Raw genomic sequence first — 132,943 nt, 5'->3', positions numbered from 1 at the left:
AAGAGGAAGAACAATAATGAAAAACATTGACTACAAAATAAGTTGACTGAATAATAAAAAGATAAAAACTTATGAAGCTACTAATTAATTGAAGGGTCAGCATGCTGAGTATTATTACCTTCTGGAAGCTGTAATTGCTCAAAAGGACGTTCATCGGTATTTTTTTTTTGAAGAAAATGATTTATTAACATTGGTGTTGAATGGTAGTGTCATCATGAGTCATTACGCCTACTACTCATAACCTACAATTAAGGCCATTGTTGGCCTACCACCTCACCTTGTCTTACTCTACTGGCGCCAAAAACAACTCCTCCCCTTTCAAATGCCACTGTCAACCTCTTCTAAATGATTACACATGCCCCAACTTGTCCCACTGAAAATGCACCCTACATACTATTCTTTTACCTACCAATTTGAACCTTTTTTTTTACCTGATATCTTTCTCCAACAGCAGAGATATAATTCTTGATTCATCATATTGTGTGAGGGAATAACCCCTTTTACTAAGTGCTCATGATATTACCAGTTGACTATACTTCATTGAGGCTGGTTGAACGTTCAGTTGTTGTACTGAGTGGGGACTCCGGAGCTCGTAAAAGACAAAACCAATAACTAAAAAATGGAGAAATTTATGTCCGCTGAAACAGGAGAAGTTAGTGGTTGTTATTTTCAAATCCTGGGAAGAAATGCAGCAAAAAAGGTAGGGCCATAATATGATTTCTCAAAAGACGTTTCAATTTTAAAATGTGAGTCCCAGAAAGTCCATTACACAAAGCTCCGTCACATGGTGCGTGTCTCACTTTTCTCCAATGGAGTTACTCAAGACAATGACAAAGTCAGATACTCGTGTCAAAATGGACACGTAAGTCCCACCTCGTGTGGGCCAAACTTAGAGTCCCCACTAATCCATGCCTTTGATTTCGCAAGCTCAGAACATAATCACTGCTCATCACATCACCATATAAATACACCATTGTCTGCACTACAAACACACTCGCAATTCACAAACCATTGCTGCTGTGGTTTTGAAATTTGTTTAAAATAGTAACAGTATTAATAAAATCGAACACAATGGGTGCAAGTGTAGAGTATGACGATCATGATTCGTTTAAGAAACCAGGAGCAGTTCCTTTCAAATGGGAGGTAAAGCCCGGGCTTCCCATAGTGCAGCAAAAGCACCATCACCAGAAGCTCGATTCGCCGTCAATGAAGCTGAGGCCGCCGCCGCCGGCCGGCTCCTACCTCCTTTCTTCGGAGGAGCCGCGGACACGCTCCTTCCGGTCCGCTGCGAGGGGCCGGTCCGACCGGTGGCGGTTCGAGCGGCCCCTCCTCACCCGAGCCGAGACCGTGTCGTCGGGTTGTTTCTTTTCGCCGTTTTTGAGGCGGCTGCAGCGGAGGAAGATGGTTCAGAAGCGAGTGGTTGAAGAGGACTATACGTCGGAGCTAGAGACCATTGGTCGGTGGTCTTTGTCGTCGACGAAATCGCTCTCGCCGTTCCGGGCTTCCACGGCGTCGTCTTCTGTAGCGTCGTCGCCCAGGCCCATTAGCGATGCTGAATGGGCCGGATTTGGGCTTTTCTGAAAGAGTAACGATGGGCTATTTTTGGACTTTAGCTTTTTGGGGAGTGGGCTTTCGTGTGTGCGTAACGGAATTGAAGAGGGTTTTTTTTGCTCAGACTGAAAGATAGTTACGCCATGTCATGTAAATATATATATAAGTTATAAAAAAATATTAAAAAGATCATACGAATGACCAGTGGATCTCTGTCAACTTTTTATACGATAATAAAAATAAAAATTATTACAATTCATCACGACATAATTGAATAACAGATAGCTTTCATTTTATTTTTATTTGACTTAGATATTTGCAGCATTGACATTTCATTAAAACAATTCAAATATATTTTCTTCAAGCAAAATCTAAAATAAAACATCCTCGTAAATTACATGTTGAGAAATCAGTTCATCCAGCCTCTTTTGAACAGTGATTTGTATTATTTAAATAATTAAGAAGAATAATGAGTTATTCACGTAATTTCTTTTTCAAGATTATCATTAAACTAAAAAAACGACTCCCCTATCCATTTATAAGTCAACTTGTAACAGATTAATTAATAGTTGAATTTAACTTCATAAAACCCTCACTAAGTCCAAACCAACACGTTTTGTTATGTTTTTTTATCATCATTTTTATGACGAAGAAATAATATTTTTACTTAATACTATTTTTTTTTTCAAAAATATAAAAATTTATGTTTTTATCGTTATTTTTTTCTATGACTTTACAATACGTCCATTTCAGTTGTGTTGTTATATTTTAAGAATCTGATGAATCATACAACACGTATCTCAAGAACATACTTTTCACACTACATATATATTCTATGTTGTGCTGCATAATGTTAAAGATCAATATGTCACCTTCTGCAACTTGCATATATGGTCATTTAACTAGAAACATGCATTTTGCAGGCCACACCACACATAAATTTTATTACGAGAGTTTTCAACTACTAATTCCTCTGATTGCTTTTGTCTGCTTTCATATAATGCTAATAAAAGCATCTATTCCAGACAAATGGGTGGATTCATGACACAATATGATGAAATATAACTTATAAGCCATGTTAATTAATTAATTAATATGTATTAATTATATAAAACCAACTTTGCAATGGTGTGGATAGAATCAATTTATTTTGTTTTGTTCATGAAAATGACTCTCAGCAGATTGTCTTCAAGACATAGAATCATTGATCCTTATAAAATATTCAAATTCACTGCTATTAGTTTGATGATGCTCAAAAACAGGAACTTAATGAACCGGATTCATCACGAATTAGAAATAGACAAATTGCTATGTGCTAATTAAACAACTTCATTGACCAATTTCCAATTCAAGACAACTACTAAGAACATTTGCCTATTCATCGATAAATATATCTTATTAAACTTTATATAACTGGTCATGACCACTGATTTGTCCTAATCACATATGATATTTTTTTTTGTCTCCTTTTCATCTTCATAAAAAGTAAGTATATGTGTATCAACATTTATGCTAACTTTTTACTATTTTAAATATTAATTAAATGATTTTTTAAAAAACGTATATAATATTATTGAATATTAAATGTAAAAAAAAAACAACATATATAATTCATAATTTCTACTCATCCTTTCAACTTAACGCTCTCACAGCGAGTTTATACAATTCATAATTTCTATTTTATGTATTAATCTATGCATAATATTCTTATCATTTAATCCTGTGTCCATATCTCATTTAATGAATTTAATATGATAAACAACTATTTCGGACACTAAACTCACTATGTGCTACTGTAATATATTATTGCCAACATACTTTTCATTAACCCTATATCAATATATTTGAAAATTTTTATATCTATAAATATCACAAAATCTTTATATATATATATATATATGAAAAAAAAATATCTACACGACCCACTTTTTACTCTACAACCCTTTAACAATTTCGAATAGTAATAAATATCAAAATTTAAATATAAATTATATTAGTAAAAATAAACTTTTTATAAAAAATTAAAAAATGTTTTTCTTTTATTGATTTTGAAATCGATGTAAAAACAAAAATATAAAAAGTATTAATTTTTTATATCGATTCAAAAATCAATACAGAAACTAAAATCAATATAGAATATTTACTTAAAAGATAAAATTTTACATATATAAAAATTACTTTTTTATATCGATTATAGTTCAAACTAATAGAGAAAGTATTACAGTTTTTTTTTAAAAAAATCTAAATTTTATACTTGTTAAAACTAAAATGATATAGAATGGGTACTTTTTATATCGATTTTTGCTTTATCACTATAGAATGTGAGTTTCTTTTTTGTTTTTTTAAATAACCATCTTTTATGCTCCTTTATCACCTACAAAATCTGCATATATACATATATTTTCATTCAAGAAAAGTCAGATAACATATATTTATCAATCCAGAACAACCAACCAACATATATTTCTATTCAAAGTTCTAATATTTAATGTAATAAAAGATTAACCTCAAAATGAATATGCATCTAATAACCTAATAATGACTATATATCATAACCTCATCAAATAATGACTATACATCCTAACATCATTAAATAATATATATATATATATATATATATATATATATATATATATATATATATATATATATATATATAATAACATGAAACTCATAAAATATCTCACATCATCTTCTGTAAACACTTAAAAGAAATAAAGCTCACTGTTCATGAACTTTCTTTAAGACTTCTTGCTCCAATGGAAATGTCATTGAAAATATGCGCAATGAACAATTTAAGTCAAAAATCTTTTAGTGATAAATACTTAAGATGTGAGTTATAAATTATACATATATTACTAGATCCCATAAGTCAACAATATTTACAAATATGATTTTATTTATGTCTTATCACATAATATCATAAACTTGATAATTAATTATAGTTCAATACTTTGAAGATCAACTACTTATAGTTGGTGTAGTGAACTACAACTTCTCTCTAGAAACGATATTTTTTTCCTTTAATTTCGAATAAGCCTCAACCACTATAAAAGTTAATGTACATTAAAATTGTACCTAGTTGTAACAGTAAAATTATATTATATAACACAACAAATAAACATAATAAAAAACTTACGCTTGTAATGTACTTTTAATTGCTCAAGTTTTAGGTGACTTGTGTAATGAACAAAAAATAATCACAAGTGACCGTTGAGGAAGAACTACTACCAATTTCTAGTGATCTTTGTAGATTTAAATAATATTAGATATAATTAAATTTTACGTTAATGTAATTTAATTTATAAAAGACATACTTATTGCTACAAATAAGGTGTTAAGTACACTTCTTCTTTTTTCCATTTTCAAATGCCTCTAATAAGTATTGATGCACCTCTTCACCTTTATTCTCAACAAATTGAATGACAACAAGGTCAATAAACCCATATAAGTGTGTATTCTTCCTCTTAATGTATCTATGATGTAAATACCTTAAACATTGAAAATAAATAATGTTAGCATCATGTATTAAATATATTCAAACTTGATAAAAGTATTAAAAGTTTACTTACAACAACCAAAGTTGTATTATTGATATACATAACATATCAGTGTGGGAGAGAACTTCAAAAACATGCTTTTGACATATTAAAAAAATGAGGTAGGAGTCTTGTTTGTGACTTCAATAGACATTTCTAACTGTATAGGTGTTAGGGAAATAGTCATTGTCATTGCACCAAGTTATTTGGTTGCGGTGGCTCTGGTGGGATTCATTCACATCTTCCACCCATTGTGCTCCAACCTATTATACACATTCAAAGACTTAAATAACATTAGTATACACCAATAAGAAATAGAAAATGCTAATTAAAACAACTACCTCCTTTACAATTGTTTTTTTGTTAATCTAATTGGCCAGAGGATAAAAAATTCAGGGTCTTGTCCCACTGTCTCAACCTCTAGAGTGGGCATAGGGACTTGAGTAGTAACATCTCAAATGTATACAACCAAACACTCGAAGGGATCATCAATGGACAACTTGTAGTCTGCATCAATAGTGAGAGAATCTTCTTGAGGGGGAACATCACAACTCCCATTTGTGCTTATACAAATAAGAGAAAGCTGTCGAGGGGGATTACTTAGCTGAGCTGAGGAAGAGGCTAACTCTAATCATGTCTGCTAAAAATTGTGTCTACACATCATAATACTTCTTCATCTCCTTTTAAATCTCGTCTTCATCTCCTTTATCATTTCTTCTTTCATAAACCTGAGGACTTCCTCAATGAGATGAACTTTATGGGGAGTTGATGGAGGATCAAAGAATTATTGGATGCCTTCAAATTTTACAACACCATGAACAAGTCCGTGATGCTCTGGATGACCAATGGCGATCGCTGATATGTCCTCACATCCCTAAGGAGTGAACAATACATGTGTGCTTTACTCCACTAACTCATCCTACAACCTAAAAATTTGAACTTAACCCTACCAATAATATGTAAAGTTAACCTAGAAACAAGCAAAAATGAAGTCCAATATATGAACTTAGTTCTACCACCAAACAATCACATAAATAATTAATCCATGGATTTGGTTGTTTACACCTCACTTCAAAATATTTAAATGGAAACATTCTCTCTTTTTAGGTCCAAAAGGTTCTCCTATATTCACTGTCAACATAGCTATTGTATGTTGCTAGTTAGTTAAAAGTCATAAAAATTCAAGAGACTAATATCTCATTATTAAATGGTCCTATTAATTAAGACTCGTACCAATGTCCATTTTTTTTTTGCCAAGAAATCCTTTGGGGATTTTGATGACCACCAAAAATACAAAACTTCTAATGTTTGATTCAACGAAAATGGTCACAACAAAAACCCTCACCCTTCATTATCCACTTAGCAATAGAAAGAAAAACAAAATTCAAACTTAAAGACCATGATAGTTTAGCGGCCTATTATACATCACTTGTTCACCCTCCCTTGGTTAAGCTCAAATACCCTTCAACGCATCACACAACCTACCATATATTGTCACACAACATCCAACATTGAGTATTAAACAGAACAAAGACACACTTATTCAAGTAAATAAACACAAAAGATCATATTAAACAAATTTCACATTATATAAGCTAAATTTGAAGAAAAAGATCAGAGTTAAATGGGAGGGGATGGGGGCTTTCAAAAGGGTACCATACTTTGAGGCTTGAAGGAACTATGCTTTAAGAAAAACACGAAAAACAGATTATGAGACTTGAAGCTTACCTGAACTATGCTACACCAAAAAACCTAAACAAGGAGAGTGACTTTTACCAGCATTGAGCGACCACCACAACATAATGTGAAAGTGTAAGAGGAAGAAGGGAAATGCACCACCAGAGCACTATTAACACCATCACAACATAAGAGCGAACGTAACTACGATGCAAAGCAAACGACAACATCAAAAAAGGGAGAAGTAGCGACGACCAAGGAGAGCAATGCCAATGTAGGGACAGTGAGACCAACACTAATGCAGTGACAGCGAGAGCGCGAATTCAAAGACAATAAGATTACCACAAATGTAATAAGGATGAAGAACAAACACTAAAGTTAGTGACAATGGAGGAAAGTGAAGACAATGGAGGAAAGTGAACACAAACACAAAGGAATGGAAACTCACAAAGAGAGTTAGTTCTGGGATAGAGCATGAGGAAGAAACTCATATAAGATGCTAGAGAGAATATGAAAATATAACATATTATACCAGTTACAGCGAATAACCGGTATAATATATGCATTTTCAAATTAAAATAATTGAATATTTAAGTTTCTATATCAGTTTTAAATCTAACTACTATAGAAAAACTTGGTAATGTATTACAAACTTTCCATTGTATCACTTTCTATACCAATTTTTAGTTCAACTGGTATAGAATATCTCACATTATTTACAAAATTGTCACTGCATCACCTTTTATACCTAATGGATTAGTAATATGTCGTTATATAAAGTCTATTTTACATTAGTGTAGGCTATGGAATAAAAAAGTAATACAATTAGTTGTAATTATGGGATGTAAATTTGAACAATTATCAACATTTTTTTACTTTAAAAATAAATTACCAACCTACTTATTTTTTTTTTAAATCATTGTACAAAGAACTTAATAATCAAATAACTATAAAATTAAGGAGACAAAGATTTTGAAGCCTTAAATAAGAGTTGTTTTTCAAAATATATGAAGTATGATGTAAGGGAAGGCATGCAACAAAGCTGCAATACATGTATTTTATTTAAAATCATATAAAATTGGAATTAATAAAAATATTGAGTTTAATTTACTAAAATATTTGATAGAATGTTCATGTTTTGGTTAGTATAATTAGAAATTCTAACATTTTTACTAATGGATTTTTTTACATATCTAGGCAAAAATGATATGGTTATTCCATATATAGGCAATTTTTTTTACATAAATGAGCAAGTCGTGCAACCCACACACAACTTCAAATGAAGAAGTCATGTATGGGATGCACGATTTCTACACTAACACAATACAAAAGTTGAAGTCGTGCACCTTCACATGTTTTTGGGCACTGATAATCGATTACGAGAACTTGTAATCGATTACACGATGTTAAAGTTGTACAGGGAGCCACGACTTTACTGGTAATTGATTACACCACTACTGTAATCGATTATCAGTGTAAAGATTTGAATAAAAAGGACATGGTAATCAATTACAGTGTTGTTGTAATCGATTACCAAAGGAAAAAAATGTTTAAAACTAAGTTAAAATATGAATTACATTTATTACATTCATGGAAATTCGAATTACCAAAAAGATTTGTGCATAAAAAAATTAGTCATGTTTCCTTTATAATCATCATAAATTAGAATAATTGTTTGTTAAAGTATAAAATAAGATATAATATAAAGCAAAAATGTAGTTTATTAATATTAATAAATTATTAATACAAAGATGTAATAATTATTGAGGATATGGACATGTCCCCTTATGATGACCTTCGTTGCGACAGTAAGAACATTTTTTGGGTTTATTCGAGGTCGACTGATCCATCTCATTATGGATTCAAGTAGTAGTTGGTATTCCTGATGCCTTGCGTCACATTTGAGGATCTGGTATGAAGTTTGGACCAATATACACAGACCAATAATCTTCATTTTGGTGGGGCTGAAATTGTACTTCATATGTCTTGTAAATATTGTGAAGAGGGTAAACCGGATTGATATATTGGGTTAGTGGTATATGTGAATATGCATAAACAACTATGACATAATAACACAGGGAGACGATTAGCTTAGAAGTGACCACAATCACACCATCATTCATTTAGCCTAACGTTTACGAAATTGAACGTGGGTGATACTGGTGGGGTGTTGAGATTTCCAGAACATCAAATTCAGAATTTTCTCGATCATAATGATGAACATGACAAAATGTTGATTGTTGTTGATTTTTTTGAATAATGTCAGTAATATTTTTTAGATATTGGTACTGTGCTTGCAACATGTATTGTGCTTTTAAGTCTCGTTCAACAAACCATGATTGTGTCTTCTCAAATGTTGTTTTGATTAGAGCATAAATTGGCAATAAACATGCTCCCTTTAGCACAGAGTTCATGCACTTAGCAAGATTTGTGATCATATGTCCATATCTTCTGTTTCTATCTAAAGCCTAAGACCATTTCTTTAATTGAATTTTATCTATTCAAGCTACTTGTTGGAGGAATTGGTCTCTCATTACGGTAAGTTGTGCCATCACAATTGGTTGCTTTACCTCGTAAGCTGTAAGAATATAATAAAATTAAAATTATAAGACTTCAATGTATGAAAATTAAAAAGTGAATTGGTAGTAAAAATTAGTTAATTAGCACCCCAAGTTTATTGAAGTTGGAGGCTAGATGACATATGCAATAAACAAAGTTTATAACACCCTCTTCCTATAACCAACTTCTTCTGATCTTAAGGTTGATATGATACCCTTCCCTCTATCAGTGATGATGCAAAGATTTTGTTGATGGGTAACATGCCCTTGAAGTAATTGAAAAAAAACTATATCAATGACTAATTTATACCAAATGGCAATGGAAAAAGATTTCTATTGTCATCTTGAGCAATCACTTGTTAGAAAGACTTCATCTATTTGGAGAATGAGTTTACAATATTTGAACCCTTATAGTCACATGACAAAAAAACTCTTTCCATAACATAACATGAGGTGTCTGATACTCTTTCCATGAATGTAATTCATATTTTAACTTAGCTTTAAGCTTTTTTTTCCCTCTAGTAATTGATTACAAAAACATTGTAGTCGATTATCAAACCCTTTTATTCAAATTTTAACACTGGTAATCGATTACACTTGTCATCAATTACTAGTGAAGTTGTGGTCCTCCTGCACGACTTTAATATTGTGTAATCGATTACATATGCTTGTAATTGATTATCCGTGCCTGAAAACGTGTCAAGGTACACAACTTCAACTTTTTTATTGTGTCAGTGTAGAAGTCATGCATCCTATGCATGACTTCTTCATTTGAAGTCGTGTGGAGCTGTACGACTTGTCCATTTACGTAAATAAAAAAAATATCTAGATCCATAATAATAGATCAATAAAAAAAAACCACTAATGATAATTTTTTCTCACATGGTCCATGAGTTATAATGGTCATTCATTTCTATTCTTTAACTCTTTGACAAATGAAGATATCCAAAAATCTGTCTTTCCAAAAACTAATTTACAACCAGTATGTTGTATGATGTGGAAGAAGATAAATCCATTCAATATTAATCATCTTGTCAAGGCACACAATATGATTAAATTAAAAAGTTGTACTTGCCACTTTTTCTTTCAACCGAGAAAAAAAGAAGTAAAATGATGTCATAAAAAATTAAATATCAATTATAAAATCAGTTGAATGGATCAATGAAAAATGATAGCAACTTTTGTTCGTTGGCACAAATCTTATTCAAGCGATAACTTATATTAAATAAATATCAACTATGTCGACACCTTTTTTCTACAAATAAATATAAAACAGACTTGAATCTTGATCACTGCATTAATTAACATAAATAAATTAAATTTTGTAAGGCCCCATTAATAATATAACTTAAAATATTTTGAGTTTACAAAATATTAACGAGTTTTTCTTGAGTAAACTATCTAAAGATTGATTAATCACTTATCATTCTACGGTTAAAAAGTTGTAGAATTTATTAGTTTCACATAAGTCGATATTATTAATAGTTTAAATATACTGTCATTCTTTAATTTTCAATTTCATAAGATACACGATGTGATAATTCCAGACTCTAGAATAAGATGTGATAATTAATTCGAGTTTTTCTTAACATATTTGAGATGGGAAATACTTCTTGCATTAGTTTTTTAAGGATATTTTTCCTTGAACAATGAAAAGTTACAGAAAACATAAATAATATAAGACTAATATAATTATAGAATAATATTTTTTTGACACACTTAAATTTTTTATATTTATTTGATATTATTTTTATTTTTATTTTTAAATCTAAAAATTTTATTTTTATTTTTTTGTATTAAATGAATGTAAAAATGTATGATAGCATATCATCATTAGTATAGTTATAAGGTGAAGAAGGTCAAAACGGACTGTGATTCATGCCATCTGCAATAAAACAATATCCTACGTGGTGTCAGCTAGCTGAGACTAAGAGGCATGAAAATGGAAGTCTAAGTTGTCTCAACAGAAAACCAGTGATAACTATGGAGTATTGACTATAAATATACAAATTTATACAACTACTTTTATTCACTCAACCACCCTTCATCTTGCATGCACACACAAAAACAAAAAGACTGATAGATGGCTAGCTTGATGCAACAGCAACCAAAGGGAGTTAATGGAGGTAGTAACCGCATACTCGCAGTCAATGTCTCTCCCTCTAACAACCTTCCTACACCATCTCAGCACGACGCCTCTTCAAATCATGAGGTTCCTTCTTTCTCTGTCATTCTGCCTTTCTTCTTATAAGATTTCTGAAACTTTTATACAGTTCTTCGTGTATTTTGCATATCATGTGTTAAACGTTTTCATACGAGCTCGATCAGAGAGTAAAGGAAGTGCATTTATGCATATCATATATATTTTAACATTGATGTGTTGTGAATTAGCTTCATCCATCTGATATATGTATATCAGATATATTTTAACATTGATGTGTCGATCACAGAAGCCTGGGTGGAAAAAGTTCATGTCGTATGTGGGTCCTGGCTTTCTGGTTTCCTTGGCTTACCTTGATCCTGGAAACAGTAATTCTCTCACTCTAAATTGTTCATACCCTTTATCACGTTTACTTGTATCTCTGTGAGCTAAGTTGTTCTTTGCCATTTACACATGCAGTGGAAACTGATCTGCAAGCTGGAGCTAATCACAAATATGAGGTATATGAATTAAACAGCAATATTACTCTAACTCTGAATGAACAAACGTCAGTATATACATGCCAAAAATTAGAGATATTCAAGTTTTTTCTATATCAGCAAATGTTAATTGTCATTAGTATTTTGACAGTAGAGTTCAACCCACAATTTCTTTCCATTTTCCTTCAAACCTATCAAATCAATATTGTAATTTCTGAGTGTTGGTAGAGAAGTTGAATCCTCTCAAGTTTTTGTTTGTAAAAGCTCTAAATTTGAAATTTTGTATTGTGTTGTGGTAGCTGCTGTGGGTAATACTCATTGGACTGGTGTTTGCGCTTATAATTCAATCGTTGGCTGCGAATCTGGGCGTAACCACCGGTAAGATCGAAAACAGAGAGTGGAATATCGATGAGCAATTGCATGAGATCGATAGTTTTAATGTTGTGGTTTTGAGTTTGCAGGAAAACACCTTTCAGAATTATGTAAAGCGGAATATCCATTATTGGTAAAGTACTGCTTGTGGTTATTAGCTGAGCTCGCTGTCATAGCTGCAGACATACCTGAAGGTTTTCCTTCTTTTTTTCCCTTTCAACTTTCAATCGAAATCTTATAATGTCCTGAAAAAAACACCCTGTCAGCTATTTTTAAAATTCAGAGATATATTGCACGAAAAAGAAAATTAAGAGAAGAAGGAATATTAAATATATCATGAAATACACTTTAAATCTAATTTAATTTTACAATATCAATTTATATAATTTATAAGATAAGATTTGTATATATTTATATTTTTTAAATTGAAGTAAGATCTCCAGCAGCATGTTATATATAGACAACAAAATAATATGTAAACATCTATAAAGGATGGTTTTAATTAGTTGGTCAATAATGATTTCAAATCTATTGATCAATCTGGATTCGAGTTAAGGTAGTTGAAAAAGAAAATAATTTTTGAATGTTAGTTAAATTAAACTCAATTTATTTAATTCAAAAGTTAAAAAGAAATACGTTTGACACCTTGTCTGTTAAAAATAAAATTTTAAAAATATCATTACAAATATTACTATTTTTAATTATGCATGTTCATATTTTGATATTCTTAAAAACAAATTGTTATTTAATAATATTTGAATGATTTAACTTAATTTATTTATTTATCTAATTGTATAAGTTATTATTTTAATTTTTAATTACTATATTTTTATAATATATTAATGTTCATTGAAATTGTTGCATTCCTATAAACATTTATTTTAGTCAATGTACTTAGATCCTCCTCTAATAAAAGTATGAAAGAAGTTAGTTCAAACAATAGAATATATTCAAATGAGGCATCCCTCTTAATCCAACCTGACATTTGACACAGGTTGAAAATCCTAATTTTCATAATTTCTATTGGTTTCTTGATGTTAAAAAATAATTATGACAGTGATTAATCAGATCCAAACTTGATTATGACAGTGATTGGCACAGCCTTCGCGTTGAACATACTTTTCCACATCCCTGTATGGGCAGGAGTTCTCATAACTGGCTGCAGCACCCTCTTATTTCTTGGTCTGCAGAGATTTGGGGTAATTTTGCTTCTCTTTGTTGTTGTTGTAATAATTAAGAATCATTATCCTAACTCATTAAGATACAAAAATGTCATGATATTGGTTAATTTTCTTCGATCATACATATACTTTCAATTACAATTTCGTAAGTGTTACTGTGTGCGCAGGTAAGGAAGTTGGAACTGCTGATATCAGTGCTAGTTTTTGTAATGGCTGGATGTTTCTTTGGGGAAATGAGCTACGTAAAACCACCTGCTTCTGGTGTATTGAAAGGAATGTTTGTGCCAAAACTCAGTGGTCAGGGAGCTACAGGGGATGCTATTGCTCTTTTGGGTGCCCTTGTCATGCCGTACACTTCCTCTTTTCCTTCTACTTAATTACTACCTTTTTTCATTTTCTCCCATAAACACCACGTAAGGATGAATGAATCTGTTGGAATTTTCTTTACTATGATAAACTGGGAAAATTAATCATATATAAGGTATAACGATAGCATGTTTTAATTTTGCTATAGTTGATTAGCATAATGCACCCAACCAAGCTAAGTTTATAAACTGATATCTTCAAGGATTCACTGCCTAAAGTTTAGCCGTTGACAAAATGCAGGCACAACCTTTTCCTCCACTCTGCTCTGGTCCTGTCTAGAAAAGTACCCAGTTCCGTGCGTGGCATCAATGTAAGGCACTCTGAAAATAAAGAAAGCTTTTAATAAGTGACAAACTTTAAAACAAGCTCAATATGACATATTTGCTTGATTGCACAGGATGCATGTAGATACTTTCTCATAGAAAGTGGCTTTGCATTGTTTGTGGCATTCCTAATCAATGTTGCAATGGTTTCTGTGTCGGGAACTGTTTGCGCTGCTGACAATCTTTCTGCAGAAAGTGCTGATAAGTGCAGCGATCTTACCCTTAACTCTGCTTCTTTCCTTCTCAAGGTTGATTACTCAGTTCACTACAGAATTTTCCATAGTGAAATCATGATGTTAAGTTTAATCCTATTTCAGTTCCAATTTATCTGACACGAAAAGTTGTTGTCCTTTGCTTGTAGAACGTGTTGGGACGGTCGAGCTCTACCATTTATGCTATAGCACTGCTAGCCTCAGGACAAAGTTCAGCCATCACTGGAACCTATGCAGGGCAATACATCATGCAGGTTACTTAGGAATATCATTGAACACTGTATTTTTTTTATAATTTGATGAAGGGTATGCTCAAGTTGCTGGTTTGATGCAATAGGGTTTCTTGGACATGAGGATGAAAACATGGATCAGAAACTTTATGACTAGATGCATTGCCATAACACCTAGTCTTATTGTTTCAATCATTGGGGGTTCTCAAGGAGCTGGTCGGCTCATCATCATTGCATCGGTTTGTATATTCTACAACTTGTTTTTCTTTTCTTTGTTTGCATGAGTCCTGCTAGTAAATGTTCTAAGAGCATTGATTAACTCAACATTGATACATTTAGATATTTAAATTTTAAAAATAAATATATATAATCTTCTTAGATTAATGTTTGAGTCGATTACACCATCTAATATATTCTAACTCAAATATAAGCTTAAAACATGGTTTATAACTCAGTTTAAAAGAATTATATATATTTATTTTTAAATTTTAAAGATTAAAATATATCAGATAAAAATAAATTTTAATTTCACTTCAAGACTAAAAGTAGATTTAAATCTATTGAAAATCACAATAAACTGCATTCTAAATTGTTTTGCAGATGATACTTTCATTTGAGCTTCCATTCGCTTTGATTCCTCTGCTTAAGTTCAGCAGCAGCAGTACAAAGATGGGACCTCACAAGAATTCTATAATTGTGAGTTATATTCTTCCCCTAAAAGAATGATAGATTTGTATCCATTGTATATAGCAGTATCCACTAACCATTATGTCTTGGAGCAAGATTGAAGTGACATAATTTTGGTGCAGATAATTGTGATCTCATGGATTCTGGGCATTGGAATCATTGGCATCAATGTGTACTACCTTTCTACTGCGTTCGTGGGTTGGTTAATTCATAGCAGTCTACCAAAGGTGGTAAATGTGTTGATTGGGATCGTAGTGTTTCCTCTAATGGCACTTTATGTTGGCTCAGTAATATACCTAACATTCAGAAAAGACACTGTTAAGACATATATTGAGACAAAGAATGAAGCAGCAATAGAAAAGGGGTTTATGGTTGATGGTCAATTAGAGTTGAATGAAATTCCTTACAGAGAAGACTTGGCTGATATCCCCTTACCACCATAAGGGAATAAAATGCATCACCATCACCAAAAGGGCTTTTTATCTATAACTGTTCATGTGTTTCTAGTTTTTACCACAGTTCTGTAAGCTTTGTGGTTTTTATGTTATAGGAAAGGCAATTTATATGAAAAACCATTCCAGTGTAAATCCTGTGATCAAGTGGTGTTCAAAATTTTAGAATAATAAACCCCCCAAAGGAAGTAGCTTTTCCATTTTCTTCCACTTTGTAAAAGCCATGACTCAAGGTCAGATCTTACCTTGTGTATTTGTTGTAGAGAAGACTGTTATGGGTTCTCAGAGATAAGTAAGTTTTTCGAGAGGAGATATTTAAAACTGCAAGACAATAAATCTATAAATTTATGAGTATTTTTGTTTTTATACTTTTAACATTTTTCATCCTATTATGTTTTCTTTTGGAGAAATTTTCAACTTATTTTAATGAGTATATATATATATATATATATATATATATATATAACATATAAAATATAATATAATGATAATAATAAATTAATTTATTTTCCTCTTGAAAACTTTTATACGGTTGCCAAAAATAATAATGCATGAATCGCATAATAATTTTTTTAATTTCACTATTTTTATATAAAGCGTTGTTCTATCTCCTTTAAGAATTTTTTTAAAACTTGTTAAAATATTCGAGTTAAATATTATATTTAAATTACAGAACTTCAAGATTGTTTTATATAAGTACACGCGACATGGTGACATTAAATCTACCGCCATCAAATTAAAGATGAAACATAGTCTCTTTGTATTAATTAAGTATAAAAAGTTAAATATTTAAATTGTTTAATTTTAACAATTCCGTATTCGATATAATATTTATTAATTTAATATTATATATTAATATTCTCAAGCAGAAAACTATACTCACAATGCGCAATCAATGAAAAACAACAAAATTAAACACACAAGTTATGAAGTATATAATTAAAATATATTTGACGACAAAGTTAAAATATATTTATTTCTACAAATATATTATTACAATTTAAAGATATTCTTTATGCTCCTTTATAATGGTCTTTTAAGGTTTATTTGCCTAAGCCAAGTAAAAAAACTACTTTTTTCTATTTTGAATGCAATTTTAAGAGATTTACTTTACTTATTATTTCTTTTTCAGTTTTTTATTTCAATATATATTTATGTATCATTATTACAGAATAATTTTTCTCTTTTCATATTAATTAAATTAAGATTGTTATTGGAAAAATATCATATATCCTGAAATTTAAAGAAGACGAGAGCTGAAAACTACTAAATAATTGCACCACTATTTATAGCAATTGGCAGCATAAAATTGTAAATGACCAAATTTTCAATATCTTTCTGCTCGTGGGTGGAATGAATAAAATCATCATTCCCCTCCTTTCTATCAGCATCAATATATATAGAACCAAACAACTTTTATCCTCATTCTCATTTATTCAAAAATAGTAAATAAAAGAATACAAATACTGATAATATTATATAATAATTTTACTAACATCAATTTACCTTAGTTCAATCACTGAAACTTGATTCAGTGTTTCAGATAACTGTCCAATTTTAAAACAGATATTACCAAATTTATAGAAGAATAAACATTTGAATTTCTCTCAATCCCGGTGTTTTGTACTTAATTAAAAAAAACAATTCAAATCAGTATCCTTTTATTTCTACCATTTTAACAATGACATGTAATTTAATGACATTTAATGGGGAGGCAATTAAACGTTTTTAATTTGAAAACATGAAACCAATATGAAGATTGTGATCTTAAAAATCTACTTTTCCTCTCCCGTTTCCTACTCCGGTCATTAGTTCAACATTGTCTCTCTACACTTATAGTATCTGCAATATATATAATAAAAAATATTATATATTTTAAAACTTGACATTAAAATCCAATCACTTTTTCTTTTTTGTAGAATGCCCACTTGGTAGAAATCCAATCACTTGATATTTTTTCATCAGCAATTTCTTACCACATGCTATTGTCCGTCACAGCAGAAACAATGCCTTTCAACGTCTCCTGCATATTGATTGAAATATGTATGGTTATTTATTTGTTGATTCTTTTCCTTTTTGCGTGAGGAAGAGCAAAGTAGTAAAACATACCACCGAATGGTCTTTAAGACCAAGCGAGAGGACCAATGGCCTGGAGGAGCCAGACAAACTGCAAATCAAGAATTGGAGAGTCAACATGATTTCCGAAATCAAATTATTCCATTATACATGAACAATAAAAGGCTCATATATTAACAATTTGAAATATCTCTTTTAAGATATATGAAACCCAGATTAATTTTTGAGGAAAAGTGGAACAGTTCAGATGCGTAATAAAATCTAAAAAAGTTCGAGATTTTCTGGAACCAAAGAATACCTACCTCATTTGCTCAATCAGCTGACGTGCACATGCTACTAACATTGGCTGCATCAATACATTCCGTGAATAAGAAGCACAATATGACAGAAAAGATCAAGGATAACAAATACTTTCCGACATAGGTAAGCATACCTCATCCCGTTTGCCAAATATAACAGAAACGTTGAATGTTGGATTGATGGACACCCCTTCTTCCTTTCTGGCGTTGAAAAGTCATATATGCAACTGTGTGAGCAATCCTTTCTTATTGAAACATATCATTGATTTGAATGTACATGATGATACATAATTTTAAGCTGACAAATAAACAAGGATTTATCTAAAGTCCTAGTTCTTTTAACAACTTTAGTTTGTTAGTTGTCAAAAGGGGTGTCCAATGAGTTGGAGATCTTTGTGATTCAATAAACCATTACACGGTAGTTTCTTCTCTTTCTCTCTTCTTTATCTCTTAATTTTTTTCCTAAGATTTAAGAACTTTATCTTGGGTTTATAACAAGATAGGTCTGACGATATGATTCATGTTGAGGAGACCCAAGAAGGTATGAATTCAATCTATGAAGAGGAACAATACCATAACAAACAAGGCTATGACAAGCCCAATAGAAAGAAGAAAAAGCCCATTAGGATGGGAGATTATGTTACTTATGAAGATAAGCGTAAAGATAAAACGGGTAGCAAATAGGAAACACCGATCTATGCAAATTTGTCTTTTTGTTAGGCACCAGAAACTATATCTATAATAGATCTTCTTTTACAAAGGAGAGGAATCAAAGATTTTATCTCTTCTGATTCTCTTCCATCTCTATTCTGTTGTGTTTCTTCCTCTACTCCCTTTTATTTTCCAACTGCTGCAGGTGATTAATCAATCAAGCACATCATTTGGTGCTTTCATTGAGTGCATTTGCAACTTTACTGAAAACCACAGCTTAGTACTGAATGTCATTGTTATAGCCCAAGAGTTTTGAGAGGTAGTATTGTTGCTCAAGAGTTTGGATCACTTGTGTAATTAATTCTCATAAGCTTCAGCCTTCTGTGGAGATGGTGTGATCTGCAAGAGCTGCAGCTACCCTCTCTCTCTCTCTGTTGATAACCAACCTAAAGTGGTACCTACAGCAGTAGTGGCTTCCAAAGCTGAAGGTAACCCACCAAGAGAGTATGTTTTGGTTCAGTGGCAAGATCTCTTTCCTGAAGACTCACCTGAGAGCTTTTGGGTAGAGTTATCAACTTGACCTAAGGTTCATGAGTCAGTCCTAACCCATCCTTGAAAAACCCCTTTTAGGAGACCCTTTCAAGTGGGGGCTAAAAAAAAGCCTTAGCCCCAAAGCCCCTCCCAAGTAGGTTAGGATCATGTTAAGATGAGTTTGACTCTCTTAGAAATAATATCATTTATATATACATATAAAATTATATATTTTATTAGATAGTCTATGTTGTAATTTTATTATATTTAAATCAATATTTTTATATCATACTTATTAGTATGTTATTAAATAAAAAATATATAATATATAATTTAATATAGTTATTGACTATAATCTATTTATTAATTTTATCAATTTCTTAAAGAAGAAATAGCATTTAATAAAGCATTACATTTTGATAAAGTTCCAAACACAACAAAAGAAACATGAAGTCCAACTAAAATGTGAGAATATTGGATTAATTCTAATAAAATTCACACTAAAGTTTTTTTATAATTACTAAATGTATATTTATTATATATATATATATATATATATATATATATATATGTGTGTGTGTGTGTGTGTGTGTGTGTGTGTGTATTGATTATTAAAGAGAAATAAATAATTGGTAGAATTTAAGTCATAAATTAAAAAAAAAGAAAAAATAAACAACATATAATAAAAAAAATCTATAAACTTATTATTCATAAATTCATCCTTTTAAATTTTCAAATTGAGATGTCTTATTTAGTTTTGATTCCTATCTAAATGAATTTTTCGCACAACAAAATTAAATGATTATCTACTTTAAAAATATGTTTAGCTTGTGAAGGAAAATTAAATATATTTAGCTAGTCAAGGATTTCACTGTCTTATGTTGTTGTGTAATTTTCTTATATAAGCAAGCAACCAATTTTATTGAAACCTCTTACAAAATTTACGTTAGTATGATTAAAATGTTTGTACATAGTTCTTTGACAAATTAAAAACACTCATATTTGTGATAGACTAGGAGTTAATTGCATTTTTTTTTATTCAAAATGAATATTTTTTCTAAAAAGAAGGCTAATAAGTTGATCTTGGCCCACCGGGCTTTTGCGGGTATTTTGGCCCCGTGAGCTTTTTCAGTGGGGGACTTTTTGGCCTTATGAGTTTTTTCGGCTTTAGCCCATGTGGGTTAAGGCCAAACCATGTGAGGGAAGCTAAATTGACAGATCTACTTTTGGGTGACTTGTTGCAAGATTATCCCCATTTACACCTCACAGACAATGTATTTGTCCACCTGAAAGGGGATGAAATTATTTATGATGAAGAGATCCAAGAAGGAATGGATTCAATCCATAAAGGAGAGGAACAATACCATAACAAACAAGGCTATGAGAAGCCCAATAGAAAGAATAAAAAGCCCATTTGGATGGGAGATTATGCTACTTATGAGGATAAACGTAAGGATAAAATGGATAGCAAATAGGGAGCAGTGATGTATGCAAATTTGTCTTTTTCCTTATTGTTGGTTAGCCGCAACAAACTACATCTAATAGATCTCATTTCGCATAGGAGGAGAGGAATGAAAGATTTTATCTCTCTCTTCTGATTCTCTTCCCTCTCTATTCTGATGTGTTTCTTCCCCTACTCCCTGTATCTTCCTACTGCTGCAGGAGATTTAATCATAGTGAAGCAAATCATCTGACCTACCAGAACATGAACCTGAGGACAGAGGCTTTGGAAAATCTTATGGACAACCCAGCGAAAATGGGTTCCAATCACATTCTCTATGTTGGGAGACTTGGAAGTCTGAATGGCAGCAGAATGAATATTGGACGAGGAGAAGGTTGATGAACAACTGACTCCTAAGACACCAAACTTGTGGCTGAATAAAAGGATAAAGCTGAGAGAAAAATTAAATTGACCAATCTCAATGGCGGGCAACCTTATGATTTGGATTGCTAGTACAGAGAAATTTTTTGAGGTGTGACAGCAGAAGCCAAAAGAGTAGGGGTAGGTTGCATTTAGAGGCAAGGATCGGGAGTGCATTGATTTGGGGAAGGACATTTTAGCTGCATGTATGAAAGGCAACCAACTTAGCAACAATGAAGAAATGCCAATGATATATCTACAAAGATTTCAAAATATTTCTGGTGCAGATATTGGATGTCCAGAAGGAAAAACAGATATATTTCCTGGGAGGATGAATGTGCACAAATGCAATGCCAAGTATGAACACAATCTTAATAATACTACAAAGTCCATACATCTAGCCTAAGATATCAAAGAGAAGTTGTGTGCCACCAAATCTCAATACAATGTTTTGATCATTGTTGTCAAAACTGGACCAGACCAGCTGGTTCAACGAGTTGAGCTGGGAACCAGACCAGGCTCCAGTCCAAAGTTTCCTAAAAACTGAATTTCTTTTTAACCAAGATAAAACTGGTTGAACAGGCCAAAAACCAGAAAAAATAGGGAAAACCAGCAAGTTGAGAGATTCAAACAGTTGGCTCTAAAAACATGTTTTTTGTTGTATTTGTTTTTTCTTAAGAGACTTGCAGTTTCTAATGTATTTTATGTTATTTTTCAAAATTAAATATGATGTATTAGATTTGTTTACTCTCATATATAACTTACTTTTATAATATGTTATGTCTTACGAAACTTTTAAGTGAAGTTCAAATTAAAATTTTATAAATTTATTTACGTCATCCGTTATAATTAATACTACTTTATATATAGTACTATTATATTTAAAATATTATAACTAATATTTACTATACTGGACTCTATCCCAGTTGAACCTCGGTTGAAACTCTGAATTTAAACTCATGCCTTCACCAGTTCAGTGACTGGTCAGGTTTGGACAACCTTGGTTTTGATTTCAAATCTTTAACATAACTCAAGTGAAAGAGGAATTACAACTCAAACTGGGATCCATTAGGGAAGCTATAGTGGCTTACCAAGCCTGATTCAAGGAATGAATTCTCACGCCTTTTCAAGAATACTACTGTCCCAATCAATCAATCATTCAGAAAAAGACTGTGTGGAGGAAATACAGCAGCAGCACACTCAACTACGAAGTCTTATACTATTAGTGCTTAATTACGAATGAAGAAGAAGCAATGAGGGCAACCGTTTTCACTTTCAGGTCATCCATTTAGCTGAAGACACAGATGTCCAAAAAAAGTATCATGGTTACTATTTTGGCAGATGATGAAAAATTGGAGGAAGACAAGTGATTGAAAAGACCAATTCTCAGGAAGGAGAAACTCTGTGCGAAGGTGCACCAATTGTATTTACATGTTAGATACTCAAATTATCTGTCTTTTCAGCAGGGGAAATTACACAACTGAGAACTATAAAGCATCATCAAATCATGATAGATAGCGGGGCAAGTCATACTTCATTGCTTGGGAGTTAGTAAAGTAATTGGGATAAAATGTATTCACGACAACTTCATTAAGAGTAGATTATGGGATGGACACAAAAAATTTCCCCCGAGGATGCTGTCAAAAATTGAAGTTATTGGTTTCTTTAAGTGATCCTGAAGGAGATTGACTTGTCTAGGTTGGGAGGAGTGGATCGAACTTTTAGGGGTGGCATAGTTAGAAGCCACAGGTTCAAAAAAGTAAATTAGAGATCTCTACATGTCTATTGCGCATCAGGGGATGGCTTTTCTAATCAAAGGTGACCTGAGTGACTGAGTCTAACAAAGGCAATGATATCTCATAAACCTCTATATAACAAGGTCTTGATGTGGAATTCTCTTTAGTATCAGTAGTAATATTTATTCTCAGTATTAGTTGCTTACGATTTTACTGGTCAAGAAATATAAATAAAATCAATGATATTTCACAGAAGTCACATGCAGACCTGGCATACACTATTGTCCCCATGGTTCCTATTTGGGTAGCAATAACCTGATAAGCAGCCAGAAAAGTAAGCACAATCACCATAAAAACATAGAAAACAACTCCATCAGCACTCACCAGAAAATGATCTTCGTATCTCGAAATAATAATCTCCGTTTCATTCCCCTGCAAGCAAGCAAGTAACTTCTCAACATAAGTCCAACATTTCAGCATTAGTATTAATTATCAACATTAAAAAATATATATTAAACAGCTAAATTTGAACCCCTAACATTGGCTTGGGGAATTTAGAACATGAAATGAATATTTGTGTTTAAAATTTCATTCCATCTTCTATAATTATAAAATCAAAGGAAAGGAGTTAAAAATTAGTTGCTGGCTACTAAGAGCTGCAGGAAACGGACACTCGCGCATGCATACATTGATTTCCCGAGAGAAATTGAGTTGAGACACTGGAAATTGAGAAGTGGAGCTTTCCATATTCATTGACATCGGCGCTGATAGGTCAAACTCACACTGATCAAAAGAGTCTCACAGTCGTTGCCGTTATGTCAAAGAACTACTTTAGAGAATCGGTTTCAAAGGAGAGGAAGATGAGATCGCCGCCTGTAATGCCGGAGCGGAGAGGCGAGGTTTTCGTTGTTCCTGTTGAGAGAGAAGAAATGGGAGAAAATGTGCAACTTCAGTCTTACTCTTTGCTACCAACTTTGGGCCTATTTTAAAAATTAAAATTAAAGGTCAAAATTTATAAACCCCACCAAATATATTTTAATTTATAGTTTGTGAGCCAGAGTAAAAATGTGTTTTTTTTTAATGGATACACTTGTGATTAATATTCATTCTAAAATTTAAATATTCATTTCTTCTTTTACGACGTTTTTAAAAATAAAACCGGAATTCTAGATTTATAAAATATACTATTAAAACCAATAAATATTTTAAAGTATTATTTAATACATAATCGATTATGGGATACTGCTAATTAATTATGAATTTTTTCATTATTTTATACTAATAATAGTAATAATAAATAAAATTATACTAATAATCTATAACTATATATAAAAAAATATACTTTCTAATTATTATTTTTTAAATTTAAATAATTATTTACAACAAAAAAAATATTTTTCAGTTTTTTCATTTCAGTAACTATTTTTTTAATTCAAATAACTATTTTCATTATAAAAAATAAAAAGAATTATTTACTCTTTTATCATTATAGTAACTATTTTTCCTAAATTAAAATAATTTTTCGTAATATTATTTACACATTAATACTTATAATATTTTTTATTTTAATAACAATAATTTATTTTAGGGTTAAATATATTTTTAATCCTTAAACTATCAAGCAAATTTGTTTCTAGTCTCTCTTTCAAAGTAAGCTGCATTTTGATCATTCTCCTTAAAGAAACAATAATTTTTCGTCCTCCAAAACCAACAGTGTTAAAAAAAAGCTGAGCTGGCTAACTCCACATCAATTTTTTTTTCTGTCACTCTTGCCATGTCAACATCTCCTTCAACCCTTCTCCCAGAACCCTAATTTCCCTCAGCCGCAAACCGCCGTCAATGTCGCACTGCCAACACAATGCCAACCCAGAGGGACTACATACAGAGGAGCGCTTCGGTGGCATCAAAGAGCATGTGGACGAGTCCCGTGGCCAGAATCACCCTGGCGACAAAGGCCTTGGCACCTACGAGGGTTGTTGTCGCGAAGGAGAAACGCGCTGGAATTTCTTTCCTGTAGTAGCATGTTGGAGGTTCTTATTTAGGGTCTGCTTACAGGTTTGATGGCGTCGCGGATGGAGGTGGTGAGGCATTGTGGGGGTTGCGCGAGCTGAAAGCATGCGTTAGGGTTTATGTTCTAGGTTTTATTTGGGGTTTTGGGGCTGCTGCGTTTTTTGGGTTTTGTCTTGCAGGTCAGGAGGAGAAAGTCGCGAGGAGCTTCGTGGTTTGGATGTTCGACGGCGTTGTTTGCGGCGTTGCGATTCTGATGATTATGGTTGTGGAGGCTCGCGACGACGACGAATGGTTGCGCATGGTGGTGGTCCAATGCGAGCTTGGAGGATGACGAGGTTTTGGTGGCGGCCTCGTGATGATGAAGGGAGAGTGGTGGCGGAGAGATTGAACTCCTAATGTTACTGCTCGCGTTGGGTGGTGACGCGATGATGGTGGAGGTGCGTGATGGAGGATGGCGGCAACTAGGGTTTCTGCGACGGCGGCTTCACGGCAACATGGTGGCTAGCCGGCGCGACATTGTGTTGGCAGTACGGCATTGACGGCGACTTGAGGTTGAGGGAAATTAGGGTTCTGTGGAGAAGGGTTGAAGGAGATGCTGACATGGCAGGAGTGACAGAAAAAAAAAATTGATGTGTCACTCCACCGTTAGCCAGCTCAGCTTCTTAATCAAAATGTAACTTACTTTGAAAGGAACTAAAGTCAAATTCGCTTGATAGTGTAAGGATTAAAAACATATTTAACCCTTTATTTTATTTATAACTATATATACATTTTGAATTTCCAATTTTACTCTTTTAATTACTATTTTAAAATTTAAATAATTTATAAATATTTATAAAATTGGCACATATGATTATGCTTAATAATAATAATTTTCGTTAGAATTAATTTTATTATGTGATTCGTTTATATTATAATAATTTTAAATGTGTTTTGATAAAATATAAATTATTATGATAAGTTATAATAAAACTAAAATAAAATCAAGTTGGTTTATAAAATTATCAAAATTATTAAAGTTTTTTCTTTAGTTATAAAATTATCTTCACATTAAGTAAAGAAAAAAAATAAGGAGATAAATTGAGGAAAGAAAGTTGAGAAATTGATATTAAAGATCGGATACTCAGTTTGTTCTTTCATTACATTCATACATGTGATGCCTTTAAGTCATTTAAGGAATTTGTGGGGAAATAAAATGGTTACAAGATTAAAGCATTAAGGACATAAAAAGGCCAAGAGCATCTTGCTTATGCATATTTCTTTAACTACCATGGGATTCAACATCAATTGTTAACCAGATACACTCCTCAACAAAATGGAGTGACGAAAAAATGAATAGAACCATCATGGACATGGTGAGATGCATGCTTAAAGCTAAACAATTTCCCAGATAATTTTGAGTAAAAGTTGTTTCTACTAATGTGTATATTTTGAACATGTGTCCAACAAAGAGTGTTTTGTGATAAAACACCAAAAGAAGCTTGGAGTGGAAGAAGGCCCTCAATTTGACACCTCAAAATTTGGATGTATAGCATATCTCCATGTACCATATCCACTTAAAAAGAAGCTTAATGACAAAGGAAAGAATTGCATATTCATTGGTTATAGTACTAACTCAAAGGCCTATAAGGTTCTACAATCCAATGACAAAGAAAATAGTCATTAAAAGAGACATGGCATTTAATGAAGAAGGAAAGTGGGATTGGTCTTCCAAAGCAAAAATTCTAGAAAGTTATGAAGAGCAGAACAAACATATAGATCTAACACTTGATTAGTCAAAAACATCAAGCATACTATAAAGGCAACAAAGACTACCAGTCATATTAGAGGACTATGTTGTGGGAAAGTGATTCATCTTATAAGAAATTATCAATTTTACTTTATTTGCAAATTGTGAGCCTATAACATTTGAAAAAGATTCAAATAATCAACATTGGAGGAAAGCAATGAATGAAGAAATTCATGTCATTATAAAAAATCAAATGTAGGAGCTGATAGACTTATCAGCAAACAAAAGGCCAATTAGAGTAAAGTAGATGTACATAATTAAGTATAAATGGAGAAATTGATCACTTCAAAGTAAGGTTAGTAGCAAAAAGGTACAAACAAAAACCAGATATTGATTATTTTGAGGTATTTGCTCATGTGGCAAGATTAGATACAATTCGTATGATTATCTCTCAACTCAAAATAATTGGAAAATTCATCAAATGGATGCTAAGTCGGCTTTCTTAATGATACTTTGGAAAAATAAGTGTGTTGAACAACTTTCAAGATATGAGATTGAAGACAAAGAAAATAAAGTCTACATATTAAAGAAGGCATTGTATAGCTTAAAGTAGACGCCAAAGCATGGTATAAGAAGATTGATTCTTACTTTGTGCAAAATGGATTTCAAAGATATATATTTCAACATACTTTTTAATCCAAATATGTTGACCTTGATAATATTCTTAGTGTGTGTCTTTATGTCGATGATATGATTTTTACTGACAATAATCTAAAAATGATTACAAAATTCATAGAGGCCATGATTAAATGTTTTGAGATGATAGATTTAGGCCTCATGTCATATTTTCTTGGCATTGAGGTCATTTAGCAGGATGGTGGAATTTCCATATCTCAAAAGAGTTATGTTATTGATGTTTTGAAGAAATTTAAGATGCAAAATTCAAAGTCAATCTCAACATCAGTTGAAGAGAAGTTGAAACTAAGAAATGATAGTGATGAAAGAAGAATTAATTCAACATACATAAGAGCTTGATTGGATGTCTTAAATATTATATTTCTACTAGACCAAACATTGTCTTTAGAGTAGGATTGTTGAGCATATTCATGAAAAAGCCATGGGCATGTCATTTGCAAGGAGCAAAGAGAACTCTCATATATATCAAAGGTACTCTGACCGAAGGAATCTTTTATACTAACACTAATGATATGAAGCTTGTCGGATGTACAAATAGTGATTGGGTAGGAAATGTTGAAAAAAAAACACATCAGGATATGCATTTTATCTAGGAAAAGGAGCAATATTGTGGTCTTCAAAGAAACAACATGTTGTTGCTCTTCAGCAACCAAAGCAAAATACATGACAACAACTAGTTGTACAACTTAAACAATATGGTTAAAAAGAATTCTTGAAGTGACGCATCAGAAGAAAGATATTTTCACAATGATATTTTGTGGTAACAAGTCAGTAATTGCATTATGCAAAAATCCAATATTTCATAGATGGTCAAAACACATAGATATTTAGTTTCACAAAATCTGAGAATCGATAACCAAGAAAGAAGTAGTGATTAAATATTGTCGCATTGAAGAACAAGTTATTGATATTTTTACAATGACACTAAAAACTAAGTTATTTTACAAGTTAGAGAAAATGCTTGAACTAGTAAAAATTTTATTTAAGGAAGACAATGTTAGACATTAAATCAAGTACAACGAATAAACTTTAGTGTCTTCACTAGTTAGTTGTTGTAATAGAAAGTGGTTTTGGTTGTTGTAATAGGAAGTAATTTTGGTTGTTAAAATAGAAAATGGTTTAGGATTGTTGGAATAACAACCATTTCTAGTATTATAAAAGGATGCATGGAGTGTGTGGAGATATAACATGGTTGTGAAGTATAAAAATTAAAATAAAAGTGTATGTATGTGTGTAAGCAATAAAAAATAAAAGAGTAAAAGAAATTTTGAGTTTCGAAACAAAATGTGAGTTCTAAAATGTCTCACTAATATTAGTAAAGTATTGAATTCTTTAAATATGGTTAAGAAATTTAATATGATTGAATAAAAAAAGTTAATTGAAAGCGATAAAATCTACTTTAGAACTCTTTTATGTGGAAAGTAATTGGTCACCAACCGAGAGATATATGCATAAAAAAATTTGTAACAAAATGAAACAAAAATTTAAAATTTTATACTTTTGTTTTTTTATTTTTTTACCTAAACTAAAATAAATGAATAAGAGGTCATCCACCATGCTAAGAACTTGTTTCATCCACAAACCTTAAACTCGCTCATATTTAGAGAGGTGATGGCTGATTCTCATAACCATTTGTGTTGCTGTATAATTGCCTTTGGAAGAAATCTAGTTTAGACGACCCTGTCAAATCATAAATGCTCATAAACTTTTTTAATAAGAATAATATTTTTTTACCAATAATTTATCCTAAACCAAAACACAAAAGTTATCTCAAAATTTTGTATTCGTTTTAAGTTTTAGAGTTTTAATGATAAAACGAATGAATGATTAATTGTGCCAATTTATCCACATCGACATCAAAGATATAACTTATATAAGAATATCAAATTATGTTGCTGTACTCGTTGTAATCAATTTCAGTACAATCATATTAATTTCATCTAAATTTCTCCCTCTACGTAGAGCTACACCTTTTTTTCTCTCAACTAGCGATTTTTTTCAATTTTTAACACTAGGTGAATCCAGAAGTCGGTCTCCATGAGCACAACACAATAAGAACAAAACCAAGAACCGTGGACTACATAACATATCACGAGGACTGAAGACAGCAGTCACCATTTCGTGGTCCTTATTCATCCAAGTAGTTTTAATTTAATCTAACTATAGAAGATCTGTGGGGCTTGACAAGATTTCAAGGTTTCAAGGTACCTAAAGGTCACAAGAAAATAAACAACTTTGGAACATCACATGATACTTATTTTTCCTTTAAGCACAGTTTCACAATCAACTTCAACGAATTACAGGATCTACAGACTAAATAACTTTCTTGCCACATCCACCTAACCTCCTCTTCACTTTCTGAAATAGATGATTACCCATGAAAATTACACCTTTTAAGTTCCAAAACTCAAAATCTACTCCCCTATTTAACCTAAACCAGAGTTTGTTCCTGATACAGGCCTCAACAATGGATGATTGGACGTGGGCTGCACATTACTAGGGGCATTGAACATGGCAGTTGAAGAAGGTGATTGTGATTGTTGTATCATAGATAGCGGTAATCTTTGCCCCAAACCAAACATCGAAGGTCGTGGGGCAAAGGACATATGTGGATGAAGTGATTGGTTGCTGCCATACCCTGAGATGCTGGGCTGTGAGGGAGAAGCAGAGATCATTTGTTGCCTGTTGTTGCCATTGCTAGCCATTGAAGGACCAACACCCGATACAGCCATTGTGGGTGTGGCTCCTGCAGTTCCAAGACGTGCTGATATTACACGAGACCGTTCAGCAGCAAACCTTTGCTTTGTTCTCTCCAGTTGTTCGCATTCTTTCATTAACAATGTTTCGATTTCCGCAAACTGTTTCAGCTTCAACTCTAATCTTTTCAGCTGGCAATAATAACAGCAAGCCAAAACAAAAGTTAAAAAACATCAAAATAATAGCTCTGCACCTGAGTTTTAGTAATCTCCAATTGCTTAATTTACTTTATTCTAAAAAATTGTTCACTTGTTTTCACACATTGATGCACACCATTCAGACAGAAATGGACAAAATAGAAATTAACTATATCTAACATTTTAGTTTAATACTGGAATTAAAGTCAGAAAACAACAGTGATACCTGATGATTAACTATGTTAGCACACAACCTCTGAATTTCTCGCTCTTCATGATCGGCAAATAATTTTGCTTTCATTGCTGCCGCAGAGAGGCCTGCTTTAGCAGCATCTTTAACTTTCTCAGCAGATAGTGGGGTTGTCCTACCATCATTTAGTCCCCATGAACCATGTACCTTAGCCTTATCCTCTGAAATAAAAAAGAAGTATTCCCAAGAAGAGAATTACATAATGGGTTTTATTAGAGAGCTGGGGTAAGGTTGTATATAGGCAACATATAAAAACGGCAACCATAACTGACCATTATTATTATTATTTGATACCGCTGTTTCTCCGTGAGACCCACCATCTCGACATCGTATGCTTTCGGAATTTGTCCTACATGTGAAAAATATTAATTTTTAATACAAAATTCTTAAACTACCAAGTTCACAAAAAGAACCCAACAAGTTGAGCTTAATTTTCCCACTCCACCCACCATACTATTCTAAAATAGGAACAGGATACAGACACAAATTAGTATTGTCTTTTCTTTTCTATTTTGTCTTTTGTGGGAGTTTTAAATAAGGTTCAGTTCCACTTATAAGATTTTTTAAATAAAATAAAATAAAAGGCCAAAAGCAGAAGATAAAATGCACAAAAATGAGTAATAACCCCGAAGAAAACACTTCATCCAACAAACTGCACTTGCTATGACAGCCATACACACCTATTATCATGCCCAGGTGCTTCCACCTGTGAAGTGCTGCCAGAATTATCCACTGACAATACTGCTAATGCTGCATGAGCACAAGAAGCAGCTACTCTTGGTCCAACTGCAGAGGCTAAAAAGGCAACCTTTGGAATGCACCAACCAAAACAAAATATATAAGAACTGCAGAATATAAGAGGCATTTTAATTTGTTGTGAAACTTATAGAGTCTAGATACAATATCTTAGCCATCACATCACCCTTTAATGCATTTGTATGAGCGGTAACAGATAAATTGGTGGTTCCATCAAAGAGAAGCAAAGTAACTTGAAGGAACAAGATTTGTTTATAACTTCTTTTATAAACAAACAAGAATAAAATAGTTTATGACATGATACTAAATGCCATACTATAACCACATCCTATGCTGACTAACATGTTTTCAATTGCCTTAGTTGAATAATAATTTAAGCATATCCTTAGCAGTCACCCACCAAAGCCATAACAGGATTTCCAGAATTTGCAAAAGGAAGCCGGCTGTCAGAATCTCTCACTTGATGGACAGGTCCTGTAACAGCATAGATACCAAATCAAAACCATATAACAAGAAAGTTGAATTAAAAGTATAAGATAGACCTGCAGTATCTCCGTTTGAGTAACAATGCAGTCTTCCACTACCATCTCTATCCATTGCATTGGATGACAAATGCGTGCTCGGAACATTAATATTTTCCAATTTTCCATCTTCCATGGGTAGACGGAGAAAATGAAGAATGCATTGTGCTTTTGATTTGGTACCAACATGCTCAGCAATTTCGTTCCAATTCTCATTGTAAATCTCCATTGCTTCAAGAAGCAGTAAAGTTTCTTGATCAGTCCAATTTTCCCCGTCTAGTTCACCATAATCCCTTGTCGAATCCACCCTTAGAAAATCTAGACTTGAATGACCAATGACAAATCTCCCATCATGAAAGCAATCAGTGCAAAGTAATATATCAACCTGTAACAAGAGATGCTAATTACATATGATGGAAGAGGTGTTCAAAGTTAATCTGCAGCTTACTTAGTAACAAGGATCAACTAATCAGTCCATAGTTTACAAATTTTAGTATATATGACAGGTTAACCACTGTGACAAACTACCTTGGCTGATGACTACATCTGAGAATACGAAATTTTGGTGGGGCATCTATTGGAGATGTCAAAGGAGCTTCTCTTTAGGTATTTCAAGGGGTGATTGAGAACTAAAGTAAAATGCAAAGTGCAGGCTAATAGAACACCAGTGGATAAAAGTGACAAAAGATAATATTGAACAATGAAATCACACAATACAACAATAAACTAGTTGTCCCAGGGACAAAAAAGAGCATTACACAAATACAGCAATTCTCTTGCTGTCCACAGAGTAAGTACTATCCTACAGAGAGTAATCTCAGTCCGCATACTAAAAATAACTACACAACTTAATATCAGTTGTATACTCCTAAGCATAATACATATCTACCAGCAGTTATTTTCTACACATAACTGTCATCCTGCAGTTTCTAATGCAAAACTAATTCTAGCATTTATTGTCAACACTTAACTGCCATATATCAGCTCCCAACACTATGGCCTGCTGGAAAATCAGTCATATCACTAAGGCTGAAAGATAGAAACTAGTTCTCCAAATTATCTTTATCTACTTCAATAACAACTACTTCTTCATCTTTTGTCAGGGCTTCATTAGTGACCAAAATTAACAATCTTAATTGTTTCTCTGTATATATAGGGAACTGAACTTTTCTGCACAACTCAGACACAAAATATTGCTTTTCCTTTCCATCAATTCTTGATATGTAAATGGTACAGGCCTTGGTTGAACTTGGCTGAATTTTGAGCTAATACTCTGTTCTTAAACCTGTGAATGCCGTAGATGAAGTTCCTTTGTTTTGTCCAGATTGAATGATTTTTGAGTTGAAACCTGGACTGAAATGACTTTGGCTTCCATTCCACCCTGCAGTCATCTTATAGTAATTATTGATCCTGCATTACCATCTGAGCCATACAACTTTGATGGGCTTTAAACAATGCTGGAAGATCCCATTTTCACAGGCAAACACACACAAGTGCATTTCTTTATGCCTCAGTACTGCATATGCATACTACATGGCTAGAATTCTTGTTCTGGGTACAAAACTTTGCAAATGATGCATAATTTCAAGTAGCAAGCTACCAAGAAAATAACCCAAATATTTTTCTTTAGGTAAACAATTGACTTGTGATGATTACAATTCAAATGATTCTATAAACTCCTCCACCAATTTATGAATAGATGGAGAAATTACTATGTTTGAGGCTTTTACTCACCTTAGGTAGTTTTTGGCCAAACTTCTTTAGAACCTAAAAGCTACTTTAAAGTTGAATTTAAAATTTAAGAGCTTTAAAATAAGTTAAATCCATTTGATAATTTTTAAAGTCAATTAAAAAGAAGTTCCTTTCATATAAAAATTCCCATTGGAAACTATGAGAAAAAAGATGGAGAAGAGAGAAAAAAGTAGCAATGAAATGAGAGGTCTAAACACAAATCTAATACTCTCATTTTATTAGTAATGGGTAAAGCACTGGCATGGTACCACCAGTACAAGCCTAGCATAAAACACAACAAAAATAAGGGCATGGTGAGAAAGTATTTTTTATTTTTATTTTCCATTTTTACTTTTAATTACCAAAATATCACCTTGTTTTCATTGTTGTATAGGAAGACTGCTTTCTCTGTTTCATAAACAAACTACTGAAAACAAGAAATAAAGAGAAAAGAAAACAAAGTAGTTAAAAGTGAAAAAGGAAAATGAAAGCAAAAAACACTTTTTCAAACCATACAGCCCCTAATACTTCTAAAATAGTAGGAATATTAATATTTTAACATTCCCTCAAGTTGATGTTTGGTTAGTAAGCATATACTTGTTACACATAAGCACACCTAACAAATATAATAACTTTAAATGAAAATATAGAGGTGCATAAGGCATTTCGAAAATACAGAGGCCATGTAATATAATTAATACAAGCTCAACCAGATAACCTAATATACTATTATCATAACAAGTTTCTTAAGAGAATAAAAACCCTAGTATTCTAACAAGTCTGTGTGGTGCATTGATCATATCACAATTAATAGTTTACATCAGAATTTTTCTCTGTAAACTTTTTAATAAACTTTCACATAATTACCATGACAACAATCTAAGCAATTTACAATTTGTCAACTAACTACTGTAGGGTTCCCTTTCATAATACTAAACCAGCATGATAATCAAACATTCAGATTCTAGAGGAAGAAACAAATCATCGAAAATTGCATGTTACATGACATCCCTGCAATACAGCAGCAGATGCATTCATATATGCCAAACCAAACCTCACTTGTTAGTTTTATCTCTTGCTTTGTTTGTGTAACGAGGTCGAGTAAAGGGAGAAAATATTCAGAATATCGGGTGAAATATAACAAGTATTGACTGAAAATATAACAAGTATTGACTGTCATGCACACATAACCCATCTAAAGGGAATGGAGGTTTTAGCTATTTCTTGATTCGATCAACTAGACTTGATGCTATAAATAATCAATCAACTAAAGGGGCATAATCATTTCCTGCACCTATATGCATTGCATGCGTAAAGCTATAATAGCCCTGTGTACTCATGGTGTTATTAACAACAGAAGCCCTTTCTATATTTAAACTTTCATTCAGGCCATCATTACCCATAATATAATATTAAATTTGAAAAAAGAATCTAGAGTACCTCTTTCTGAGACTGGTAGTATACAACAGGAAGAGGACGAGAACAATAATTGCAATGATTCTCCGAAAGATGTTCTCTTATTCTGTCCTCCAGATCAAAGACATCCACATTACGTGCAGTCAATGACGGATAAATTTCTTCAGCTTTCAGCTTACAACTCGGATTGTCAAATTTGATCAAACTATCAATAGATTTCAAAGCCTCAGCCGGCACACGGACCTCTCCACTAGGCTCCTCCCTCAGGCAAGACATAACATTGGGAGACTCGAGTCTCGATGTCTGAACACAGTAATTAATAATTCCCCAATGATCAAGGAACCTCACAATCCGAGTCAAATCTTCAAAATCAAGTCCTGTCAACAAACCCTGGCAATCAGAAACCGTAATCCTCTTCCCAGGCTCCTCCAAATGCATGGCAACAATACAGTTCCTACACTCCATGTACTTCTGGGGAGTATGATCAGGTGACTTCCCTGAAAAGAAATGTGGCACTGCTTGCCTCTCTAACCTATGCACCGTGGCAGGCGAAAACCAATCTGCTCACACAAACCCAAACCCAAACCAAACCAACATCAATCCAAACCGTCCAAAACTCAGAAAACAAAATAGAAGTCAAACAAACAAGACCAAAATTCAGTTCACCTGAATGCATAGGAACTACTAGAACCTTAGTTCCAAAGCGCTTAACAACCCCACGACCTTCCAATATGGCAGGGGGACTTATGACAAAAGAAGAATCACCCTCAAAAGCCAAATTATCAGATGGCACAGCCGACAGGGCTTGAAGCTGACCGTGAGACACGTTTTCAATAACAAGAGAAGCAAGAGAACTCTGAGCCTTGCTGTCTCCAGACTCAAGGGCTCGCTCCAGAGCCACGATTGCAGTGACGGAGGAGTGAGGGCGGTTCACGGAGCGCTTTATCACCACCGGAAACTGAGAAATGGTAACGCCATGATCTGAGAGAACCTCCGTCTCCACATGAGGTTGCGAATTAGGGTGGTTTTGGTGTTGATGCGTTTGTTCTTCGGAATCGTACTCGCGTTCTGCATGGTCATCCTCCGCATTGGGGTTTTCTTCGTCGTCTTCCTCCTCCTCTTCGTGCTTGGGGTGGCGCCGAGCGACTTGAGAATCTCTCTTGCGCTTCCTCCATCTGGTTCGGTTTTCTGCAAAAAGGAAAATTGAAATAAAAACAAAATTGAGAACAGTGATTAGGGAATTGAGAAGAAAAGAGAAATTGGGGGAATTGGAAGGACAGGATTGGCATTGGGAGAGTGAGGGTTTAGAGGAGTGAATGAATACCTGAAGGAGAAGCTGGCATGGCAAGACCAGAAGAGAGGGGTTTAAGGGAGAGAGAAAGAGAGAGAAAATTGTGGGAAAGATTTGAGTGTGGGGTCGTTGATTGGCGCAAAGGATTGGGATTGTCGTTGGAAGAAATATCTTTGATTTGGAGGATCGATCTCTCTTTCTCTTTCTCTACGCTGGATGATGTGTGATATGCGTTTGGGGCAAAACACAGTGTTGATGTGAGTTTTTGTGGCTGTTACCGGAACTACAAATGTAGATGCTTTGCTTTCCTGGCGCGTGCTTCAGACGCTGCTTTTTTATTAGGCTGTGCTTGGCACGAATGGTTGACAACCTCACATATGGCTTTTTATCCTTACTTTTTTTTATCCTTTAATTATTCTGTTAAATACTAACAAGTATTTTAAAGATGTTAATTAATTAACTATTATGTTAACATCTACTTCGATTTTTTTAAAAACATCTATATTATATGAATTCATGATAGATCAATGTTCTTAAATGTATTTAGATTTTTTTGTGTTGAATAAGTGGAATATCTGTAAACTTTATTAATATTTAATATTTATAATGAAAATTTATTGATGACATTTAATTGAGTTTTTCTTTCAGACACTTAAATTTTACTTGAACTAACATTACGTTTGAAATCTAATTTATATTTATGATAAATTATTTAATTTTTATGATACAGTACCATTTTTAACAGTTAGTTTTTTTTAATTGATTGATTTTCCCAAATACTTCCAGATTTTCATCAAATAAAAGATAAGAGTGAATCAGAAAAAAAAAATAGTTGTTAATTTCAGGAAGATAAAAGGAACATAAGTTTTTACCATCTCCATAGTCCTTACCATTGGTTTAGACATCATTCGACAGTTGAACCAAATCTGAAGGATGTATTATTTCAACAGTTGTTTTATATAATTTTTATGTATAAATAAATTATGCATTTTTAGCAAATAGTATTAGTACATAATCATAATTTTATAATTTCAAAACTTTATTAATTTTTAATTAAAATTTGTAGTACTTCTGTTTATTATTATTTTAAAAAAATGTATATGTTTTTATGAATAAATTATGTAATCACTTTGATGAGTATTAATTAAATTAAATTTTAAGTTTTTCATAAATTAATTAATATTAAAATAATTAGTAAAAATACATGTACAAATATGTGTGTTTATCTTTTTTATTATAATAAAAACATTATTATTAGAATAATAATTCAAATAAAAATTAATATTAAATAAATTTTTATAAAAAATTAATTTTGTTTATAAATAATTTTGTTATTGTATAAATAACTTTTTATGAATAATTATTTAAATTTTAAAAAATAATTATTAAAAAGGTAAAACAATTAAAATGAATATTTAATATTCTATATCTTGAAATAGTTCTCTTGAAAACAAATTAAACAAACAAGTTAAAATTTAATAACATGTAACATATAAATAATGTAATATTCCATTTTTTAACAACTTACAATTCATAAAATAAAATATTATAAGATTAATAAAACAAATCAGATTGTCTTAACATATAAATATATGCTAAAAAAGAAAATAAAAGTAATACAACTAAGGAAAACCATCATAAAAAAAATGTTTCGCAATTATTGTCCTTCACCAAATATGCTTCAACAATTATCTCTCATATGTTCATACCAATAAGATGATCATCGCAAAATAAAAATATAAGCATACAAGAACACAAAACAAAAATAACTGGATAAGTTAATGTATAAAAAGAGTTTCCATCACACACAAGATAAACTAGCTGAAAATATTAAAAAAATGTCAAAACACCTAATAATATGTTAATTTTCATCACACAACTTTCACACATTCATACATGAAATTAGAATCTTCTATACTCAATTTATCTGAATACATTTTATTGAGTCATACTAGTAAAGTCATACACTTGTGGTAACAAAAGAAATATTCTTTTACGAAGCTGACACACACAAGGTTAGCAACTATAAGAACTCTAGGATCGTCCTTATGACACTACCTCCAATCACTATCACTAATTAACCATTCTCTTCAACATGAGCATGAAGGCTTAGTAGAGTTCAACATAACTTCACATGATAGAACAATCATTATCTAAATGCATAGACTAAATATTACACACCATATATGATTTACTTCCTTAAAATCACTACATCATCATCACTATTTCATACATCATTATTTGCATGCATATTTATCCATAGATCTATCAATTATTCTCAAAATAACTTCATAAATCAACAATTATTTTAACCTTCACAAAATCATACTAAATAAACAACATAATACTCTTAAACGTGCATAGAGTCCATTGTGAATTCCTTTCAAACAGTTAAAGAATAAGATAATTCAAATATAAACACGAGCACTTAGAGGTGGTTCTCAATGTCATATCTCTTGCAAAAGATGATGTTCAATGACACTTTTTGGTGCTTAACATCAGTTAAAATGTTTTAGACCTAGGGTACAAGGATGACGCTCAGCGGTACCCTGATGCTGCTCAACACCAAATCATTCACAAAATTGGGTGCTCAATGTCACCCTAACACCGCTCAATAGGATGCTCAGTGTCACCTTATTGCTTAGCGTTATACTAGATATCAGACCTATAGTTTTTACATTTTAAGATAACTTATATTTGTTCAATTGATCAAATGGATGCTCTTTTAGTAGTGAATTAGTTCAAAGCAAATTTAAATATGAAAATTCGTACCACTTGACCAATTACTCAGATTATAACTCTCTTAAACAAACAAATCAAATCTAAACCAACAAATTCATGAATCAGACATTCAAACCACAAATTCAATTTATTAAATTTCATTATAAAATTCAATCATACAATTTAAGAGTCTAACCACAATTCAATAGGTTATACTCATCACACATATCAATGATCTAGTCAATTCACCGTACAATCATACAATTAAAAGTTTCAAGGTATTTATAACTTTAAAAATAATGCAATTAGCTTCCATTACTTAAGAGTGATAGAACAGCATAAGTGGAAGTCTGATTGAACAACAGAAAGCAGAGAAGCAAAGAGGTATAACCGAGAGAAGTAAAACTGAATGAATATTTTGTGTATTGTATTTTTTGATTATTAGAAGTAGGTACAGGTGTAGAGTTTATAAAGAAGCAGTGTACACATGTCAATGACATAACAGCTGTCTTGGCTTATTAATACACACTAACAAAGCGACAAATGAATTTGTTATAAGGAATCCCAAAACATTCTAGCTCACAGGATGTCTTATCTATATATAAGAAAAAGACAAACACGATCAGGGCATACAATTAGAATCACTTATCAGTAAAGACTTGTACATAAAAGTCAAATACTACATGCGAACCAAATGCAAAGAAAGAACAAACAAATCAAGAAAAAAAAATTGAAATTCAATTTACGCGAACTGAGGAACTAATAAGTCAAAATCGAAGAGTTCACCGCAAAGATTAATCATTATGTCTTGGTTCTTCAAGCAAATGAGTATAGGAGAAAAATCCTTAGAGAATTAAGTTAAAAAACTCTAAAAAAATGGTTCATAGAGAAATTATACTTATTAAAATAATTCATTAACAAAATTATTTATAATAAAACTTATTAATATTAAAATAATTGAGTGTTAGTGTCTTTATATAGAAAACTCTAATTTCAAAAATATTCTAAGCAATAACAATTTTATTAAATAATTAATTTTAAAATATCTAATTAAATATTTTATACTCATAAAGATGACTATATTTTACCAAACACAAATGTTAAAATGTTAATATAATTTTTAACTATTTCTATCAATTAACAAAAAATTCAGTAACTTGTAAATTTTATCACGCAAAAGGGTAGAAATGTTAATATAACTTTTAATGACTTTTGTCAATAAACAAATACTTTTAGTGGATTAGTTAACATTTATCTCTCTTTTATAAATTTTAAATAAGTTTCTACGGATTTAATAAAATATTAAAAGTAGTTTATTTCGTCATTAATTAATTTCAGAACTTTTTCTTTTTCGTTAAAGTTCATGTCGATCGTAAATGACTGTCACATTTTTCAACCCTATATAGAAAGGTGATTAGTTTATTTTTGACATGTTTTTTAACATTGATAATAACTGTAAAGTGATCTTAATAATTTTTTTTTTGTTTTTTTTATTAAAAAAATAGTTGACTTCGTTTTATTGCTTTTTGCTTTTCCAAACGACATTTTGAATTAATTTTTAGAAGCAGATTTGATTTAAAAAATATGACAATAATTTAAAGTTATTTAAAAAACCAATTTTATTGCTATATTTGTAAACTTGATAAAAAAAATTGTAATATGTCAAATGCCAATAGGTTAAGAAACATTAACACATTTTGTTTTCACAAACTTTCCTTGAATGTCTCAAATTAAAGATTTGAGAAATTAAGATTATTGTTGGGTGCTTATTATGGTATTATTTTTCTTTTTTTTTAAATAATAATTAAGTTATATATTTTTTTCCACATTTTAAATTTTAGAATTAAATTTTAATTATACATTTAAAGCAAAATAATTATATAATACATACTTTTCTTCATATTATTGTCATTTTTATTTTTCTAAAACTATAAATTATTGAAATTGGAAATATTTTTAATGGATATTATTGATAACACTATTATATAGCATTTTTTTCTTTATTTTTCATTTTGTTTCTAAATATATTATTAAATTTAGTCATTTTTCATGGATAATACAAGTAAAAAGTTTACTTAAGAAAATAATTTAAGTTTGTTTGACTAATTAAATGATTTCTCATGTACAATATATACATAAGTCATATATACATAAGTCATATATACATAAGTCATACATAAGTATAATGTATATATTCGAAATTGATAGTATATTAATTCAAAGTAAAAAACCATTGTAAGTTCATTACACACACATAAAAGCACAATTTTTTGCCTTAGATTTCATCTACGAGGACTTTGTCAACCACATCCTTATTTGTATCAAAGTGTTTCATGTCCAAGCGAGGTGTGAAAAATGTCGCTTGTCTCTTAGCCTTTTCAAAACCTTCGACATAAGCGACAAGCTCCATGGAACTTCTTAGCTTATAGATCCTTGACAACCTTATTCACGTGGGTCACCTCTTCCTTAAGGGTGTTGGCGCTTCCTCGAACCTAAGCAAGGTTTGTTGCGATTGAACAAATAGTTGTGATTGAATGAGTTTGAGGTTGATCGAGCTTTTGAGGTTGTGGACCAGGGGATTTGAAGCACCATGTTTGGTTGTTTTGCTTATACCCAATTGTAAAACTTCCAAGTTGATATCTACCACGACCTCGATGACTTTGTCCTTGACTTCGACCTCCACTGCCTTGTTGTACAAAGTGACTCATCATACAAAGCAAATTAGTTCTCCAATGAGACCCTTCAAGTACTAGTACTCTTCTGTAATGTGATTGATACTTTGATAATAAAAGCATTATTTCAGTGGATCCACAAAGGGGTGTGGTGGTCGAGGCTTTGGAAGTCGAATGAGTTCAGAGTTACACACCTCTTGGATATGATATCCCTACTAACATTCAAAGAAGTGTGTTGGTTATACTGAGTAGTGGCCCGCTTGATATGTTGCCCTTATTGACCTTGCCAAGTTTTGGTGTGTGGATCCTTTTCAACTTATTCTCCTTAATGGTGATATATTTTGTTGTCCACTCTCTAAGGTCATCCGAGTTGATTGGTTTTTTCTTGAAGAGTGAATAAGAAAAAGGTCCGGGTTGGAGACCGCATATAAAGAAATGCATGATCATTGATGGAGTAAGGTTTGGGATGCTAATAATGATGATAATGAACCTCTCCATGAAGAGTTTAAAGGTCTCACTTTTTCTTACTCTACATACTTCAAGGAGGTCAAGGTGGTAGGTACCACCTTACATCGACGAATTAAGCTTTGAATATGGTGTTAAGGGTAATAAAATAGTTTATCGAGTTGGGAGGTAACGCATAATATAGTTCGACCATTTAGCGTAGCAGAGAAAAACCAACAATATACCTTATTGTCCTTGGTGTGGATAAGGACTTGGGTCAAGTAAGTCTTCAGATGGATCGTCGGATTAATCGTGTCGTCATACCTGCAAATGTTGATAATAATCCCTTTCGGGATGCCAACTTCAGTTATGTTTGGCATGAAAGGGTGTAAGTCTTCATCATTGGAAGGACACAATTGCATGAACATATCTTGGAGGTTTAAGGATTGATGGAAAACCTTGGAAGCGTGATGATCTCCTTCTTGATATGGTGAGGGCTTATTAAGTGCTCGGGTAGAATTATGAGATTCCTTTGGCTTCGTGCATTAGTGGAGATGATTATGATCCCTTTTGGAATTGCCACGATGGGATGGACTGCGGCCCCCTGAAATTGCATTGGTGAGGTGGACTACAGTCCCTTTTAGAACTATGTATGGGTTCTTCTCGACGACTTCCCTGTCGCTTGGGTGAGCAACTTTTGCTTTGACGTTTTTGTTGTCAAGTTTCTTCACTTGTTGAAGTGTGGTACGTCTCAACTTAGAACAAATGTGACCTTCCTCAAGAGCGGGACGATTGGAGTGATTTCTCTTTGTCCAGGTTGTCTAGTTTTTTGTTCAACACCTGCAAGTCCTCGTGATGCTACTGGCAAAGCTATTGGATTAGGGCTTCATTATGGATCCACGTGACTTGCATATCCTTGTGATGTTGTTGGTGGAGCTCCTTGTGTTGTTTGAGCAACAATTGAATATGAATTTAAATGGTTGTCATCAGGTTGAATTCCATTTCATTTTGTGAAGTGGAGGACTTATAAACGCATACGCCTGGCTTCTAGTGGTGACCATGAAATATTGAGACTAGTAGTAGTTTTACTAGGCTTTACAATTGCCACTTAATGATTTAATCATAATCCCAAATGTGAACCTTTGGATATGTGACAAAATCTAAGGGGTAACTTGAATACTCTTAATGATTGTAATTAAGGAAAAAGATCCATTCTAAAAGACTCTCTAACAGTAAGGTTAGTAAAGGTGTTTTAAAGTGAATATAAGTAAAACAATTAATATGAATTGTGTCATAGTACTCTATGAAAAAATAATATATATTCATAGGGTTTCTAAGTCTATAACATCTATTATAAAAACATCAACAAATAGTAAAAACTTGTTATACATATGATAAAATAATAATAATTGTTTCAGTTGTAGGGGCTGAGTCGTCCAATGCCTCCACGTCCTTCTCTTCTCAACTCTAGAATGTCCGGCTCTCACTCCTTACTCCTCGATTTCCTCCTTTGCGTGCGGGTGGGAGACCTGCGAAAGATTCTCCGATGCCAAAGTCAGTTTGAGAGCAATGACGTTTTTCGATAGAATAATAATAAATGTGCAATAAATGCAACGTATCTACCACTCACCCTGGATCTGTATTTATAGTTTTTGCTATGGGCTTGGGATTAGTGAAAAGTTAATCACGACCCAAAATTCAGCCCAATAGCTTTTAACCACTACTTACCTTAAACTTGATTAATTAACGATGTGGCCGGCCGGTCTCCCAAAGTTTGGCCTTCCGACCGGTTGGTCCCTATAGGCAATCTGGTTAGTGGGCGGTCTCGCATGAGTTGTAGTGTATCCGGATGGAGAGCGGCAAGGTCGCGTGATCATGGACATGAGGTCGTCTGGCCTGTTCGATGCCTGGTCCCTCCAGAGCGAGCAGAAGGGTAGCGTGGCTGGCCTTATGTGGGCGTCCGGTCTTTTTGACGTCCGGTCCCCACTGGTACAATAATATATAGATTACTTTATTGATATATAGTATAAATGATAGTTATAATATAATATATCATATATTCAAACCATCCAAATTTGATGTTAATATACTGTAACAAAACAAACAAATATATATGTTAATATAATTTAATTACCTTAGATTAATAATGTCAAATAAGTTTTGTTAAATCAATATATTTGTTTGCAATAAGTTTTACTAATTATTTGAAAATAATATTTCTAAAAATATGATTCTTGAAAACGCATTCGTTTAATTATGGAATTTCTTGAACAAAAGCTAAAAGCAAAAATGATGTGTAGAAAAAGAAAATGATATTTAGACCTGGTTAATATTTATATCCGTTAACTAACTAATTTAAGTTGATTTTTAAACTTTCTTTAATTAAACTTCAAGAGTCAAGAGTCACGAGTCACTACTCAGCATCATCCGACCCACCCGACCCGACCGGTCATTATTTTCCCGTTACGTTGTCCCTCGTAACCTGAGATAGGGAGATGCAGCCGTTGCATCTGAGACCCATCAACGTCTCTCTTGCAGCTATGACCACGAAGAAGAGAAAAAGATCCCCGAAACTGATCCCACCCACTCCCTCAACGCCCCCAACTCCCCAAACCCAGGCCCGTCATTCTTTCAACACCGCAAAATCCCGGGCCTGGGCCCCTCTCAACTTGACCCAGGCCGAACTCTCTCTGCCACTCACCTTTCCCACGGGTCAAACCTTCCGCTGGAAAAACACTGCCCCTCTAGAATACACCGGCGTCGTTGGGCCCCACCTCGTAACCCTCAAACACCTCCAAAACGGCGACGTTTGCTACTGCCTCCACTCCCACTCTCACCCCGAAAAAGCCGAAACCGCCTTGCTAGATTTCCTTAATGCCGCCGTTTCTCTCGCCGGCTTATGGAAGGCGTTTTCCGCTTCCGATGCGAGGTTCGCGGCGCTAGCGAGCCACTTGAGCGGTGCGAGGGTCCTCCGGCAAGACCCTTTCGAGTGTTTGATTCAGTTTCTGTGCTCTTCTAATAACAACATTGCACGAATCACGAAGATGGTTGACCACGTGTCGTCCCTTGGAGTGCACGTGGGAGACGTTGGAGGGTTTCAGTTTCACGTTTTCCCTTCTTTGGAGCAACTTTCCTCCGTCTCAGAGCAACAACTCAGAGACGCGGGTTTCGGTTACAGGTTCATCAGTTACTAACCCTAACTACTCTTATGCATGCATTCAATTGCAACTATGTTTATGACTGTTATTGTCGTGTTGCCAGAGCTAAATATATAATTGGAACGGTTAATGCTTTGCGATCAAAACCTGGTGGAGGGGAAGAGTGGCTTCGTTCTCTGCGTAAGTTGGATCTTCCAGATGTTATATCTGCACTTTCTACGTTACCTGGTGTGGGCCCTAAAGTGGCTGCTTGCATTGCTCTCTTCTCGCTTGATCAACACCATGCCGTTCCTGTTGACACTCACGTTTGGCGGGTAAGTTTACACTAAGTTGTTATTTGTGGTTACTGATTGACTATTGCATCTGTTGTAGAATGTTGCGATCCAAAGAGTTTAGCATAGAGAGTTTATTGGGATGTGTCTCTTTTACACTTGGGTAAGATTGCCACCAAGTATCTCTTACCTGAGCTTGCAGGTTCGCAGTTGACAACAAAGCTCTGTAATCGTGTTGCAGAGGCATTTGTTACCAAGTACGGTAAATATGCTGGGTGGGCGCAGACTCTATTGTTCATAGCTGAATTACCTTCACAGAAGGCCATCATACCTTCACATTTGTGGACTATCAAACAACGGAATCCTGCAAAGGTAGAAGATGGCGAAGAAAAAGTTGGTAAGAGAAACCTGTTTAATCTTTTGTTCTTCACCTTTTAAATTTGCATATTAGACATTTAACTTTCTCGCAAATATTTACTACGTTTTATTTTTTCAACTAGAGTGAGATCTACATATGACTCTGAGGACATAAATGTACGAGACTTAGGTGTGACATGCTGCTGTCAAGAATTCATTAGGTAGAATATGTTGATACCACACAGGTTATTCTGTTATACATACTGTTGAGTGTTTTTTCGTCTGGCTTTAATTTGTGTTCTCTGCATTTTATTAGTTTTTTTTCATTTGCTGTAACCGATAGCTTACATCTTTCTTCTTCTTCATTAGAAAAGAACATAAACGAAAGATTTATTTTTATGTTATTTGACTTGGAATTTTACTTTCCCTGTAAATAGTTAATATGCCCAATTGATTATCTACTTTTCACCTCCCTTTCGCTCGTTTGATACTTGTATTTGTAATGAAAACATCTGTTTGCACATGTTCTTACTTCCTCTAGTGACATGGTGTTAGGTTCCTTTATGCAAGGAACCGAACAGTAGCAAACATACTCACACACACTCAACAGTATAAAGAAATATGCATGTATCTGTATTTCTATTTCCTCTGTAATGTGTAGAAAAGATGAATACACGTGTCTATCTCTCCACGCGGACCTATTTGCTGCTCCACGCGGACCATAATATCGTGCAGACAGCTTCGGATGGAGTCTTGTTGGCATAGATGTTTGCCTATGAGGTCTGATTTTTAAAAATACCCAATCCCCTACCTTGATTTTGGCCTCCACCCTTTTCTTATTGGCAAAGTGTGTCATCTGGGCTTGGGCCCTGGCCAGATGATATTTCAGTTGCTATAAAGCCTCATCTCGTGTCTGCAAGTCTTGGGCTACTACTTCTACCATTGTTTCCCCAGGGATGAATCGTGTGAGTGTGGGGGGAAGTCTGCCATAAACAGTTTCAAAGGGTGTGCACTTAGATGCCCCTTGATAACTGGTATTGTACCAATATTCTGCCCAAGGTAACACCAAACTCCAACTTTTAGGTTGTTCTAAGCTAAAACAGCGTAAGTATGTTTCGAGTACCCTGTTTAATACTTCCGTTTGTCCATTTGTCTCTGGATGGTAGGCAGTACTCATCTTAAGCTGTGTGCCTTGCAATTTAAATATCTCCTGCCAAAAGATGCTAAAAAATGTTGAGTCCCTGTCACTAACAATGGTCATAGGTATACCATGTAATCTAATCACCTCTTTCACAAACACTGTAGCTATAGACCTTGCTGTATACGAATGCTTAATGGGAATAAGATGCCCATATTTGCTGAGTCTGTCCACCACCACAAGTATAGTGTCAAATTCTTGCGATTTAGGTAATTTTACCACAAAATCCATACTGATGTCCTCCCATACTGCTTTAGGAATGGGTAAAGGTTGCAAGAGACCTTTGGGTGAGGATGCCAAGTACTTATGCTGTTGGCATACTAGGCAGCCAACCACATAGTCGGTGATTGTCTTCTTCATTCTTGTCCAATACAGGGATTGTGCCACCCTTCTATATGTTCTATAGACTCCTGAATGCCCTCCTGTGACCGTGTTATGGAACTCTGTTAATAATTTTGGTATCCAGGAAGATTGTGCTGACAAAACCAACCGCCCCTTGTAATGTAATCTCCCATGTTCCAGGGTATACGCCGGATGTGAATTCGGATGTGCCCTTATATCTTCCATCACTTTCTTTAGAGTTGCATCCTTCTCAACCTCTTCCATAATTTCCTGAAAATTGGATCAATAGGGCCTAGATATCATGTGCAGTACTTTTTCTCCCTCCTCCAATTCCTCCCCTTTTCTTGAGAGCCCATCCGCCATGTTATTGGATGCCCCAGTCCTATAAACAATATCAAATTCATACCCGAGCAATTTAGCCAGCAAGTTCTGCTGATTTTGAGTAGTAATACTTTGCTCCAACAAATATCTCAAGCTCCTCTGGTCAGTATAAACAACGAACCTTTGGCCCAAAAGGTAGGGTCGCCAGTGTTGGATGGCTAACACCAAAGCCATCAATTCTTTCTCATAAACAGATTTGGTGAGTGACACTTCGGAAAGAGCTTTGCTAAAATAAGCTTTTGGTTTTCTGTTTTGAGACAGAACTGCTCCTAAACCTGTGCCCGACGCATCGCACTCCACCTGGAAGGTTTGAGAGAAATCCGGTAAAGCTAATACTGGAGCCGTGGTGACTGCTGTTTTGAGTCTCTACATTGCCTCTGCCCCTGCTGGAGACCAGTCAAACTTCCCCTTCTTAAGCAGGTTGGTGAGAGGTTGAGCGATCTTCCCATAATCTCTGATGAATCTCCTGTAGTATCCAGTCAGACCTAAGAACCCTCTCAACTCTCTGATACTCTTTGGTTCGGGCCATGCTGTCACCGCAGAAACCTTCTCCTCATCCATCTCAACTCCCGCCTTTGAAATTTTATGCCCCAAATAACGAATTTGTTCTCTCCCAAATTCGCATTTGTTTTTATTAGCAAATAATTTCTGCTGTGCTAACACCTCCAGAACTTGCTGTAAATGCTGCATATGTTCATCCCAAGATTTACTGTATATTAGTATATCATAAAAAAAAACTAACACGCACCTCCTCAAAAATGGCCTGAGGACAGAATTCATCATATCTTGGAATGTGGTAGGGGCGTTTGTCAACCCAAAAGGCATTACGAGAAACTCGTAGTGCCCTTGATGCGTTCTAAAGGTTGTCTTAGGAATATCTTCATTTTTCATCCTGATCTGATGATATCCAGCCCTTAAATCAACCTTAGAAAAATACCTTGCCCCTTGAAGCTCATCCAGCAGTTCTTCTATAACTGGTATTGGGTATTTATCCGCCACTGTGACTCTATTAAGTGCCCTGTAATCTACACAAAATCTCCAGCTCGCATCTTTTTTTTTCACTAATATTACTGGGCTTGAATATGGACTATTGCTGGGACGAATCACACCGAGCTTCAGCATTTCCTCAACTTGTCTCTCTATCTCTGTTTTCATGAGGTGTGGGTAGTGGTATGGCCTAACACTTATGGGCTCCCTCAACTTGTCTCTCTATCTCTGTTTTCATGAGGTGTGGGTAGTGGTATGGCCTAACACTTATGGGCTATGTTCCTTCCTTCAAGGGTATTCGGTGATCAACTTTCCTCTCAGGTGGCAGCCCCTGAGGTTCTCGAAATACTCCTTCGAAGTCTGACAAAATCTGCTTCAGCCCTGCCTCTTGAGTCGGTGTCCATCTCTCGGTTTTCCCATCTCCCTCCACCGCTTCTGCTTGACTTAAGCTCCACACGAGAGTCATGGCTTCTATCTCCTTTTCTTTTAAGAGAACTTCGGGTGTCACCATTTGACGTGTTAAAGTGGGATCTCCTTTTATCTCCACTACTTTCCCTTCAACCTCCACCTTCATAATTAGGTGTCCCCAATCCACTTTAATTTCTCCTAGGGAAGCTAACCAAGTGATTCCTAATATCACATCCACACCGCCTAACTCAAAGAGATATAGTTTATCTCTAACTTCCAGCCCATCTAATTTCACGGTAACCCCTGTGCAATACCCACTGGTTATTTTCTTTTGCCCATCACATAAGCACACTTTATAGGGATGAGTGTCAATGCTTTCCAGACCCAATTCTTTCACCAATCTGGTGGATATAAAGCTATGACTAGCTCCGCTGTCTACTAACACCAGAATTCTCCTCCCCTTCATCCATCCTTGCATCTTCATGGTATTTGATTGGGTGAGTCCTCCGGCAGACAACCCTAACAGTTCCATCGCCGTGTGTTCCATCACCGGGGCCTCCATTTCGATCTTCTCTTCGACTCCTTCTTCTTCATCATCTTCCGCCAAAATCATCACTCTCATACTCCTTTCAGCACACTGATGGCCCGGGCTGTATGGGCCTCTACACTGGAAACAATACCCTTCTTCACGCCTTTTTATATATTTGGGGTAAGGCAACATTCTTACTCCTCTTCCTTGAGTATTCCCTCCTCCGCTACTACCTGCTCGGGCGATTACATTGCTAGAAACGCCTTCCTTCTTCGTTCCCAATCCACCGCCGACCCCGCCGACGTTCACCGATCCCTCCGACGCGCCGTGATAGGTCTCCGTCCTCGCGACAGTACCTGAGCTCGAGGAATACTTTCCCCAGGTCACCCCTCCTTTTCCTCCCGTTCCGCTGTTACCTCGCGATACAAAACCCGCTTGCTCGACGTCGCGTGCTCGCTCCATTGCCGTCAACAGATCGCGTGGGTCATGCGGCCTCACCAGATTTCTTAATCCTTCTTGCAGCCCAACGAAGAAGTATCCCAAAAGTTGTTCCTCATTCACTCCGGCTGCTTGTGCCACCAGTACTTCAAACTCCTGTATATACTCGTCGACATTTCCCCTTTGTCGCACGACAGCCAATTTTTCATAAACAGAGCCCCTCTTTAAGCCTCCAAACCTTCGTGTTAGAGCGGCAGTGAACATGCTCCAAGTTGGGTGTCTAGTCTTCTTCCGCCAAAAACGGAACCAATAACTAGCGCCTCCCTCCATACAGATATATACCAGCTTCATTTTCTCCCTCTCTGTCACGTTCTGGATATCAAAGGATTTTTCGGCTTTCGCTATCCAACCCATGGGGTCCGTTCCTTCAAACGTTGGAAGTTCAACACGTTTCATCCAACTTCGATGCACATCTCCTCCATCCTCTTCTGACTCATCCTCTGAACTCTCTGGTGATCGTTGTTCACGGTCAGCATTGACGGAGTTGCGGCTCCCTGCGGAGCTCCGATCATCGCCCTCACCTCTGCCTTCAATTCCTCCATTGTCGCCTCCATCGCACCCATTTGCCCCTCCATGCTTCTTCGCTACCTCTCCTTCTTCTCCTCTCCGAAACTGATCCGGCAGGTCGGACCAAATCTGTTAGGTTCCTTTATGCAAGGAACCGAACAGTAGCAAAAATACTCACACACACACTCAACAGTATAAAGAAATATGCATGTATCTGTATTTCTATTTCCTCTGTAATGTGTAGAAAAGATGAATACAGGTGTCTATCTCTCCCCCAAGGAAGCCTCCCTTCCTCCACTGGCCAAGAGGTCCAGTCTCAATTCCAAAATAATATTCGATACCCTCTCTCCTTAATCTGTTTGTTATTTATATTCCCTCTCTCTCTTCTAACCAACTAACCACCGTCTCCCACTACTTATTTCATCCCTTTTTTACCCCTTCTCACGTAAACCTTTAATTGCCTAACACATGGTTACATAAGATTTAGTTTCTAACGCTTTCCTTGATGTCTTTACTCTGAATTGTTGCATGCACGGTATTAAATTGCATCAAATTGTTTCTTATTTTGTTATTTTGAAGAGCTATGTTAGTATGTACTTTGAAAAGGGTGATATTCACACAAGCATTGGTATTTAAACTTGTACGGTCTTCTTAGTTCTTCTTGTGACTTTCTTTATTTATATGCTATAACTTTGTGTTACTTCTTTCCTTTGACTCATAATTTGCGCTCCTTTGAGTTGTAGAGTTGAGACTGGTGCTTCCTCTGTCATAAATGAAATCCTGGATAAATAGATTTTCTCCTGTCACTGTGCACTTCTATTTTATTATATTTCCCTGAAGATGTCATACTACATATATTGTGTAAGGCCTCAACGACTAATTTTGGTATTGAAAGATAATGTGATTTGTTGAGTTCTTGATTGCTACATGCTTTTGGGGTATGATATGCCTGAATAAACATGTTCAGTTGTTAGTATATAATTCTTGACATGCATGTAGTATACGAAATAAATTATTAGCTATGTAGGCAGTGTAGATTTAAATTTGAAAGCACGAAGGAAATATATAGTTAAATTATTCAAGCACAGGAAACTTATAAAAGTCTGTTATTTTTGTTTGAAAAAGCTCAATACTATAAGCAAATGATAATTTTAAAACGCCTGAGAGTTATGTAAAACCTTAAGTCTATTTGATTGCTCTTGTTTATAGTATATTGTGTAATTTATATTATCAGTTTACTGATGGCAAGCATCATCTGTCAAGAGAATGAATTCTTGCTGACAAAGGACAATCAATGAACATATTGAAAATTCCTCATAACTAATGACTAATTCTTTCTCTAACCCTCCCTTGCTTATACTTTAGAGGTGTCTAAATATGCATCTGGAGGGAGAAAGAGAGATACAGGACCATGCTGTCGTATATATTTCCTTTATCTATACACCTGGGCTCTCTGCATCCATGTTAAGAAGATAGATCATTCCTGTTTGCACATAGTGTGTATCTTTTACTGTGATGTGATGTAAACTGTGTCCAGAGTGATTGCAAGTGGGTTCCCAGTTTCTTCTTCTAGCAGAACTAGTAGATTCCCTGTAGATTTTAGGAGGGATCGGGGTATGTGATACCTGGATAAAAAATGTTAAATTGTAAGTGAATAAAGGCCTGACATGTAGGTAGGAGACTTATTATATCATTAGGTGTAAAAGCAGTGTAAAATCAGAATTTTGAAGTGTGAATAGATAGAAAATTTATGTACTCTAGATGACCATTTAGAATAACTACATGGAAAAAGAAAAAAAAAAAAGAAAAACACGAAAAGAATGTATAGTAAAAATAATTATCTTTTATATTTCACAAATAGGGTTACCCATTTTGAAAATGGCTACACAATTGAAGAAGTTATAATATTTTATTTATATGCATTTTTTTTATTTAATTGAATAAGTTATTGTTTTGGAAAGCTGTCTTAGTTGTGGTCAATCCAAGCCCGCCTTAGTCGTGGTCTCTTTGAGGGTTACCTTAACTGCAACCTCAACGTGGTCTCTTTGAGGGTTACCTTAATTGCAACCTCAAGAGTGATGGTTTACTTTCTCCTCAAGTAAATATATAGTTTGAATAAAGCTTGGACCAATTTTAACATGTTTGTTTGTGGGATTGAATTAGGTTACAAAAACAATTTCCATGGTTCATAAAAAATTCTGTATCTTTTACTCTTATTTAAAATAATTACATTACTATGTATTATAATCATTGGGGCAGGAGCTTCCTTGAAATTGGCATATTATTTAGGGAAATAAGAAGTTTTAAAATAATTATGCATAGGATTATACCATTTCTGCGAAGGTGTTCCCCGTGGCGTTTGGAACGATACCCAATATCGGCCTATACCTTGGCCATTAATCCAAGTATAACCCTTTCCCATGGAATCAAGGTTAAGCACTATCGGATCGTTTCCCTCTGGTGCATCAAATGTGGTCTGCCAATAATCATCGAAATAAAATATTGGTAAACTGTTAAAACAATATTGTAGAAAAATGATAAGCAGCTGTGATGTAAATGGAGAGCAGTTTTCATTCCGTAAATAAGAGATAGTGACAAAAACCAGCACAAAGGCCTTTGAACATGTTTAGTTGAATTCTCCTCAATATCCATTCTTGGTTAAGGAAAAAAAGAAGTGTCAAATTAATGATGATTATTGATGATATACCTTATACCATGTGAGTGGCTTCGTTGAGCTTTGAAACCTTTCCCATTGAACTTTACTTGATCCACTAGCTGTGTAGATTTGCAATTTTTCTCCCAACAGACCAACCTTAATGCAACAAATGCAAGATCAGCATGCAATGTGCAATATTTAGTTTAATGGTTAGCAATCAAAGCAGAGGGTTCATGCACACCTATTTCTTATAATTTGAAGTTTTAAGCAGCTCATGATGAATATATACGACTGAACAGAAATCTGTTCAGAGTAAAAGATATGGGAAAAACAATTTATATTAACTAACTTCTGAGAACTACTTTATAAATAGTATGTCAAGATAATATACGATTGAGGTAGCATGATTGACAATTGAAGTTTCATTGGTATCTAGAGATAGTCACCTGATATCCCCATGCTTGATTAGTGAAATCTCGGCCTTGAACTTTCACTCTACTTAAACCGGCAACTTTGTGCTCTAGATATGCTCCTGAGTTCTTCATGTAGAAATAAACATAAGTTTCACGTAATCAATTATCTTTCTCTGGCTACCATACTGTCAAATAGTTATTTTGTATGCTTTTAAGCAAAGCGTGTCTGTATCTGCAAGCGCATGCCTGCCAGATATATGTTTAATAGTAAAGGATGCTTCTCTATAAGTCCTTAGTGTGTTCTTAAATCTTGGCAGAAAAGAAACATGTGAGATGAAATAACCATCTTTGGAATTTATATACTGCGAAGGTTAGTTTTTAATTTATTCTTCTTTAAGAGGCTTCATTTAATTGATCCTGAACATTCATTAAGATAAATACCGGCAGTCCAACTGTTGCACTGAGGAAAGAAATATTGTTCATCCCTTTTATGAGATTGAGTTTGTTTTCCATGACAAAAGACGCATTTCTGTGACTTCCGTGAGCAGAACCTAGAGTTAGAAGCATGTATAGATCCCAATGTTAGCAACTCAAATTGTAGCATGAATGATAAAGTAAATAGGTGATGCACAACGAATTGCTGATAAAAGAAAAATGTGCATTATAATCTAAAGAAATACTCATGGGATAACCAAGTCTGTAACCAAATGGATCAGTTAGTTGTATCCCGAAAAAAGATGCTCTCTTTTATCTTAAAAAATGGGACCGTCATGGTTGAGGTTTACCTACTAAATTTCCGTTGATGAAGGTATGCAAAACATGTCCTTGGCTGTATGCACTTATAATGGATTGAGCATTAGGAGAATTGTCATTAAACCTGCACGAGATGTCAACAAGAATCTTAATGGGATATATATATGGACGTTGTGCATACATGTATCGCGTTACTGGCATCAAGATCGTATGTTGCTATTTTACCTGAATGTGTACCACATATAGTCAGATGTATCTTTTGCTGTGCTGATTTGATCCAACAGTGTATTTGCTCTTAATGAAGTATCGTCAAAGCTCGGGATGGCTTCTTTGTACACTTTCCATTTTTCTGCTGAATTGAACCGTAAATATGACTTCATTGATCTGTCATTTTGTGTGCGTACCTACAAGAGCAGAAAATATGAAATGCCTTTTACTAGCATCAAGATATTTGTCGTTAAGTTAATACAAAGATTACATAGTAAACAAAGCACAAGGAAACTATCCAGCAGATGTCTTGTCTTTTAAATAAATGACACTATATATTGATTGCTTGATTTTTACCTTGGCAGTGTTAAAGGCCACATTCTTGCAGTCTGGTAGAATACTGATTGATTTGGGTGATAGCTGGTATGAAATATTTTGCAATTGAACTGTGACAGTTCGATCTTCATTATTTTCCAGGAAGGCAGCACATTCTGTTGAGCTACTTTTGAAAACATAAGCCTGGAGAATGATGGAAAATTATTGATTTTGTTTAAAATATCTTCTTTTAGAGAGACTCAAATACCAGTACTGTTATTCACACGCTCGGTTCCCTTTTTTATTCCACTTAAGAAGCTAAACAATTTAGTAAATTAGCCCAAGCGTGCTGTCTAGTTTTCTTACGTTTTGTCGTGAGCCCAAGCTGAAGCTAGTTTGAGTACCATAAAGTAGAGATTTTGAACACGACTTGATTGCTGCATGTAGCTCCTTAAGATGGCCCCATTTTGGTTGCCTAACCAAACCTGCTTACCTTAGCGTAGTCAATCACGTTGTGATTCAATATCTATATTTTACTAAAATGGTTAAAGGAAGGAAACGTACCATATTCATCCAGTGGAGCTTCGTCATAATAGGATGTCGTTACGAAAGCGGAGGCTATCCTGTCGAAATTGGTTCCTCCATGGTACTGCATCAAATCATATCACGCCACTTAAAAGACAAATAATGGCATGCCTGCTTGCATGCTGGGGATAAAGAAAAGAGTTACAAGGTATCATACCATGTAGTAATTTACATAGCTTCCTCTCTTTGCAATGAACAGAGCAACATTGTACGCAATGTCTTCAGCCGATCTTATGTATGGTACTCCACCAAACACTTGGTAACTTTAAATTTTAACGTGAAATGAATGGAATTAGACTTCTCAAACGCCTTAAAGTAGCACTTTCTGTGAAAAAAGGTTTTGTAAATTGTAATGCAGAATTTCACAAGAACTTACAAACTTGTCCAGTTCTCTGTCCAGAGTGAAGGCTTGTTAGGTGAGTTGGGCCCCTTAAAAGTTGTCCCGCACTGCATGCCATTGCATGTGTTGATCTGCAGATTACATGACTTCATTTACAGATGTAATATAAACAGTTTAACTAATTACTTGTGGTGAATCGAAGGCGGGCTTGATAAGAAGTAATAAGAATGACTAATAAGGCTGGGCTTCTTTTATTGATTGCATTTTGATTGGAAGTTCTGGTTTATTTTTTCCGATTCAAGAATCCATTTTTTGCGCAAACATTCATATCCCTGTACAGTGTTATTAGATAATGATCCAATGATAGGTATAATTATTGTCCTTTTCTCTGAAGTAAATAATATCCATTACCCATGAGCTTGTACGAAGAGTAGTATAGTTCCAAATTCTTCATTTCTTGTTTTATTGAACACTGAATTTGTCAAGAATCCAGGGAAAGTAAAATAACTAGTAGAGACTAACCACGGGATCGGGAGCATTATCTTGCTTGCACATTACCCAAGGCACACCAGTTTGGAGTCCCACGGCCATCTGGGCGGCCCAACGAATATAAGATAGTCCTTTCTCGTGAAACGCCCCTTCAACGTTCCCATATTCGTTCTCAATCTACATTCACCATAAACCATTTATAAATACAAAAAAGAGAAAAAAAAAGAGAAAAAAATTGACAAGTTTTGTTGCTTGGAAGTTTAAATAAACCTGTGATAGTATGATAGGTCCTCCTTGTGAAACATAAAGATTAGCCGATTTCATCACGTTGACTATTTTGGTAGCGAACCTTTGCATGTGAAACTGCCATTAATGAATGCTCTGTTAATACCAGACTTGAGTGAACAGTGTACAGTAAAGAGTAATTTGTGTTAATGTCTAAGGAGACATGACCCAAATACTAAATAATATTTTGTATAAAGTAACAATAGACAGATGGATTACCACGCTTGTATAGTTCAAATTACAGTGATAGTTTGAGGATCACAATTCAGAAACTAGAATGGAATACCTTGAATTGCTCATTGTCAGATCTGAATATGATACCCGGAATATCATGTAACCAAATTGGTAGACCCCTGCACCAACAAAACCGCAACTCAGTTTCTTCTACTACGGAATCATTATCATATTTTTTAGGTTTAATCCTTTAGTACATCCCTATTTATGTACGAATGTCTCAATTGGGTCCTCGTTTTTTAAAGTGTATCAAAATGGTCCTTAATTTTGAAAATTGATATCAATTGAGTCCTTTCCGTTAAGTTGGGTGGACGGCGTTAAAAAAATTGATGAGTGGATGCTGAGATGACGAACGGACGCTCGTCCATCAGCGAACGAACGCTCGTCGACCACCGAACGAACGGTCGTCCAGTGTGGAACGAACGGTCGTCCAGCAGTAAGAGGTCGACGAGCGTTCGTTTTCTGGTGGACGAGCGTTAATTCTCTGGTGGACGAGCGTTCGTTCGCTGGTGGACGAGCGTTCGTTCGTCATCTCAGCATCCACTCATGAATTTTTTTAACGCCGTCCAGCCAACTTAACGGAAAGGACTCAATTGATATGAATTTTCAAAATTAAGGACCATTTTGATACACTTTAAAAAACGAGGACCCAATTGAGACATTCGTACATAAATAGGGATGTACTAAAGGATTAAACCTATTTTTTATTATCATCAAATTCCCAGAGTAGCTTCTCTGAGAGCAAAGTATGCTTTAATTCATAGCATGGTACAAATTCCTTTATGCCGAAAATTTGTCAGCTCAATAGTATGGTTCAATTCGGGGAACTTACCCGTATGTGCATTCACTCTCAATGTATGGTCCAATTCTGAGGGTTACATATAAACCCTGTGCTTGAATTTCCTTAATGAATCTCACTATATTACGCCTTCCTCTAAAGTTATACTACAGACCAAGTAAATGATGAAGAACATCATGCTTCTCGTAATTGACGAGCTTTAAGAAAATACTTGTAAAAAAAAAAGAGAAGAAGAATAATGTAGACGAGTTTGAGTTTGATCACCTGGCCTTGTTGAGGTTCGTGAAGGTTCCAAAACACGTAAGTTTGTATGACATCTAATCCACCTTCCTTAGCTTTCGCAATTAAATTAGGCCACATCTGTTCAAATCATCAGCAAATTACAATTCACAATTTAGAGATTCTTATTTTTTATGTTATTCTTATTTATCAATTCCATTATTCCAACACGCAACTTTTCTATATCCACATTAATTCCTGGCTTCATTTCATTTAAATTTTACTAAATTACTACGTGAGCCCCGTCTGCATTAATATGAATGTAATCTGTTTTAACTCAAACGTAGACAATTTTCTTCCGTTGATAAAAAATGTTAAATTGAAGTCGTTTATGATGCCTACTAGATTTACATCTGATGTTTGGAATTCAATTCTCATTGTTTGATCCTTCAATGCATGTAGCTAATTTTGGCCCTTAACTCATTTTGATAGTTTAATTCAACCTGCATTCAATGATTGCAAACCCCCAAAAGACCTAACCCACTAAATTTGATTACAAGCTTTACATGAACGAATAATGGCTCAACATGTTTTTTTTTTCACGTTCAAATTAGTTGGCTTAGAACAGTATCATACGCTAATTATGTGATTTTATGAGTACTTATTTTACCATATAATAAAATGTAAACAGTATAAAGAGATTCTACAGTGTTCTTATTTTCATAATAATAATAATTTCGTTGCCATTAATATTGGATCTAATAAGAGAACTTGAGAATATACATACAAGTTTGCTACAAATTAGGTGTCATGAATTAATATTCTAGAAAAAATTGAAGCATGTATTTTTTCAGACATATCTCTATATAATATTTTTTTTCCACGTAGGAGGTTCTTGAAGTTTAAAGCAACCAACAATTAACAAAATTATCCCTTGTCTTAAACTTACATTCAACTTTTCTTTTTCCTCTCTAACATCAAAGAGACAATAAAGGTCGAACCCTAAATTAAATGCCATAAAAAGTTATAGCATTATGTTACGAACGAATACTTTTAAAAACTTGAAATCTTAAATTGTTTGTAGAGAACTGTTTGTTTGTTTTTTAAACAAATTGCATGGCTAAGGCGGTTTCTTTTAACGTGGTTTACGTATGTTCTGAACTTCCAAAAATGATTCATAAATGCCAAAAAAATTCCACTGACACTTAATATACAATTACTGAACAGATGTGATAAGAAAAAAGATATAGAAAAAGAAGAAGTATGTAACAGATATAATATCATTATTTTTACCTATTAAGCATAATCGATATCTTTTTCTTTATGGGACTCAAGTATGCGAATAATTTAATATTTAAAAATGATATCTCATTATGTCAACAGATAAGTACTATCGTAAATAATCAGACATTTTCTCCATAAAAAAAATGTTACACGAACATCTTTAAACATTACTACACCAATTTAACAAGTTAACATTTTTATTTTTTATTTAATTCTTCGTAATTATGTTATATTTTAAAATAAAAATATAGTTCTATAGGTGTTAAGTAAGTGTAGAGTAAAAATTGAAGTGTTCATATATCATCAGTCTTCTCAAAAACATTATGTAAGACACTGATCATATTTTGAAGATTTAGGTTTGAAGAAATACCTACATATACAGATCCTGATTGTCCTCGTTAACGATGATATATATGAGTTGCTTTTATTATCCATGATATTATACAAGTATATTTTCTACAAATTAATTACTCTGACCATTTCATGGGGTGTTCTCTCTTAGTTAGTCTTTAATCCCCAAATAAAGAAAGTTTTTGTGCTGAGTGACTAAACAATTATTAAACACAATTAGATGAAAACTTAACTATAGCTAGATTCAGGGAGGAACACAAATTGAATTCAATCCTCTTTTGACTCTACTGAGATCCGATCATTGATTAAAAAATAAATTAAGGAGATCCAGTCAAAGCTATAGATGGATGAAGCAAAAAGGAAGAGTGAAAAATGGGAGTTCCCTTAAAAAATAGTATAAATCCCAACACTAAAATAGTCAGCTCTAAAGTTTAAACCAAAAGTGAGAGTGTGAGAACCATGGGTCAATGGTCTCCATGTGAACTCAAACCTTCATTACACTGCTACACATGCATCACAAACACTGGATGCCATTACAGTACAAAAAGATAAAAAAAACAATTACATTCTTAATTAAAGCACCAAGACTTTATATATATAATAGAATTAGAAGACCCCTCCTGCAACTTGCTTTCCATTATAATAAAACAACAGCTTGTCTTGTCAGATTATTTATGCCAATCTTCCATTCTTTTATATATAAATTTTTGAGGAGTGATGTTTAAACTAACAACTTACCCTCTTATGTATTTAATCACTGATCTTATTTTCGTTTCCTACCATTTTATATATTACTTATTATATCTGTATATTTGTATAGGTTGTTGGGGTGTCCAACAATATTTTCATTATTTTTTTATTACCGTTTTCAACCACATCGATAAAGAAGTGTAAAACAAGAATAACGTGAACCAACCATAGCGTTGCAAGAATAAACCGTATCAACGCTAAGTTGCTGAGACTATTCCAACGATGGAAAACTGTTTGATATTTCTTACCTAACAATACTGCAATCAAAACCAAAACTAAAACGGTTCTCCTTCCTCTTATCTCTTTGTCCTTAACCCAGAAACATAATACAAATGCACCATATACGAACTCTATAGTTCAGAATAAAAAGAAAATTGTTAAGTATGAAATATTTAAGAACAAAGAGTGAGGATTGCGTACCTGAGGAGTGCTGCGAGGATAATGAATTGAACCGGAGAAGAGGATTCTATGCTCTCCATCAATGACTAAGGATCTTCCGTCGTAGGTGACATTGCCACCATAGGCGCCACCAATAAACGCCGTTAAAATGAAAGCTAACGGAAAACACCGTCTCCACCACCACACCTTCACCATTTCACTGTGGTTGGTGATGAAGAGTTTGCGTTTAGGCTTTTTTTCGCTCTCAGTGTAATATATACGTGTTTGTGTGATGGTGATCTCTATTTATATTAACAGGTTTTGTTAGAAGTGAAAGTGGTTCATATATAATACATGGAGTTAATATAAATATTATTAACAAATTGAAAAGATTTAAATAATGTATATAATTAATTTACCTCACAGCTCCACATGACATGGTTTAACGTATAAGAAACCAATTTCGGGATTCTTTTCAATGCATTTCAATTGATTAATATAACACTGAATCAATTTTTCTCTAATTTTTAAATAGAAAACGTGGTTAATTACTAATTACTTTGAATTAAACCAAAGACAAAATTAATCTGTGTAAGACAGTGTTTAAGAAAAATTCGTGAATGGATAAAAAACAGCATACAAATGGTTATTTTCGTTAAAGTTGTATTATTTCTACATCATAGGATTTATGTATGTGGCATTACATGTGACTATCTTTTTTTTTTCAATGTACAACTAAAGAATATTTTTAAGGTGAAATACAACTTTTTGTTGTCAGATTTTGGTGTTCTTTCCTGTTTACAGAAAGAACGGTGATTGAATAATGATTAGTTGCAGCTTAACTGTTATCAGAAAAAGTTGTTAGTTATTGTGAATAAATAACTTTGTTTTCAGTACAATATTAATTCACAATTTCTATTAATTGTACCCGAAAAGGCAATCTGACGAGGATATTAATTCATTTTATCAAAAAGCAATGCAACATTTTTTTCTGTTTTTTAATTATAAGATGCTCATATAACAATTTTAAGTTGAGTCGGGCTCGTATCGAGTTAAGTTGTGTTGAGTTAAATTGTGTTAAGTTAAGTTGTGATAAGCTAAGTGGAGTCAAATCCATATTAAGTTGAGTAAAATTAGATTTACATTCGTGTAAAGTAAACATATAAAAAAGGAATTCTAAATCGATTGTAGAAGAAACAATTTAATACTAAACGTACTGATAATTTTATAAATAAAAGAAAATATATTAAATTAGTTATAAGGGGAAATAAGATAAAATTATTGTTTGAAAATATTTTTGTTCATGTTCTTCTTTCTTCGCGTCCTCCATTGTTTTTCTTTTCTTTCAGAAAATGTTCTCATTCTCTTCTCATTTCTTCTTCCCTACAAATTACCACCACCGCCTCCGGTCATCATTAGGATTTTAGATACGAAGTTTTTCACTGTCGCTGTCGCATCCTACTGTCGTTTTCATATCTTTTTCTTCCATTGTTGAAGCTCTACTTGGCCTTCTCCATTGGTCTACTGTCGTGTTACTATGTTGCAAGACCACTCTAGTCTGTGTCATGCAACTTCACCCATGCTAAATTTTCGCTCAAGCTCCTTTAATCACTGGTCACCAAGTTGCATTGATAAAATTATTAAATCTATCTTCACTCTTTTTACACAACCAAAACAAAAATTCATTTGATCTCTTTCGCTCTCGATCTGAGTGTTTTTTTTACTCTTTCGTTAAATCTGCAAAGTCTTCTTCCCAATATGCCATTATTATTCTTTACACATTCCTTCTTTTAACGAATATAGGTGTATTTGGGGTCCATGATCGAAGACGAGAGCATGAATATTTGGAAATAAACATAAATAATTATCACTGATGTTTTGAAACTTTTTTTTGATATTAGATCACTTGTTCCAAAACCAATATATTTTTGACATATTACATTAGCATATATTAGATTGGTTATGAAATCGATCTAATATGTGTTCCAAAATCGATTTGTATTAGTGCCATGTTGAGCTAAATAAACACATTTAGATAAGTAGAGTCATACTTACATCAAACTGAGTCAAGTCAAGTTTGCATTGAGACGAGTTCAGTTCACATTTGACCAAGTTGTATGAATCCACCTTCAACCAAGTTTAGTCTAGACCAACTCAATTTGAGTTAGGCTTATCTTGAGGTTAATCAAGACAAGTTTATCTAAAGATTGAATTAAGATAAACTCATCTCAAGATTAAGTCGAATCAGACTTATGTTGAATTGAATCAAGTCTTAATTAAATTAATTTGATTTCACTTCCTCCGTAATTGAATTGAGTAATAATCATATCAATCTAAGTATTTAGCTTAGTCAACCGAAACTCATTTTAATTTAGACTTAAACAAAATGTTTTCAAGATTTGATCCACATCCAACAATGCAAGTCAAACGAAGTTAAATTATGTTTACAATTTAAAATATTTTAATAACTTACATAATTCTAAAAACTATATAAAAATTAATTAAAGTATTAGAGTAGATCAACCTCGTTTTAATCTTCATCCTGACCCAATTTAAATAAAATTTTGATATTTGAATTTTTTTTTCAACTCGTTTATTTAGTAATTAAAATATCATTTTAAAAATATATAGGAATGGACCCATGTGCCATGAATAAATTGAGATATCTAAGTACACTTATTTATAATAATAATAATAACAATAGAAAAAATGAAAATAAATAATAATAGTAACATTCAAATTACTAAAGCATACAAATTTGTTGCAGTGTTAAAAGTTACAACTAGATTCGCCCGAAGCGCAGGGAAGAAGATAAGGAGAAATTGTGACATCAGTGACGAGGCAAATAGCATATTTAGAAAAATTTATCAAAAACATTTGTAAAGAAAACACAATAAATTAAAATTAAGCTGTATATAAAACTATTTGATATATTTTTAAAATCTAATTTTTAACTTATACACAATAACTAGTTTTAGTTTATATCAGTTTTGTTTTTATTTTCCTTTTTAATAAGAATTTCTTGAAAAATAATTTAAACATTGGATATCCATTGCGAAGAGTAGGGGAGTGTTTGATCCCCGCAAGAATTTCTTTTTTGGTTTCTCTGTTGCTTTACGAAAATAACAACTTTATTTTCTTTGGCTTGCGTTAATGATCAAAATTTCTGCTCTGATCTTTATCTGAACTATGAATCATAAATTTGACAAAAAGGAAAAAGGGAAGAAATATTCCATTATCCATGATGCTACTGCGTTTGATTTGTGAAAAAATGGAAAACCAGAGAGATCTGTTTAATTATTTAATAACACTATTTATTTTTCACTAAACAATATGTAAAAATTAATATATTTCTTTTCTTTTTCTATCAGCTATACTCTACTTTCCCTTCAATTTTTCTCTAATAAAAAAATCGTTCAGTGTAAAGGAGAACCAAAAAAATGGTCTTTCAAGTTATTACGCAATTAAACGAATTAATATACCTTATTTTATTGAATTCAATTGAAACAATTTTAATTGATGTAGGGTTTTGAGTGTGATCAACAATAATTGATGTAGAAATAATCATGACATATATCTTTCTATCCATAGGTTGCAGAAACCAAAACCATTTATTATGAAAATGATAGAAAAATATAAGAGATCCAAGAGATAGGTACACCCAATCTATGCATATCACAAATACTCTAAATACACCATTTCTGATAAACAAAAACTTATCTTAAAAAATCATTAAATATCAATATATATGTATATAATTTCTTTTGGTGCATATAATTTTTTTCAATTTTATATTTTAAATTATCGTATTTAAATTTATTTTATGTTTTATTCTTTTAAATGATTGTTTATTTAAATTTAATTATTTTGTTCAATTGAATTAATTACTTATAATAAAAATAAGGAAGACACACGTTTTCATATATCTTTTTACTTAGTATACATAATAAAGATAAAAATATAATTTTAATTAAAAAATAATAAAATATATGTTTTAATTGCATCAAATAAAATCCATATTGATGTGAAATTTCTCTTTTAAATTTTTTTTAAATTATATTGATAAAAATAAAAATAATATTTTGAGGTAAATCTTCACTAAAAAAAAGTGATTTTTTTTTCATAAACTCTATGTTGCATGACCTCCTCAAAGTTGGAGGCCAATAGTTGTTCTAGATAATATTAGTAAGGTACATTCTTAATATTTCGGGTTTGTACTATGATATGTGTTAACCAAACAATCAAATAATTGTGCACTAATTTAAGAAATTCACTTTAATTTGTGGAGTAAAATGTCACACTACAAATAATATATATATATACACACACACACACACGATCTTTATATATAATTTTATTAATTATTAATTTAATGATCAAGTTTATCCATAATTGAGAATAAAACGTACGTGTATATATTCAACTACAATAATCATGTAGATATAGGACAACTACAGATATATTTTTGAAATACAAGTATGAAAACAAATACTGTAATATCTTATCCAGACCCACTTTTTCTTATTATTACATTCTTTTACGTGATTTAATTGTAATTTGAGAACTTGTTGAGAGACAACAAATTATGGTGTGTTACTTTATTTTATAAAACTTAAGTGCTACGTTGATTCTTCTTTCTTAAGTGATGACTTTGAAATGTTTATATTTGTGGTGATTGTGATGTAAAACATAACTGATAGAAGGTTGATACAGTAAAGATATAGAAATTAGTATGAGTAATGATGATTTTTAAATATAACACTCTATTGTGTTATTAATAAAATTTCAAAAGTATAAATAAATTTTTTATTAACTAAGTTTTATATTATAAAAATCATCATTTTTCTCTAAAATTATTTTTTATCTTTTTGTAGAATTTTAATTTCATTTTTCAATCTTTTTGAATATCAAAAGATATATAATTAATCTTAGAAAAGAACTCTACGTATTCATCCAATAAAAATAAAAATAAAAATAAAGACTAAAACGAATTGATTTTTTATTCTTTTTTAGGTCAATTTGCATGTTGAGTTGAATGTGGATTGTGATTCAAAATAACTCAATGAATTTTTGTGTGCCTATAATCATAAAAATATGCTTAGATTTCTAATTCTATAGTTAAATTGTCTTGTGAAAAAGTAGAGTTCTAAAGAGCAACTTCGAGTTAAAGCTAAGAAAAAGGAAACTGATATCAATTATTGATTGTTGTACTTGTTAGATTGTAAGTTCATATTGGATTATATTGTATGATTGATTTGGTTTTAGTTGCTTGATTGATCTAACTTGTGAAGAACTATGTTGAATGAATTTATGGTGATTGAGAAATGTTAAATTGAATGTGTAAAGTTGTTTAAAATTGAGCAACTGGCTTCTAATTATTACACTTTAAAATTGATTTGGTACTAGTTAGAATTTATAAAAGGGATGAAAGTACCAATTAGAGTTGTTTCTATCCCCATTGTGACATTATTAGAGTTAATCACCATATATTTGATGTATTGTTCTTTTTAGGGCTTTGTCTTTTACAGTATTGACCTTAAAAAGTGCTTATGAGGGTGGAAGGAGGAAATAGTACTTAAATTGTCTTAGCCATCGACTATTAAGCGATGTTGGATTATTGGGTGTGATAGGAACATAAGGCCCCGATCAAGGTCTAAGGAGAAAGACTGGTCATCCTTAACCGATGGTTCGTTTGAGAACCTCGTTATCAGTCCCACGGTGAGCGATAAATGATCTTACGGGTTCTTGAATATGAATTTGTGTAAGGTGACAAGATCCTAGCGATGCCTCAAATGTTCTTAATAGTTGAAATGTGATTCCTTGTTTCTTAAAAAGTCCACATGTAAAAGACTCTCTAACACTTAAATCAGTAAAAGAGTTTAGAATCTACATGAGTCGTGAACCTATGTTCTGGTTTGAATAGTATTATCTTAAATATATAATAATAATATCATTATGATAATATTATATAATATTAATAATAATATTATTATTAATAAATGTAATAATACTAATAACATTAATAATATATAATTATAATAATATATTATAATAGTAAAAATATAGAATATATAATAATAGTAATAATAACATATAACAATACAAATAATAATACTAATAATAATACTAATAATAATAGCAACAAAAATATATAATATTATTATAACAATAATAATATATAATTATAATAATATATGATAATAGTAATAATATATAATAATAGTAATAATATGTATTAATAATAATTTATAACAAAACAAATAATAATACCAATAATATTAATTATGAAAACATTATTAATAATAGTAGTAATAATAATATGTAATATTATAATAATAATATATAATTATAATAATATATGATGATAGTAATGATATATAATAATAGTAATATTAATAATATATAATATTTTATAACTATAGAGGATATACTTTTTCTGTCTTTTTTTTTCTTTCTAATTTTATCCTATTAATTACTAGTTTTTAAATTTAAAACAATAATTCATAATAAAAACTAATTTTTAATTTTATAAATTTAGTAAATACTTCTTTTAATTCCAAATAATCAGTCATTATAAACTAATTATTTACACTTTTATCAAACACTTTTCAAATTTAAATAATTATTCATAATAAAAAATTATTTATATAATATTTTTTATTTCAATAACTAAAATTTATTTCATCTATAGTTACCTATAATTATATAGACATTTTATTTTTCTAATTTTATCCTTTTAATTATTACTTTTAAAATTTAAATAATTTGTATATACACACACACAAGTGCCATATTGTGTTTGTAGTGATAACATAGTGTATAATAATAATAATAATCTGAGTAGTATTTTTGTAAATTGAGAAATGTAATGGAGGTATTTATTAGTAACATTTTTGTCTATCAAGAAAAGTGGTAAGAATATTTTAGTAAATAAAATAGTTGTTGGGATATGAAATGATAAAAAAAAAAACAAGAAAGAATAGGTGTCAAAATTATAAGTGGGAGTTAATGAGTAATATCATTGGAAAGTTTTCATGTATGTTAGAAGATTGCAAAACTAAAATCATCCAAAATTAACATTATAAATACTCATTCTAATTCATTCTAAATAACTTACCTAGTAAATGCTGACTCAAAAATACTTTCATTTTACCATTGTATAATAAAAAGTAGAAAGAGCAAACAATGATTATGGCCATCCATAGAGAATTTACACGATCCATGAGTTAACTTATACATGGGTTCGAAACTGAAAGCAACTCCTGAAACATCTCAACCATTAGCTCCCTATCTGCATGTTGTAAAAAATTATTCATTTCATCCTTCATATCATGTACCTTACCAAATTCAAATAATAACACAAAACACCCTTTCTTTAACTTGAGCAATTGATATAACCAAGCCTCATTTAGCATCTCAAGAACATTTCTTGAGTGAAGACCTTCCACAAGGCTTTCCTCACAGATGTCTTTGAGACCACCAATGTCATATTTATTAGCAGCTCCAAGTAATGCAAGCCGGTGTTCCAAGAAATCTTTTTTCTTGATTGTTCCATACAAGAAACTAAGAAGCGCCGTGCAGGATTCAAGTGACATGTCTTCTATATGGATTGTAGAAGACTCTTTTTCCTTCAGGTTGTGATGAAACATGCTCTGGAACACTGGAGAACTTGCTGAGAGAACTGCCTTATGAGCTCTCAATGAGCCATCAGCAGTGATGATGGTTAGGTCTGCATGTATAGCCTCGTCAAGCATGCGAGAGAGGCCACGAATACTGCTACTTTGGGATGCGATGGATTGCACATTTTCATCAGGTGGCCATACAGAACTAGTTTCTTCTCCCTATGTTCGAAAGAAAAGATCATAGGTTAAGCAGCAACAATCTGAAACTAGTTTAGAATGATCAGGAGACAATTCAATCCATTGGTAGTGCAATATGGCTGAGCAAGTAACTCAAACCAAATTCATGTCACAGGTTATATTTATACAGATGTGATCACCATACACTTATTTTTCTTCTAATATACTCTCAATTTTTAGTTAAAAAAAATTTAACTGCCAGGATAAAAATTCAAATATTCGATTTCAAATACTTGAGATGTTTGTATTCAAAGATATGGTTCTTGATATGAGAAGACGTAGCAGCCTAAGGAAGGTTTTACCAAATTTGTCAAGAAAAACTAGTAATCGAAGGTTGCATAAGTTTGTGTAGAAAACTTATAACTGTGGATTTTTCAGGTCGGTCCAAAAATATTGTAATGTCATTTGAAATCATGAACAAATATGAAAAATTTCGTGGATTCAGGCATGAGGTGTCAAAACAAGCTAATCTTGTGTTCCATCGCTATATTCTATTCTCTAATGTTGTTTGATCCTCATTGTTATGTGTGATGAGGGATTTGTGTCAAACAAAATCTTAACCACGAAAAAAAGTGTTTAAAAGAATGTCAGAAAGTTAAACAGGTAAATAGTTAAAGGGAAAATAGTATATCCTAAAGAAAATACATAGTATTTAGCACCTCCATAACATATAAATATAAAATATAATCATGTATAGAAACTTACATTTATCTTCAGGTCTAGAAACTCAACATCAATGATGTAGCGACCAACAAAAGTTGTTTCCACAGACCAGACAAAGTCATCATGTGACCTGAGCAGCTTTTCTTGAACTGCAGCATTCCATTATATAATATTAAATTTAAAACTGCTACAGGTAATTGCAATTTCAGCTTCGTATTCCCAAATTGAGTTGCAAAATGCAAATCAAAATATGAAATCATCTCCATTTCTTCTTGGCAAATAAAGAGGTGAAGACAAGGAGGTCGTGTCATAAGGCTCAGAACTTCAGGTATAAATGAAAACAAGGCCGTACTGATAAATGAACAGAGATTTGAAAATTCTGGTTGAGTTGAATTTAAGAGGCATGACAGGATGGGCATAAATTTTCTTTAAGTGTTAAATTTGTGAAAAGAAAAACACAATTTTGTTGAAACTTCTCAAATTTGGAAAATCAAAACTAACAACTATCTCTTGTTGATCCTGTACCTAGTTATAACAACCTTGCCCCAAGACTATGGTGTAGTTATTGTTAATCACTCAATTACTCTACTTCCTTACTAAACTAATCTGGCCCTGATGGGAGAATCAGAGAATTTGCCAAACAACGTAAACAATTTATCTCTGTAAAAGTAACCAGAGGACAATGCACCCATTAACCACTTATTACCACTCGCCCCTCTCTTTTGGGAAGCAGTCCCCAATTACAGTCACTCAGTAGTGAAGGAAACTTAGTTTCCTAATTTCATACATTAGCCAATTCTTCACCAATGGCCAAACGCAACACTTACAATGAAAAAGTAAGGTTTGCTAAGAGGGAATGAACATAAAAGATGTTAATGCATAGTATTGGTACCAGGGGAAATATGAAAGCTGCGAGATGAGCCAGCATTGGAGACTCGAAGAATGAATCGAGCAAACGGTGGTTGATTCTTAGAAACCGTAGAAGGTTCCGGAAAAAGATGTATGAAGAAGTACTTATTCCTCACAATTGAAAAGTACCTGGTGAAGTTCGAAGTGAAAATCTCAACCCAAACTCATTCAGTTCAAATACAAGACACACGCACACAGACTCACCAGTTCCAGATTCCGACCTTGAAAGGGTCAGATTTTTTGTAGGAAGAAAGTCCAAAGTTGTCGATTTTCCACTGGGCTAATCTCCCAAGCGTCTCCACCCTATCGCCCATGTCTTTCTTTCTTCTTCTTCTTCTTCTTATTTAGCTTATGGATGATATCACAATTTCACAAACACCTAACCTACAATTAGAACAAAGTCATTTTGACTTCCCCACTAATCTCACATATATAAATTCTCAGGTAACGTAACATCTTCTTAAAAAGTCTTCAAAAATGAAAACATCAAATACTTTTTCTGGTCGCATTGAATGTCTTTGCTGGAAATTAAGTTTTATTAATGAATGCACTAATTTTGAGTAATATTTAATTAAAATATATTGAATTTCTATGGAATATTTCATTATTATCATTATTGTAATGAGTTAAATAACAATTTAATACACAGATTAAACTACTGGGTTTATTTTAATAATATCTGATAGAATAAATGAATAATTTAATTTAGAAATAAAGTAATGTATTAAGTTTGAGTAAAAATTGATTATACGTGGTATACTTTCGGCAAAACTTATCCGCGATGCAAGTTCTAAATTTATGTTAATAAACATAGATTAAAAATATTTTTTATTAAAAATAAAACAAAACCGATTTATTCCATGTAAACAAGAATACGTGTTGATTAGAACGGGAAATAGTACTCATATAATGACAATTAATTAAGTTTTAATTAATTAATTAATTTATTAAATATTTATTACAAATATTTATTTTACTAAGTATTTATTTTGCATTTAAATTTTTATATTCTTTAATTATATATTTAAAGTTTAATTTTAGCTTAAATACTAATTTATTCATATTTTCAATAAGTTTATTCAATTTAGTTTTAACATTTTTTTTAATTTGATCTTAATTTCTATCCATTTCATGTTAGTTTGTAATTTCTTTAGGTTTTCTTTTTAATTTTAAAAAAATGTTTACATAAGTCAGTATTAAGTCAACAATATATTGTTTTATATTTAATTTAATTTTATATTTATTATTTTTTTCAATTTAATCTCAATTTTTTAAAATAAAATAATTTTATTTTTTTCTATATTAAGATCAAACTTAATTTTTATATATTTTTGTTTAAAAATGAAAACTAATACCATTAATTTAAAATTTTGAGGATAAAAGTTTAAAATTTTAAACCGTTAGCTTTTACTTTTAAAATTTTCATTCTAATTTTAAACTAACTATAACCTTATTTTAAAATATATAATAAAAATGTTAGTTTCAATAAAAAAATATCAATATAACAATTATATAAAAAATAAATTTAATTTCAATTTAATAAAACACAGAATCACTCAATTTGAAATTAAATTGAAATCAAATAAATATATAGAAATCAAATTTAATATAAAATATGATATGACATGAGATATTAACACATGAATATTTCTTTAAATTAAAATAATATCTTTTTAAATAAAATAAAAAACAAAATAGAAACTACAAACTGACATGTGATAGTCAGTTCGTCAATTATTTAAGTTAGATATTAACAAAAAAAAATTGGAAAAAATATATTAAAAATAAATTAATAAACTAAAAAATTGAAATTAAATTAGTATTTAAGTTTCTGTTTTTTAGAAGTGACGAATCTTAATATATTATGCATGATCATCACTAGGGATGGCAACGGGTCGGGTTGGGCACGGATAGTGCCTACCCGCAACCCGGCCCGACAAAAAAAATCCACCCGCTACCCGACCTGCTACCCGCATGGATATCCGCTTAAAAGATATCCGCGGATATTTTAAAACCCGCGGATACCCGTGGATATCCGCGGACCCGCAAATATTAAAAAAATATATATTTTAATAAATTATTAAAATAAAATTTAAACAGAATTACAAAAAATATATAAAATATAATATAAATTAAATTAAATATAAATATAAATTTAATTTTAATTAAATTTAATCTTTTAAAATATAAATTAATGTTAATTTTAATTAAATTTAACTTAATAAAATATAAATTAAATTTTTTATTTATTTTTTGCGGGTAGCGGGTATTCGCGGGTACGGATAGTATAATACCCGCACTCGACCCGTTTATAAGCGGGTATTAAAATATCCGTTACCCGCGGGTTGCGGGTAGTAAATATCCGCGGGTATCAACTATCCGTCGCGAATTTTATCCGCGGATATTCGCGGGCACGGATTTTTTTGTCATCCCTAATCATCACATGTATGTTTGTACAGGAAAAAAAAGAATAACTTAATTAAGTTTTTAATTTGAATTATTTTTGTTTTCGATCAGAAAAAAAAAACATTGAACCTATGAGGTGGAAAAGAGGGTTGGAAAATTGAGCAAATTACGTAGAAGCAGATTTCTTTTTTCTCTTAACAAAAATAGGCTTAAGAGAAAAAAACGATAAACGTTGTAAAATCCACGATGACAAAAATAATTTAAAAATAAAGAGGAAGAGTCACCATTCTAATTTTAAAAAAAAAATATGTGTACAAAATTGATTTAATTTTTAAATATTTTAATATATATTTTCATTCACGGGAAATTAGAGTGTTTAACATATAATAAAACAAATATTCTAAAAAATGTTAAAACAAATATCCTAAGTTAATTATTATTAGGAGTCAATATAATAATAATCAACAAAAAAATATTTTAAAAAATTTTAATTATCAAGTAAATATGATTGTGGATTATTTTGTAAAGTCTTTCTCTACTCCAAGAACTTACTCAAAATTTATCTTCCAAACCTTCTTGTTTTCTATCAAACATTTAAGTGCTCTTAGAAGATTTTTCAACATTTAAGTTGGTGTTCTGGGTCAAAGTTAGATTAATGCAAATATGAAGTTAAATTATGATTAAAATAATATTTACATAGGTGTTTTTCTAATTGTTGTAGAAGCTGATAATAACAGAATAAAGATCACGAACAAAAGACTTCTTGATGCGTGTAGATCATTGTTCTTAAGGACTTATCCGTGATGTATTGCGCAAGCCTCCCAGGATACAATATGAACTTATCAGAATTTCTAAGGATCTCATAACTAGCAAGGATCTCTTAAAAAGAGAATAAATTAAACCTAAAATATTTTTAGAGAAAGAAGAAAGAATGAAATTAATAAAAGAGAGAAATAGAGAAGAAGTTCTGATGATGATTTTCAGAATGGATGAAAGGCTCTATTTATAGAGCAAGAAAGGAGCCACTTTGCCCACAATATCAGTAAAATCCTGTGGTTTAAGGAAGAGTTCAAACTCAATCCCTAGCCTTGCGGGAAAAGAATTGACATTCAAAGCTAACGTTCAAAGTGGAGGAAACTGCCCGAGAAACTTGCGGAAAGCACCAACATTCTGAATCATTATATTTTGCAATATAATATTCAAATTTGTAACAACGTTTACAAACATAATATTTTCATAATATAATATTCATATTTATAACAATCTCCCACATATTGCAAAAGATAAGAAACAATGATTGTAAGAAAGAAAAGAAGAAAAATCCTGGGTTTTATAAGATGTAATGCATCAGAGCTGGTATAGCAAGCTATATGAACTAGTCCTAGATCGAGAAACTTAACACACAGTGTAGTTGGTATAGCAAGTTATATGACCAAAGACACTTGAGTGTGTTAGAGGTTTATCAATCACAGTACACCCCCACAATCCTTGCTGTTATCACTGTGATGCGCTTACTAGGCCATGCGCGTGTCCGGTATTCATAAGTGCTCTAAAGATCATGCCAAGATCTCATGCAAGCAGCCCCACTTGACACTCATATAGATGATTTCATCAAGTGTATGCTGCAAATCATACACCAGTCGTAAGGGATATGAAGATCATTAAAAACTTTGTTTAATTACAAAGTTTAACCTCTCAAAAATGCAGTCTTTAACACTTTCACACACACCATAGGAATGGACATATTTGATTTAAAATCAAATTAGTGCTATCAGAACTAATAAGTGACTTGTTTTTACCCATATGAACCTTATTCATGGGATCTCCAATCACAAAGGTTGGGTTATCATCACTTGTTTGCTTGCTAGTGGCTTAAGTCTCATTCCCCTCGATGTTTCTAAAATCATATTTCTTCCCAAGGGTTTTGTCAAAGGATCTGCTAGATTTCGTTCTGACTTCACATAGTCAATGGAAATAGTTCCACTCTTTAGCAACTGTTTCACCAAATTGCGTCTCAATTAGATATGTCTATCTTTTCCATTGTAATTCTTGTTTTTAGCTATAGCTATTGCCGATTGGAAATCACAGTGTATTGACACCGATGGGGTTGGTTTCATTCATAGTGGAATGTTTGCTAAGAAGTTTTTCAACCACTCAGCCTCACTACCAGCCATCTCAAGAACGACAAACTCAGATTCCATTGTTGATCTTGCAATAATTGTTTGTCTGGTAGATCTCCATGTAATCGCACCACCCCCAAGTGTAAATACATAACCACTAGTGGATTTTGTTTCATCTGAATCAGAGATCCAGTTAGCATCATTGTACCCTTCTAGTACAGCGGAAAATTCACTATATTCAATGGCATAATCCATTGAACCTCTTAAGTATCTCATAAGCCTGGAAAGTGCATCCCAATGTTCTTGATTAGGACATTGAGTGTACCTACTCAGTCTACCTACTGCATAAGCAATATCAGGTCTAGAAAAGCTCATCAAGTGCAGTAAGCTCCCAATTATCTGGGCATACTGAGGCTGAGATAATGATTCTCCTATATTTTTCATTAATTTAGAGTTAATATCATAAAGGGTACTCACGGGTTTGAAATCAAAATACCCAAACTTCTTAAGAAGTTTCTCAATGTATTGTTCTTGGGATAGTAATATACTATCTCCCTTCCTTATGATTCTAACACCTAAAATTACATTGCCTTCACCCATGTCTTTCATTTCAAAATTTGATCCTAAAAACAATTTAGTTCTAATGACAATCTCATTGCATGTACCAAAAATTAACATGTCATCCACATATAAACATATAATGACACAATCACCATTTTCAGATTTAGAGTACACACATTTATCAGCATCATTAGGTGAAAAACCATCACATAGCAATACATTATCTAGTTTTTCATGCCACTTTTTGGTGCTTGTTTCATCCCATACAAAGATTTTAAAGTTTACAAACTTTATTCTCTTGACCAAGTACAACACACCCTTCAGGTTGAGTCATATAAATTTTCTCCTCTAAATCACCATTCAAAAAGGCAATTTTAACATCCATCTGATGTATCACTAGTTTATGGATAGCTACTAGAGCTAACAACACTCGAATGGAGGAAATCCTAGTCACAGGGGCAAAGGTATCAAAATAATCTATGTTGGGTTTTTGAGAAAAACCTTTTGCTACCAATCTGCCTTATACTTCTCTATAGATCCATCAGGATAATATTTTTTCTTAAAGATCCACTTACAACCAATGGATTTTTCTCCTTTAGGCAAATCTACTAAGGTCCAAGTATTATTTTTCTGAATTGATTCAATTTCAGTTTTAATGGCTTTATCCCATTGTTTTGCATCAGGAGTACTAATGGCTTCTACAAAGCTACTTGGATCATTATCAACTAGATAGGTATAGAAATCATTACCAAATGAAGTTTCCTTCCTTTGTCTTTTACTTCTTCTTAATTCCTCACACAAGACATCACTATTATTATTATTTTCTATAGGTTGAGATGTCTCACTAACCTTTAAAGGAAAAACATGTTCAAAAAACTCAACATTTTTCGTCTCCATTATAGAATTCATTTCAAGTATATCACTTTTAAGAACTAGAAACCTATAGGCAGCACTATGTTCAGCATAACCTAAGAACATAGAGTCAGAGGTTTTAGAGTTTATTTTCCTTTTCTTAGGATCAGGTAACATCACTTTAGCTAGACACCCCCCACACTCTTAGATATTTAAGGTTAGGTTGATAACTTCTCCATAGCTCATAGGGAGTTTTACCAGTTTTCTTATGAGGTATTCTATTTTGTAAAAAACACGCAGTAAACAAGGCTTATCCCCAAAGGTTATCAGGTGCACTAGAACTAATAAGTATAGCATTCATCATCTCCTTAAGAGTTCTATTTTTTCTCTCAGCTACTCCATTGGACTCAGGTGAATATGGTGGAGTTACGTCATGGATGATACCTTCTTTAACACAAAAGTCATTAAACAAAACATATTCACCACCTCTATCTGATCTAATCCTTTTAATCTTCTTATTCAATTGATTTTCTACTTCTGCTTTATAGGTTAAAAACACATCAAAGACTTCATCTTTGTGTTTGATTAAGTATACTTTGGTGTATCTAGAATAATCATCTATAAAGGTCACAAAATAATTTTTACCTCCTCTAGACATGGTTTGTTTCATATCAGCTAGATCAGTATGAATTAACCCTAACAATTCAGTTTGACGTTCTACAGAAAAATAGGTTTTCTTTGTTATTTTAGATTCTACACATATATCACATTTACTACTCTGTTTATCATGCATATTAATTAATCCTAATTGTTTTAATTTCATAACATAGGAAGAATTACTTAATATTTTCAGAAATGTTAAGTACAAAGAGACCCTGATCACAATATCCCTTCCCCAAAAAATTATTATTTTTTGTCATTAGAATCTTGTCAGACTCGAATGACACTTTAACCCCCATTTTTCCTAGTAGTGCTACAGAGATTAAATTAACTCTGATTGATGGCACATGTAGCACATCACTCAAGGGCAGAGTCTTTCCATATGTGAGTTTGTGAAGAACTTTCCTTTTTCCCATAACAAGAGTGGTCCTAGAATCACCGAGGTAAACGTGTTCTTCTCCATCCCCTACACTAGTGTAAGAGGTAAAGGCACTTCTGTTTGCACAGATATGCCTGGTAGCACCAGAGTCTACCACCTACTTGCTCACATTTGTCATCAGATTTACTTGAGAAATGATCGCAGCAATAATGTCATCTCCTTCGGCTATATTGGCCTTGGGAGGATTGTCGTTTCTTACTCTGCGCCTGCATTGCGATGCATGATGGCTTGGCTTCCCACATACGAAACAATTTCCTTTCTTCTTAAAGGTGGGGTTAGATACGTTGGGGCGATATTTTTGAAAATTATTTTTCTTATTGTGATCAGATTTGTGTTCGTACCTTTTTGGAGCATGTTTGTCTTCTACCATGTTTGCTTTTGCAGACAAAGCTTTGGCCCTTGCAGCAGCACATTCTTTCCTGTTGGTATCTTCAATAATTATGTGAGTGATCAGCTCTGAAAGTGACATTTGTTTGTGCATGTGTTTTAGTTGTTGCTTGTAATCAGTCCAGGAAGGCGATAGTTTCTCGATCAGAAGCTCTGAAACAAACTCATCTGGTAGAAGAACGTTCTCTGCTTTGATATCTTCGAGTAGCTTGTGGTACTCATTAATTTGCGACTTTATGTCCTTGTCTTCAATCATTTCCCAGCGATAGTAATTCCCAGTAATGAATCTTTGTCTGACTATATCTTCAGCCGTGTATTTGAGAATCAACAAATCCCAAATGTCTTTCGCTTCCTTATAGGAACAATACACATCGAACAAATCGTTAGAAAGTGCACTAAGTAAAGTATGACGACATACCTTGTTTGCATGAACCCAATCTTCAACTTGTTTTGAATTTGGAGGGAGACTGGAGTCGGGTTTTGAAGATGAAAGAGCAAAAGCGACTCTCTACATGTCTAAGAGGGTTGACACGCGTTCTTGCCAGCGTCGGAAATTCTGACCAGAGAAGGCTTCAATTTTTTATACATTCGGGAAAGGTTTCGCGAAGACCGTCTGAGTTTCGAAAACAATATTCTGATTTTCTGGGATTGAATTGTTGTTGATGTCAGCCATAAGTCCTTAAGATTGTTGTAGAAGCTGACAATAATTGAATAAAGATCACAAACAAAAGACTTCCTGAGGCGTGTAGATCACTGTCCTTAAGGACTTATCCGCGTGTATTGCGTAAGCCCCCCAGGATACAACAGGAACTTCTCAGAATTTCTAAGGATCTTAGAACTAGCAAGGATCTCTTAAAAAGAGAATAAATTAAACCCATAATATTTTTAGGGAAAGAAGAAAGAATGAAATTAATAAAAGAGAGAAATAGAGAAGAAGTTCTGATGATGATTTTCAGAATGGATGAAAGGCTCTATTTATAGAGCAAGAAAGAAGCCACTTTGCCCACAATACCAGTAAAATCCTGTGGCTTAAGGAAGAGTTCAAACTCAATCCCTAGCCTTGCGGGAAAAGAATTGACATTCAAAGCTAACGTTCAAAGTGGAGGAAATTGCCCGAGAAACTTGCGGAAAGCACCAAGATTCTGAATCATTATATTTTGCAATATAATATTCAAATTTGTAACAACGTTTATAAACATAATATTTTCATAATATAATATTCAAATTTATAACAATCATGGACTCTCACTTGAACAAGTCTCAATTATGGGTTTATTGGCCCATATGACCAATGTCCAACTTGCTTATGACAACCTGACATAGTACTCGGTATTCAGTAGATAGCTTATCCATCATTACAAAGTATTTAGTAATGGTCGAGTGAGTTCTACCAACCACAAGACACTTAGTATCAGGTACTCGATAGGTGTCTAGTTAACTAATAATTTTAAGATTGTAGTTGGTAGAACTGAAAGTCATCGACCACATACAACATACCAGTCCCCAATCTTTTTTATGTCTTGAAGGTATGCAAAGAATGTCAATAGCCAGTCTGCATTTGAGCTATAGGAATAAGGCGCTCGAATTCGGTAGTCAGCGTGTGTGATTTTGCAAACGAATTTTGTAAGGAAACTTTGTTATCTTTAATCATGACTTTATGTGTATAATAGCCCAGTCTCGAGAAGTGTAACGATGAAGAGGTTTGAATGATGAGATGTCAAATCATAGGAGATGTGAATGATGGGAGTAAGTGTGGTACAGAAACAGAGGCAATAGGTTACGAACTGTTATGAGAGTTCGAGAATGCCTTAGAGGAGAAGGATCGGTGTAGAATTTGAAGTGTTGCCTTTAATGAGCCGTTTCGTGGGTCGTTTTGGGATGAGTTTAGTCCATTAGATCAGAAGGTGAACCGTCACCAACACCTTATAAACAGGAGGAGAGGTTGCTCATAGTTTGCCACCAAGTTTCTTCGAGAGCTTTGATATTGTTCATGATTGCATGAGAAGTGCATTGCAATTGAGATCAAGTATTCGTCCAAGGCATGTCAGAATAAAATGCGTTGGTAATTGGGTGTCAGTACCATTAGATGTCACATCCTCCTTAAGCCTCTGTTCGTTTGAAGGTGAAACACTATTTATAAAGAAAAGAAAGCGATGATTTGCGAAGCAGGAGCTGTTCGTTTGCGTTGATTTGTGTTGATTTGTGAGCGAAGAAAAGCAATGATTTGTGTGACGAGGCTCTTTTTTTCATCTCGCTATCAAGAGGAGATTTGCGTTGATTTGCTCACAAATGACATTTGTGCCCTCTGTACATTATTATCTTCCCACGCCTCTCTTCCTCGTCCTGGTGCTGCCAGATCTGTCGCCGCGATGTTGGTGTTTCTCGTCGTAACTTTCGCCAACAAATCGACCTCCCGGAGCTTAGCTGCCATCTCGCCATCATCTACCAGAGTCACCACAGCAGCCTCGTCAAGCTCCTCTCGGTGCCTCTGTCTCCAGCAACGTCGTCTTTCTCGTTTTCGAATTTTTCCCCGACGCCAGCCTCACCCACTGTCTCCTTAACCGCCGAAACTCTAGCTACACCGATCTCGTCACGTGGACCTCTAGGATGCAGATCGCCTCCAACGTCGCTCATGGCCTCGATTACATCCACAATTTCTTCGATTCAAACTCCGGTTCGAGATCCGTTTTGGTTTCGTTCATAATCACATCAAGAGTTCCGGAATTGTTATGACGGTGGATAATTTGTGCGCAAAAATATGCCAGTCGCAGCTTGTATTTGGTTCCAACAAGGCTTCACCGCTTCCTCCATGTGTTGATGTCTTTCCATGGTTGATGATATGTGCTTTGAGATGCAGAGGTCCATCCGACAGTGATGCAACAACCTAAGAGTGCATCCAACGATTGGAGTGGAAGGACTTGGTTGTACTGGAGACGGAATCGCCATTTACATGGTGGACCTCCACTTGCGGCAGGGAGGCGAGAGGAGCACCACCTGTTAAGCTTAGAAAGAAGAGTGATGGGTGACCTTGAGAAATTGGAGGAGAAAAGAATGAAAGGAAGAGAGAGGTTACTAATGAGTGGTATGTAAGTGTAGATCGCAGAGAGAAGATATGAAGTGTTGTGATGATAGAAGAAGAAGTGGGTTTCATTGTTACTAGAGTAAAGAGAAAAGTTAGTTCAAGTAAATGAGATGCGGGATAGGCAATGTGAATGTATCCATATTAAGGTGACAAGACTTTGTTGAGTAAAATGAGGGTTTGGTTGAGTTGAATGAAGAAAATAGGAGAAAGGGGTAGTGTGAGTACACTATAAGAGTATAAGTTGGGTAGTGTTTAGTTGAGTGAATAAAAGAAGAAATTAAACCAAAAAGATAAATTGTTTATGTACAACAAAACTTCATCTAAAGAAAGAGATAAAAAGAAATAGAGAAAATTCCTAGTTAAAAATACTCAATATGACAAAATAAATAATTGATGAATTCATTTTACTAAATTCATTTTACTTCAAAATTATTCAATCTCACCTCCATAACAAATAAATTCATTTTACTAAATTATAATTTTTTTACTTTTTAAGAATTAATTTTAACTTTTTACTCTTTATAAATATTTTTACAATTAAATATAACATTAATAATTATCATTTTATATTACTTTAATAACTAGGAGTATTTTGGTAATCTTCATTTTTTACCAATTAAACAAATTTTTTAAAACTATCACATCAATCCAATCTTACACTAATTCTTACAAACTTTACTTCCAAATCCACTCTCAATTACCCACAAATCCACTCAAAAAAACAACAAAAATATTACCCTCAAATCCACTCAAATCCATTCAAATCATCTCTCCCAAATCATCTCCTCCAAATCAGCTCAAAAGAACGAAGCCTAAGGCTAGAAATAAGCATGGAGATAATTATAGAGAATAAGGTTCATCCCTTGTAGAAACATGTTAAGTCCAAATGAAAAAGAAGGGAAGAGTACGATTGGATGAATCTCGAGGTCAAAATACAATAATCTAATTTTAGATGGACTCATATTTTGAACTCATATAGACAAAACATCTATATATTTGATCGAGAAGTGTATTTGTCACTCTAATAAGAATTATGAGGACAAATTCTTTTATGTGTACTTCCTCCTATTACTCAATTTAATGTCAGCATAAAAATTTTAATTATAAAAAATTTAAGATTCATCATGACAGATGGAAATATTTTGAAAAAAAATATTTAAAAAAATAGTTATAAAAAATCATAAGTTAGCATGAGAACACTGTAAAAGTAGAATTACAAAATAATTTCTCTTATAAAAAAGATAACAAACAAACTCGTCATTTGGATGACTTACAACTATCTCACTAAGAAATGATGAAAACTCTCTTTTCTCTTTCAAAACTCACTATTACTCTTGGACTTACTAGTTGAATTACTCATACTTTTGCGATCTCTAACTTCTCCAAAAGACCTCTATTTATAATGAAGAGTTGAGGTTTCTAGATGAAGAATGATATGGATATTAATGTTCTTTATCTTTTCAAAGATAAACATACATTTCTTCAAGAGTAAAAAAAATAATTTTAAGACCTTAGAATAATTCATTTATTAATTTTATGTATAGAAATTACATCCCTTAATTAAATAGAGATATATTTCTAACGGACTGATTGTTAATCCTCAAACAAGAATCAAATAAAGATTTATATGCAGAATGTTCTTTAACACTAAGTGAAAACATGATATTATATATAAGTATATAAGAATTCCAATAAAATTGTGTTATATTTATAAATTTGTTTTGGACTACGTCTTATATGTATAGACAAAAATATATTTTGTCTTATATTATTTATCATTTAATATGTCATTATCATATATATATATATATTTATATATATATATATATATATATATATATATATATATATTAATAAAAGATTTAAAGAATAATTCTGATGTATTATTTCAAAGAGTAGAGTACCATATATATACATTCAAGGATCCTATAATTCTTCATCTATTAAAGGAATGACAGGTGCACAAATCTGCAAAAATTATAATAATATCTAAATTATAACTAACACAATATTTGATTGCCTAATATATTTTAATAGAATATTTGGCATATCTTAACACCCCCACTCAAGTTGGTGCATGGATATCACACATTCCCAACTTGAATAGAGACTCATTAAACAATCTTCTTGACACTCCTTTGGTGAGAACATCAGCCAACTGCAATTCTGATCTTACAAAAGGAAATGAAATTATTCCAGCTTCAAGCTTCTCTTTGATGAAATGTCTATCAATCTCCACATGCTTTGTTCTATCATATTGCACAAGATTGTGAGCAATTGCTATAGCCGAAGTATTGTCACAGTACAAACTCATAGCTTCATTTTGTTTAAAGCCCAAATCTGATAGCACATTTTTAATCCACAAAAGTTCACATACACCTAGTACCATGCCTCTGAATTCTACTTCAGCACTAGATCTTGCTACTACAGGTTGTTTTTTACTCCTCCAAGTTACAAGATTCCCTCCTACAAAAGTAAAGTATCCAGAGGTAGATCTTCTATCATCTTTTGAACCTGCCCAATCTGCATCAGTGTACCCTTCTACCTTTAAGTTTTCATGATTTGAGAACAAAATTCCTTTTCCAGGAGCAGACTTCAAATATCTCAAAATCCTTTCAACAGCATCCATATGAAGCTTCCGTGGGTCATGCATAAATTGACTAACAACATTCACTGCATAGGTGATATCTAGACGTGTATGGCACAAATAAATTAATTTTCCTACTAGCCTTTGGTATCTTCCTCTGTCTATGCTTGCTGAATCTGAGCACTGAAAGAGTTTATGATTTTGTTCAATTGGTGTATCAGCTGGTTTACTTCCAAGCAGCCCAGTTTTCGACAGTAAATCAATAGTATATTTTCTTTGGCATAGAAAAATACCATGTTTTGATCTAGCTACTTCAATACCCAAAAAATATTTGAGGTTTCCAAGTTGTTTCATCTCAAATTCAGATGCAAGGTATTGTTGTAAACTAAAAATCTCATCTTGGTCATTTCCTGTAACAATCATGTCATCTACATATATAATCAAAGGTGTAATTTTTCTTTTTCCTCTCTTAAAAAATAAGGTGTGATCAGAGTTACTTGCTCTATAGCCAAAAGCCTTCATAGACTTGGTAAACCTTCCAAACCATGCTCTTGGGGATTGTTTTAATCCATATAAAGCCTTCTTTAATTTGCAAACCTTCATTCCAATTGAATCAGTCATGCCTGGGGGAGAATCCATATAAATTTCTTCTGAAATTTCTCCATGTAGGAAAGCATTTTTCACATCAAATTGTAGAAGAGGTCAATCTTGGTTTGCAGCTAGCGACAAAAGTATTCTCACAGTATTGAGTTTGGCTACTGGTGCGAACGTCTCTTGGTAATCTACACCATAAGACTGAGTGTAACCTTTAGCCATAAGTCGTGCTTTATACCTCTCAATAGTTCCATCAGCTTTATGCTTAATTGTAAAGACCCATTTGCAGCCCACAATTTTCTTCCCTTTTGGTAAGGACACAAGATCCCAAGTGTTGTTTTTTTCTAAAGCTGCCATCTCCTCAACCATTGTTTCGGTCCATCTAGGATCTGCCAAAGCTTCCTGTACATTACTAGGAATAGAAATTGAAGATAATTGAGATACAAATGATGCATATTTACTAATGGGATATTTAACTTTGGCTTGGAGGTCTGGTTCATATTTAACTGGAGGTTGACCACGATTAGAACGAGGTAGAAGAATATATTGAATAGTAGTAGACTCAGTGTTTCCATGATCAATTTCATCTAAATTAGTATTATCAGAGATAGGATCAGAAGGTACCTCTGAAGAGTCAAGTTGAACCTGTGGAGAAGATTGAGCCAATTGGTTATGATCAGAAGACACTGTATTATCCAGAAAAGAAGGGTCCATATTTAGGATTGGCTCACTTCCTGCAGAATGATCCTCACACAATAATTTATCTTCACAATCAAACATACCAACATCATAATTATGCACTTCACTTTCATTGCCTCCCTGAAGTGGAGAATCAACATAAAAAAATGCATGCTCATTAAATGTCACATCCATAGAAATATAAAATTTCCTTGATGGTGGATGGTAAGCACGATAACCTTTTTGAGTTGATCCATACCCAACAAAAACACATTTGATCGCTCGTTCTTCAAGCTTTGTACGTTGATGTGGGTGTAAGTGAACATATATAACACATCCAAAAATATGAGGTGGTAAATAAACTATGGGAGGAAGGATACAATGATCAGACAACACATCAAAAGGCCTTCGAAAGTTAAGCACACTAGAAGGAGTTCGATTAATTAAATAAACGGCAGAGCTCACAGCCTCACCCCATAAATTGGATGGGACATTACCATCTATCAAAAGTGATCTTGTCACCTCTAATATATGTCTATTTTTCCTCTCAACCACTCCATTTTGTTGTGGTGAATAAGGACATGTAGTTTGATGCAAGACGCCTTTAGAGTTCATGAACTCTATTAATTCAGTCTTCAAATATTCTTCTCCATTGTTTGATCGAATGACCTTAATAGATGTGTTAAATTTTATAACAATCAAATGATAGAAGGAACGAATAACAGCACACACATCACTTTTATATTTAAGTAAATATACGCAACTTACCCGAGTACAATCATTAACAAAACTGATAAACCATTTTTTTTCATTATGTGTAGATTGCGGGGCAGGGCCCCAAACATCTGTGTGAATTAATGAAAAAGAAAAATTAGTTTTGCTATTGCTTAAAGGAAACACAACACGATGATTTTTTGCCAAAACACAAGTTTCACAAAAAAAATCAGAAATATTGCATTTATGAAATAGTGATGGAAATAATTTTTTTAAATAACCAAAAGAGGGATGTCCCAACCGTCTATGCCACAACCAAATTTCTTTTTTGTTTTTATCTTGTATGTGATCGTTCGCAAGACAAGTCAATCCTTTTTTATGGTTTGATTGTGAGACATTTTCAAGATAATACAGTCCTTCACTCTCTCTACAGCTAGAAATCTTCTCCTTGGAATGGATGTTCTGAAAAAGACAATGGGTTGGGTAAAATAAGACAACACAAGAATGTGATTTGGTTAACTTGCTGACGGAGATAAGATTACAGTTTAATGTAGGAACAAATAAAACATCAGGAATAGATAAGGAGGGTGAGAAGGATATAGTACCTATACCTTCAATAGGAGATGAGACCCCATTGGCATTAATAATAACAGTTTTAGAACAATTAGAGGAAAAATTAGTAAATATATGATGATCACAAGTCATATGATTAGTAGCACCCGAATCAATTATCCAATCACTATCCTTAGTAACAATAGAAAGATTAAGGGCAGAGTTAGATATACCTGACTTGGTCACAAATCCGGCAGCAATAGAAATATAACTCTTGGAAGCAGCGGAAGTTCCAGAATCATGTTTCTCCGATTGATTGTCATCGGAAGAAGCCATCAGAAATATTCAATGAAAAAAAGCACTGATTCCTATATCTTAGAGGATATCAGTGTTGGCTCTGATATCATAATAAAATATTTAAAGAATAATTCTGATGTATTATTTCAAAGAGTAGAGTACCATATATATACATTCAAGGATCCTATAATTCTTCGTTTATTAAATGAATGACAGGTCCACAAATCTGCACAAATTATAATAATATCTAAATTATAACTAACACAATATTTGATTGTCTAATATCTTTTAATAGAATATTTGGCATATCTTAATATATATATATATATATATATATATATATAATATTGTTTTATATTTTTCATGTAGAAACACAATGCAAACAAAGTAAAATTCATATCACTTTAACAAACTTAAGCAATAAAAATTTAATTGAAAAATATAAAATTTTGAATTCTCAATTAAATAGTTTTTAATAAAGATTCAATTAAAAATACAAAATTTTTAAAGAGAATTAAAACTTATAATTAAACTTATAATAATATAATATTTTATAATTAATTTTTCAGTATATTATTTTATATTTAATAACCATTTATTTGGGAAGTTGACTTATAGTTTATTTGTGAATAATCTAGTTAATTAATTTAAAATGTAAAAAAAGACTTAAAATAATAACATTTTACATGTGGTTAAAAGTTTTTTCCAGAAACTTTTATCTTTGTTTTCCTTATTTTATGTGAAAAACTAACCTATCGAAACCATATCACTCTCGTACATATATAACTATCTTAAAAGGGATTAAAATTTATTGGTTAATCCAATCCATCACAAGTTTGAACCAGGTTGAATTTAAAAAAGATGTAAATTCTAACACGAAGCAAAATTGAACCCAACACACTAAGATTCTAACTCATCTGGGTTGAACCACTAATGAGTTGGATTGACTCACCAACCTACCCATAAATTTTAAATTATGTTAAAAAATGAAAATCTTAATCTTAAACCATCACACGTCGTAAATTTATCCATTTGAGACTCTAATGTTATAGATGAATATATGACAACAATGATTTGATGTTAAATAATAATTTATTTTGTAATTTTGTACTTTTGGATTGATTTGAAATTTAACATAATTTTGAATTTCATTACATTTTTATTTTTATTTTTATTTTTGATTACATAAAGTTTAACATAATTTTGAATTGTATTTGGATTGAACTTTATTTATTTTAAATAATTTTTTTTAGATTAAGAAAAAAATTATAATTAAACGAAAACTCGTTTAATTCACTAACTCCGAAATTCAATTTTTTTTTAATTCACTAATAATTAAGTAAAATGATTTTGATTGAATTAAGGGATCAATTCATGGCTGTTTTGATAACAGAAACATTGAATATTGTTGAGATAATTAGATGTAATTTGATATTTTAAAATTTCTTTAATATATATAATCAATCAAATTTAATATAAAATATATTAAAAAGAGTAACTTTATCCAAAGTTACTTGTACAATTACTTAATTTTCGTCTTTCTATATATTATTATTATTATTTTATGTATGTCTTATTAATATAATAGTAGCTATTACTTAACATTTTCTTAATACATTTTATTTTACTATTAGATAAAGTTGTATACTTAACAAAAGGTGAATATAATTTTTATTTAATATTATGTTTTGTTTAATTTCAGTAATTCTTAAATTGCATTACTTACAAGCTTTTTTATTTTATAATTTGAACAATTAGTTACCTAAGATAATCATTCATAACTAAGAATGAAAATGGTGAAAATGAAGACTAAATTTGATGGATAAGTTGGCTTTATATAGAAGTGATTTTGGTTGAAGAAGAGTTGATAGACTGTTGTAGGAAACATGACACACTTATTGATATGTTATATTCATGTGAAACTTATAACAGATATAGAAAAGTTAACTTTATGACGCTAATTTTGATACAAACCTACAGTAAAAAAAATGGTTACAAAATCTTATACTGGATGGACGGAAAAGCTGGTTTATATGCATGAAAAGAGCGATAATCCAAATATAGTGAATTTTATTGATCTGTTCAAATTTTTAAAATACATACATTACCTTCGTGCATCAACATAAAATTATTTGAATAATTGATATATTCTTATACTTTTTCTTACATTACGCTATTCTTAAATTTCATTATTATCACATCTCTCATTTTTCTCTTTTTCTCTTTTTCTCTTTTTCTCCTTTTCTTGATGACCATATATAGTATTAAAAAAATAAAAAAATGCATATATATATATATATATATATATATATATATATATATATTATAAAGTTAAGTTTGCTCTTGAATCTCATGGGAAAATACTCTGACACGTCATAAGAAAGTTCATAACATCTTTTACCCATTTTATTATTTAATTAATTATATATAAGTTTCATTAAATACATAATAAATTCAAAGTTTTTAATAAAATTTACATAAAAATTATTCAATAACTAAAAATATTAAAATTTTATTCATACAAGAGTTAGTTGCTTTCAATTATTTCGTATGAAACATGGTATGTGGAAAGAAAAGTTGTGGATACTTGCTTTGTAAGGAAGGATATTAAAGCATGTTTCTTTCCATCCTCTCGTCTTTCTTTTTTCTTTATTAAAAGTGAAGAGAGCATTTGCCTTTTCAAAAGCTCAATATGCCGCAAATGCACCGCCCATAATCAATTCATCACCGCTTTAAATTTTTTTATCCCAAAATTTTTAGGGATGGGTTAATTTAATTAATGAAATATAGGAAAACAAAATACTCACTACTTCAATATCTCAACAGTTAGAGGGTTAATTTAATTCTAAATTTCTAACACTAAATAGAACATTGTCCGAACAGCACTACCCTTGTTAGCTTTTACATCACTATTGTTGTCAGAGCTATATATGAACTAATTGAACTCAATCATTGTTTAAAGAGACACCTTTGTCTGTTTCACTTTTCCAAGTTGTGCAATGAGAACTTACCACTTTAACACACGAGTCATATATGCCCTGACAAGTTTCAAATTACGAGCACTACATTAAATTAAAATACTTCTAACTTTTCTTTTCTCTTTACTTTTCTCACCCCGTTACTCTAGAGCATCAATCATATTAATCAATTATCTTTTATTTCTTTATATCATATCGCACTTTATCATTTTGTTACATACATAAAAGTAGCTTAAAAAAAACAGAAAGGAGAAAGTGGTGAATAAAGTGATTTGGTTGATTGAACTATTGAACTGTTTTAGTCATTTGTTATTTTACTTTCTTTTCTCGTCTACTTATTTCCATTATCTCTATTTCTTCGATTCTATCAAAGACTTTTGGGTGTTCAATTATGTTTCTCCTAAATAAAAATTATGTAAACAATTTTTATAAAGTGTTTTTAAAGCATTTATTCTAATATCAAAATTGGATACCAAATAGATTCTCTTGTAAAGGGACCAAAGGGTCTAATACAAAAGTGTGATCCTGAAGGCATTATTTATCTGTTAGCATGCATGTTTTTCTTTTCTTCATTAACTTATTCCTATTTTGAATTTACGTTAAGCTTAAGAGTTTTCATATAGGAACCCCTAAAAATAATAAATAACAGGAATTAGAGCATTTAAACTTTTGCAGTAGCTGCCTTGTCACTGTTATGTGTATTTCCTTTGCGCTTCATGTTCCCATGGCAGCAAGTCTTCCTAAACCCAGACAAGCAGTACTGACGGGGCTTTATACTTCTAATTTATCACCAATTCCTCTACCAACACGTCTTACACAATTTATTTATAGCTTTATAACAACATATTTTCAACAACCGAATCCATGATTTGCTAAAAACAACAATTATTCCCGTTATGCAGGTGCATAAATAAAGGGATGATTCTGCAAAACGAACCAAATCAATCTCATCACGACATTGCTACACATAGATACAAATATACAAATTTAGTGACTTCAAGTTGTGTATTATTTACAAATAAGCCAATTCTATTCTGAGGCATCCTAACAATTCAACCCGGCACAAAATAATCCATTTTCTCCACCGGAAGATTCAAAACAGATGTCTCCACCTGCACAAAAGTGGGGAAAATTAAGGAGTATTCAAATTTCAGAAAGATGACTGATTAGAACATGTGAAACAATAAGCCAAATAATCTCTTTTGATAATTAATAGTTGGCTTTTCTTGTGAAACAATAAGCCAGAATGTCAACATGCTCCTCGATAAACAAGAGAGAAAAATCATTTGAAAAATATGTGAAACAAATATGAGTAATATTAATGCCATCCAATACCACCTATGTATATGCTAGTAGCTAATAGATGCTCCTGACCGCATTTTCATCTTTCTCAACAATGTTAAGCTACGAAACTTCCATTATAGTAACTTCCTACTCAATTGACTAAAATACAAAATGAATGAACTTTGAACTTTATCGTTTTATTAAAAATATATCATAATATAACTTAGAATTTAGGGGATTTTATTGCTTTATAACGTTTGCGGCAATACTAGAAGTAACAAAAATCAATATGTAATTGTCACTGAATCCAGGGATCACTAAAATGTTTATTAATCAATTTAGTATCTGCTAGCCTATAAGTAAAGAGGATGACGTGAGAGAAAAATGTACCTCTTCAAAGGGAACAAAGACAAAGGGGGTCATGCCCCTCTTATGTGAGACAGCTGGTACATCTGGGTTGTGTGTTTCGTCATCCTGCCATCCTTCAACAACTCCAAGAATGTCCTCCTCAGGTACACTTGCCTCACTACTGTTTACACCACTAGTGACGAGTGACATCAAATCCATCCGATTGTTAGCCCCTGCTGTAGTTCCCCTTATCCTATACCGTACGCAACAGAAGCATATTGCAAAAGGAAAGTCCAATTCATACTTTCAGTAAAGATTAATTTCAAAAGAATAAGAATAAAGAAATTAGCATAATTTCTTTTTATCAAAATCCAAGCAAGTTTTACATGTTACAAAACTTCTCTTCCCTTTCTATATTCTGCTTTTCAGAATAGAACGGTTAAAACCAACGATCTTCAACAACTTTCAAGAGCCTGTGGGACATTTCAAAGTGATGTAACATAAAGACCAATTCTAATTATATTTTGGATTGATGATTTTATTCAACCTCTCATATGGTTTAAATAGGTTGAGAATTAATTATCTTACATGGGAAAGAATTCACCTATTGTAGAAGTAAGAAGGCACTTGTACCATTTTATAACTTATCCAGAATTTAACAGATCTAATTACTAAATCGTGATATCTTTTTGATGACAAATCATACCAAATTTTAGATAAATACTGGTATGTAATTTCAAAGTTAACAATGACTTTTATTTTAAAAATATATTATATGCTAAAATATATTCGCAAGATGAATTAGAAGGTAGCTTTTACATTGCATGGTACTTTGCAAACATAATGTACTTAATGGAAACATTTAATCTATTTGGAGAATAATGAAATTCACCGTCCATTAAATATTACGTGGTGTCACTTAGTCTTGGAGCAACTTGATCCCCACTCACTTTATGTTATATTATCTCTTCTATTTTATTGGTAGTGATAAAAACACATTCCTTTTTGTTTCTATGTGATCGATGTAGTCATCCTCACCAAGTGAGATAAGAACTCAAAAAATGAGTTTAGAATTAAACATAATCCCACAACATCAACTTGTAAAATGAGAACTATCCAAGTTTTATAAGCTCTATTTAAATCATATCTCTGGTTGATGTGAAATTGAACCATCACTCCTGAGGCTACAACTAATGCAAGCCTAAAAAGGCCACAACTAAGACTAGTTAATTAAGGTGGTCTTTCAACACACATAGAGCTACTAGCTTGGAGTGCGGAAAATACATAAAGGTGGCCCAACAAAGGACTAAGACTCCAATACCATTGTGAAGGGGAATCTAATTTCCTTGCTAAAAGCAACGTTCAATTAACTCCAATTTTGGATTATTAATCAATTGTATGACTAGGTTTTCTCTATTGCCTCTTTTCTAGTATCCCTTTTTATTGTCCATTATGTTGCTCAAAAGTCCTTGCTAATCAGCCAATATTTAATTATTAATCAATTGTATGACTAGGTTTTCTCTATTGCCTCTTTTCTAGTATCCCTTTTTATTGTCCATTATGTTGCTCAAAAGTCCACGTCATATGTCAGTGAACCAAGTTAAATTTACTTAAGACACAGGTGACAAATAGAATGGTTGGGATTTGAGCTTACTAGAGCTCATGTATAAAATATCCTTCCCTGTTTCAGCTCCCTTCACAAGCATAAACAACTATGCCTCCTTATTCTATGGTCCATGCTGAAAAGGATATTCTGCTTCCTAGCTTTATTCTGTTATCTGGCATGGGAGAAGGAAGAGAAATTTTTTGAGGCATCCATTGGATCAGTGAACTTCAAATCAAAACAACCTTTAACTTTAACTTATTACACTGGAAACATTTCTCTAAATTCAACACCTCATCCTCCACCGGTTGAAGATAATCTAGACAAATATTTGATCTATTTTCTAAAATTGCCAGAGTATAAATGGCCCATCAAATCCCAACCTAACAAGATGGGGAACGGGAAAGATTTAAATTCTGGTTCTTGATGTTAGCTTTACTGTTCAACAAGACATGTATGCTAATCAGGCAAACTCGTCAAATACCTTAAGCGTATCCTCAGAACAGTAGGCCGCATGCCTGGATATAAGACTGCAGCTTCAACCTGCCATGATAATAACAATTGCCAAATGCCTCAAAATCCATAAAAAGAAATATAAATACTAATTTATGCAATAAATTTCCAATAAGAGAATGTCTACTCAGATCTTTAAACAATGAAGATTAAAGCAGAGGCAGATTTATCCGGAATAAATCAATTATATAATTTAACAGACATAAGAATATAACCTTGTCATCTGACAATGTGTAGTGGCCACCAAAAACACAGTCTGCTTTAGATGATCGAAAATTCATACACTTCACCACCTCCTTGATCTTCATTGATGAATTCTACATAAAAAAAATAAAAATTCCCAACAATCAGATAGAAGAAAATATATACATTAAATGGATTCAGTCATTACTGAATTATAACCTTGTAAAGGAATCGCCCAGATGGAAAAAATCTCATGTACCGAAAATAGCAGACCTGCAGAACATAGAGAAAATTTACATGCAAAAATTAAATAGGTAAATAAATGAAAAACTAAACAAGATTTTGCACAACTTGCTTTTACAATGTCTCTCACACATACACCGAAACTTGAGGACCAATATATATATAGAACCCACATTTTTATACACTTTTAAATGGTTCAGGGAATCATCCTAGATGCACTGCTTTGCTGCCAAAAAACAATTATTTCTTCTTTCTAAATTAAATTTTTCAAGTGAAAAAGAGGTATCAAGGAATATCCTGTATATTCAGATCAAGAAACCACCATTGCATAAAATAAATACATAAAACACACCTACCGGGGCAAGGTAATCAAAATTTTCATTAAAACCCTCCTGTATTGTGGATGAAACTAAAAGGACAATACAAACTTCAAAAGCATTCCATCATCCCAACCAAGGATAACAATAAACTCACCAGCCTTCTCCAACAATTATAATGGTTTATAAGTAGAAATATCCTATTAGATACTATAGAAGTAAACGGCCATAGTACTAAGGAGACTAGAAATAATACCCAAAGGCGCACCCCTATACTCAGGTTTTTCACACTCTCAAGAGGCTCTGACTGAAACGTTGTGGGTTACAACAATACAATTTCGTCAATGGGAATTATCATATGTCAATCACCAATAGAAACTGAAATTCGAAAAGTGATTTACTTGCCACTTGAATTTGTGTGACCAAGACAAATATCTTTCTTAAAGTCTTAAATCTAGAGGGACAACAAGAAGGGCTAGCAGCTATCCATCTAGTTTTTGAGGTTATCCGGACAGGAGATCAAAAGGTGTGATTTGCAGGTTCATAGACCTATCAAGTATATTACCGTAAAGGTCTTAAAGAACAAGGTTCATCACATGAAAATGCTAGGATTCCATATTGTATAGGATTTATAAATTCAGATACAATTTTACGGTTGCGAGTAACAAGGGTTTCTAACTCTTAAAAATCACTGAACACTGATGATGCTGGATTTCTAAATGACGAATACTAAGGTAAGGGCTGGCTGTTTGGTTTCTGTCTTTATTTTCAGTTGATAAGTTTTCATTTACAATGACAAAAATGTTATCTTGTATTCCTTTTCTTTCTTGTCTTCAAGTCTTAGGGAAAGAACTTGAAAACAGGATATGGAATGGAAACATAGTAACACTTCTGTAGTTATTAATGAAAATGTATGAACTGAGAATTAAAAAAGAAAATAAAGCAAATACCTTCTGATACTTACAAAATAACAGTCTACTACAAGCATCTTATTCCCCAAAATAAGATATTGAAAAAAAGTTGACAAAAACCCAGTTAACAACATGCTATTTAATGACACAGTAACAAATATTTAAAAAAGAAAAAGATAAAAAATGTCTATTGCTCAGCAATACAAGTAGATATTGATGCATACCACATGTACGGGATTAGTGATTTTCCACTCAGCAACTCCAGCTCGAATATAGGTATTTCTACTCACATAAAGACCTGAGTCATGAAAGCATGTTAAGACAACGAACCTAACTTAAAATGTAACATAAAAGGGATAGGAAAATAGAGTAAGTTTTGTTATAGCTTGAATTTAAAGTTCATTTTCTTATTTTTCTTCTTCTCTTTTGATCTTTGGTTGTGGAGGAGGGGAGGGTAATAAATGTGAATGCTAAGATGTCCCACATTGGTCAGGAATATGTCAGGATAGTCCTTATAAGGTTAGAGTAATCCTCTACCCCGACTTAGCTTTTGGGTTTCCAGTCTATTTCCAATATAAAACCATACCCGATCAAGTCTAAATGTTGGGTTACTTGCAAAATGTACTAGTGTGAACTTTATGCTCCAAATCTTCGTATTAGGAAAGGAAGGAGAGTTAAGATGTCAAGCATTGATTAGGGAAAAGGAATATGGCCAAAATACTCCTAATAGTGCTAGGACAATCCTTCCTTTTTAGAATAGCTTTAGGGCTAAGTTAGGCCAAGTCCATTTCTAATAATGAGAATAAAAAACTATAACCATCACACACCATTGCCAGTCAATATGAGGAGCAGAAAATAAAGTTATGCAATAAAAAACAGTTTTTCTTACCATCAGTCCGCAACCTTGGTCGTAACAGCCACATTTTCCGCCATGATCCATAATATTTTGATTGAAGTATCTTATAGTTTTCCACAATCCCAGATAGCTTCATAAAAGGGACTCCATAATCAGAAATGTGATTTTTAAGCAGTAGGAGTTCTATAGTCAAAAACCTTATTTTGAGTTTACCTGCCAAGCCTTCAAGCATGCATTGCGCCAAAATACAGGATTACGAATTGTGTACTTCCATTTTCGACACACACAAGCTGCCCTCCCCAAGTCATATGGAGTCATTCGAGTAAAGACCTATAAAATATATTCAGTAAAAATCTCAGCTTTTCTAGTAGACAAAGATAGACTTTTTAGAATATGAATTTCCGTGCGTATAATTTATTCAAAAATCGGAGAGAAAGACAAACAGTTTTCATAAATGTTTCAAACAAGTGAAAGAACTACGTCACTGATGTTCTAGTTCTTATTTTAAGTACAGTTCCTGAGCTCAAAGGTGACCATCGACAAGGCAAATCTACTATCAAGTTAGTTTTCAAAAGTGGTATTTTTGAGAGAGAGTGTGCGCGTGAGAGAGAAAGAGAGTGAGAAAACAATGAATTCGTAAACATGACCAAACTGTTCCACATCAAACATTTAGACCAGACACGACTGATCTTTGGTAGTAGCATACATCAGATAGTAACTAGTCCCATTGCCACTTTCACATAAAAAAACTTCCACTATCAAGAACCACCATTAAATCAGTGATAAAAAAATATAAAAGTTGATAACGTGAAATACTTCAAAAAGCAGCTCATCAGGTAATGAGCGATGTATAAGTGCAGGATCCACGTAAGGCCTCCTACTTGCACTCCCAAATGGCGCAACAGGTCTAACATTAACTCCATAAAGATCTGGAACAAAATGCATAACAACAAAAATAAGTGAATTAGACCACCCAGTTATACAGAACAAACAAATGTCAACATTGTAACAGCGTGGAACATACCAAGCCATGGCCTCCTCGTAATAAAATAGTCAACGGTCTTCAACCTCAGAACCGACTCGAGTTCAGAGGAAACCGCCAACGCAAAATCTGTACAGAAGGAAAACACAAATTAACACTAAGAGTTTGATCACTCGTTCGTAAAAGAACCAGTCTCCTCACAGGAAATGAACTTCATTGTTCAGCTGAATAGCCAATCTTTAATTCTCAATTGACCAAAATTTCGAAAACACATACCAAAATTAAGAAAATACACGACAACAATGGATATTACAAAATTGATAAATAGGAATAATTAATTGTGTGGGAAGAGAAAATCCAAGTGTACCAGAACCAGAAGCCATGGATGAATGTGGCAGCAGAGCCAGGTTCCTTGGCGAATTTCTCAGGCAAATCGAGAAGAAAGACCAAAAGAGGGAACGTGGTTGGGTGACAATTGCAGAACAGAAGAACACACCTAAACGATGCCGTATCCACGTAGGCCAGGTACGTACTAAGCGCCCCAAAATTTATGGCGGGTCCATTTATATGAAGCCTGAAACTGACATGTTACAACCCATCCCATGGTTGTAGTATTTCTAATAAACAAATTATGTTTTATAATCGCGTCTAGATACATTGCTCAAGTTTTAAAAAGCAATTTCTGTAACTCTTTTATAAGTTATTATTTAAATATTTTCTATATTTTGTTATTATTCAAAAATTTTAAAATATGTATTTTATTCAGGAATTTATCTAATCATTAAATATTATTTAAATATTTTGAAACTGTTCTAACAATTTTGAACTTTTAAAAAGTTTATTTATATCAAATGTTATGCATTACCCATTAACTTATATAATTTTAAAATATTAACTTTGAATCAATTATTTTGGAAATTATATAAACTTTTTATAAAATCCTTTCCAATAAAAAATATCAAAATTGATATTTTTACTCAAAAATACAAGCCGCTGAATTTCAACCCTATTGTTAAAATAGTTTAATTTATGTGTGCACACAAAAATTACTAGTGTTAATGAAAAATGCTAAATTTAATTTTTAAAATAAACAATATATTTTTTTCTGACTATTTTTATAAGATTATTTACAATATATTTGTACATTAAAATGGTTCTGTTAAATTACAAACTTATTATGCAGAATTGTAGTAGTGCTTATCTTTTTTCTTTTAAATTCAAAATACACAAATTATAGATAATGCATTTGGAACCACACAGCTTCAAATTGTAAATGGGTGTTGTGTCACGTGTGCCTTCGGCTTCTTGAGGCCCTATTTGTTCTTCTTTTTGTTGGACTTGGGCCTTTGGATAAATAATGAAGCCCAAACAGAAAATAGATACAAAAAATAAGTGCACACAAAAATATGTAAATGTAGGTATACGAGGTTGATTATGCAATTGTTAGAAATGGTAAAACATAAATTTATTGAAAACAATATTCACTATTTATAGATAATTTTATAATCAATATTTGAGAAAGAAATTAATTATGGTAATCAAACGTTAAAAACTCACTTCTACATAGATATGTCATTTTAACTCATTGGGTTGATTCTAACTTCATTTAAAACTAAGTTCCTTATATTTGGCTCATTCAAGAGGAGATTTTTCTGAATTTCCAACCCCAAAATCCATAGAAAGTGGATTGAGTTGAGATAGGGTGGAGCTGACCCCTGAAACTTCTCCCTACAGGCATTCCTACACACATCAGAAAAACAAGTTATATACAGATATTTCAAACCTCAAATATACTTCTTGATGGCGTCAGTAACTTTTTTGTTAATTTATTTTATTACGTGGTTTGTTAATCTATCTTTTCCCTTGTTAATCCATCAATGAGTAAATTTTAGGTCTAGAAATCTCTTTATATAACTTGCTTTTCTGATATGTGCATGAATGCAAGTCCACATATGTGTGACTTTAATGAATGAGAAGGGAGGAGTTTCAAGGGCTACACCCTATCTCAAATCTAACCCACTTTTTTGGGTTTTGGGAATGATAAAAACCTCTTCTTGAATGGACAAAATAATGAGAAACTTAGTTTTAAATGGAGTTAAAATCAATCCATAAAGTTTGAGTTAAAATGACAAACGTAACAATATCTTAGAAGTTTTTTTTTTCTAATTTTCTTGACCATGAACAAGGCTTTTTATACATGTTTTCTTTTTAGTTTCATTTATTATTATACTAATCTATTGATTTATTTGGACATTCAAGTTAATTAGTATCCTATTTAGAGACTTGTTATTTAATGTTGGTTTACATGTGCACCTTATTATAGGTAGTCTTAAGAAAAATTAAGGTCACAGAAAACTTTTAAATAAGTAAAATTTGATATTAAAAATATTTATATTAGTGTAAAAAATTTTAAACAATATTGATCAACAAAATTATTGCTAACACGGGTTTCAAATAATTATTATAATTAAAAATCAATCAAATTACAGTGTGAGCAGGTTTATGACAAATGATGTAATTTTTTTTAGATGTTGGGAGAAGTTAGTTATGACAGGTATAAAAGAAGTATAATTAAGATAGAACATGTTTCAGTCAGTTTTTTCATAAACTTTTAGAAGAAAATATTATTTAGAATCAATGTATATAACCTTATGTAGGACTTAAATGAATTGAACTTCCATTAAATTATTGAGGTTTTATTTTAAGGGAAAAAAAAAGGACTAAATTCATTTCAAACATATAAGCCATTAAAATTGAATTGAACTATTTAAATTTAGAAAACAAAATCTAAAAAATTCATTTTTTTCTCTTCCTGAACTGTCATTTTTCATTTTTAGTTTTCTCAAGTTTGTGGCCAATTAACAGGTAGCATCTTCTCATTTCTACATATATTTCTTATTCATCCATATAAAAAGAAAGTTTAATACATCATCTGGTCCCTACTTTATGGGGTTTGGTTCAAACTGATCCTACCTTTTGAAAAAGTTCAGTAAAATCCCATATTTTGTTTTAAAATGTTCAATACGGTCCTTTTCGTTGACGCCGTTAAAAACATAACGGTGCAGATGTCACTGTGACCAAACCTGAGTGAGTTGTTTTGTTTGATGGTTACGTGGCAATGTGAAGTGAAGTGAGCTGGTGAAAATATTTAAAAATAAAATAAAATGACGTAAGGTAGGTGGTAGGTTTAAGTTTGGGTTAAAGAAAATTACCCTTATCTAAGACTGATTTCGCTATTTCTGGGTTCAACATTGTGTTGCAAGTGGTGTTGTAATGAGGGTTGGCTGTTGATTCCTTGAAGATGAAATTGGAACAGCGTACGTATGTGAGGTAAGTGGTCCTAATATAAGCCTAATAACTTGATGTTGTTGTTGTTGTATTTGGGGGTTAGGGTTTAATTATATTTTGTTCCATTGACGATGATTTTGGGGGTATAAATTTGTTGGTTAAATATTGTATGTTGAATTGTTTTGTAATGCGTTGTCTATTGTGTTTTAAATATGATTATAGTTGTCGCTTCTAGGGTGGTTGAAGATAGTGAGCAAGATTGTTGGCCTTTTGGGGTTGATAGTGGTCCCATTGTTGTTAGTTTAAGTAATTTTAGTGGTCCCCGTTTGCATTTGAGTTGTAGGGATTGAGATGTCATGCAATTACAGCAATGAACTACTCAAATGAAGACCCACAAAATTTTGTACCCTCTTGGTTCACAAGATCCACATATGAAGAGACGTATGCCTCTATGATTTATCCTGTCAATGGGTAGTTGCTATGGGAAAGAACAAGCTATGTTGATGTAATGCCACTAATTATTCGAAAGTTGCCTGGGAGGCCAAAAAAAAAAGAAAGTTGGAGGTGTGGGAGTTAACAAAGGATGCCACCCAAATGAGAGTTGATGGCCATAGAAAGAAATGTACCATCTGTCGTCAAGTGGGACACAACAGAAAAAACTGCCCCTTACGTCCAGACATCACACAACCAACATGTCCCTTAGCCTCACAGCAAACATGTCTCAAATCTCCGCAACCACCACAACCTACTCAAGAGTCCATTCCACATTCAACACCACCAATCTTGAGGAAGAAGTTAGATTTTAGATGAAAAGTTTATATGTCAATTACAAACACTTTGGATGTATTTTGAACTTATAAAAACTCCTGAACTATGTAGTATGTTGATGCAGTTGTATTTTAATGAACTAATTTACTTATGTATATTCACAACTAATGTGATCAAGTTTTATTATTTACTTTGATTGTCATGTGATGAACTTTTATTATGTACTTTCTAGGTGCACTTTAATTATGTAGTCATGATTAACACTTGTGTTGGTATATTATGGCAGAGATGTTACATGTGTTGATATCCATTTGGGACCAAAAGTAACAGTTTTAAATTCAAAAGGGGACCACATTGGACATTTTAAAATGAAAGCGGATACTAAATTTAACATTTCACATGAACACCTTCATATTACATTGACTTTCACCTTCACATTACATGAACATAAACATTCACCTACACTTTAACCTAAACATTGAGCTTCACCTTCACACTGATATGAACATAAACACTGACCTAGACCTCAACGTAAACATTGACCCACCTACGAAGATCAACCTAAACAGACCCACATTGTCACAGTGTTCACCGCAATAACAACACACACAGCTCCAAGTAACAATTTTATCCTTTTCTGCAACTTTTGGACTAAAATTTCTAACTCACATATCCTCCTCCTTTGTCTGACAATTTCACCATCTCTTTCGTCATTATTTTCTTCATTACACCACTTGAAAAAGTTACAGTACATCCCTCTTGAAAATCCACCATGTTATGAACAAATAAGGCACCAAAATTGGTTCTAACTCATCAATCTATGAACAAATAAATTCCAAATAAAGTGACAAGGGTATTCAAAAAACATTGTAATGACAATATCCCCAAAATTGTCTGCTAGCATTCTGTGGAGTTCTCGCCACTTTGCTCACAACATAATCACCACATTGTAATGAACAAATAAATTCCAAATAAAGTGACAAGGGTATTAAAAAAACATTGTAATGACGACATCCCCAAAATTGTCTATTAGCATTCTGTGGAGTTCTCGCCACTTTGCTCACAACATAATCACCACATTTGCAACAAGGGATTATCCCACCTCCCCTCCAACCACCATCATTTGCGGATTGCGAATTTCTTTCCCACCTTGTTTTGGAACAAGAAGAACAACCTTGGGAAGAAGTCATTTCTATCTACCCACAACCATTGTGTTAAAAAAAGGGAACAACTTGCACGAACCCTAATCACCCCTTTTATTAGACACAATAACCTCAACTTTAAACATTTCCACCAACTCACTTCACTTCACAGTGCCACGTAATCATCAAACAAAACAGGTCACTCAGGTTTGGCCACGGTGGCATCTGTACCGTTATGTTTTTAACAGCGTCAACGAAAATGACCTTATTGAACATTTTTAAACGAAATATGGGCCTTACTGACCTCTTTCAAAAGGTAGAATCAGTTTGAACCAAACCCCCAAAAGTAGGAACCAAATAATGTATTAAACCTAAAAAGAATCTTATTTCGTTTTCTTTAAATTGTGTAATCTAAAAGTAAAACATACCTTCTAAATTATATAATCAAATCAAAATTATTTTTGGATTATTTAATTTAAAAGTTATATTAAAAAAATATTTTTAGATTTTATAATCTAAAGGTTAAAAATAACTTTTAAATTGTATAAGTTATTTTCAAAGTTATTTTCTACTTCTGCATTGTGTAATCCTGAAAACAAAAATTCAAATTACATAAAAAATAGAAAGTTTTTTTATGTGGGCTGCATACGGAAGTGCAGAAAGAAACTACCCAATTAACACTCTAGAGTCCAAATAGGGTTAGGAAGTTGTGTGTGTCCATAATTTCTATTTCATGGTTGGTGTATTTTTATTTTCTTTAAAAGAAATATATGATTAAAGATGGGAATAGATAACACATATAAAAGAAATATAATATTTATTATTTGTAAGATATATTTCGTCACTCATTTTTAGATTACTTATTGATGTTTAATTTTGTAATTAAAGTATAAATTTTGTAATTAAAGTATAAGAAGATGTGTTGAAAATTTTATATTAAATATAAACACAATCAATTTAAAGTATATAAGTAAATGTAGATTTCATCTTACAAACTGATTTTGTGAGATTAAATTAGACTTAAAGTTATTATTAACATATATACAATAAAAATATCTACAAATTAATTTATTAAATATAAATATTTATAATTATATATATTAATTCTCTCTATTTGATATATTCATTTCAAAAGTTTAACCTACTTAATAATAATAACATTAAATTCATTTAAATTATTATATTATTTAATGTAATTTTTTGAATTATTTTTAAATTTTGATTAAGTTGCGCACGAGATTAATTCAATTAATTAATTATTTTTTCAAAAGTTAGAAGTGTTTCTGACAGATAAGAGTGATCCTAGGACATCTGCAGTCACTGCACAACTGACTATAACATCCCTAAAACGGACGTTAAACTTCACGGTCAAGGTACGGTAGTCATACTTCTTGAATACCAGTTCAACCTTGGCACTGGAAAATGACATTCAATATCATTACTAGAGAAATTTGATAATATGCAAATGAAATTAAAAATCTTTAAAATACTGTTTATAAATTAATTAAATATTTTTGTGATTCATTATTTATCACTTAACAATTACAATTTACTTTCAAACTATTAAAATTCATCCAGAATTATAGATAAATAAAATATTAGTTTGAAATCAATGTTCAATATAAAAAATTAATGACCTTTAAAAAAATTTCTGTTTAAAAAAAATTCAGATTTATCATATAAAATCATTTGAACTTGTTTTTCTTTTTCCTTAATACACATAACATAATAAGAAACAAAAACAACTGTTATATGGAAGTTATTGCATATATCTATAATCTTAACAGCAGAAGATGAAAAGACTGAGAAGTTTATAATTATTTTCGAAAATAATCTTATAAGCATTGACATTATTTATATGTGCAAGAAAAGGAATGTAGTGGAGAATTGAAGGAACAGTGGCAGTCCAAGAAATAATGAATGTGAAAGCAAAGATTCCTATATTGATTATGGGCCTCCACTACAAATTCCACTTCCTTTTTCTTGTAGAGTCGTTCAATCAAAGAAGTGACAATGATGGCTTAAAGACATTTTAAAGAGAAAAATGGAGATGAAAGTTCTATAGTGGATAGGATCAAACTATTCTTAATGATGTCAACATCATAATTATTGAATACATGTGCATGTTTTTATTTATAGTTGTCTTATGAACATAATTTTATCTATAAGATATAATCATAACAAAAAACTAAATAATTGTAAGAAAATAATTCACTGTTTAACAATTGACAACCTATAATATAATATAATATAATATAATAGTATAAATCATAATATTAATGAGAGATATGGAGAAATACTTGCGGAGTTCGAAAAACATACGAAGTTCGAAAAGAGTTAGTGTAAAGAAAACTTACACCAAACTTAAAAGAATTGTTCAAGATTGTAAATGACATAAAGAATGAGGTATATCGTCTAGAACATCTAAATAGGAAGAGAATTTCTAACTTACAATGCCTTACTTTTCAAAAAAATTTAAGCTAAATAATTACAATGAATCTTGGTGTAATATTTTTTTTCAAAGAATTCAGTAAAGTCATATTTTAGAAAACTTGTGCAAGTGTAGCTCTAGCCAATTTATAACTAGTCGATAGTCGATGAAGGAAGAGTTCATTTAAAGTAATCACTACCGATCACTCGTTGAGTTGGTGAAAAAAGAGTTCACCCAAGTGAACCTGTGTCGGTCAGGCGCTGAGGTGGTGAAGGAAGAGTTCTGTAAAGGACCTCTACCCCTCGATCCAAACAAAACTAGGTGAGGGAAGAGTTCACCAAAGTGAACCCGTATCGGTCATGTGTTGATTTGGTGAAGGAAGAGTTATGCAAAAAAAAATTATGTTGTTCGATCTAAACAATCAAATAACTTGGTGAAGGAAGAGTTCATCTAAGTGAACCCCTTCCAATCAAATTTCAAGTTGGTTAAGAAAATTTTCATTCGCGAACCCTTGTCCCTTGGCCCAACAAGTAAGAGGATGACCTAGGTGAAAACATTTACAACAAAAGCGGTTTAGTAAACGTCTTGACTAATCATCGAGGAAGCATTCAACCTATTAGTTTTAAAGAGCGAGAGCATCTAGTTGATCGTTCAACTTGCATATTTGTTTACTAACTTAAGTTTTACCGCTTAAAGTCTCACGTTTAGTTTAAACAAAAGTAGTTTTACCTGATCGGTTTCAGGAGGCTTATTACTTAATTCGTAAAGTTGTTAGAACAATCATACGATTCAATAAAATCGTAGCAAATAAGAAGCAACAATAAAAGGACAACAGATGAAAGGAAAGAACATTTAATTAATGTGTCAAGATGTGTGTACAAAAAATAATATGACAACCTGTGAGCTAGGCTAACAAAAAATAAGGTGACCCTCTCGACCAAGACCCCTAAGCACGAGGCCTATCCCGATTGTCCTCACCAACGTCAACGAGGGTTAATCGTCATACTTATAGTTGACCAGACAGGTACATTATACACAAGCCTTCAAGCTTAAGAATTAAATAATGTACTAAAGGTTTATATTTTGGCCACTCGATATTATGTCACCTTCCCCTTTTGGTCGTTTGTTCCAATTTATAACCTTTGGGGGGAGAGATGTAACGCCTTGATCTTGCGTTTGTCGTAATTTGAAATGTTGGAACTTTCTTGACCGTTAGATGCAAACAAATCTAACAGTGGAGGATTAGAGACAATTGAGATGCACGTTCCTATAAATAAGGGTGATCTGATATGTTATTTTTACCTTTTCCTTAATTCGTTTCTCACTCAAACAATAGTTTTCATATTTAAGGTAATAATGTCTATTGTTCGTATTTCTTCATCAAAGGAGTCTTCTAGTAGAAATGACAAAAGATATGCAAATTATGCGTCGTCGTCATTGGTATCATTATTGGTGTTTTCACACGATGTTTAGGGATCAACTGAGCAAAGTCTAGACTCGGTTGACAACATGATAACCAATGTAAATACAGAGAATTAGAGTAATCCTCCTAAAGTTGTTGAGGAGGATTCAACCCCATAAATTGAGGTTGATATTTCAAATAAGGGGGATGAATTGAATCTCTCAATCATCCCAAGCTACGATTGGGCATCCTTTAAAATTCGAGAGTATGTAACTCGCTTCCGATGTAGTCAGGACATATGTGAATGGTCAAGCGGTCATATGTGATTGAAGATGGCATGAGTTGTAACCTAATCAACCTGCATGTATGTAAAGGGAATGAGTACAATGGGAGAAGGGTTGCCCTATAGACTTCTTTTACACGTACTCTTGCTTATTCAACAAGTTGCTTGTTTGGGTTCAATTTGATGAGTTTCAAATGGGCATGTTGCGTGAGATGAATGTTGTGTCGACCCAACTGCATCCAAATAGTTAGGCGTAACTATAGGCCTTCAGAGTGTTAGGCTTAGCCTGAATGCTAAGAAAAAATATGTCTTTAATAGCCAAAAGGAAAAGTTGTTATTCTCTTTGTACGCAACCTCATACAAAGGGTTCAAGAATGGATATTTCAAAATCGTGATAAGAGAGGTCGGTCGGTTACACTCTTTTGATGTTGATGGTCAAACTAAATTTCCTCTTATTAGACCTGAGATCCCAAGAGACTAACTTCTTGGATCTCATCGATGATGACAACTAAAGAATCATCAGCACTCATCAATGAACTCCTCCACTATCTCTTGCCTCGAGGATTTCTTTAGTGTCACGGGTTTTTGACCCTTTATAACAAAACTTTTGATAAATTGACTTTCTTTAATTTCACAACCGTCATTAGGTTTTAATTTGTTAATTTTTTTTTTAGTTTTTCAGAGGTTATAGTTTTCAATAATCCAAAGTGGTAAGACAATTGATGTTGGATTATCAAATGGGCGTTTAAGTAAAAACAAAACCAGTTTTCTTTTTGAAGTTATATTACTTAAATGATATGAGAAAGCAAAAAGTCTTCTATTCAATTCCTGGATGAAAGTTACTCAAACAAATCATTTATATATATATATATATATATATATATATATATATATATATATATATATATGAGATTGATTTGTCAATGTGCATATATGCAAATATATTTATATACAAATATGTTTATATGCAAATATGTTTATTGATTATGACTTTGTTTTATTGTGATGTTTTTATGGTATGTTTCATCAATATAATCCTTTATGTATGTGTTGTCTATTGAGACGTGTTTTCATTTTCGGATAAGTGATGAGGATATATAAGATGATACTATGTTACAATAATGATAGCATTAACTATGGTACAATGATTGTAGCATTAACAAACTGAGATATTATATACTTCATTGATAATATAATCGCAAATAAGCTTCACATGGTGAGATTCTTGTGTCAATTTTTTTTATAACAGTAACATAACCATTATTATTTTTTGTCATTGGAATTTTTAACTACTCAAATTTTAGTTTATTAGAATATATTTAATTTTTCAAACAGGTTGAGTGTGACAATTTACGTGTTTTTATGAGAATACTATTAAATATGTTCATGCGGGTGAGATACAACTTTTATTTGTTATATATATATATATATATATATATATATATATATATATATATATATATATATAAAATAATGTGTGTATATATATATATATATATATATTATATATGTTGATGTATAATGATTTTTTAAATTAGTTTATTCATATATCTTTATATGTATTTATAAGTATACTTGATTCAAGAGTAAATAATGTCGCAGACAGTGCTAGAAGAATTGAAAAGATTTTCTAAATTTGTCTAATGGTTTGATTATGCGCACATAATTATATATTAAAAACATTGGAAACTTTAAGATAAAATTTATATTATAATTAATTAAAGCAGTGAATAAGACAACGGGTTAGAGATGAATAATATTTATACGATATTTGATTTATAATAAAAGAATTTATTCGTTACCCATCTTATTATTTATAAGTTATTCGTTTAAAAAATTTATAAACATAATATTAAAATATTTATTATTCGAAAATAATATTTTTATCCAAAAAAAAAAAGTACTCGTGATCTCGTTATCCGTATATGTGACATCTAATTAGTATTTTTTTTCCTTTTTATTATTTTATAGAGCTGTCAAAACGGGTAATCTGGTCCGACCTGACCTGACCCACCACGGGTTGGTCACTTAGTGAGTCAACCCAACCCGGCTCGTTTATTAGCGAGCCAAAAAAATTTGAACCTGACCCCACCCACCATGGATTGGTGGGTTAAACAGGTTGGCTCATTGGCTAACTTAATTAACTTTTTTTTCATCCTCTTCTTCTCAGATTCTTGATTCTTATAATATGTTACTTTGATTGATCAAATTGAAACAGTAATAATTGGACCAATTGATATAAAAGAAAATGAAACAAAAAAAATATATTGTTATATATATTATAAGTTATCAAGCATAAAATTTTACCAATTTAGTTTAATGAGACATACACAACCGTTTGACCAAGAAACTACCTATGTCGTTAACAAAAATATATAGCACAAGTGTCTTGCTTGTAGATAGGTCTAAAAACAAGATAAAACAAATAATATATTCCTGAATCATCCAATCTACAATATTATCCATCTATTAAATTGGAGTCCTGAATAAATTCACAGTATTATGCATCTTCTTCTTTATCTCCATCTATAATATTATCCAATTTATAGTTTTAGGGTTTTATTTGTAGAGAGAAACTTTTGGAAAGACAGCAACGCGAAAGGTTTTATCGCTAAGTAAAGGTTGTGCATTTTGAATAATTAATTTAATTTATTTGATTTCAATAAAAAAAATAGGATTTGAATAATTAATTTAATTAAAAAATAGTGGGTTAGTAATCCAACCCACCACATGTTCAATCCGTGTAAGCTGGATTCTTAATAAATCGGATAAAATTGATTCGCATAAAAAATTTTATATTTTTTTCTAACCCAACTTAGTTCAAACTTTGTTATAAGCCGAATTAGCTCAAACGTTTCAACCTTTTGACCGGACTAGTATTTCACTTTAGTCATGTTGGTGGCCGGTGTTAACTGAAAAAAGTAGCAAAAGTTATTTGTATGGTAAAGGTTTACTGATAGGCTCTAGGGAGGAAAGGGTGTCGTCTTTTTCAGAAAAAGGAATCCATGAAAGTAGAAAGATTCTCCTCCTAAACACATAAAATATGAAACAAGTTATGATAGTGAGAATCAGACACCAAAAAGAGATTTTATATCAATTAAATGAAGAATATGATACTCATAAAACAAACTCATTGTAATTTACTTTTAATTGGATAACGAAAACCTGGTGTGGAATTGTAGCTTATTAATATTTGGATAATTAGCCAAATCAGTTTTAACTTCTTAAAATCCCATTATTAAAATGATAAAACCTTTCATCATAAAATTAAAACTATTGATTGAAAATTTGGATCTGATTCAAACAACGTTAATTTATATTTGGCATGACAACTATGACACACACAGTGTTGTCAGACTCAATAAATCTTTGTTTCATGTTTGTCCCTTTACCAACGACAACCCCCAGTAACTTCACACCAACAATTTTTTTTAATGAAAATAAATATTTCTGAAAAAATAATTTTAATAAACAATTTATTTATTTATTTGATAGTTTAATTATTTAAACTAAAATTATTTTCATGTTTTATACAATAACATTAATCGAGTTACTTCGATCAGAAATTAATTTCAAATATTAAAAATACTTTAATACTACACATTCAAACGAAACTTCATAAATTAAAATAATTAATCTTATAACTAAGAAAATAATAAAATACAATATTTCAATAACGTGTCCAAAAAAAACATCAACAAATTAAAATAATCAATTTCTATACAAGAACATTTAAATAATTTTATTAAGGAGTACTTTCATACCCACCTCTACTCCCTCTTTATATGCAGAATATATTTACTTAAGTCTTCCTTAAATACTCATTTAAACAGTATTTACTTTCTTACCACTATAAATTTTATCTTCATATATGAGTGCTTAATATCATTATCAATAGCTGTTCATCAATCACCATCGTTTTAATTGGTAGTGATAATAACCTTTCAGACAAAATACCATTAAAGCAACGTTGCATACTTGATCTTTGAAAGCCATGCATAGTTTTCTCCGAAAACAAAAATGGAAAAAGACATTTTCCTAATTAGATTATATTTTTAGTAATGTCTATGTTTTAATATATTCTCATATAAACTTTGTTTAGTGTTTGATAAAGAAAATGTTAATTAAATTATATATTTTTTAAATTAAAAATAATCAAACTTTCCACTCTATATATTTTACAAAAAAAGACGTTGTAGAAATATTTCATTTCGAAATCAGATACATAAATCGGTATTATTGATCATTGAGTGGAATGTATTTTTTTCATATGTGCAAGATAAAAATACAAGTGTGAAAGGGGGAAAATTTATTAAACTACCTTATATAACATATATAAAGAAAATCTATTTAAATAAAAATTAAACACTAAAAATATATTTAATTTAAATATATTATTTTGATTCCAAGATTATTAATCACTACCCTCATGATATAAAGAAGTTAGGAATTAGAAAAGCCATATGCTCAATCAAATATTGTTCAGTGTCTCGTAATATTTTTGGTATGAACAGACACTTCAATATTCCTCACAATCATATAATATAGAGAAGAAACAACTCGTGTTCATATGAATAATATAAACAAGTATAGATTTGAAAACTTTACGTGACAAGGTTCTATAAAATTTAACACAAGTGAACAGTTAAATCTATCAAAATCAAAGGGTCACATTCAGTGGTTAGTAGTCATTTTCATCCATGTCATATTCATGTTTTTAAACATGCCATGGCAATTGGACCGTCATTAACTATTTGTAAAGAGTAATTCTGGTTTAAATTAAATATAAGCAGGTTTATGCTTAATTTCTCTTTCATTTTTTTTTCGTAAATTTCATCATAATATTATTTATTCGGCTATTGCATTATATTTTTAATAAATAAAAAATTGATTTTCTTATTAGGTAGAGAAATGGAGATGGAAGTTAAGAGTGGAGAAAGAAGATTTGTTGAAAGATGCATTATATTAATTAGCTTAAACCTATAATAAATAAGTCTTGGTGGTGGACATATATATGAAACAATTAACTACCTATTATTAAGTGTTAAGATAGTTTGTCATGTGTGGAATTTGGGTTATAGATGGGTTGGAGTTTGCAATGTATGCCATAATTCAGTACAAAAACAATTCAAACAATTTAAACTACCAGAATTAAATGACGAACAAAGTTTAGGTTGGAAATGTACGTGAATGGGAGTAACATGAGTTATTTGAAACCATAGGAACAAGATTGTCTTTTGGGGATAAGGTTGATGTTTTATAACTGTATACATTAATGTAGGTAAAAGTACGAAGTTGGATAATAAAGAAAGGAATGAGAATGGAAAAATTGAGGCTAGCATGTTGGATTAACACTTATTTCCATATAGGTGGTAAAATCCTATCGGTAGTTTAAGAGTTTTTATTGATTGGAATGAAAATTTTTGTTGTTTAGAGAAGAGAAATTCGGCTATAAAAGACTTTTTGACGTTTAAGTCAGTAACAGTTTATAATCTTTATAAATATAGTGAATATGTGTAATTATGAAGTGAGTATTTCTTGAAGAATACTACTTGTATTTATAGGATCAACATGGACTATAATTTATGTTCATACTGAAATAATATCTACCTCAAACACATAATAACAATGTAGTTAATAATAACAAATTATAATCATAATATACCTCATCGTAAATAATAACCACATATAATACAAAATTGGCTTAATAGGTCTTATTCGATCGTATTCTTTAGTATGTCCATTTGATTGGGTATGAGCAAAAGTAAAAGCTACAACGAAAAAACAAATGAAAAGATGAGAAATCTAAAAAAATTATGAAAAATAGCATATGAGAAAGCAAACTTCATTGACAAAAAAAAAACATAACATATCACAAGAGCACGAGATGTAAGATATATGAAAACATAGGAACCTTCTCATATAAACATTCTTATTAATTGATAACTAGTCCATTGGAAGTCCTAGCCATGAGATGAAAATGCTAAATTAGAATGAAGTAATATATGGAAAAAGATATTTTGACACTTATTTTTTTAAAACATTTTAACATATGACACATCATTTTCTCACTAATTTAGTATTTATTTGTTATTGATACTATAAATTCAATAAAAAATGATATATATGCTATATTAAAATGTTGTAAAAAAATCTCCATATTATATATGACAAACACTTTTGAGCTAGTGTTTTCTTTTTAATTTTAAATGGATATCTATACTTTTCTTGGAAATGTTGGGTGAGATTGTCGGATGTATTTTTTGGAGGGCCAATAGTGGATTTACTTTTATCGTGTTCCTTATTTATTAACCATAAAGTTATTGAATATTTGATACCTGAATACAAGAAGTATCATATTATCATGTCTTTTAAAGAGAATACCGAATTTGGTATACATTGAGAACAACGCAAGCATCTACTGTGTAAATGAGTTAAAACATCTCAAACACTCTAATATAGTTATATATACTTTTTGCTAATAAAAAATAGAGAAAAGAAGTTATATAACTTTTTTAAAAAAGTTTAGAATGTATTTTATAAATTTAAATATATTTTTCTTTGTCTTACTTTCACTCGAAGGAAAATCCTTGTTTAAACTAAGACAATCCATAAGCCAAATTATACATCATCTTCTATAACCTTTCCATAACTTACTCACATATTTTCCTTACCAACTTAACTATTTTTAACATTATACTGACAATCAATATATTAATATAGTCTAAGTTAATAAATATTGATTTATTCAACTCATATTTCACATGTATGTAACAAACAAAACAAGAGAAAAAAAGGAAAATTATAAAACTGAGGGGAAAAAATTACTAAAAATATCCACTATGATTTATTCAAATTGTCTTGATCTCTATTATCTTATAACTACATTTTGTAATAAGAGAAGAAAATGAGAAATGGTCTTATAGTCTTAGATAGAAGGAAAGAAAATTTAAGAAATAAACTTAAAAAGATGGTGAAATTTTTTAAATGAATGATTGAATAATTGAATAATTTAAAATTATTATAATTATTATTATTATTGATGATAACTATCATTTTCATATCATATTCTATACTTTAGTAATCAAACAAAATCTTATTTTTATAATTAAACAAGCCTTTATATTTTCATAGACATTCACATCATTCATGAGCAAGTAGGAAAAAGAAGTTAAATTATAACAGCAATATTTCTTCAATTTTTGTAAAAGAAAACTTGGTTTATTTAGTTAAATTTGTTGGAAAAATTAATAATTGTGTTTTTTACATTATAATAGTTTCTCGTTGTTCTTAACATTAGAAAATATTAAATCTTTTTTACACCTTTAAAAATAAAAAATATAATTATTTTTAGAATTATTGTCTAATAAATTATTAAAATTTCAATATGAAAGAATATTATATTACTCAGTTGATAAGAACAGAAGTTGAAAGATATTGCCCATAATAATGATGATACGCATTTATTCATTAGACATTAGAACACGACAGAAGTTTCAAGATATCTAAACTCTCACAACCACTCGTATAAGAGTTTATCTCTTATTTTATGTCATACGAATAACTTATGTAAGATTTTATACATTATTGAATGAGGAAATGACTACTTATTTAATGGAGTACTTGTTTCTTTCTATATTTTGGATTGTAGTATTTTTTAAATATACTATGAGGCCCCTTTAAGAAATATTTAAAAATTGTTTGATTTGAAAATATAATATATAAAATATTTGTCAATATAATAAGATAATGTGATATTATTACCAAACATAAAATATTGTGTGTACAGTTTAATATGCTGAAAAAGATGCTGTGTAAATCAGCAGCAGTATTAAATATATAACTCTAAATATGAACCAATAAAACTGTAAACAATGTCTTCCTGAGTATCAACTTTAGCTGATGTGACCATTGTGAAAGCAGAAAACAAAACTTACTCTCAACAACTCTTCTTTCTATTCCATTACTTATAAAAAAAAATTATCAATTCAGAATAAAGTTATTTTTACTTTTTCAATTTTTTTAGACGCATATATTCCTGTAGAACTAAAAAAAACAGTTTTACTTAATATATCCATATCCACTGGAGTTTTATCGTTAATAAAAAGTTAATTATCTTTTTATTTTTCACATTTTAATATAAAATTAAAATTTATTTTTATTCAAAATTTAAATATATTTTAATTTTAAAATTTTAAAAATAAAAAATATAATTATTTTTTAATTTAATTACGTTGAATATTTTTAACATGGGTATATTCTTGACTCCACATTAAAATAATTAAAATACTAATATGAAATATATTTAATATATTAATAAAATTTAACATAATTAAATTAAAAATAAAATATTCATTAGAACCAAAATATATTAAATTTTAAAATATAAACAATTTTTATGTTTACATCAAAATTAACAAAATAAAAACATATTTAACTTTTAATAAAAAAACTTATTGATTAGTATATTTTTATACACTTATTTAATTTTAGTTTTATGAATAATGATTGTGATCAAAATATATCGTTTTACCTGAGATTTGATTAAATGAAATAAAATGAATTTTAAGCTAAAACATTCATTCGAAACCAGAGTTTTGGCGAATTAATAAAATGAAAATATGTTCTAAACAATCATTATCTTAAAGATTGAAAATTGTCTTTATCATTTATATAAATTAGACTTATATTTCAATTAGTATTATGTTACATAATGAATCATCTCTACAAAGAAACCTATCAGTATCATATTTATTAGACTAATAATCATATTTAATTATTTATATCTGTTTTTGTATGTCTTAATCAACTTTGCTTCAACAAATAGATTAATAACAGAAGGTTATTGTGAAATTAAGTAAACGTGTAGTTTCGAGATTGTCTTTTAGAGTTTTTTTTTTTCACACGTCATAAACATTTTTTTTTTGTTTACAATTTATAATACTTTTTAGGTTTAATAGGTTCGGATGTCCCTATATTTGTGGGTTCGTTTCAATTGGGTCCTCCAATTTTGAAAGTGATCAATTTGGTCCCTAATTTAACAAAATTGAGTCAATAATACATTTTCCGTTAAATGCAATAGACGGCATTAACGTTTTAAACATGTGGTATGTTGAAGCATCCTTCAAATAAAACTGTGCAACCTGCAAATAAAAGGATGCCTCAACATGCTACATGTTTAAAAAGTTAACGCCGTCCATTCCATTTAACGGAAAGGGTATTATTGACTCAATTTTGTTAAATTAGGAACCAAATTGATCACTTTCAAAATTGGATGACCCAATTGAAACGAACCCACAAATATAAGGACCTCCGAACCTATTAAACCTACTTTTTAACAAGGAAAGAGTAAATATTTAATTTGATTTCGGAAAAAAACCACTTAACCTAATTTATTTTATGAAAGAAAAAAGAGAAATTGAATGTACTCCGGGGACTATAAATAGGGAACATTTTAATTTATTTTTAATGAATTAATTAATTTAAAATGTGAAAATTCATAATGATAGTAAAGATAATTTTATTTTAAAAATAATTATATAATTATATATATATATATATATATATATATATATATATATATATATTGTTATTTGTGAGTTATATATATAGTTTTAATTCTAGGAATTGTGAGTTATAAAAATATTAATATGATTATCTTAATATCGTCTTAACAAATTTAGATTTGAATATAATATTGTATTAATAGAAAATGATAATTATAGAAAGTTGTAAATATTAATTTAAAATTATATATTTTATATATAAAAGAAATTTTAATCACTAAAGTGATTATGATGAATTGGAATGATTATATTGTAAACTTAATTGTTTGAATTGCTTAAGATGGATATTTTTAATATTTATGTGAATTATCTAAAGGTGAATAATTCCTTATAATTAATAATATAGATAATTCATTTTTCATTCATGTATGTTTATACAAAAATGTCATGCATGCTAATACATAATTAAAGTTTATATAGTTTAAATTTATTTAGTTTTTCATAGCAAAAGCAATGTATAAGGTCCTTCACAAAACACAACCTTTGGTTTTATATCTTAAAAGAGAAGGAAGATTATTATTCTATAATGCATAATCGATATAATTTACAAAACAATAAAAATAGAGTAAAAAAGTGACAGCATAATGGACTATGTCATTCGAAAGATAATTAAAAATAGTTATATTTGATAACATTAAATAAGTATGTTATACGACATAATTAATTACATTACAATAAAGCTCAATTTTTTTTTTTTTACTTTTTTATAAAGTTAGAAAAACTATTCATGGATTTCATTTTTTTTCCTTTCTCTTCTTTTTTCTCTTCTTTTTTTTATTTTATCAAATCACTTCCTCTGTCTGTTTCTCTTTTTGCTTCTTTTTTCTCTTCTCTCTTTAATGGAGTGATTTGGAGACAAAGTGAAAAAAAGTACATCAGTTTTCTTTAATGAAAAGATTGTGAATTTGAATTAAAATTTATTGGTATTTGTGATTGATTCAATTGAATTAATAAAGATTGATAAGTTGTTTTATAATGTAATGTCAAAATTATCCTTAGCTGTATTTTTTTTTTTAAATATAAACATTTTTTTGTTAAAGAATTAGTTAAGAAAATGAAAATATTTTTTTTCTTAAAAAATATTAGCTATTTAAAAATATTGTTAATTGATTGTTGATAATAATTATAAAAAAATTATTAAAAAAACAAGTATTTAAAAAAAATAAAATCTCGAATATAAGAATAAATTAATAATTTCTCAACAAATCCTATATCCACGAATTCTCATAATTTCATCCTTAATTTTCTTTTTTAAATCTTTTCCTACAAACTATTACAAATCATAGAAAACAAGTTAAACCAAATAGAGAAAATTATGAAAAATCATCTCAAATGAAATCCTTGTAATACCCACAAATAATAAATTATGTGAGAGGATGTGTCAGGAGAGCAAGACGCAAATGTATTATCCTCGTTGCCTTCATATATATAAATGAAAGAACCATAAACACACACATAACATTCACGGAATTACTCTCAACCTCTTCTTTTCTTCTTATCTTGTGAAGAGATTTATACGGTATAAGAAACAAATAATCGATTACGTTTATACTATAATTGATTGTGTGAAAATTAATCAATGACAAAGTTAGAATAATTGATTGTTACATATTCAACATATGGACAATTTGTTATGTTGATATAATACAATAAAATAGTTTTTTCATTTTATAAATATATCAATTTATAATTTTTTGTCAATTATTATATTTATCAAATTATTTTTTTTATTTTTTAATCTTTTTCTTTAATTTAAAAGATTATATATATATATATATATATATATATATATATAATTTTCACATAAAATTAAAATTAATTTCTCTTCAAAACTTTTATCTAATTTAATTTCCAAATTCAAAAATAAATGGATAAGTATATTAATTTACTAAAAAGAATCCAAGTGAGACGTGCATAATAATGACATCTCCAAATATCATAATCTACTATGTAACACTGTTATACAGTTCACCAAAATTAACACTTTTTTATTTTTAGGATTGATTAAATCTACTTATTCATGAAGTTAAGAGATTAAATTAGCTTAAAATTTTAAAAATTAATTAATTTCAATTTGATGTGAAAGAACTAAAAATATATTTAATTTTAATTTTAATTTTTTTTTTCTCACTTAGTAATTCAAACAGAAGTTAACTGAAATGATTGTTTATTTATTATCATAAGGGCCTATAGTAGGAGTAATTAGCTTCCAGACTGAACGGTTGCAGAGCTAAACAACTCTGAGTGCAGAAGAAAATATATTCCATTTTTTAGTAACTGCAACATTAACGTAGTAAGCAGCAGTCCACATATAAGGCTAAATCATTGCAGAAAAACAACCAAGTAAGCTCCACGTGATTAATGTCACCAAATAATACAAATAACAATAAAATAAAAATGAAGGGCTTTTTACGACTTTAATGTATGAGAGGGACTTTACTATATATGAAAGGTGAAGGAATTATTGGCACTAAAATAAGACTGCTACCCTTTCGGTGCACCAAAGGATGCAAGGAATGTGAGGCTCAAAATAGATAATGTTCAGACACACACATACATACACACACTTTCTGCACCAATCATCTTGCCCCCAACGACCACACACACATACATATATATATATTCTAATTGAATGTGATATTTTATATTATGTATTTATTATTATTTTTAACATTTGTAATGTTCTTATTGATATTCAGATATGATTACATTCAGATATGTCATTCATGAGATTGAAACATTAATGTTCATTATGGGAATGATAACAATGTTTTAAGACAAATTATAAGTTCTTTTAAGTCTTTCATTAAAAATAAAGAGTTTTTTTAAAATTTAATTTGGGAGTTTATGTTCTTATCACGTCCAATGACTTCACAATGGATACTAAATGTTCTTACCAAGATTTGGAGTATTAACTTTTAGACAAGTAACAAGATCCTAGTAATGACTTGAATGCTTAAGGCTGGGCAAAAATAACTGATCTGTACTGCACTATAGTTGTACTATATTATACTTAAAAAAACTGATCCATTTTTACTAAAAGTTTCAGTATACTATTTTATGGTTTAGTTTTTAAAAACTGAACTTATAACAGTTTCAGTTCAGTTAATTGTGAGAACTGTATCTACTCTTTCTTCTTCTCTAGTTCCCGTTCAACTCTTTCGTCTTACCAAGAAAACGTTATTTAATAATAAAATATTAGTAAAAGAAATCGTTCACATAAAAAATTAATAATGAATTTTTTAAGACAATTTTTTTATCACAAATTTTTATATATTTTTATCAATAAACATATATTACTTTTTAAATAATATTATTTTAAGTAATAAAAGTAAAATATATTTTTTAAAATTTAATTTTATTAAATGATTAAGTAAAAGAAATCATAAAAGAAAAAAAGACTGTATAAAAAAAATAATACTTTAAATATATTATATTCTTTAACATATTATTAAATATGTAAAAATATGTTAAATTTTTTTTTAATGATATTAAAATGTGTGTAAGCGCACCCACTAAAATAACTATTTATCTTAAAAATCAACTTACTTTAAAATAAATATCAATATTATTATTTTTAAATGATATTATTTTACAAACTAAAACTAAAATATATTTTCTAACGTTAAATTTATTAAATGACTATATAATGAAATATCATAAAAAAATAATAAAATAACAAAAATAATTAATATTATAGAAATATCAATGACAAAAAAATTAACAAACATTTGTTAAGAGTAACTTTTCTAGTATCATCTTTTATTATATTATAATCATTAATAAACATTAGTTTAATTTTTACATAATAAAATATAAATAATAAATAATTGATTAATAAAACAATTTTATCAGGCAACAAAATAAATATAAATAAAAAATTATTTTAAAATAAAATAAGTAGATAAAAAGATAAAATAAATTATACACACATATAAAACAAAAAAAATATAAATAAAAAATTAAAAAAATAAATATAAAAGTAAAATAATATTCATGACAAAATAAATATAAATAAAAAATAAAATCAAATAAATAAATAAAAAATAAAATAATTTCCATACACATATAATAATAAAATAAATATAAATAAAATAGAAAATAATAATATCAAATAATTAAAAAGTTAATTTGTAAGACACTTATGAATAAAATAAATATTAAAATAAATTTCAATTAAAAAGAACATGTATTGTTATATTATTCAGTTTAAAAACTAGTATAATTCAGTTTAAAAATAATACACTTAAGTTTAAAATTAGTATAGGTAGTAGTTCAGTTTAAATTGTAGTTTAGTATAATTTAGTATAATTTAGTATAATTTGGTTCAGTCCAGTTTGATAAAACAAAAAACAGTTCAGCTCAATTTGTCTGAACTGTTTTACAGTTCAGTTCAATTTAGGCAAATTAGTTTTTAGTTCAGTACAGATTTTAATAGTATAGTGCAGTTCAGTTCTATTTGCCCACCCCTAGCTGGAATCAAATTCCTCATTGTTTAGAATAGGAAGATCCACATTTAAAAGACTCTCTAACACTTAAGTCGTTAAGAAAGTTTTGGAATCTTATGAATAAAAAGGAGTACGAGAGAATTGTGTGTGTATTTATAAAGTTTTCTGGTCTCATCAGGTTTGTTGTAAAAACGGATAATATCAAGAGAATATCAAATAATATCAAACAATATAACAACTTACCGTTTATATGTTAAACTATCAGAATAATAATAATGTAATATTTTACCTGGTTAACCATATATTCTGTTGATATGATACTAAAAGATATTATAACATAATCAAGCTATTAAGATTTAGTCACGTATTCTGTTAATATATGATAATTACACCAACAATTATATCTTAGAATATTATTTAACAACTTTAGGTCAATAATGTTGAATTAGCTATTTTGGGTCATGCTACTTAGTATATTAGTTGGGTTGGGTACCTACATAAGCCCTCCCAAGCTCATAAGTTTGATTATCATAAAGGGAAGACTTATTACGACTATAACTGGCCCTTTGGCCAAGTTGTACCTAACTTTATGTTTGTATGGTCATTTGGCCGAACTGTAGGTGGTCGTCTTTAAACATGAATGTTGTCTTGAGCGTTTTGAATTATTGACTTGGACAAGATTTGATGCCACTTGTCTAAACAAGCTTTGTGCTACTGACTTAGACAGACGTTATGTGTGTTGCCGACTTAGGCAGGCTCAGGTGCCGCTTGAGTGGGCTTAACTTATGCTACTGTCTAAGTAGGTTTGAGTATCGCATTTGCGGGCTTAACTTATGCACCGTCTAGGTAACTTGGGTGCCACATTTGTGGGCTTATATTATCGTCTAAGTAACTTGGGTGCGACATTTATGGGATTTTGTTATCATTTAGGTAACTCAATTACTGCATTTGCAGGCTTTTGTTACCGTCATGGTAACTCGGGTGTTGCGATCGTATGTTACTGTTTAGGTAACTCGGGTGTCACATTTGTGGTTTTTTGTTAATGTCAAGGTAACTCAAGTGCTAAATTTGCAAGCTTTTATTAATATATAAGTAACTTGGGTGCCATTTTTATGGGCCTTTGTTACTTTCTAAGTAACTCAGGTGCCTTGAACAAAAGGTTGCACACATGAAGACAAGATGCGGAGGTTGTATTACGTCTTCCTGATGGCAACGTAGGAAGCTCCTCCCACTACAACTCTTTCATTAATAACCAAATGAATACCTCAATAAATAATTATGTTAAAACGCAAATATCCTCATGTGAATATCAACAAATAATGAATCAAAGCCACTTTATGTAGTTTTTACTTAAGTGTGCATTATGATTCTAAATGCATGTAGTTAAAAAATATCATGATCAGTACACTAGTACAAAAATCGTGTACAACATCGAATATTTTGGGTTTTTAACGGCGAATTCGCAAACGACGTCATATTAGGAGATATTAAATTGACGTCGAATTCAAAAAATTCGACGTTAAACTAACGTCGAATTTTGTCAATATACGAAGTTAACTTAACGTCGAATTTTGTCAATATACGACGCTAATCAATTTTTTTTGTTTTTTTAATTAATTGTGATCATTTTTTACAACTCTACGAGACTTGAAAAGTAGAAAAACAACATATTTCAGTTTTTGGTATTTTACAAAGCAAGAACTATGAACGTAGTATCAACAACAAGCAACAATAAACAACAACAAACAAGTTCAATAAAACAACAACAAAAAAGTTCAAGCAAACAACAACAAACAAGTTCAACAAATAAGTTCTTCAAAACGAAAATGAAAACTAACCTTCAAAAGGTGGGTTCATCGGAATAAAGTGTCGTCACTAGTGAGAGAGAAAGCATAATGCACATATGAAGGATAAGACCACGAAAATAATCGGTCAAAACAAATGAAAATCATACATAAAGTAGTTAATTAACATGCATTTTTATCAACTGGAAGAAATATTACATGTGATGGTCATCAAACTTCATTCGTAAAAAGTTTGAGAAGAGAAGAGGGTCTCGCGCGCTAAGATAAAGTGAATAAATTTTCAATCTCTCGCTCAAATTTTTATTGAATTCACTAACCTTTCGACCTCTAACGCTGGGACATTCGACGTTTTATATCCTTTTACGTCGAATTACAATTCTAAACGACGTTTAATAATTGCATTTATTTACAAAAATGTCACCGGTCATTTTTAACGTTGGCTATTTAGTGGTTGGACGTTGAAAGTGTGACGTTATACACTATTTTTTTACTAGTGGTATAATGAAAATGTGTAACTTTAGGGGCAACGACCTATTTGAATGGGTGAGTGCTTCCCATTAATGCATGAAATTGTGTGAGACCCTAGGTGTTTTGAATACTTGAATTACCTTTCCCTTCATAATATTATTATACAATTATAAGAAATACATATTGAACTTGTAAAGTTTGTTAGAGTCATTCCTTCTTTAATAATTTTAATAAGTTATTCACCCTTCTCATATGTTATGTAGTAAGCGATATAATAATACATGAATTATCTTCACAATCCCTCTTAATAATGATTTGTCATCTTGCATAAAAATGGTATAAAATGTGAAGGTATGATGAAGTTTAATTTGGATCTCACATAGGTGCCAAATGATTTTAGTGAGATTTGAAATGTAGATCTTTGGACTGGTGATAAGATTCTAGTGGTAACTTGAATGCTCTTGATAGCTAGAATTGAATCCTTCTTATTTAGGCGGTGAGAGATTCACCTGTAAAAATCTTTTCAACACTCAAGTCGGTAAAAAAGTTTTAGGATCTATGTGAGTACAAAAGAGCATGAGAGAATTGTGTATTTTCTAGTAAAATATCATATGCATTTATAAGGTTTTTTGAACTATACGACTCATAATAAAAATAGATAATATCGAAGTTGATATCAAATAGTATCTACAAAATAATAACTTATCATATATATATATATATAATATAAATGACTTTTTTAGTCATTAATTTTAGTTGGACAATTGAAAGAAGTAAGCATCTCAACTTATTTTACAATATATTGACTTTTTTTTTGGATAATCTTGTTCTTGGTCTCTAGTTGAGTAATAATGCTTTTAAGGTGTGGGAGCTTAATTTTGAGAAAGAGTACATCTAAGATAAAAAAAATTAGTAAAAACAATTTTAAATACTATTATTAAATTTCGATAGTAATAATGTTATGATATTGAATCTTGTGGTGTAATTAATTGATTGTGTCATGGTTACTTTGACCCCTTTACTTAAAATTTATATTGATACATATGTTGTGGGTGGTGGTGAAGAGACGGTGAAATTGATGAGATGATGAATTTAACTTAATAAAATTATGCAATTTATTTGGTTTTTATTATTTTGAGTTGCATAATTTAAGCAAATTGGTTTATAATGTATGAGCATTGTCACTTGAATTGTCTATGTTGATTTTGCACTAAATTCAACATTGATGGCACGATTGTTTGGTTGTTCTATTGAGATATTTTCTTCCTTGTCTTGAACAAAGTATTTCTAATGTAGCTCTTATAAAGAAATGAAATTGGGTAAAATAAAGGGTTTATATTTGACGTGTTTCAAATTGGTTCATTGGTGTATTGATATACTTTTGAAAATGAATGAGCCTATATGGCATAAGATAACCTTAAAATAACTTAGATATACCCAATGAATTAATTTTAAACACACTAAAACCCTTATATCGTTGTTATAACATTGGATAGTATCACTGAACCGCTAGGTGTAAAGTGGAGAGCTTAAACAAGTGAGCTCTAGAGTTCCACGACGTTGGGTGGTACCTTGAGACCATTGGGCGCTCAAAAATTAGTGGTTACAATGATCCAAAGCGTCGAGCACCACTTTAAGACCGTTGGGCACGCAAGTCAGTGAACTCAGTGGATTCTAACATTATACATCAATTTTGGATGCTGAGGTGTCTTGATAAAATCAAGATTCTCACTTCGTTAATCGTTTAAATCTTGTTGAAATTTTGACAGTTGGTCCTAGATATATGAATATTTAATTTGATCGTGGGAATCTTTAATTTGAGATCTCTAGTTAGAGAATTTATTTTTGTTGTGAGTCGATTATAAGAAATATTGTATTTTAATATTATGTTAATGCAAAAGAAAATAGATGATCAATTATTAACATTTAAATTGAAATTAATAATATGTGATTGATGCTATGAGATTATTTGGATTGAAGTAAGACAAGTATATATGACATGATGTGATGATTTAAGATTATAAGAGAATTGTAATATGTGAGTTATGGTGCGAATGTAGTGACTTCTAAGAAGGGAGTACTACATTGATGTGATGTTAGAAAGTGTATTGTGAAAGATTATGAAAAACTATCCTGACTCGATTAATATCTTACTTATGTAGAGGAAGATATCTATTTGTGAAAATTGAAGGAGATTCCTACAATCTAGAGCTTCAATATGAAAAGGATTGAACCTTGCAAATATATGAAATTTATCCTGGTGTACTCTAAATTGATTGGTGTCTCCATGTAAAATCTATAAATATAGCTCCTGGGAGGAAGAATGAGTAATATACATATAGTAGAAAAAATAGAAACAAGACCTTAAAACTCCTAAAATGTTATACTAGAATCTTTATATGTATATATATTATTATATTTTATAGTATTTCTTATGAACGTAATAATTATTGTTTTTTTGAAAAATATTTAGAACCTAAAAATGTTTTAAATAAACTTATTTGTATTTAAATTTATGTTTTGATGTTTGTTTTTGCTGGATTGGAACGAGGATGATTCTTGTGCAACGCTCATGTTTGGCCGAACGTTTACTTCCACTTTGTTCTCGATGACCGCTTAGTTTGAGGGGGTTGACCTACTCTAGTCAAACTTTTTTTTCTGAAGGTCTAAAGTAATTCAATTAAAAAAAAAGTGTCTTTACCTCGAAATTAAACATATATTTATAGAGTTTAAAAGAATCAAACCTATTAATTTACCTTTTAATGGTCATTAATGTCAACATTAACCACTCATCAATAGTAGTTACCGTATTGATTACGCATTAACTATGTCCAACTACTATTGCCTATGAAATTCTTTTCGATACCCCCTTCCCTTCCGTTAAATCCGTACAAACAGCGTTAATTATTTTTCTCTCTTATTAAGTAACGCCGTTTGTACGGATTTAACGGAAGGGATTTCATTGATGCAAATTTTATTAAGTGAGGACGTAATTGACGTACTTTTTTAAAGGATGGACTAATTTGACATTTTCGAGCAAAACTTGGGACAAAATAGGATATTAAGCCTTTTATAAACTTTCGTAAATAATTCAGAAATGAGCGTTCAAACTCATAACTAGAACACTCACTTACTTCTATCACTAATTGTGGTCAATCATCTTCCATATTTTTTTTAATGTATTATTATGATAATTTTGACTTACAGTGGCCTAAACCTTAAAGTGTAAATGTAAGGGAATTTATTATTAAGCGAACTTGTTTGTGTTCGTAGTAAAAAAGTTTATTTTGCTTATTGTTGAAGTTAAAGATTAAAAATTTAATTAAAATTTTTTTGTTTTGGAAAGGATGAATTTACAAGTTATATTTAAAATTTTTATAAATATTAGGGAGAGAGAAAAAAAAAAGTATTATAAATGTGAATAAAGTTTAAAAAACATGGGCTATTGATGATGATAGGTGAGAGTTAAAGTAGTGGGGTTTAGGCATAGAGTAGGCCGGTACTTATGGCGGTATTGTTGCAATTTCTATTCAACCAAAATCTTGTTTTTCGTTAAACCCCCAAATTTCAACCCTTTCAGCCACACACGACGCAACTACATCTCTCACTTGTCACTACTCACTCCCACTTACCCATTCATATTTTCTAATGCACATTTTTCAAATGCCCCAAAACACAAACTTCATCATTATGCAACATCTTCCACACTTTTTTATCATTACATATGTCATTTTATAATAGTTTTATATTTCTTATTAGCATTTATCATCATTAAAAAATAGGGTTAAAGATGTCTTTTTCTTTAACTTTAAATAAAATTTGGAACTAATTTTTTATTCAAAAAAATTTATCCAATTTAATTTTTAAACTTTAAGTAATATTTAACCCATTTATCAACTAACATTAAAGCCAAAATAATATCAAACAATATAAACCATTCAAATATTATTAAAAGTTAGTAGCAATATTATACTATAATAATAAGTGGTGGAGAGAAGATATAATTAAAAAATATTAATTGTAATATTTATACTAATTTTTTATTCTCTTTTTTTATATTAATTTTCTTTTCATGTGTATATGAAAACTATTTTTAATCAACTTAAAAAGATTATATAAATTAATAATTATTTCAAAATAAAAATTAGATTAATTAATTTGTTGCTAACACAATAAACTCATCAATATATCATTTATATTAAAATATATTAACATACATTTTTAGATTAATTCGTACGTAAATTTTTCGTCCAAAGTCTCTTCATAATCAATATCGTTAGTCGTTTTATTGATATTTAAATACCTTATCAATATCATTTGTATATTATGTATTTAGAATCTCTTTCATCTCCTTGTTACATCTCTTTCTTCTCTTTGTTTGAATGTTAAAAATATTTTATAAAAGTAAACTTTATATGTAAAAAATTAATTCTTAATCTTTCATAAAATTTACTAGAAAAAAAATTGTTGCTTTATTGATATAATATAATAATATGATCTTTGAATGAAAATTATTGATTTTTTATTAACAAGCTAGAAACGAAAATAAAGAAATGTCTAGATAGAAGGATAATATTATATACCCATCTTTAGTGATCAAAATAAACATGATTAGTAATATGTATGTATGAAGTTTTTTTTTTTTAATTCTGCACAGCATCCAAAAGCTAAGCCTATATGATTCACTTGAAGATTATTATTATATTGCTAAGAAAAAAGAAAATCACAATTAATACTTGCGTATAATTTACTTTTTTTCAAGCGAGAGAAATGGTCCTAAGGTGAAGTGAAAAGAAATTGTTAAAAAAAAGTATAAAAGATTAAAATTAATATTTTTAATTACAACTTAATCTCTCATTTAATAAACATACCACATCTTGCTAAAAAAATAACTTTTAATAATTGTTAAAATTAGGTCATAATAACACAGTTTAGGGAAGTCGTGTATGGAATAATTACTTCAAGCTATTCATATTTATGGAACACTTTAAAATAGATTAAAACAAGTTAAAACAAAATTGGATAATTCATAAACACGTATTGTGAATTGTGGTAAGATTTGTTTTCATGTGATTAAATTGAGAATTTTTGTTAACGGAAGATGCATTAAATTTTAATTAAAGGAGGCATTGAGTACAATTTTCATAGTTGTGTTGATAAACATTTTCAGTACGCTACATTTTAAAACCAACTCTATATAGATCTTAGTTTTTTGCTTTTCCTCTTGTCAACTTCATCATCATGACTTAAAGAACTAGATTTCATAGTAATAATATATAGTACGAATTTAGCGACTAAAATATTATACCGAAATTGGATAATTTTATTACAATCAATTATTCATATAGCGCGTACTATTCACGTGTTTTAATAATTAATTTAATGAATGGTATATTTCCTTGCCGTCCGGATTAAAATAACTGTATTTTAAATTAATACATGCTAATTAAAAATAGGAAATATTGTTAAAGTAATCTCATTCTTTTTATATAAGTTTTTATAGATTTATAATGAAATTCTTCCTTTTATATTTATTTTCAATAACTTTGTATATATTTTTTGTGTGATGAGTTATTAACATTATTTTATGTATATGAGTATACAGCGAGGTGTATGCACCATCATATATATATATATATATATTCTAAATTAAGTTTTGAGTATCTTCAATTCAATTAAGTCTGTTAAATATGTATGGTTTATTGAATAATAAAAGATTTTATATTTTTCAATAGAGTTTTTATCATTTAATTTTTCTATTAAATGGATGACGTGGATGTTTCTTTATCCTATGATTTTGATTGTTAGTGGTTACATGTTATTTTATTATATTAGATTTTTATAAATTTATATTCGTCACTTGTGTAGCAATTTTATGATTAATCAAGACAAAAGTCTAATAGAAAAAAAAAATGTCAAAGAACATTAGCATCTTTATTCTTCAAAATTATCTTACAAATAAAGAAATAGGATAAAAACAATCAACATAAGAATATAGTGTGAAAATTCTAAAATCAAAGAAAAATCATGTATGTTGTCTAATGACAAATTGATAATAACACTATATGAATATTTTTTAAACTCATTGAGGAACTTTCTCATGTCCTTTGACCACAAGTACATTCACATTCTCCAAAACAATAATTTAACCAAAATCTCACAACATTCTATTACAAGAGTATAAAAAAAAGTCAAATACAAGCTTGAACTATATTTGACTTGGGTGACTAAAACCATGAACTTAGAATCTATTTTATAGCCGCCTTCACCCACGTTATTACTTATCCTAAGTAATGTGAAACTTTTCAAGATGTATTATTTTCATCAACCTAACATTGTCCAAAATTTATCAATAAATCCTCAACTTAGTATGCCATCTTTTCACCGAAAAAATCCCCTACCACCTTTTCTTAAACCTCTCCAACAATATCTTCTTTAGTGATACTCTAGTGATCTTTTCATCAAAAACTCAACTCTCACTCATCAAAATCACCTACAACAATTTTAGTAGGAATATTTGGCTCTATGTGAACGTTGTAATATCTGTAATTGGACTCCAAACGCAATCACTTACAAACAATTTTAGTGTGAATAGTTTGCATTAACCAAAGGTAGGGTTTCCAGCATGAAACCTTATCTTTGGTTAATGCAAACTATTCCTCTTTGTTCACCTCCCGTAGAGGATAATGGTATCACTAAACTTGTTTATCTAAGATTTGTGCCAAAATTTCAAGTGCTTTTACTTTGCAAAACCAACTTTTTTGGTTTGGCCACATCTTTATATTTTGCAATGTACACCTATTAAGGATGAAACTCGAGTTCAATTCTTTAATAGGATTTGTTGCGTGACAATGTTTTGGAGGTTAAAGAGAATCATATTATTCACGCACAATTCCCCTTATTATTGGCTTAAGAGACGACATTGTTGAAGATTCATAACTTTTCTAGAAACTTTTTCGCCTATTATTTATTGACCGATATATGATTTATAATTTTTTTCATTAAAGATATTATAAGTAATGATGATTTATTAATGTTGGATCATAAAATAGAAAAGAAATTAGAGTAATTCAAAATCATGACATAATAGTTGAATTATAAAATTATAAAGGGTTAAATATGTTTTTAGTCCCTAAATTATTGGTCGTTTCTGGTTTTCATCCCTGTTTCAAAGTAAGGTAGTCCTCATTCTTTTCGAAACGTTCGTTTTAGTCCTCGAAAACTAAACACTGTTTAAAAATTTGGTCCTCATTTAGCAACAAATGAGGACTAAAACCAAAATTCCGAGGACTAAAACGAACGTTTCGAAAAGAATGAGGACCAAATTGTATCTTACTTTAAAAGATGGACGAAAATCAGAAACGACCAATAGTTTAGGGACTAAAAACATATTTAACCCAATTATAAAATTACCATGTAAAGAAAATATCAATCAAATAAGATATTTAATGGAAAAATTAAATTATATATACTCAATTAAAAAATATGTAATTTTTAAATAGTGAGTAGATCGCAAAAATTTAATAAAGAATAAATGAATAACATACCTAAATTTATCTAAAGTTTAAAATTTAATTATCAAAAGTCTAGTTTAGAAAGACGTTAGTATTAATAAAATTATCTCAAGATTTAAAAGGAAAATCAAATACATTAAAGATAAAGTAATATACAAATTACAAATTAGAAACTCCATTTGCGGTAAGATTTCTGTTTTACAGTTTGTTTTAGTATCTGTACGTACTTTTTCATTTTTATATGCATATAGATTTTTCGTTGACGTGAAAGAAATAAATATTAGTAGCCCTTAATATGATGTTTCACAATAGCTTTTTAATTCTGTACGTGAGGGAATTTTTGTGGTGCATCTTTGTTTGATTTTTAATTAAAAATATATAGCAATCAAACATAAATTGCATGGAGTTCAATTTGAATAAAAATAAGATAATATAATAATTTTGTATAACTTCATCAGCTGTTCTGTTATATTAAAAGGTTTGTTGTTTTCAATATTATGTTAAAACATATTTACTTTCACACACATTTTCTTTCTTTTGTTTATTAAATAAACTAGAATAAAATGGAAATATATAAAGGAGCTCTATAATTTTATAACAAAGAAAAATAAAAAATACAAAAAATATTATGTCATATTTATATTAGTCTCAATATTTATAAAAGATTTATTCAATATGATTCTTTAGATATTTTTTTTACCTTTTCAATTTAACGTGGTGTTTTTCATTAAATTGATATTAACACCGTGATTATGTATTACTGTGTTAACCTTTTTTTTCTGGGTTTTTTATGGGTTTGTTTTTGTCCTTTTCACATTCTACCACCTTTGACCACCATATCTCTTTTTTACTCTAAATTACATTGAATCTTTTAAATAAAACTAAAAATTAAATTGAAGACAAAAAAAAAAATCACATTAAACAAATTTTATAATGAAACCAAAATATTAATTAAACATATTTATATATTATCACATAAGATAATTCTTAGAATCTACCTCTCTTAAATTTCAATATATAATATTATCTGAAATTCAAAATACAAATATTAAAATTACTCTTTCTGTATTACTTCTTTCGAATAATATGTTATTTTACATCAAGATAATCTCCTTCCTTTAATCTCATTCCTTTTATGATAGGATTATTGTGTTAGTCTCTCTTCACATATTTATAAATATTTATAAGAAGTTAGTCAAATTTGAGTTTTTCATTTGATTACACACATTTTCTTTGGAAAATGAATTAACTTATAATATATTGTTAAATTTGAATTACTTCAAAATTGTTAAACTGCAAATTAAATCAAATCAATTGGTTATAAGAAAACCACGTTAGTAAAAAAAATCAATTTTAATCCATTGTCCATATTTATATCGAATTTATTCTGTTTTCATAATTTCCAGTAAAAAATTTTAAAGATTTATTGAGGAGGATTTAAAGTCATTAAATAAACCTTAAAATATTTCATTGATATGAGAGACACATAAAAGATACTTTTAAAAAAAATGATATGTATTAGTGTATTCATTATTCTCTCCGACATGCTCATTTGTTAATTATGAATAAGTTAGTTAATTAAAAAAATTGACTGGATGCTTGGTGTGACAATGTATTCGAATCAGTGTATTATTGTATTAGCATTAAGTAGAAGTAAATACATCCGTGTCTGTCTTCCCACGTGCTCGAATTATTCAACCGTTGTCAGAGGACCAAAATCACAAAAGTTAAACAAAATTCTGTCACCTCCATTTTTTTATACTTTTCTTTATCACCACGTGTTCAAATTCTTATCTCTCATCTCTCTCATCCCATTCTCTCCTTCTATTTTACGCCCCTCCTCTGTTCTTCGCTCTCTCCACTCTGTTTCCACTAAAAAAACAGAGTATGAAATTCCGTTACTCCATCCTGCTCATATCAATCCTCCTCGCAGTCTCGGCTGTGGTTTCTGTCGCCGAGCCTACTCCCTCCGCCGCCTACAACCGCGTGCTGTTTCCCGACCGGAGATGCCAGAGGGCGATGTCGGAGAACAGCACAAGGCTCGGCGCGCCACCGGTGGCAGCGGAGTGCGAGGTGTGGAGCGAGGCTTGTTCGGACGCGGTGCTGAAAGTAGCGCGGCAGTCGGAGACAGCGGAGTGGCTGAGAGGTATTCGGCGGAAGATCCACGCAAATCCTGAGTTGGCGTTTGAGGAAATCGAGACGAGTCGCTTGGTGAGAGAGGAGTTGGATCTGATGGAAGTTAGCTATCGGTATCCCCTCGCTAAGACCGGTATTCGAGCTTGGATCGGCACTGGTGGTCCTCCTTTTGTTGCCATCAGAGCTGACATGGACGCACTTCCCATTCAGGTCTCCTTCTCCCTCTCTTCCTTTCAATTTTCCTTCTGTCTTCTTCAAAACCTAAAACCAAAACCAATTCACAAAAAACCACTAATATAATATAATATAATAAATATAATATAACATGGTATAATATAATAATATTACCCTCTTAGTGGACTTTCTAATCCTTTCCAACTTGCCTTCAAAGATTCATGTTTATCTCTAACTTCATTCATGATATTACTTTTAATTTTTAAAATAATTTAAAAAATTAAAAAAAAAATGTTTTTAAGTGGATTTTTAAAACATTTTTAACAATAAGAAGAAAATTTATGTTTAAATATTTTATTATGATAAAAAAAATTATTATTGTTATTCTTTTATTGCGTCTTATTACGTGTCGACACGAGACATAGTTGAAATCTTTGATTTGTCTTTATATGATAGATATTAATGATAAACCTTTAGATATATTTGAGTTGTTATAAGTGTTTTGTACTATATGTCTGACAATAATAAAAGTAGTTATACTTTATGATTGTGAAATTTTTGTGTCTAACTTAAAAGACAAAGATTATTAAAGAATATATTAGATTCTGTACTTCGATAAAAAGAGTATTTGTTTTTCAGTGTTATATTTGAAAAGAAGAAAAGAAGGAAATGTATTATACATAGATTTTGTTACATGTATTAATCTTCCTTAATATAATTTATTGCAATGTTTTGCTTTGAAGTTTCATAGTAGCATTTGAACCAAAAATATAGATGGATGTGTTTTCTTTTTCACTACTTCTACCCCACTTTACTACCGTTGACTATAGATTTATTTTCTATGCATCCGGCAGTGAAAAAAAGCGCTTAACTTTACATTTACATAACAAAAAGTATGATTTGCCAAATTATGTTGTGATAAAACAAAATTCCATCTCATCACTAGTCGGGATTCGTTGTAGGAAGCTGTGGAGTGGGAGCACAGGTCTAAAGTTGCCGGCAAAATGCATGCTTGTGGGCACGACGCACACGTTGCCATGCTTCTTGGCGCTGCCAAGATCTTGAAAACTCGAGAGCATCTATTAAAGGTTTGTTCTTTCCTTATCTCTTACTACTAATCAACATACTATTCCACCATTTCTTACAATTATTTTCGACACTTCCTCGATCAT

The 132,943-nt window shown here is 31.3% G+C and overlaps 9 protein-coding genes across 19 annotated transcripts in view; 4 read left to right on the top strand and 5 right to left on the bottom strand.

Moving 5' to 3' along the window:
- Nucleotides 1-985: 985 nt before the first annotated feature.
- Nucleotides 986-1,733, top strand: LOC148195666 (uncharacterized). The gene has a single exon (XM_088093784.1). It carries the CDS (start codon nt 1,072-1,074, stop codon nt 1,579-1,581), a length of 510 nt encoding a protein of 169 aa, XP_087949910.1. The 5' UTR covers nt 986-1,071; the 3' UTR covers nt 1,582-1,733.
- Nucleotides 1,734-11,252: 9,519 nt separating this feature from the next.
- Nucleotides 11,253-16,104, top strand: LOC148195665 (metal transporter Nramp7.2-like). The gene is made up of 13 exons (XM_088094580.1): nt 11,253-11,537; nt 11,776-11,854; nt 11,946-11,986; nt 12,265-12,343; nt 12,427-12,531; nt 13,427-13,536; nt 13,686-13,867; nt 14,125-14,194; nt 14,282-14,455; nt 14,569-14,673; nt 14,757-14,888; nt 15,250-15,345; nt 15,459-16,104. The coding sequence occupies exons 1-13, from the start codon at nt 11,409-11,411 to the stop codon at nt 15,777-15,779; spliced, it is 1,623 nt and encodes a 540-aa protein (XP_087950706.1). The 5' UTR covers nt 11,253-11,408; the 3' UTR covers nt 15,780-16,104.
- A 1,315-nt stretch (nt 16,105-17,419) lies between these two features.
- LOC124849038 (uncharacterized) lies at nt 17,420-23,909 on the bottom strand. Of its 2 annotated transcripts, XM_047326883.2 has the most exons (8): nt 23,630-23,909; nt 23,327-23,374; nt 23,211-23,257; nt 18,298-18,364; nt 18,167-18,210; nt 17,898-17,955; nt 17,765-17,811; nt 17,420-17,630 (listed from the first exon to the last, which is right to left on the bottom strand). In XM_047326883.2, coding segments are annotated over exons 1-8 (384 nt in total). In that variant the 5' UTR covers nt 23,702-23,909; the 3' UTR covers nt 17,420-17,629. The 2 variants fall into 2 exon arrangements, with proteins under 2 accessions (XP_047182839.1, XP_047182838.1); XM_047326882.2 differs by having other exon boundaries at nt 17,420-17,811; nt 23,630-23,908.
- A 5,694-nt stretch (nt 23,910-29,603) lies between these two features.
- Nucleotides 29,604-36,422, bottom strand: LOC124845243 (SWI/SNF complex subunit SWI3C-like). Of its 2 annotated transcripts, XM_088094564.1 has the most exons (10): nt 36,270-36,422; nt 35,612-36,133; nt 34,970-35,505; nt 33,084-33,179; nt 31,820-32,183; nt 31,678-31,751; nt 31,202-31,329; nt 30,794-30,870; nt 30,498-30,682; nt 29,604-30,265 (listed from the first exon to the last, which is right to left on the bottom strand). In XM_088094564.1, the coding sequence occupies exons 1-10, from the start codon at nt 36,286-36,288 to the stop codon at nt 29,804-29,806; spliced, it is 2,463 nt and encodes an 820-aa protein (XP_087950690.1). In that variant the 5' UTR covers nt 36,289-36,422; the 3' UTR covers nt 29,604-29,803. The 2 variants fall into 2 exon arrangements, with proteins under 2 accessions (XP_087950690.1, XP_087950689.1); XM_088094563.1 differs by lacking the exon at nt 33,084-33,179 and having other exon boundaries at nt 36,270-36,421.
- An 8,086-nt stretch (nt 36,423-44,508) lies between these two features.
- On the top strand, nt 44,509-55,337 carry LOC124821913 (N-glycosylase/DNA lyase OGG1). Of its 7 annotated transcripts, none has more exons than XR_015780601.1 (5): nt 44,513-45,251; nt 45,335-45,545; nt 45,672-45,900; nt 46,004-46,081; nt 55,217-55,337. XR_015780601.1 is itself a non-coding variant. In XM_088093916.1 (4 exons), exons 1-4 carry the CDS (start codon nt 44,569-44,571, stop codon nt 46,006-46,008), a joined length of 1,128 nt encoding a protein of 375 aa, XP_087950042.1. In that variant the 5' UTR covers nt 44,514-44,568; the 3' UTR covers nt 46,009-46,321. The 7 variants fall into 7 exon arrangements, 3 of the variants coding, with proteins under 3 accessions (XP_087950044.1, XP_087950045.1, XP_087950042.1); XR_015780602.1 differs by having other exon boundaries at nt 55,105-55,337; XR_015780603.1 differs by lacking the exon at nt 55,217-55,337 and adding an exon at nt 54,588-54,672.
- LOC148195664 (beta-galactosidase 16-like) lies at nt 50,828-61,019 on the bottom strand. The gene is made up of 18 exons (XM_088093920.1): nt 60,811-61,019; nt 58,051-58,146; nt 57,820-57,932; nt 57,040-57,106; nt 56,739-56,831; nt 56,502-56,645; nt 56,016-56,110; nt 55,797-55,902; nt 55,619-55,703; nt 55,421-55,539; nt 55,097-55,258; nt 54,758-54,936; nt 54,565-54,656; nt 54,221-54,330; nt 53,813-53,905; nt 53,418-53,522; nt 53,041-53,186; nt 50,828-52,335 (listed from the first exon to the last, which is right to left on the bottom strand). Exons 1-18 carry the CDS (start codon nt 60,982-60,984, stop codon nt 52,218-52,220), a joined length of 2,097 nt encoding a protein of 698 aa, XP_087950046.1. The 5' UTR covers nt 60,985-61,019; the 3' UTR covers nt 50,828-52,217.
- Nucleotides 61,020-67,893: 6,874 nt separating this feature from the next.
- LOC124830632 (BTB/POZ domain-containing protein At1g21780) lies at nt 67,894-70,633 on the bottom strand. Its single transcript, XM_047304408.2, has 4 exons — nt 70,404-70,633; nt 70,183-70,328; nt 69,333-69,439; nt 67,894-68,609 (listed from the first exon to the last, which is right to left on the bottom strand). The coding sequence occupies exons 1-4, from the start codon at nt 70,511-70,513 to the stop codon at nt 67,995-67,997; spliced, it is 978 nt and encodes a 325-aa protein (XP_047160364.2). The 5' UTR covers nt 70,514-70,633; the 3' UTR covers nt 67,894-67,994.
- Nucleotides 70,634-89,916: 19,283 nt separating this feature from the next.
- Nucleotides 89,917-96,883, bottom strand: LOC124830631 (F-box protein 7). Its single transcript, XM_047304407.2, has 11 exons — nt 96,714-96,883; nt 96,389-96,475; nt 96,181-96,293; nt 95,578-95,694; nt 95,398-95,494; nt 94,733-94,806; nt 93,257-93,310; nt 93,070-93,171; nt 92,826-92,884; nt 90,781-90,991; nt 89,917-90,218 (listed from the first exon to the last, which is right to left on the bottom strand). The coding sequence occupies exons 1-11, from the start codon at nt 96,727-96,729 to the stop codon at nt 90,159-90,161; spliced, it is 990 nt and encodes a 329-aa protein (XP_047160363.1). The 5' UTR covers nt 96,730-96,883; the 3' UTR covers nt 89,917-90,158.
- Nucleotides 96,884-131,115: 34,232 nt separating this feature from the next.
- The window catches only part of LOC148195663 (IAA-amino acid hydrolase ILR1-like 6), a 4,147-nt gene continuing 2,319 nt past the window's right edge, over nt 131,116-132,943 (top strand). For 2 of the 3 annotated variants that reach the window (XM_088093819.1, XM_088093818.1), the window contains exons 1-2: nt 131,116-131,807; nt 132,734-132,859. In XM_088093819.1, the coding sequence (XP_087949945.1) occupies nt 131,349-131,807; nt 132,734-132,859 (585 nt within the window). In that variant the 5' untranslated portion in view covers nt 131,116-131,348. The remainder of the gene's footprint in view (nt 131,808-132,733; nt 132,860-132,943) is intronic. The other variant, XM_088093820.1, reaches the window with a different exon arrangement.

The sequence above is a fragment of the Vigna umbellata genome, chromosome 7, assembly GCF_029865625.1.
Source record: "Vigna umbellata cultivar VRB3 chromosome 7, Vumbellata_1.0, whole genome shotgun sequence".
Taxonomy (NCBI): domain Eukaryota; kingdom Viridiplantae; phylum Streptophyta; class Magnoliopsida; order Fabales; family Fabaceae; genus Vigna; species Vigna umbellata.
Note: the sequence above shows the minus strand (reverse complement) of the source record. Positions and strands in the feature narration are given on the sequence as shown.

Bases quoted from the DNA above. Each gene is read 5' to 3' on its own strand.
- LOC124821913 (XM_088093916.1), top strand. From the start codon at position 44,569: ATGCAGCCGTTGCATCTGAGACCCATCAACGTCTCTCTTGCAGCTATG. The intron at 45,252-45,334 runs GTTCATCAGTTA...TCGTGTTGCCAG, and splicing joins GACGCGGGTTTCGGTTACAG to AGCTAAATATATAATTGGAA. The intron at 45,546-45,671 runs GTAAGTTTACAC...CACTTGGGTAAG, and splicing joins TTGACACTCACGTTTGGCGG to ATTGCCACCAAGTATCTCTT.
- LOC124845243 (XM_088094564.1), bottom strand. The intron at 35,506-35,611 runs GTGAACTGAATT...TTGTGTGAGCAG, and splicing joins AGTAGTTCCTATGCATTCAG to ATTGGTTTTCGCCTGCCACG. The intron at 30,871-31,201 runs GTGTGTATGGCT...TTTCACATGTAG, and splicing joins GCACCTGGGCATGATAATAG to GACAAATTCCGAAAGCATAC.
- LOC148195664 (XM_088093920.1), bottom strand. From the start codon at position 60,984: ATGGTGAAGGTGTGGTGGTGGAGACGGTGTTTTCCGTTAGCTTTCATT. The intron at 55,704-55,796 runs GTATGATACCTT...GATTTGATGCAG, and splicing joins GCTATGTAAATTACTACATG to TACCATGGAGGAACCAATTT. The intron at 53,523-53,812 runs GTGACTATCTCT...TGTTGCATTAAG, and splicing joins ATCAAGCATGGGGATATCAG to GTTGGTCTGTTGGGAGAAAA.
- LOC124849038 (XM_047326882.2), bottom strand. From the start codon at position 23,701: ATGTCAATGAATATGGAAAGCTCCACTTCTCAATTTCCAGTGTCTCAA. The intron at 18,365-23,210 runs GTCTGCATGTGA...TTTCAACGCCAG, and splicing joins GGGACAATAGTGTATGCCAG to AAAGGAAGAAGGGGTGTCCA. The intron at 17,956-18,166 runs GTAGGTATTCTT...CTTGATTTGCAG, and splicing joins CAGCTGATTGAGCAAATGAG to TTTGTCTGGCTCCTCCAGGC.
- LOC124830631 (XM_047304407.2), bottom strand. The intron at 92,885-93,069 runs GTTATATTCTTA...TTATCATGGCAG, and splicing joins ACACATTGTCAGATGACAAG to GTTGAAGCTGCAGTCTTATA. The intron at 90,992-92,825 runs GTATTTGACGAG...CGTACGGTATAG, and splicing joins GTTCTGAGGATACGCTTAAG to GATAAGGGGAACTACAGCAG.
- LOC148195665 (XM_088094580.1), top strand. From the start codon at position 11,409: ATGGCTAGCTTGATGCAACAGCAACCAAAGGGAGTTAATGGAGGTAGT. The intron at 11,538-11,775 runs GTTCCTTCTTTC...TGTCGATCACAG, and splicing joins ACGCCTCTTCAAATCATGAG to AAGCCTGGGTGGAAAAAGTT. The intron at 14,674-14,756 runs GTTACTTAGGAA...TTGATGCAATAG, and splicing joins CAGGGCAATACATCATGCAG to GGTTTCTTGGACATGAGGAT.
- LOC148195666 (XM_088093784.1), top strand. From the start codon at position 1,072: ATGGGTGCAAGTGTAGAGTATGACGATCATGATTCGTTTAAGAAACCA.
- LOC124830632 (XM_047304408.2), bottom strand. From the start codon at position 70,513: ATGGGCGATAGGGTGGAGACGCTTGGGAGATTAGCCCAGTGGAAAATC. The intron at 70,329-70,403 runs GTGAGTCTGTGT...GAACTTCACCAG, and splicing joins AAGGTCGGAATCTGGAACTG to GTACTTTTCAATTGTGAGGA. The intron at 68,610-69,332 runs GTAAGTTTCTAT...TTTCGAACATAG, and splicing joins TTCTAGACCTGAAGATAAAT to GGAGAAGAAACTAGTTCTGT.